This window comes from Ochotona princeps, chromosome 2 (genome assembly GCF_030435755.1).
Source record: "Ochotona princeps isolate mOchPri1 chromosome 2, mOchPri1.hap1, whole genome shotgun sequence".
NCBI lineage: Eukaryota > Metazoa > Chordata > Mammalia > Lagomorpha > Ochotonidae > Ochotona > Ochotona princeps.
This window is the reverse complement of record NC_080833.1, coordinates 158,228,908-158,340,196: the sequence shown is the minus strand read 5'-3', so window position 1 is coordinate 158,340,196 and position 111,289 is coordinate 158,228,908. Positions and strand designations below refer to the sequence as shown.

Sequence of the window (111,289 nt, the reverse complement as noted above, 5' to 3'; positions counted from 1 at the left end):
ATAAAAGTTGTAAAATACAGTTTACAATGATTATCCAAATTCTAGGCTGTACATCAATACATACAACATCGTGGCCCCAAACATGAATTCAATCCAAATAATTCATATATTAGAATTTAAAAAACAGGGTGAACTAGAGGTCAGGATCCAGCAAATAACCTTATGTAAGAATCAAAACACAAATACATTGCGCTATTTGCTTCCATACTTTTTAAAAACTTCTGCTTTGCCTGTACATCACAGTTACGGCTACAGATTGGGGAGTTAGGCGTCTGGCTGCCTCTGGCCAGCCTGTGCCGAGGACTCACCCTGGCGGTTGCCACTGGGGATCCAGTGCTTCCTCATTGCTGGACTCCAGCAGAGAGGAGGGTCCTCTCCTACTTGAACCCAGCAGAGGAGGGGCCTCTGCTGCTTCCTCTGTTGGGGTCCAGCAGCAGACGGGGGTCCACTCTTGCTGGACCCCAGCAGCAGAGCATGGAACTCTGGTGCCGGACCCCAGCAGCACAGGTGGGTCCTCTGCTGCCAGACTCAAGCAGCAGAGGGGGGGATCCACTGGTGCCGGACCCCAACAGCAGAAAAAAGGGTCCTCTGCTGCTGGAACCCAGCAGCAGAGGGTGGGTCTTCTGGTACCGGACCCCAGTAGAAGAAGGGGGTCCTCTGCTGCCGGAAACCAGCAGCAGAGAGGAGGGTGCTCTGCTGCAGGACCCCAGCAGAGAGGAGGGTCCTTTGCTGCCGGACCCCTGCACATAAGAGGGTACTCTGGTTCGGAACCCCAGCAGAGGTGGTGGGTCCTCTGCTTTGTCGACTCTTTGGGGTCCAGAAGGAGACGAGCATCCTCCGCAACTTCCTCTCTGCCTTGGTCCAGCAGCAGACGAAGTGCTCTGCTGCAGGGGTCAAGCAGGAAAGGAGGTCCTCTGCTGCTGGAATCCAGCAGAAGAGGAGGGTCCTCTGCTTCTAAACCCCAGCAGAGTGGAGAGTCCTCTGCTGCTTCCTCTCTGCTGGACCCCAGGAGAGAGGGTCCTCTCATGCTAGACCCCAGCAGAGAGGTTTGTCCTCTGCTGCTGGACCCCAGCAGAGAGGAGGGTCCTCTGCTGCCGGACCCCAGCAGAGAGAAGGGTCCTCTCGTGCTAGACCCCAGCAGTGGAGGATCCTCTAGTGCTGGACCCAAGCAGAGACGAGGGTCCACTGCTGATGGACCCCAGCAGAGAGTAGGGTCCTCTGCTGCCGGACCAAAGCAGGGAGGAGGGTTCTGCTGCTGTACCCAAGTAGCAGAGGAGGGTCCTCTGGTGCCGGACTCCAACAGGGAGGCAGGTCCTATGCTGCCAGACCCCAGCAGCGGAGTGTGGTCTTCTAGTGCCGCACCCAGGCAGCAGAGTGGAGTACTCTGGTGCCGCAACCCAGCAGCAGAGGGGGGTCCTCTGGTGCCGGTCCTGAGCAGCAGAGGAGGGTTTTCTGGTACCGGACACCAGCACAGAAGAGGGTCCTGTGGTGCCGGACCGCAGCAGCAGAGGACGTCCTCTGGTGCCGGACCCCAGCAGAGAGGAGGGTCCTCTGCTGCTTCCTCTCTGCTGAACCCCAGCAGAAAGGAGGGTCCTCTGGTGCCGCAACCCAGCAGAGAGGATGGTCCTCTGCTACCGGAATCCAACAGAGAGGAGGGTCTTCTGCTGCTTCCTCTATGGTGGGTTCCAACAGAGAGAAGGGTCCTCTGGTGCCGGACCACAGCAGGGAGTGGGTCCTCTGCTGTCATACCCCAGAATGGTGGAGGGTAATCTACTGCCAGACCCCAGCAGGGAGGAGGATCCTCTGGTACTGGACCCCAGCAGCAGAGGAGGGTCCTCTAGTGCCAGACCAGAGCAGCAGACAAGTGTCCTCTGCTGCCGGAAATCAGCAGGAAGGAGGTACCTGTGCTGCTGGACCCCAGCAGAGAGGAGAGTCCTCTGCAGCCAGACCCCAGCAGAAGAGGAGGGTCCTCTGTTTTGTGCTCTGTTTGGGGTCCAGCAGGTGACGAGGTTCCTTTGCAACATCCTTGCTGCTCTGGTCCAGCAGCAGAGGAGGGTTCTCTGCTGCAGGTGTTCAGCAGGAGAGGAGGGTCCTCTCGTGCTGCTAGAAACCAGTAGAAGAGGAGGGTCATCTGCTGCGGGACCCCAGGAGAGAGGAGGGTCCTGAGCTGCTTTCTCACTGCCGGACCCCAGCAGAGAGGAGTGTCCTCTGCTGCTTCCTCTCTGCTGGGTTGCAACAGAGAGGAGTGTCCTCCGGTGCCAGATCCAAGCAGGGAGAGGTTCCTTTGCGGTCAGACCCCAGCAGGGAAGAGGGTAATCTACTGCAGGACCCCAGGAGGGAGGAGGGTCCTCTGCTGCCAGACCCCAGCAGCAGAGAAGAGTCCACTGGTGCCAGACCCCAGCAGCAGAGAAAAGTCCACTGGTGCCAGACCCCAACAGCAGAGAAGAGTCCACTGGTGCCAGACCCAAGCAGCAGACGAGTGTCCTCTGCTGGAGGATCCCAGCAGGAAGGAGGTTCCTCTGCTGCTGGACACCATCAGAGAGGAGTGTCCTTTTCTGCCAGAACCAGCAGAAGAGGAGGGTTCTTTGCTGCTTTCTTTCTGCTGGACCCCAGCAGAGAGGAGGGTCCTCTCGTGCTAGACCCCAGCAGAGAGGAGGATCCTCTCGTGCTGGACCACAACAAGGAGGATGGTCCTCTGCTGATTCCTCTCTGCTGGGTTCCAGCATCAGTAGAGGGTCCTCTGCTGCCGGACGCAGCACCAGTGGAGGGTCCTCTGCTGCTTCCTCTCTGCTGTGTTGCAACAGAGAGGATTGTCCTCTGGTGCCAGAACCAAGCATGGAGAGGGTCCTCTGCTGTCAGACACCAGCAGGGACGAGGGTAATCTGCTGCCAGACCCCAGCAGGGAGGAAGGTCCTCTGCTGTTGGACCCGAGTAGTAGAGGAGGGTCCTCTGGTGCCGGACCTGAGCAGCAGAGAGGAGGGTCCTATGCTTCGAAACCCCAGCAGAAAGGAGGATCCTCTGGTGCCATAAACCAGCAGGAAGTAGGGTCCTCTGCTGCCCGACCCAGTAGCAGAAGGGGTTCCTCTTGTGCCGGAAACCAGCAGCAGAGAGGAGGGTCCTCTGCAGCCATACCCCAGCAGCAGAAGTGGGCCCTCTGCTGCCGGAAACCAGCAGCAGAGAGGAGGGTCCTCTGCTGCCGGACCCCTGCATATAGGAGCGTCCTCTGCTGCTGGACCCCAGCCGAGACGAGGGTCCACTGCTGCTTCCTCTTTGCTGGGGTCCAGCAGCAGAGGAGTGTCTTCTGCTGCCTGACGCAGCATCAGTGGAGGGTCCTCTATGCCGGACCCCAGCAGAGAGGAGGGTCCTTTGCTGCTTCCTCACTTTGGTATCCAGCATTAGAGAAGGGTCCTCTGTAGGTTCTTCTCTGCTGGAGTCCAGCGTCAGAGGAGAGTCCTCTGCTGTTAGGATACGGCAGGAGAGTAGGGTCCTCTGCTGCTGGAACCCAGAAGAGAGTAGGGTCCTCGGTTGCTTCCTCGCTGATGGACCCTGGCAAAGACGAGGGTCCTCTAGTGCTAGACCCCTGCAGAGAGGAGGGTCCTCAGGTACTGGACCTCAGCAGAGCAGGGTCCTCTGGTGCCGGACCACAGCAGAGGACGATCCACTGCTGCTGCCTCTCTGGTGGGGTAGAGCAGAATAGAGGGTCCTCTGCTGCAGGACCCCAGTGTAGAGGTGGGTCCTCTGGTGCCGGACCCCCACAGAGAGGAGGGTCCTCTGCTACCAGACCCCAGCAGATAGGAGGGTCCACTGCTGCTGCCTCTCTGGTGGGATAGAGCAGAGAGGAGTTTCCTCTGCTGCTGGACCCCAGTGGAGAGGAGGGTAATCTGCTGCTACACCCCCGCGAAGAGGGGGGTCCTCTGGTGCTCGACCCCTACAGAGAGGAGGGTCCTCTGGTGCTGAACCCCAGCAGAGAGGAGGGTCCTCCTGTGCCGGACCCCAACAAAGAAGAGGGTCCTCTGCTGCATCCTCTCTGCTGGACCACAACAGAGAGGAGGGGCTCTCGTGCTAGACACCAGCAGATAGCAGGATCCTCTCGTGCTAGATCACGGTAGAGAGGAGAGTCCTCTGCTGCTTCTTGTGGGGTCCAGCAGAAGAGGAGTGTTCTCTGGTGACGAATCCCAGTGTAGAGGAGGGTCATTTACTGACGGACCCCAGCAGAAGAGCAGGGTGCTCTCTTGCTGGACCCTAGCAGCAGAGGGTGGTCCTCTGGTACTGGACCGCAGTAGAAGAGGGTGGTAGTCTGCTGCCGGACCCCAGCAGCAGAGGAGGGTCCTCTGGTACTGGATCCCAGCAATGAGGGTCCTCTGCTGCCGGATTCCAGCAGCATGGAGGTTCCTCTGGTGCCGGACCCAAGCAGCAGAGGAGGGTACTCTGCTCCCGGACCCCAGCAGAGTGGAATGTGCTCTGCTGTTGGATCCCAGCAGAGTGGAACGTGCTGTGCTACCGGACCCCAGCAGCAGAGGGGGGTCCTCTGGTGGCGGACCCCAGCGGCAGAGGTGGGTCCTCTGGTGCCAGACCCCAGCAGCAGAGAGGGGTTCTCTTGTGCCGGACCCCAGCAGCAGAGGGGTGTCCTCCGGTTCTGGACCCCAGCAGAGGATGGTCTTCTGGTGCCAGATCCCAGCAAAGAGGAGGATGCTTTGCTGACGGACTCCAGCAGAGAGGAGGATCCTCTCGTGCTTGAACCCAGCAGAGAGGAGGGTCCTCTGCTGCTTCCTCTCTGTTGGGGTCCAGCAGCAGAGGAGGGTCCACTCTTGCTGGACCCCAGCAGCAGAGGATGGAACTCTGGTGCCGGACCCCAGCAGCAGATGGTGGGTCCTCTGATACCGGACCCCAGTAGAAGTGGCTCCTCTGCTGCCGGAAACCAGCAGCAGAGAGGAGGGTCCTCTGCTGCAGGACCCCAGCAGAGAGGAGGGTCCTCCTGTGCTGGACCCCAACAGAGAAGAGGGTCCTCTATTGCTTCCTCTCTGCTGGGGTCCAGCAGAAAGGAGGATCCTCTGATGCTGGACCCCAGCAGAGCAGAGGCTCCTCTGATGCTTCCTCTCTGCTGGACCCCAGCAGAGAGGAGTTTCCTCTGCTGCTTCCTTTCTGCTGGGATCCAGCAGAGGAGGTTCCTCTGCTTCCGGACCCCAGCAGCAGTGGAGTGTCCTCTGCTGATGGACCCCAGAAGCTGATGAGGCTCCACTGTTGCCGGACTCCAACAGCAGAGGAGGGTCCTTCTGTTCTGCACCAAAGCAGCATAGGATGGTCCTCTGCTGACGGACCCCACCAGCAGAGGAGGGTCCTCTGGTGCCAGAACCCAGCAGCAAGGAGTGTCTTCTTCTACCGGACCCCAGAAGCAGAGTAGGTCCTGTGGTTCCGGACACCAGCTGCAGAGGAGGGTCCTCTGCTGCTGGACCCCAGCAGACAGGAGGGTCCTCTGTGGCTTCCTCTCTGCTGTGGTCCAGCAGAGAGGATGGTCCTTTGGTGCTGGACCACAGCTGAGAGGAAGGACCTCTGATGCCTCCTCTCTGCTGGTATCCAGCAGCAGGGATGAGGGTCCTCCTTTGCCACACCCAAGCAGGGATTAGGGTCCTCTGCTGCCGGTCCCCAGCAGGGAGGATGGTCCTCTGCTGCTGAACCCCAGCAGGGAGGAGGTTCCTCTGCTTCCGGATTCCAGAAAGGTTTCCGGGTACCTCATCTGCGAACCATCAGTGCTAGTCAGCTGGTGTGTAATTCCAGTCTTGGATGGTCCATGGACACGCTGACGTGGGACCCCAGATTCCACAGGGATTGGGGAATGCTGAATTAGGATCGAGGTCCAAGAGGGCTCGTGGGTACACAGACATGGGACTCCAGGTCTCACAGGGCCATGGGCACACTGATGTGGGATTCCAGCTCCCAGAGGGTCCGTGTGCACACTCACATGGGATTCCAGCTCCAATAGGGTTCGTAGGCTTGCTGACTGGGACTCCACGTCCCTCAGGGCCTCTGGGGTCCGTGATGTGGAACTCCAGCTTCTAGTTCTCCTTGTGCCCTAGGTTGTACCTTGCTGGTGAAGAGAGACAGCCGCTTCCTGGCACAGAGGCCTGGCCTGATGCAAGGCCACAAGCGTCCTCCACCCCCTCCTGGTCCTTCATATGAGGGCTGTTCGGCCTTGGAGCCCAATCTTCAAGGGACACATATAAAGGAATTCTGTCCGGGATTCCCACCTGACACTAGGATGGCTGGGGCTGGACTTTCTAGTGTTCAAAATGCCTCAGCCAACCAGGGGTAGAAAGGGCAGCTTATGCGCCCTCTCATGGCCAGCAGGACTCACTGCAGGACGCTCCTCCAGGCTCTCCTGCACAAACAAGGGAAACAATCCCAGCCTAAGAGAAATTCACTCTCAAGGACACTCTTTGGAGCGGTTGCACAGAAGTCTCAGGACAGAAGCCCTACGCACACCCTTGGTGTCTGCATTGGCAGACAAAAGCAGTCTTCAGTCACAGCACACTCCCTACCACCCAGGACAGCAGCTTTCTTTCACTTCCTTCTTGCCTCCTGCATGCCTATCTGGATCTGTCCTGTTTTGTTTGAAGCACAAAGGAACAGAAAGGGAGAGAGAGCAATCTTTCTTGCATCTGCTGGCTCACTTCCCCAGGGACCACCACCAGAGCCAGCTGAGGCTAGGCCAGGTCAACCCCGGGAACCAGGAGCTTCCTCCACATGTCCCACAGAGGCACAGGGCCACAGGGGCACAAGCCCCTGCAGCATCCTCCGTTGCTCTCCCAGCAGCTTCGGCAGGGAGCTAGACTGCAGAGGATGCTGTCAGGTCTTGAAGCAGCACCCATACAGCTGAACTGCACACAAGCCTCACAGGCTGAGGCTTGACACCTTAGGACCCCTCCCCAACCACCAAAACCCGCACCACCCAACTCCATCCCTTACCAGTTTCTTCAGCAGCTCCTTCAACAGGCCGGTGAAAGTACCTGTCCCCCTTGCTGGCACAACTTTGGCTGTTCCGTGCTGAGAGAGCAGCGGGCACCAACAAGGCATCCAGGCATGCTGCTACTCTACCTCTCCTGGTGAGAAAGCCTCTGTGGAGAAGACACGTCAGCTGTTGGGGTTTCTTGGTTCAGGTGGCACATCAGTGGCAGCTGATGGTCCACAGGTGGCCTGCAAGAGAAAGAGTCTTGAATCCAGGATGCCCCTGGAGGAGGGTGAAGCATTGCTTGGTGAACAAGAGGGCAGTGGCTGGTGGTAGGAGGCTGTGGGGCCAAATTCCTGCCTCCAATACACACCACCAAGATGCCTCATCCCACAAATGTTTCCTAGGATGCCCTGAAGAAGGGAAAATGTGTTCGGTCCAGCAGAGCCAGTTCGTGGACACGGCGAAGGTCTGTGCATGAGTCTCCAACATGGAGAACAGAGATGGTGGAAGTCTCTGAAGTCTCCCCATTTTGCTCTTTCCCCTCTCCTTGTTTACTTTTTCCCCCACACCCTCATGTGCAGAACATTGCATGCAGCTGAGCCCAATTAGACCAGGTGCTTTTAGCCCCAAGCCCGTTCCCCTAGTGCTCAGCTTAACGAGTGCTAATCATCTCCTTAGCCCACAACAGGACCACATTTTTTGTTTTAAAGCTGACTTGAATGTGCCTGTCTTAGGCTGTAGACTCTCAGGTTATCAGCTTTACCCTTTATCGGGGATCTCTGTAGCATGACAGAGCCCCTGTCTTAGGCTGTTCAGTGCCTGGTCCATCTTACCTGTCACTGGCTGCCATTCAAGCATTGCCTGCTGCACATGCACAAACCATACTTAGGGAGGCTGGTAACCCTGTTCCATGGCTAGCAGTGTTTTTAGCTTGGTAGCAATGAGCAGACAACAGTTCCCGGTCTTGGGAAAACAGCACTACACAGGTGAAACATACATAAAGCATATGATGGGGAACAAGAGGCCCTGACCATAGGAGTATCTTTAGCTCAGTAGCAATGAGCAGACAGCAGTTCCCGGACTTGGGAAAACATAGCACTACACAGGTGAAACATACATAAAGCATATGACGGGAAACAAGAGGCCCTGACCATAGGAGTATCCTTAGCTCAGTAGCAACGAGCAGACAGCAGTTCCCGGGCTTGGGAAGCATTTTGCACTTGCATAGGTGTTGCACACAAAAAGGCATACGATGGGGTACAAGAGGCCTAGACCCAATCTCACAGCCTCTGCTGTTCCTCTGCCAACAGATCAACCCGCCGTTACAACACAAGGGTGCCCACCCGCTCATGTGCATCAGTAAAGTCCTATTGTTCCATAACTCTGGCAGTCTGTACCGCGACCTTGTTCATTGTCACCAAGGTAACTGGTGGTGGCGGCTGCTGATATACTGGCTACGGTGGCCACCATTATGCCAGTCTCTTTTATTCTTTCTCAAGCCAACGAGGCCTCTCTGTCTGTCCCAACAGACACAGGCAGGATTCAGGCCAGGGGCTGAAGAACAGCAGAATTGCAATTGCCATTCCAGCACGCTGTCAGGGTGCACTGGAACGTGGTGTCATTTACTTCAGAGGTGTTTTCTGTATGTGAGAGAGAAACATGGGGATAACACAGGCAGACACAAGCTTCAAATTCAAGGAGCTGAGGTTCACCCACGTGAGCGAGTCCTCAAGTTCAGAGGAATGATGGAACTAATAGATTCCACAGGAATCATTACATTCCTAAAGAAGGGAAAACGGGGTGCATGCCAGTCATGTCCAAACCCCACAAAGCTGCCACGTAGAGAAGGTGGGTATTTTCCCTGTGGTAATAACAGGGGAATGATAAGCAAAAGCACGGGCAGAGATTATGCTATTTATAAAGGGAGGGCCAGACCCCCAACAGCTGGGGTCACACACCAGACAGTCTGATAGTCTGGTTAAAATAGAAACTGGCAGGAAATGTCGGAACCTGGTGCTCCTAGCAGAAAGACAAGATAAAGAGGGGTGCTTCACAAATCCTAACATACTTACATAATATATAAAGGCCTAATATACTTGCCTGAGGGGGAACTTCTCATGTAGGCCCCAGCAGAGATAGGGGGGGGGGTCTGAGGAAGACACTCTCGCTGAGGCTCTAGCAGAGGAGTTCCCGACGGGGACCCTCTCACTGAGGACCCAGCACAGAGAGAGGGGAGGTCCGAGGGGGACTCTCGCTGAGGCAAGAGCAGAGGGGGTCCCGAGAGGGACCCTCTCGCTGAGGCCCGAGCAGAGAGGGAGGGTGGTCCGAGGGGGACCCTCTCGCGGAGGACCCAGCAAAGTGGTAGCGGGACTCAAGGGTCCCTCTCACTGAGGCCTCAGAAGACAGGGTCCTGAGGGGGGACCTCTGGCTAAGTCCCCAACAGAGAGAGAGGGTCGGGCTCTGAGGATCACTCTCGATGAGGCCCATGCAGAGAGAGGGGGGGGGTCCGAGGGGGACCAACTCGCTGAGGCCCCAGCAGAGGGGCTCCCGAGATGGACCGTCTCGCAGATGCCTAGCAGATAGGGAGGGGAGGGAGGGGGGGGGCCAAGGGTCCCTCTCACTGAGACCCCAGCAGACTGTGTCCCGAGGGGGAACCTCGCTGAGGCCCCAGCAGCGAGAAAGGAAGGGTCCGAGGGGACCTTCTCCCTGAAGCCCCAGCAGAGTGTGTCCCAAGAGGGACCCTCTCGCTGAGGCCCCAGCAGAGGAGGTCCCAAGTTGGACGATCTCGCTGAGGCACCTGCAGAGGGGGTCCCGAGGGAAAACCTCTCGCTCTGTCCCCAGCAGAGGGTGTTCCGATGGGGACCCTCTCACTGAGGCCACAGCAGAGGGGCTCCAGAGTGTGACCCTCTCGTTGAGGCTCCAGCAGAGAGGGAAGGGTTATCTGAGAGGGAACCTCTTCCTGAGGCTCGAGAAGAGGGGGTCCTGAGGGGTACCTTCTCACTGAGGCTCCAGCAGAGAGGGAGATCATGTCCGAGGGGGACCCTCTCACTGAGGTCCCAGCAGAGATGTAGGGGTGCTCGGGAGTTTCGTCTATCTGAGGACCCAGCAGAGAGGAAAGGGGGCTCTGGCGGTCCCTCTCGCTTAGGCCACAGCAATCGGGGTCCCGAGGGGGACCCTCCCTCAGATGTCCCAGCAGAGATAGAAGCTCTGGCTGGGAGGGTCCCTCTCGCTGAGGACCCAGCAAAGAAAGAGTCCCTCTCGCTGAGGCCCCAGCAGAGGGGTTCCAGAGGGGGACCCGCTCGCTGAGGCCCCAGTAGAGGTTGTCCCAAGAGGGACCCTCTCGCTGAGGCCCCAGCAGAGAGGGAGGGAGGGTCCGAGGTTAACCCTCTCCCTGAGGCCCCAGCAGATAAGGAGGGGGGCCCCGGGGGTGCATCTCGCTGAGGCCCCAGGAGAGGGGGTCCTAAGGGGTATCCTCTCGCTGAGGCCCCAGCAGAGAGGGTAGCTGGCTCTGGGAGTCCCTCTCGCTGAGGCCCCAACAGAGGGGTTCCAGAGGGGGGTCCTCTCACTGAGGCCCCCTCAGCGAGAGAGGGGTCGCCGGGGGTCCCTCTAGCTGAAGCCCCAGCAGAGGGGCTCCAGAGAGTAACCCTCTCCTTGAGGCTCCAGCAGAGACGGAGGGGGTATCCAAGGGGGACCCTCTTCCTGAGGGCTGAGGAGAGGGGTTCCCAAGGGGTACCTTTTCGCTGAGGCTCCAGCAGAGAGGGAGGGGGGCGTCTGAGGGGGACTCTCTCACTGAGGCCCCAGCAGAGATGGAGGGGTGCACTGAGTTCAGTATCGCTGAGGCCCTAGTAGCGAGGGAGGGGGCTCCCGGGGTTCCTCTCGCTTAGGCCCGAACAGACGGGGTCCCAAAGGGGACCCTCTCGCTGAGGCCCCAGCAGAGAAGGGGTACCTCTCGCTGAGGCCCCAGCAGAGGGGGTCTCGAGGGGGACCCTCTCACTGAGGCCCCAGTAGAGGTTGTCCCGAGAGGGACCCTCTTGCTGAGGCGCCAGGAGAGAGAGGGAGGGTCCGAGTAACACCCTCTCGCAGAGGCCCCAGCAGAGGGGCTCCCCAGGGAGACCCTCTCGCTGAGGCCCCAGCAGAAACAGAGAGAGAGGAAGACGAGGGTCCCTCTCGCTGAGGCCCCAGCAGAATGGGTTCGGAGTGGGACCCTCTCGCTGAGGCACCAGCAGCATGAGGGTCCCTCTTGCTGATGCCCCAACTGAGAGGGTCCCAAGGGGGACACCCTCACTGAGGTCCAATCAGACAGAGATAGGGGTCCGAGGGGGACCCTCTCGCTGAGGCCCCAGCAGAAGAGGTCCCAAGGTGGACAATCTCGCTGAGGCCCCAGTAGAGGGGGGGTCTCTTTTGCTGAGGCCCCAGCAGAGAGAAGGTGGGGTCCGAGTGTTAACTTCTCTCGGAGGCCCAACAGAAAAGAGAGAGAGAGAGGGGGGTGCCAAGTGTCCCTCTCCCTGAGGCCCCAGCAGAGGGGGTCCCTAGGGGGACCCTCTCACTGAGGTCCAATCAGACAGAGATAGGGGTCTGAGGGGGCCCCTCACTGAGGCCCCAACAGAGGGTGTCTCGAGAGAGTTCCTCTCAATGAGGCCCCAGCAGAGGGAGTCCAGAGGATGACCCTCTCGCTGAGGCTCCAGCAGAGACGGAGGGGGTATCTGAGGGCGACCCTCTTCCTGAGGCCTGAGGAGAGGGGGTCCCGAGGGGTACCTTCTCACTGAGGCTCCAGCAGAGAGACAGGGGGTGTCAAAGGGGGACCCTCTCACTGATGCCCCAGCAGAGATGAAGGGGTGCTCGGGGGTCCGTCTCACTGAGGCCCCAGCAGCAAGGAAGGGGAGATCCGGGGGTCCCTCTCACTTAGGGCGCAGCAGACGGGGTCCCGAGGTGGACCCTCTCTCAGATGTCCCAGCAGGGATAGAGGCTCTGGCTGGGAGGGTCCCTCTCGCTGAGGCCCCAGCAGAGACAGGGTGCCTCTCGCTGAGGCCCCAGCAGAGGGGTTCCCGAGGGGGACCCTCTCGCTGAGGCCCCAGTAGAGGTTGTCCCTAAGGGGACCCTCTCTCTGAGGCCCCAGCAGCAGTTAGAGAGGGAGGGTCCGTGGGTGACCCTCTCCCTGAGGCCCCAGAAGAGAGAGAGGGGGTTTGAGAAGGAACCTCTCGCTGAGGCCCCAGCAGAGGGCGTTCCGATGGGTACCTTGTTGCTGAGGCTCCAGCAGAGAGGGAGGGGGTGTACGAAGGAGACCCTCTCACTGTGGCCCCAGCAGAGATGGAGGGGTGCTTGGGGGTCCTTCTCGCTTAGGCCCCAGCAGCAGGGAGGGGTCGTCGGGGGACCCTCTCGCTGAAACCCCAGCAGAGGGGGTTTCAAGGGATTCCCTCTCAATGAGGCCCCAGCAGATGGAATCCTGAGGGGACCCTCTCGCTGAGGCCCCATCAGAGAGAGAGAGAGAAAGCGGGGGGGGTTGTGAGTCCCTCTCGCTGAGGCCCCAGCAGAGAGAGAGGTGGGGTACAAGTGGCACCCTCTCACTGAGGTCCCACCAGAGAAGAACAGAGAGAGAGGGGTGTAGAGGGTCCCTCTCGCTGAAGCCGCCGCAGAGGGGGTCCCGAGGGGAACCTCTTGCTGAGGCCCCAGCAGAGAGAGAAAGAGAGAGAGAGAAAGGGGGGCGGAGGGTCCCTCTCACTGAGGCCCCAGCAGAGGGGGTCCCGAGGGGACCGGCTGTTGCGGCTCATTTGGAGTGTGAATCATCAGATGGAAGATCTTCCTCTCTGTCTCTCCTCCTCTCTGTCTATCTGACTTTGGAATAAAATAAATACATCTGTTAAAAAAAAAAAAAAAAGATAGGGCAGCATCGGGCACCCTCTCGTGGCCACCAGGACTCACTGCAGGATGCTCATCCAAGGCTCTCCTGCCAAATCAAGGGAAGCACCCCAGCTCAGAGAGGCATTTGCTCTCAAGGACACTCTTTTTAGAGCTTGCACATGAGTCCCATGACGGAAGCCCTACGCACGCCCTGGGGGTCTGCATTGACAGACAAAAGCAGTCTAGAGTCACAGCACAGCACACAGCATGCTCCCTCGCAGGAGGCTGGCAGCTTTCTGTCTTTTCCTTCCTCCCTCCTGCCTCCCTCTGTCCTCTTTTCTTCCAAGCACAGAGGAACAGAGAGGGAGAGACAGAATCTTTCTTGCATCTGCTGGCTCACATCCCCAAGGACCACCACCAGAGCCAGCTGTGGCTGGGTCAGGACAAGCCCAGGAACCAGGAGCTTCCTCCAGATCTCCCACAGGGGCACAGGGGCACAGGGGCACAGGGGCACAAGCCCCTGCAGCATCCTCCGCTGCTCTCCCAGGAGGATCGGCAGGGAGCTGGACTGCAGGGGAAGCAGCCAGGATTTGAAGCAGCACCCGTACAGGCCATCCACCTGGCAGGCTGAGGCTTGACCCACTGGGACAATACCCCACACCACCACACCCACCACACCACACCAACCCTTGCTGGGCCCTTCAGCAGCTCCTTCACCAGGCTGCTGAAGATGCCTGTCCCCCTGGCTTGCACAACTTATGCCGCTGTGTGCTGTGAGAGCAGCCAGTACAGACGAGGGATCCAGGCATGTTGCTACTCTACCTGTCCTGGAGAGAAGGACCTCTGTGAAAAACAGACGTCAGCTGTTGGGATGTCTTGTGGAAGGTGGCACATCAGCGGCGGCCGACAGTCCACAGCTGACCAGCAGGAGAAAGAGTCTTGAATCCAGAAGGATCCCTGGAGGAGGGTGGAGCGCTCCCTGGTGAACAAGAGGGCAGCAGCATCTGGCTGGAGGCTGTGAGGCCAAATTCCTGCCTCCAAAGCACGTGACAGGGATGGCTGACCCCTCAAGTGCTAGCTAGAGATAGGAAGGGCAGCTTTGTGCACCCAATCGTGTGCAGGCAGCACAGGCCCTGAAAGCCCTCCCTTGTGTGGGCCTTGGTGGCTCCCCGGCCATCATCATATCTGCTGGGCAGCAGGGCTGCATGTTGCAGGGTGCTCTCTGGAGCAGCTAGGGCCTGGGACTTCCTATTGCAGATGGCTGGTGACCTCTGGTGCCTACTTCTCCATCCACCTGCTCCTGGCTTATGAACCCACATGCCCAGACACCACCCAGCTAGGCCGAGGAAGGCCGACTAGTGTATCACCTTAACCGCCACCCCACACATGCAACAGTACATGACGCCGGGGCCCATCAGCATGGCCCAGTGGCTAAAATCCTCACCTTGAACGCGCCAGGATCCCATATGGGCACCAAAGCTTTGGGACCCTGCACCCACATGGAAGACCCGGAAGAGGTTCCAAGTTCCCGGCTTCGGATTGGTGTGCACCGGCCTTTGCGGCTCACTTGGGGAGTGAATCATAGGATGGAAGATCTTCCTCTCAGTCTCTCCTCCTCCCTGTATCTCGGACTTGGTAATAAAAAATAAAGTCCATGAAGCCCTCTTGGCAGCCCATCAGGGAGCTGCTCCACTTGCCAAAGAATGCCCGGAGCCTGGTTCTCAGGGTGCGAGGAATGGGGGTGGCGGTAAGGTTTCCCAGGACCTCATCTGGCAAAGTACAACCCCAGTGGGCTGCTGTCTATCACCGGCTCTCAGAGGGCCTCTGAGGATGCAGGCATTGGACTCCAGCTCCCAGAGGGCCTATGGGCACGCTGATGTGGGACTCCATCTCCCAGGGTTCTTTAAATGCCCCCAGAGCCGCTCTTTCTGAGCGAGGACGATTTGTCTCTGTCAGCCACCATCGGCTCCATCCTCAGGGAGCTAGAGACCTCCATGGATGAGTCAGAGCCTGCGCAGAACGCAGGGGCACCCCCTGGGGGCCTGCAAGGTCCAGTGCTGCCTCCGCCTGACCCAGTCTTCCTGGAAGCACTGAGCTCCAGGTACCTGGGCGACACCACCAACCTGGACGACCCGTTTCTGGACATTGACACGTCAGCAGTGGAGAAGGAGCCCGCGCCCGCCCCTACGGAGCCCACTCACAACCTCTCCTGCACACCAGGCTCCTGGGAGTGGAATGAACTGGACCACATCATGGAGATCATCCTAGGGCCCTAAGATTTGGCCTGGGGCTCCGGCCGCCATCAGTCGGGGTGCTGCTCAGCTCCCATGCTTGTGTGTTCTCACAGGGGCTTCCAGCAGGGACTGGGGGCTCCCTGCCTCCCGTATCAGGGTTCCACAAACAGTTCAGCATGTGTGTGTGTGTCTGATTGCCATGGCCTTCTATGAAGGTGCATCTTCCTGCGTTAATTTATCTCTTCCAAATGCCTTAACTAGACTTTTCTGGGAGTCAGATTTCCCACCAAACATATTCCTTCGGCCTTTCCCTCCCCTCCTGGCTTCCCTTATGACCACTGGGGCCTCGAGGCAGATAAAGCTGGGCCAAGAAGGGAAGGACAGAGGGGACCTGCTGCCAGGTTACCATGGAAACCAAGGCTGTGCCTCTGTCCCCTCCAGAGAGTAGGAGGAGCTGGCCTCCTCCCCAAGCCCAGGCAGAACCCAACATCCCTGGCAGCACCCCAGTCCCAGCAGCTTCTCATCCATTCATAACCAGGCCGGACCACATGCAATAGGGTAGAAGGGAAACTGCTCCATGCCGTGCTATTTAAAAAGAAGCAGGGTTTGTGGTGGGTTGTTTTCATTTTTTGGGGTTTTTTTTTTTTTTTGGATTGTAATTTTTAAAAAAATAAACTAAATGTATTTTGGAAAAAAAAAATGCACCGGGATCCCATATGGGCACAGGTTCTAATCCCGGCTGCTCCACTTCCCATCCAGATCCCTGCTTGTGGCCTGGGAAAGCAGTCGAGGACGGCCCAAAGCTTTGGAAACTTGCACCCACATGGGAGACCCAGAAGAGGCTCCAGGTTCCCGGCTTCAGATTGGCACGCACCGGCCATTGTGGCTCACTTGGGGAGTGAATCATCGGACGGAAGATCTTCCTCTCTGTCTCTCTTCCTCTCTGTATATCTGACTTTAGAATAAAATAAATAAATCTGTAAAAAAAAAAAAAAAAAAAAAAAGAAAAGAAAGAACAGCGGCTTTGGGCGCCCTCTCGTGGCCACCAGCACTCAGTGCAGGAAGCTCATCCAAGGCTCTCCAGCACGGATGAAGGTCCTCTGCTGCCGGACCCCAGCATAGAGGAGGGTCCTCAGATGTCGGACCCCAACAGAAAGGATGGTCTTCTGGTGCTGGATCCTAGCAGAGAAGAAGGTCCTCCGCTTATGGACCCCAGCAGAGAGGAGCTTCCTCTGCTGCTGGACCACAGCAGAAGACGAGGCTCCTCTGGTGCTGCACTACAGCAGAGAGGAGGGTCCTCTGTTGCCGGTCCCAGCAGAGAGGAGAGTCCTCTGCTGCCGGACACCATCAGAAATGAGGGTCCTCTGCTGCAGGACCCTTCAGAGGAGTGTCCTCTGCTGTCAGACCCCAGCAGAGGGGTGTCCTCTTTGCCGGTCACCTGCAGTGCAAGGGCTCCTCTGCTGCCGGACCCCAGCAGCAGCTGAGGGTCCTCTGGTGCCAGACCCCAGCAGAAAGGAGCTTCCTCTGGTGCCGGACCCCAGCAACAGATGAGGGTAATCTGGTGCCGGATGCCAGCAGGGAGGTGGTTCCTGTGGTGCCGGACACCAGCAGAGAGGAGGGTCCTCTGCTGCTGGACCCAAGCAGGGAGGGGCGTCCTCTGGTGCCAGACCCCAGCAGCAGTTGAGGGTCCTGTGCTGCTGGAGCCATGCAGAGAGGGGGGGTCTTCTGGTGCCGGACACAAGCAGCAGAGGAAGGTCCTCTGATGCAGGACAATAGGAGCAGAGGGTGGTCCTCTGGTGCCAGATGACAGCAGGAAGGATGGTCCTGTAGTGCCGGACCCAAGCAGCAGAGGAGGGCCCTCTGCTGCTGGACTCCAGCAGCGAGGAGGGTCCACTGCTGCTTCCTCTCTGATGGGGTCCAACAGAGAGGATTGTCTTATGCTGTCGGACACAAAAAGCAGAGGAGGGGCATCTGCTGCCGGACATCAGCAGCAATGAGGGTCTTCTGCTGCCAGACCCCAGCAGAGAGGAGGGTACTCTATTGTTGTACTCCAGCAGAGAGGAGGGTCCTCTGCGGCTTCCTCTCTGCTGGGGTCCAGCAGAAAGGAGGGTCTCTGATGCTGGACCCCAGCTGAGAGAAGGGTCCTCTGATGCTTTATCTCTGCTGGGGTCCATCAGCAGAGGAGGGTCCTCTGCTGTCCGAATCCTACTGGAAGGAGAGTCCTCTTATGCCGGAACACAGCAGGAATGAGGTTCCTCTGCTGCCGGACCCCAGCAGCAGAGGAGGGTCGTCCACTGCTGAACCCCAGCAGGGAGGTGGGTCCTCTACTGCCGGACCCGAGCAAGGAGGAGAGTCCTCTGCTGCTTAAACCCAGAAGAAGTGATGTGTCATTTGCTGCAGGACCCCAGCAGAGTGGAGGGTCCTGTGCTGCTTCCTATGATGCTGGACCACAGCAGAGTGGAGGGTCCTCTAGTGCTAGACCCAGCAGAGAGGGGGTCCTCTGGTGCCGGACCAGAGCAGCAGATTGGGCTCCTCTGCTGCTGGACCCCAGCAGGGAGGAGGGTTCATTCTTTCGAACCTCAGCAGGGATGATGGTTCTCTGCTGCCGGACCCCAGTACAGAGGAGGGTCCTCTGCTGCCGGTACCCAGCAGAGATGCGGGTCCTTTGCTGCTAACTCTCTGCTGGGGTCCAACAAAGTGGAGGGTCTTCTGCTTCCAGACCCCAGCAGCAGAGGAGGGTCCTCTGGTGCCAGAAACCAACAGGGAGTAGGGTCCTCTGCTTGTCCCAGCAGCAGAGGGGGGCCTTCTGGTGCCGGACACCAGCAGCAGAGGTGGGTCCTCTGCTGCCGGACACAAGCAACAGAGGGGGGAACTCTGCTGCCAGACCCAAGCAGCAGTGGAGGGTCCTCTGGTGCTGTCAGACCCCAGCAAAGAGGAAGCAGCAGAGGACTCGCCTCTCTGCTGGGGTCCTACATAATGCAGCACTGGAGGGTCCTCTGCTACTGGACCCCAGCAGCAGATGAGGGTCCTCTTCCGCCAGAAACCAGCAGGGAGAATGGTTCTCTGCTGCCGTTCCCAGCAGCAGAGGGGGGCCTTCTGGTGACAGGCACCAGCAGCAGAGGGGGGGTTTCTGGTGCGGGGCCCCAGCAGAGAGTAGGGTACTCTGCTGCCGGACCTCAACAGAGAGCAGGGTCCTCTGCTGCCGGACCTCAACAGAGAAGGAGGGTCCTCTGCTGCCAAACCCCAGCAGGAGAGTAAGTTCCTTTGCTTCGTCCTTTTTGGGGTCCAGCATTAGAGGCGGGTCCTCTACAACCAACACTATGCTGTAGTTCAGCAGCAGAGCAGTGTCCTTGGCTGCAAGGATCCAGCAGGAGAGGAGGGTCCTAAGCTGCTGGAACCCAGCAGAAGAGGAAGGTCCTGTGCTGAGAGACTCCAGCAGAGAGGAGGGTCCTCTGCTGCTTTTTCTCTGCTGGACCTCAGCAGAGAGGAGTGTCTTCTCATGCTAGACCCCAGCAGAAAGGATGTCCTCTGCTGGAAACCAGCATCAGAGGGGAAGAGGGTCCTCTGCTGCCGGACCACAGCAGAGAGGAGTATCCTCTGTGCCGGAACCCAGCAGAAGAGGAGGGTCCTCTGCTGCAGGACACCATTTGAAGAGTAGGATCCTCTGCTGTGTCATCTCTTTGGGGTCCAGTAGAGAAGGAGGTTCCTCTGCAACTTCCCCTCTGCTGTGGCCCAGCAGCACTGGAGGGTCCTCTGCTGCAGGGGTCCAGCAGGAGAGGAGGGTCCTTTGCTGCTACCTCTCCGCTCGGGACCACAGCAGAGGCGGGTCCTCTGCTGCCGGACCCCAGAAGCAGAAGGCGGTCCTCTGGTGTTGGACCCCAGCAGAGTGGAGGGTCCTCTGCTGCTGGACCCAGCAGGAGAGGAGAGTCTCAGGTACCAGACCCCAGCAGCACAAGGGGTTCCTCTGGTGCAGGATCCTAGCAGCAGAGGGGGGTTCTCTGGTGCCGGAACCCAGCAGAAGCAGGGTTCTCTACTGCCAGACCCCAGGAGTATAGGGGGGTCCTCTGCTGCCAGAACCCAGCAGCAGAGAGGAGGGTCTTCAGGTACCGAACCACAGCAGCAGAGGAGGGTCCTCTGGTTCTGGACCCCAGCAGGGAGGAGGGTCCTCTGGTGCCAGACCCCAGCAGCATAGGGGGATCCTCTTGTGCCAGAACCCAGGATAAGGAGGGTCATCTGCTGCCAAACCCCAGCAGGACTAGGCGGGTCCTATGGAACTGGACCCCAGCATCAGAGGTACTCTGTTGCCAGAACCCAACAGCATAGGGGGGTCCTCTGCTGCCGGAACCACAGCAGAGAGGGAGTCCTCTGCTGCTGGACATCAGCAGAAAGGAGGGTGCTCTGCTGCAGGGCACCAGTAGAAGAGTAGGATCCTCTGCTGTATCCTCTCTTTGGGGTCCAGTAGGGAACGAGGGACCTCTGCAACTTCCCCTCTGCTGTGGTCCAGCAGCAGAGGGGGATCATCTGCTGCCAAACGCCAGTAGAAGAGGAGGGTCACCTGCTGCGTACTCTTTGGGTTCCATTCGGGGACGAGGGTCCTCTTCAACTTCCTCTCTGCTGTGGTCCAGCAGCAGTGGAGGGTCTTCTGCTGCCAGACACAAGCAGCAGAGGTAGGTCCTCTGCTGTAAGATCCCAGCAGCAGGGCAGCGTCATCTCCTGCCGGACCCAGCAGAGAGGCGGGTCCTCTGCTGCTGAACGCCAGTAGAAGAGGAGGGTCACCTGCTGCATCCTCTCTTTGGGGTACATTCGGGGATTTGGGTCCTCTTCCTCTCTGCTGTGGTCCAGCAGCAGTGGAGGGCCCTCTGCTGTCACATCCCAGCAGCAGAGCAGTGAAATCTCGTACCAGACCGAGCAGAGTTGATGGTCCTCTGCTGCTGAACCTCAGCAGAGAGGAGGTTCCTCTGGTGCTGGACCACAGCAGAGAGGGGTGTCCTGTGGAGCCAGACACGGGTAGCCGAAGGGGGTCTCCTGCTGCCAGTCCCAGCAGCAGAGGTGGGTCTTCTGGTGCCGGACCCCAGCAGCAGAGGGGGGTTCTCTGGTGCAGGACCACAGCAAAGAGTAGGGTATTCTGCTGCCGGACCCCAGCAGAGAGGAGGGTCCTTTGCTGGCGGACCCCAGCAGAAGAGTAGGGTCCTCTGCTTCATCTTCTTTGGGGTCCAGCATTAGAAGAGGGTCCTCTGCAACCTCCTCTATGCAGTAGTCCAGCAGCAGAGGAGGGTTCTTGGCTGCAGGAGTCCAGCAGGAGAGGAGGGTCCTCTGCTGCATGAACCCAGCAAAAGAAGAAGGTCCTGTGCTGAGGGACTCCAGCAGAGAGAAGGGTCCTCTGCTGCTTTTTCTCTGCTGGACCTCAGCAGAGAGGAGGGTCCTCTCGTTCTAGACCCCAGCAGATAGGATTGTCCTCTGCTGACGGACCAGAGCAGAGAGGAGGGTCCTCTGTTGCTGGACCCCAGCAGAGAGGAGGGTACACTGGTGCTGGACCCCACCCACAGAGGAGGGTCCTCTGCTGATGGACCAAAGCAGGGAGGAAGGGTCTCTGCTGTTGGACCCCAGCAGAGAGTAGGGTCCTCTGCTGGCGGACCGTAGCGGAGGAATAGGGTCCTCTGCTGCCGGACCCCACCAGTGAGGCGGGTCCTCTGCAGTTTGACCTGAGCAGAATAGAAGCGTCTTCTGCTGCCGGACCACTGCAGAGTGGAGGGTCCTCTGCTGCTCGACCCAAGCTGAGAGGAGTGTCCTCTGGTTCTGGACACCAGCAGAGAATGGTGTCTTCTGTTGCTGGACCCCAGCAACAGAGGAGGTTTCTCTGTTGCTGGACCTCAGCATAGCGGAGGGTCCTCTTGTGCCGGAGCACAGCAGGGTTAAGGGTCCTCAGCTGCTGGAACCCAGCAGAAGGAGGGTGCTCTGCTGCCAGACCCCAGCAGCAGAGGGGGATGCACTAGTGCTGGACCCCAGCAGCAGAGGGCGGTCCTCCGGTACCGGGCTCCAGCAGCAGAGGAGGGTCCTCTGGTTCTGGACCTAAGAGCACTGGAGTGTCCTCTGCTGCAGGAACTGAGCAGAATTAGGGTCATCTGCTGTCAGACCCCAGCAGCAGATGGGGGTCCTATGGTTCCAGGCCCCAGCAGTAGAGGGGGAACTCTGCTACTGGACCCCAACATCAGAGGGAGGAACTCTTTCGCGTGACACCAGCAGCACAGGGGAGTCCTGTGCTGCTGGAACACAGCAGAAGGAGGGTCATCTGCTGTCAGGCCCCAACAACATAGGGGGATCCTATGCTGCTGGAAGCCTGCATCAGAGGGGGGTTTTCTGCTGCCGGAACAGAGCAGAGAGGACGTCCTCTGCTGCCAGACATCAGAAGAGAGGAGTGTCCTCTGCTGCCAGACCACAGTAGAAGAGGAGGGTCCTCTGCTGCAGGACGCCAATAGAAGAGTACAGTCCTCTGCAGTGTCCTCTCTTTGGGGTCCAGTAGGGAACAAGGGTCCTTTGCAACTTCCCCTCTGCTGTGGCCCAACAGCAGAGGAGGGTCCTCTGCTGCAAAGGACCAGCAGGAGAGGAGGGTCCTTTGCTGCTTCCTATCCGCTTTGGTCCAGCAGCAGAGGCGGGTCTTCTGCTGCCGGACCCCAGCAGCAGAAGGTGGTCCTCTGGTGCTGGATCCCAGCAGAGTGGAGGGTCCTCTGCTGCTGGACTCCAGCAGGAGAGGAGAGTCTCGGGTACCGGACCCCAGCAGCACAATTTGTTCCTATGGTGCCGGACCCCAGAAGAAGATGGGGGTCCTCTGGTGCCAGACCCCAGCTGCAGAGGGGGGGTCCTCTGGTGCCAAAAACAGCGGCAGAGGGGGGGGTCATCTGCTGCCGGACCCCAGCAGCAGAGGGGGTTCCTCTGATGCAGGAACCCAACAGAAAAATGGCTCTTTGCTGCCGGACCCCAGGAGCATAGGGGAGTCCTCTGGTGCCGGAACCCAGCAGCAGAGGGGCATCTTCTGTTGCAGGATGCTAGCAGCAGAGGAGGGTTCTCTGCTGCTGAACGCCAATAGAAGAGGACGGTCATCTGTTGTGTCTTCTCTTTGGGGTCCAGTAGGGGACAAGGGTCCTCTTCAACTTCCTCTCTGCAGTGGTCCAACAGCAGTGGAGGGTCCTCTGCTGCTGGACCCAGCAGCAGAGGTGGGTCCTCGGCAGTCAGATCCCAGCAGCAGAGCAGCGTCATCTCCTGGCAGACCCAGCAGATAGGAGGTTTTTCTGGTGCTAGACCATAGCAGAGAGGGGTGTCCTTGGTGCCGAACCCCAGCAGAGAGGATGGTTCTCTGCTGCTGGACCTCAGCAGAGAAGAGGCTCCTCTGCTGCTGTACCAAAGCAGAGAGTAGTGTCCTCTCATGCCAGACCCCACCAGCACAGGAGGGTCCTCTGGTGCTGGAATGCAGCAGAAAGGGGCGTCTTCAAGGTGCCGGACCACAGCAGCAAAGGATGGTTCTCTGCTGCCGGACCACAGCAGAGAGGAGGGCTCTGCGGTGCTGGACCACCGCAGAGAGGAGGGTCCTCTACTGCTGAAACCCAAAAGAAGAGGAGGGTCCTCTGCTGCGGGACTCCAGCAGAGAGGAGGGTCCTCTGCTGCCAGACCCCTGAAGTTACGAGGGTACTCTAGTTCCGAACCCCAGCAGAAGAGGTGGGTCATCTGCTTCGTCCACTCTGGGGTCCAGAAGGAGACGAGGATCATCTGCAACTTCCTATCTGCCTTGGTCCAGCAGCAGCAGACAAAAGTCCTCTGCTGCAGGGGTCCAGCAGGAGAGGAGGGTCCTCTGCTCCTGGAACCCAGCAGAGGAGGAGGGTCCTCTGCTTCTAAACCCCAGCAGAGAGGAGAGTCCTCTGCTGCTTCCTCTCTGCTGGATACGAGGAGAGAAGTTCTTCTCGTGCTAGACCCAAGCAGAGAGGAGTGTCCTCTGCAACCGGACCCCAGCAGAGAGGACGGTCATTTCGTGCTAGACTACAGCAAAGAGGAGGATCCTATGCTGCTGGACCCACGCAGAGACGAGGGTCATCTGCTGCTGGACCCCAGCAGAGAGGAGGGTCCTCTGCTGCTGGACTCCAGCGGAGAGGAACGTCCTAGGCTACTGGACCCCAGCAGCAGAGGAGGGTCCTCAGGTGCTGACACCAGCATTGGAGGACGGCCCTCTATTGAAATCCAGCAGTCCGGGGGGTCCTCTGGTCTCGGACCACAGCAGCAAAGGAGGGTCCTCTGCTGCCGAACTCCAGCAGTGAGGACGGTCCTCTGCTGCCGGACCCAAGAAGGGAGGAGGGTCTTCTGCTGCTGGACCCAAGCAGCAGAAGAGGGTCCTCTGGTGCCTACCCCAACAGGAAGGAGGGTCCTATGCTGCCAGACCCCAACAGCAGAGGTGGGTCCTCTGCTGCCGAACCCCTGCACATAGGAGGGTCCTCTGCTTCGTCCTCTCTTTGGGTTCCAGCAGGAGACGAGGGTCCTCCGCAACTTCCTCTCTGCCTTGGTCCAGCAGAAAAGGAAAGACCTCTGTTACAGGGGTTGAAAATAGAAGAGGGTCATCTGCTGCTGGAACCCTGCAGAAGAGGAGGGTCCTCTGCTTCAAAACCCCAGCAGAGAGGAGAGTCCTCTGCTGCTTCCTCTCTGCTGGGGTCCAGCAGCAGAGGAGGGTCCTCTGCTGCCAGACGCAGCATCCGTGGAGGGTCCTCTGCTGCCGGACCCCAGCAGAGAGGAGGGTCCTTTGCTGCTTCCTACTTTGGTATCCAGCATTAGAGAAGGGTCCTCTGTAGGTTCTTCTCTGCTGGAGTCCAGCGTCTGAGGAGAGTCCTCTGCTGTTAGGATCCAGCAGGAGACTAGGGACCTCTGCTGCTGGAACCCAGCAGAGAGTAGGGTCCTCGGCTGCTTCCTCGCTGATGGACCCTAGCAAAGACGAGGGTCCTCTCGTGCTAGACCCCTGCAGAGAGGAGGGTCCTGTGCTGCCTGACCCCAGCAGAGATGAGGGTCCTCTGGTACTGGTCTCAGCAGAGGAATGTCTTGTGGTGCTGGACCCCAGCAGAGAGGGTCCACCGCTGGTGCCTCTCTGCTGGGGTAGAGCAGAGAGGAGGGTCCTCTGCTGCTGGACCCCAGCGAAGAGGAGGGTACTCTTGTGCTGCACCCGAGCAGCAGATGAGGGTCCTCTGCTGCCGTACCCTCGCAGGGAGGAGGGTCCATTGCTACTGGAAAACAGGAGAAGGAGGCTACTCTGCTGCCAGACCCCAGCAACAGAGGGGGGTCCTCTGGTGGCAGACCCCAACAGCTGAGGAGGGTCCTCTGGTGCTGGAATGAAGCAGAAGGGCATCTTCAAGGTGCCGGACCACAGCAGCAGAGGATGGTTCTCTGCTGCCGGACCACAGCAGAGAGGAGGGTACTATGGTGCCGGACCACAGCAGAGAGGAGGGTCCTCTACTACTGTACCTCAGCAGTAAGTAGGGTCCTCTACTGCTGGAACCCAAAAGAAGAGGAGGGTCCTCTGCTGCGGGACTCCAGCCGAGAGGAGGGTCCTCTTCTGCTTCCTTTCTGCTGGACCGCAGCAGAGAGAAGGGTCCTCTCATGCTAGAGAGGACCAGTAGAGAGGATGATTCTCTGCTGCTTCCTCTCTGCTGGGGACCAGCAGAAGAGGAGGGTCCTCTGCTGTCGGACGCAGCAGCAGTGGAGGGTACTCTACTGTAGGACCCCAGCAGAGAGGAGGTTCCTCTGGTGCCAGACCCCAGCAGAGAGGGGTGTCCTCTGGTGCCAGACCCAAGCTCAGAGGGGGTTCTCTTTTGCTGGACCCCAGCAGAAACAGGGGGTCCTCTAGTGCCTGATTCCAAGAGCAGAGGAAGGTCCTCTGCTGCCGGACCAGAGCAGCAAGGAGGAGTGTCCTCTGCTGCTGCAACCCAGCAGGGAGGAGAGTTCTCTGGTGCTGGACCCGAACAGCAGAGTAGGTTTCTCAGCTGCCAGACACCAGCAGAAAGCAGTGTCCTCTGCTGCTGGAAACTAGCAGGAAGTAGGGTCCTCTGCTGCCCATCCCCAGCAGAGAGGAGGGTCCTCTGCTGCCCATCCCCAGCAGCAGAAGAGTGTCCTCTGCTGCCGGAAACCAGCAGCAGAGAGGAGGGTCCTCTGCTTCGTCCTCTGTTAGGGTTCCAGCAGGAGACTTTGGTCCTCTGCAACTTCCTCTCTGCTGGGGTCCAGCAGAGATGAGGGTCTCTGGTGCTGGATCCCAGCAGCAGAGGAGGGTTCTCTGTTGCTGGAAACCAGCAGGGATAGGGCCCTCTGCTGCCGGACCCAGCAGCAGAGGGGGGTCTTCTGCTTCCAGACCCCAGCAGCAGAGGGGTGTACTATGCTGCCGGACCCCAGCAGCAGTGGAGGGTCCTCTGGTGCTGTCAGACTCCAGCAGAGAAGCAGCAGCAGAGGACCCGCCTCTCTGCTGGGGTCCTACAGATTGGAGAGTGCTTTGCTGCGTCCTCTCTTTGCGGTCCAGCCGGGGAGGAGGGTCCTCTGCTGCAGGGGTGCAGGGTCCTCTGCTGCCGAACCCCAGTAGCAGAGGGGGGTCCTCTGGTGCTGGACCCCAACGAGAGGAGCGTCCTCCTCTGCTTCCTCTCTGCTGGGGTTCAACAGATGAGGACCTCTGCTACTGGAACCCAGCAGAGAGGCGGATCCTCTGCTGCTTCCTCTCTGCTGGGGTTCAACAGAGTGGAGGGTCCTCTGCTACCGGATCCGAGCTGCAGAGGAGGGTCTTCTGGTGCCGGAACCCAGCAGAAGGGGGGTGTTCTCTGCTGCCACACCCCTTAGCAGAGGAGGGTCCTATGGTGCCAGACCACAGTAGAGGAGTTTCCTCTACTGCCGGACCCCAGCAGAGAGGAGGGTCCTCTGAAGCTGAAACCCAGCAGAAGAGGAGGGTCCTCCTCTTTGTCCTCTGTTAGGGGTCCAGCAGGAGACGAGTGTCCTCTGTAATACTCTCTGCTGTGGTCCAGCAGCAGAGGAGGATCCTCAGAGTCAGGGGGCCAGCAGGAGAGGAGGATCCTCTGCTGCTGGAACCCTAAGGAAGAGGAAGGTTCTCTGCTGCGGGACCCAAGCAGAGAAGGGTCCTCTTCTGCTTTCTCTCTGCTGTGCCACAACAGAGAGGAGGATCCTTTGCTGCTGGACGAAAGCAGAGAGTAGGGTCCTTTGAGCTTCCTCTCTGCTGGGGTCCAGCAGGAAAGGAGGGTCCTCTGCTGCTGGAACCCAGCAGAAGAGGAGGGTCTTCTGCTTCGAAATCCCAGCAGGGAGGAGAGGTCTCTGCTGCTTCGTCTCTGCTGGAGTCCAGCAGACAGGAGGGTCCTCTCGTGCTAGACAGCAGCAGAGAGGAATGTCCTCTGCTGCTGGACCCCAGCAGAGAGGAGGGTCCTCTGCTGCTTCCTCTCTGCTGGGGTCCAGCAGCAGAGAAGTGTCCTATGCTGCCAGACGCAGCGACAGTCGACCCCAACAGAGAGGAGGGTCATCTGCTATTCCTCCCTGATTCCAAGGTCCTCTGGTTCTGGACCCCAGCTAGAGGAGGGTCCTCTGATGCTTCCTTTCTGCTGGGGTCTAACAGCAGAGGACCCTCCTCTCCTGTGCTGGACCCCAGCAGGAATGAGAGTCCTCTGCTGCTGGAACACAGGAGGGATGAGTGTCCTCTGCTGCTGGGGTCCTCTTCCGCATCAGAGACGAGGGTCGTCTGCTGCCAGACCCCAGCAGAGAGGAGGGTCCTCCAGTGCTGGACCCCAGCAGAGAGTATGGTTCTCTGTTGCCGTACCCAAGCAGAGACAAAGGTTCTATGCTGTTGACCCCACCAGAAGAGGAGTATCCTCTGCTGCCAGACCCCAGCAGCAGAGGAAGGTTCACTGCTCCCGGATCCCAGCAGAGATGACTGTCTTCTGCTGTTGGACCCCAGCAGAGAGGAAGGTCCCCTTGTGCTGGACACCTGTAGAGAGGTGGGTCCTCTGGTGCCGTCCCCAGCAGCTGTTGAGATCCTCTGCTGCAGGATCCCAGCCGGGAGGGAGGATCCGCTGCTGCCAGACCCCAGCAGTATAGGTGTGTCCTCTGGGCCCGGACCCCAGCAGCAGGGAGGTGGGTCCTCTGGTGTGGAACCCCAAGAGCAGAAGAGGATCCTCTGGTGTAGGACCACAGAAGAGAGGAGAGTCCTCCACTGCCGGACCCCAGCAGAGAGGAGAGTCCTTTGCTCCCAGACCTCAGCAAAGAAGAGGATGCTCTGGTGCCGAACATCAGCAGAGAGTAGGGTCCTCTGCTGCTGTACCCCAGCATATAGGATTGTCCTCTGCTGCCAGATTCCACCAGACAGGAGTGACCCTGCTGCTGGACCCAAGTCCATCAGGAAGGAGTGTCCTCTGGTGCTGGGTCCAGTAGGAGAGGAGGCTCCTATGCTCCCTGACGCTAACACTGAAGAGAGTCCTCTGCTGCCGCACCCCAGCAGTGAGGGGGGTGCTCCTCTGCAGGACCCCAGCAGCAAAGGAGAGTCCTCTGGTGCCAGACCCCAGGAGAGTGAAGATTCCTCTGGTGCCAGACCTCAGCAGCAGAGGAGGGTCCTCTGGTCCACTCCCCAGCAGCAGATGAGGGTCCTTTGGTGCCCATGCCAGCAGCAGAGGGGCGTCCTCTGGTCCACTCCCCAGCAGCACTTGGGGGTCCTCTGCTTGCACCCCAGCAGCAGAAGAGGTTCCTCCTCTGCAGGACCCAGCAGCAAAGGAGGGTCCTCTGGTGCCGGACCAAAGCAGAAGAGGAAGGTCTTCTGGTGCCGGACCAAAGCTGTGAGGAGCGTCCTCTATTGCAGGAACCCAGCAGCAGAGGAGGGTCCTTTCCTGCCAGACCACAGCAGGGAGGAGGGTGCTCTGCTGCAAAACATCAGCAGAGAGGTGTGTCCTCTGCTGCCGGACACCAGCAGAAAAGAGAGTCCTCTGCTGCCGGACCGCAACATAGAGGAGGGTCCTCTGCTACTTCCTTTCAACTGGACCCCAAGAGAGAGGAGGGTCCTCTGCGGCTGGACCCCTGCAGAGAGGAGGGTCCTCTGCTACTTCATCCTTGCTCAACACCAGCAGAGAGGAGGGTCCTCTGCTGCTGGACCCCAGAAGAGAGAAGGGTCTTCTGCTGCCGAACCCCTGCAGAGGGATATCCTCTGGTGCCAGACACCTGCAGCGGAGCGGGCTCCTCTGTTGTCGGACCCCAGAACTGAGTGGGGTCCTCTGCTACCAGACAATAGCAGGGAGGAGGGTCCTCTGCTACCGGACCCCAGCAGAGAGGAGGGTCCTCTGTTGCTGGACCACAACAGAACAGGAGGGTCCTCTGCTGCTTCCTCTCTTTGGTGCCCAGCAGGAGAGGAGGGTCCTCTGTAGCTTCCTCTCTGCTGGGGTACTGCAGGTGAGGAGGATCCTCTGCTGCTGGAATCCTGCAGGAGAGGTGGGTCCTCTGCTGCAGAACCCCAGCAGAGAGGAGGGTCCTCTACTGCTTCCTCTCTGCTGGACACTTGTAGAGAGGAGGTTTCTCTGCTGCTTTTTCTCTGCCTTGTAGAGCAGAGAAGAATGTCCTCTTGTGCTGGACCTCAGCAAAGAGGAGGTTCTTCTGCTGGACTCCAGCAGAGAGGAAGTTCCGCTGCTGCTTCCTCTCTGCTGGGGAAGAGCAGAGAGGAGGGTCCTCTGGTGCCACACCCCAGCAGAGAGTGGGGTCCTCTGTTGCTGGACCCCATCAGAGAGTAGTTTCCTCTGCTACTTCCTTTCTGCTGAGGTCCAGTACAGGCGAGTCCTCTGGTGCTGGACCCGAGCAGCAGTGGAGTGTTTTCTCCTGACGGACACCAGCTGCAGAGCAGGTTCCACTGTTGCCGGACCCCAACAGCAGAGGAGGGTTCTCTTCTTCCGGATCCTAGCAGCAGGGTGGGGTGCTCTGGTGCTGAACCCCAGCAGCAGAGGAGGGTCCTCTGGTGCCGGAACCCTGCAGCAGAGGAGGGTCCTCTTCTGCCGGATCCTAGCAGCACAGGGGGCTGCTCTGCTGCCGGACCCCAGCAGCAGAGGAGGATCCTCTGGTACCAGACCCCAGCAGCAGAGGAGGGTCCTCTGCTGTTGGACCCCAGCATTGAGAAGGTTCGCTGCACGTCCTCTCTGCTGGGAACCAGCAGAGAGGATGTCCCAGCAGAGAGGATGATCCTCTGGTGCTGGACCCCAGCAGAGAGGAAGAACCTCTGATGCTTCCTCTCTGCTGGGGTCCAGCAGCAAAGGAGGGTTCTCTGCTGCCAAACCTCAGCAGGGAGAAGGGTCATCTGCTGCCAGACCCCAGCTGGGAGGAGTGTCCTCTGAGCCGGACCCCAGCAGGGTGGAGGGTCCTCTGCTGCTGGACCCCAGCAGGATGGAGGGTCCTCTGCTGCTGGATCCCGGAAAGGTTTCTGGGAACTTCATCTGTGAAAGATCACTGGTAGTCAGCTGGTGTGTTTCTCCATGTCTCAGAGGTTCCATGGGCATGCTGAGGTTCCACAGGGATTGGGGAATGCTGAATTAGGATCGAGGTCAAAGAGATCCCGTGGGCACGCAGACATGGGACTCCAGCTCCCACAGGGCCAATGGGCACACTGAAGTGGGACTCCAGCTCCCAGAGGGTCTGTGGACACGCTCACATGGGACTCCAGCTCCCATAGGGCTCGTGGGCTTGCTGACGTTGGACTCCACGTCCCTCAGGGCCTCTGTGGACTGTGACGTGGAACTCCAGCTTTTAGTTTTCTCCCTGTGCCCTAGGTTCTACCTTGCTGGTGAAGACAGACAGCCACTTCCTAGCACAGTGACCCAGCCTGATGCAAGGCCACAAGCATCCTCCACCCCCGCCTGATTCTTCGTATGTGGGCTGTTCGGCCTTGGAGCCCAATCTTCAAGGGACACATATAAAGGAATTCTGTCCGGGATTCCCACCTGACACTAGGATGGCTGGGGCTGGACCTTCTTGTGCTTAAAATGCCTCAGCCAACCAAGTAGAAAGGGCAGCTTATGCTCCCTCTCGTAGACAGCAAGACTCACTGCAGGACGCTCCTCCAGGCTCTCCTGCACAAACAAGCTAAACAAACCCAGCCTAAGAGAAATTCACTCTCAAGGACACGCTTTGGAGAGGTTGCACAGAAGTCCCAGGACAGAAGCCCTACGCACACCCTTGGTGTCTGCATTGGCAGACAAAAGCAGTCTAGAGCCACAGCACACTCCCTACGTCCAAGCACAGCAGCTTTCTTTCGCTTCCTTCCCTCCTGCATGCCTGCCTGGATCTGTCATATTTTGTTTGAAACCCAAAGGAACAGAGAGGGAGAAAGAGCAATCTTTCTTGCATCTGCTGCCTCACTTCCCCAGGGACCACCACCAGAGCTAGATGTGGCTGGGCCAGGACAAGCCCGGACACCAGAAGCTTCCTCCACATGTCCCACAGGGACACAGGGCCACAGGGGCACAAGCCCCTGCAGCATCCTCCGTTGCTCTCCCAGCAGCTTCGGCAGGGAGCTAGACTGCAGAGGATGCTGTTAGGTCTTGAAGCAGCACCCATACGGCTGAACTGCCTCACAGGCTGAGGCTTGAGGTGTTAGGACCCCTCCCCAACCACCAAAACCCGCACCACCCAACTCCATCCCTTACCAGGTTCTTCAGCAGCTCCTTCAACAGGCCGGTGAAAGTACCTGTCCCCCTTGCTGGCACAACTCTGGCTGCTCCATGCAGTGAGAGCAGCGGGCACCAACAAGGCATCCAGGCATGCTGCTACTCTGCCTCTCCTGGTGAGAAAGCCTCTGTGGAGAAGACACGTCAGCTGTTTGGGTTTCTTGGTTCAGGTGGCACATCAGCAGCAGCTGATGGTCCACAGGTGGTCTGCAAGAGAAAGAGTCTTGAATCCAGGATGCCCCTGGAGGAGGGTGAAGCATTCCTTGGTGAACAAGAGGGCAGTGGCTGGTGGTAGGAGGCTGTGGGGCCAAATTCCTGCCTCCAATACACACCACCGAGATGCCTCATCCCACAAATGTTTCCTAGGATGCCCTGAAGAAGGGAAAATGTGTTCCGTCCAGCAGAAATAGTTCGTGGACACAGCGAAGGTCTGTGGATGAGTCACCGACACAGAGAACAGAGATGGTGGAAGTCTCTGAAGTCTCCCCATTTTGCTCTTTCCCCTCTCCTTGTTTACTCTTTTCCCCCACACCCTCATGTGCAGAACATTGCGTGCAGCTGAGCCCAATTAGACCAGGTGCTTTTAGCCCCAAGCCCGTTCCCCTAGTGCTCAGCTTACCGAGTGCTAATCATCTCCTTAGCCCACAACAGGACCGCATTTTTTGTTTTAAAGCTGACTTGAATGTGCCTGTATTAGGCTGTAGACTCTCAGGTTATCAGCTTTACCCTTTATCGGGGATCTCTGTAGCATGACGGAGCCCCTGTCTTAGGCTGGTCAGTGCCTGGTCCATCTTACCTGTCACTGGCTGCCATTCAAGCATTGCCTGCTGCACATGCACAAACCATACTTAGGGAGGCTGGTAACCCTGTTCCATGGCTAGGAGTGTTTTTAGCTTGGTAGCAATGAGCAGACAGCAGTTCCCGGGCTTGGGAAAGCATAGCACTACACAGGTGAAACATACATAAAGCATATGATGGGGAACAAGAGGCCCTGACCATAGGAGTATCTTTAGCTCGGTAGCAACGAGCAGACAGCAGTTCCCGGACTTGGGAAAACATAGCACTACACAGGTGAAACATACATAAAGCATATGATGGGGAACAAGAGGCCCTGACCATAGGAGTATCTTTAGCTCGGTAGCAACGAGCAGACAGCAGTTCCTGGGCTTGGGAAGCATTTTGCACTTGCATAGGTGTTGCACACAAAAAGGCATACAATGGGGTACAAGAGGCCTAGACCCAATCTCACAGCCTCTGCTGTTCCTCTGCCAACAGATCAATCCGCATTTACAACACAAGGAACTTCCAGCCAGGAAGTTCTGGAATTTGGTTTCTTTGATATGCTGCATGAGTCGCTCCATGCTGAACCCACAGTACTCTGAGAATGTGCATTAGTCCTTAAGATTTTCAGTGGCATTTAATCTTCCTCTGAAGAACCTGTAGTCACTTTATAGTGCCGATTGCCAACATCAGTTCACTCAAAACGCAAAATTCCGGGCTTGTCTAGCAGGATACCCCATTACCTGATAGGATGAGGGATCAGCAGAGGGGTGACAGAAGGCAGGACTATGACATTGACTGGCATTCGACAACCATACTCGGGGCTAGAATGTGTGAGGCATGCGTGGACCAATCCCCTGGAAACTCTGACCCCATTGGATGGTTTAGAAGGGCCGGTGGAGTCTATGCAGGAGGCATGACAGTCTATGGGGCGTGCTGGGCTGACCCAGAGCAACCTCTGGCATACTTAACACTGGCTGGCAACAGGCCTGGTTGGGGAGCTTGGGGGAGGCCTTTGCTGCGTGGAGCCTACCACTAAGGGGTGCAGGAACTGGAAGGGGGCTGAGTTCTGGTCAGGTCACAGTTGTAATCCCTTGGCACAAATATCGATTCGGACTTGACGCACCATGCCGGATTAGACCGCAGCACAGTTTGGTGCTCTGGAGGACCAGGATAGATGTGGGACGGACTCGGCTAGGCCTCAACCCCAACTGAGCCATATATGAGATATATGTGGGTATGGACGAGCCATGGCTGGGCTGAGACTCTCAACAGCAGGAACCAGAATGGATTGAAGAGCGGAGCTGGCCGAAGGACCTGCTGGTATGCGTGAAGCCCGACACCAGGAAGGAGTTGGAGGGAGGAATCTGAACAGTTCCTCTGACAGGACACTGACCCTACAAATAAACACAGGAAGCATGGAGGTAAACAACCCAGAAGAGGCTTTGGAATGTGACCCACTGGCATACACTTGGCTCGGGTTGGGGCAGACCAGGCTGAGTCAGTTCACGTCATCCACTGGCAAGCCCAAGCGCTGAAACTGTGTGGGGGCCTGGCCGGGTTTGATTGCGATAAAAAAAAAAAAAAAAAAAAAAAAAAAAAAAGTACAAAACACAAAATGCCAAGGTGAAATGACCTGTGCCAGTAGGGAATGCAACACCCGACCAACACACCTCCCACTGGTTTAGGTGAGGGACAAGAGTGTGATGGGCAGAGCCGGGGAGAGCTGCGATACTCATTGGTTCCAATGGAGGTCAGGGCTCAGAATAGATCCAACCCAGGGGTTACAACCACCAGCTGATCGGAGTGATGGACGGTGGCGGGCACTGTGCTTACTAGTAGTACATGTAGGAGCCTGGACTGGGAATGCCTCAAAGTTTCTTAGGGGATTCCCCTGAACAAAATGGAGGAATCAAAGCATTAACCAAGAAAAGATGGAAAATGGAGTAGATCAATCAACCACCTCAGCTATATGCTTCCAGCGGAAAACTGGACAAGGGGAAACTCTAAGATGGACTATGTCAATCAGTGGACTCTGCACCAGCCTCATCATACCTGGACTGTTGCTGATGATATGTTGGAGCTTCTAATTGATCGAGGTGACGCTCTGCTGGCTCTGCCTACAAACCTGAGAGGGCCTCCCTAAGAGGCCGTTGAACTTGAACTGGACAAGTGGGATGCTGGACTCTGGTGTGAGCTTTTAATTAGGGAATCTCAACGGAACTTGAGCTGTGGTTATGCATCAAGGTGAAGGAATTCACCATGGGGGAAGGGTTTGGAATGAAGGGGGGGGGAATCCCAGTACCTATGAAATTGTGTCATGTAATACAATGTAATTAATGAGTAAATGAATATTTAAAAAAAAGACGTGGCGGAGGCCAAATGTGGCCATTTAATCTGAAAACAGTGGTCTTCCTCTTTGCAGAAAATTATTGCTGATCTCCCCATTGGGCAGCACGCCTCAACAAGTAAAAACAGATTTATGATCTGGTCTCTTTCTGGCTCAAATCCCCATAGGTACAGCTCAAAAAAGTATGTTCAGACTGCCTTATCAAGAATCAGCAACATTAACGAGAGCAAATATCACCAACAACAATTGCAACTTAAGATGCTAGAAGCTCCATACTGTTTGATTAATGTTTTTGCTTGTTCCTGATTACTTATGTTTCTTTTGGCAGTGTTAGATATACATAAATTTTTTCAACAAGCCTTATTATTTAGGTAGAAGTCTTCTGTGTCCCTATTCCCCATTCCATTATAATAACCTCTTTAAAAAATTATCTGGATATGAGCCAGCCACCACGTGCACCTGGTGAGCTGCTCCCAGGCCTGCCTGACAAAGCCCCAGGGCTGGACCTCTCAGGGGGGACTCTCTGAGCTTCGTTAGGTAGGTCTGGCCCCACCTACTTCTCACTTTGGCTTGAGCTGGGGAGGGGCCTGAGAGGGGGCAAGTCCTTGAGTCTGGGAATCTTAACCTCTAGCAGTCGCCTGGCTGTGGAGGCCTCCGGGCAAGATGGTCACCTCATGCCTACTTCATAGGAGCCAGCCACCACGTGCACGTGGTGAGCTGCTCCCAGGTGGCCAGTGCGCCATTTGGTGCCAGGCTCTGTCTGCTGGCTGCCTGGCTGGCAAGCGCTGGGATTTTGGTTGTTTGATTTGCTGCTTAGGTAGCTCCATGCTGAACCCACACTGATTTGGGGCTATGAATCAATCCTAAAGATTCCCAATGACAGTAAATCTTCCTCTGAAGAACTTGTAATTACTTAATAATGCTGGATACCAAACACCAATTCATTCAAAAGCTAAGACTCCGGACCTGCCCAGCAGGATGTCCCCATTACTTGCCATGATGATGGATCAGCAGAGGGGTCATAGTAGGCAGGGCCAAGACATTAACTAGCACTTGAGAACCACATCTGGGGGTAGATTGTGTGGAGGATGTGTGGGCCACACCCTGTTGAAATTCCAACCTCACTGGATGGCTTAGGAGTGGGGATGGTGCCCGTCTAAGCTGGGTGAGACCAAGGAGCTTAACAACAACCATAGATGAAAGAACCCTCAACAGTCTGGACAGGTCAGGGCAGCGGCACCTGAATGTCCATCCTGAATGGGGTGCGGGGAGTGCCAGGCTGCTGCGTACTCCAACCCATGCAAGGCCAAAAGGAAGGCCATTCTGCACTGGGCACTGGCCCAAAACCCAACGGCAGGTGTGAGAATTTGGTCTGGGAGGGGATAAAGGGGAGAAACCTGGGAATTCTCCTGGTGATCCATAGCTCCCACTGGTGAACAGGAGGTCCAGACCTGGAGGTCGGACAGGCTGGGCAAAGTAGCTCCAATTGCTTGTCAATGTATGCAAAGGGGATGGATTGGGTGCCCTGGGCAGTACTAAGCAAACCTTAGCCCACAAGTTAGACTGGAAACCAGGATGGACCACTAGACATGCCCAGCTAGGTTCTTGCACCAATTGGTCTGTGTGAGCCAAGGACAATGAGCCACAGTGTCTAGGGCAGGGATTGCGACAGGCGACGGGCTGTGCCAAGCTGAGCCAGAGCAACCACTGGCACACTTAACACTGGCTGGGAACGGGGCCCAGTTGGGGAGCTGGGGGGAGACCCTGGCTGGGTGGAGGTTCCCACCAAGGGGCGCACGGGCTGGAATGAGGCAGCGTTCTGGTCGGTACACAGTTGTAGCCTCCCTTGGCACAAGTGTGGACTGGGACTTGGCGCACTGGGCCGGGTCAGACTGCAGCACCTTCTGGTGTTTTGAAGGACCAGGGTAGATGTGGGATGGACTAGGCTGGGTTTCAACCCCAACTGAGCCAAGTATGTGCTATATGTGGGTAGGGACGAGCCATGGCTGGGCTGAAATATCCACTAGCAAGAACCAGAATAGGATGAAGATGAGTCAAGAATAGCCACTGCTTGGGCCCGGAGGCGTGGCCTGGCGGCTAAAAGTCCTCGCCTTGAAAGCCCCGGGATCCCATATGGGCGCCGGTTCTAATCCCGGCAGCTCCACTTCCCATCCAGCTCCCTGCTTGTGGCCTGGGAAAGCAGTTGAGGACGGCCCAATGCACTGGGACCCTGCACCCGCGTGGGAGACCCGGAAGAGGTTCCAGGTTCCCGGCTTCGGATCGGCGCGCATCCGCCCGTTGCGGTTCACTTGGGGAGTGAATCATCGGACGGAAGATCTTCCTCTCTGTCTCTCCTCCTCTGTGTATATCTGGCTGTAATAAAATGAATAAATCTTTAAAAAAAAAAGAATAGCCACTGCTCCTGCTAGGACAGGAGGTGAACGGAGTAGTGCTGGCACATGGACCCACTGGTAAGCACGAAGCCTAGCGTCAGGAGGGGTTCTGAGGGAGGAGCCTGAGCAACTCCTCTGACAGGGCACAGACCCTACAAATAAGTGCAAGAAGCATGGAAGGAAACAGCCCAGAAGAAGTTATGGAAATTGTCCCACTGGCATACATTTGGCATGGGTTGGGGGCGGACCTGGTTGAATAGATTCACGTTGTCCACTGGCAAATCCGAACGCTGGAGCAGAGTGTGGGTCGAGCCAGGTTTGGTTGCGACAAAAGCAGTACACAGCACAGAATGCCAAGGTGAGGCTGCCTATGCCAGATGTGACCACAGCACCCAACCAGTACATGTGAGAATCTGGAAGGGAGGAGCAGAGCTGACAGGGGAATAAAGGGTGGTTCCCTTGCTGGATCACTACTCCCACTGGAGAGCATGAGCTGGGAGGGGAATGGACCAGACTAGGCAGGGCTACAGCACCTGTGCGCCTCATGTGGACCAGGTCAGGGAAGAGCCAGGATGGACGGACTATTCCTACTAGTGCTAACAAAACTAGAGGGGATGAGAGCTGTCGGGGCTTAACCGTAGCAGAAGCTGGCACTAGGGGCTAATACAGTCAAAATCCAACCACAGGACCACCTGGAGAGAGCACAATCCAGGAGTGAGAGTGACCTGGGAGGTAAATAGTGGGCTCCTTCCTCTTGGGTCACCACTCCCATGGGAGGGCACAAAATAACTAGCACAAGGGCTGGGATGGCTAGACAGAGAAGAACTCAACAACATTCGTGAGGGCTGGACAGCTGAGCTGGTTGGATGGAACTAAGCTACAATACCCTTCAACATTTACGAGAGCCCAACGGGATATGGGACAGACTGAACTAGTCTGCTACACATGCTGGCAAATTAGGGCAGGGATGGGCCTAGTGGGGGTTATTGGGCGTTACTCTGACTAGGCTGCAGCTCCCACTGGTTGGTGTGATGACCGAGTATGTGATGAGCAGAACCAGGCTCTGTCTACTTGAGAGTACAGTGGCCTGGTTGTAGAAGACCCCAGATATCATTCCTTCCCTCTCTAACATGCCCTCAGCTCTTCCCACACCAATAGGTCCCCAGACCCCTTCCACGGACAATCACCAGCTCCTCCCTACCACTACCACCTGGGGATGAGGATGGCATGCATTTCCTTGCCTGGAGTTCTCTGCATTTCCCACACTTTTTTTTTTTTTTTTTTAGAAAGGAATAAGCAATTATGCTGACATTCTGATACAGTTAACACATATTTGCCATTAACTCCCCCCACCCCGAATGCCTGCCACTATTGGCTGCTTTTCTTCCAGAAGAGTAACACTGGCCTAGGTTGCCTACAGCGGGGGACAGTAGTTGTTTTTAATAAGAGTGTATGGGAGACCACAAATGTGTGCGATGGTGTATGTCTGAACATGTCATCATTCTATGCGCACATTAATTGCTTGCTTGCCAACAGAATTCTAGGTTGAAATCTGTTTTTCTTTTGATGACTTCAATCCTATATTACTGTTACACATTCTGTAGTCCTTTTGCTTTCTTCTGTTTGTGCTATGAAAGGTTATTGTTTTTTCAAAAATACTTGCAAAACAGTATTTGTCTTGCACATTCTTCCTCATTGTGACCTTTCGACCCTCCCAGTGATCCATGTGTGTTCTTTCTATGATTCTGATGACTAGTGATATGCTTGTACCCAACACAACGTAATACAAGTCGTATTATGGGGATTTTAAGACAAGGTACGGAAAAGCAGTGCAGTTTCTGCGTTGCTCCTGGGAAGCTGCATTTGTGAAACCCAGAGTGGCACAGTAAGCAGTCTGACCACCCTTGATGTGTGCAGTAGGTAAATCTAAGCAGAATAGGCGGCCTCCTGACATTCCTCTGTGCATAGCCCCTGTTGAGGTCCAAGTGGCTCCAGCAGCCAATGATAAATACGTAAGATTTAGATGATCCATCCATCTGTTGGCTCATCTTTAGCACTGAGTGTTTCCAGCTGGAGTTTCAGACGTCGGGGAGAAGAAACCAACCATTCATGTGGTGCCCTCCCCAGATGCCTTCCTCCTCCTGGCATCCATACACTGATCTGTTCTCATTCTTGGTTTCTGACACTTGGCCTGAAGTCCTACCTATGATTTAACATTTGCTTCTTGAATCCAAGGCTCATGTCACTCCCTTGCTGCTAACACTTGGATCTTTTCTTTGGCCGCTATTTTCAATCCTCAGAATGGACTTGCCTGAGTCTTTCTAGCTAACGACTCAGCAGGGTTCAGCCTGGCCTATGATCCATTCCTTAGGATTGCTCAATACGCCATTTTTCTCTACCAGGTTTACCCAAACTTGTGACAAATGAATTCAAACAATGCTGCTAAATGGAGGTGAAGGGTAGTTGTTTTGGTTTTCAGAGTAACATCCCGTGCAAGGGTTGAGTTCTCTTATCCACTTAGGCACAAATACTAACTAGCTGTGACCTATAAGGATGAACTTCAGTGAACTCAGCAGTTTTTTAAATTTAAGTTTTCTTGGGGAATTAATTAGTTTAATTTGAGGAAACATTAATCCCATGTCAAACAAAATACATCATTCTTAATCTTAAATTCTTCAACGTGAATCAGGGCATTTACAACATACACTCACACACACACACACACAACTTTAAGTGTTGGTGGACAGCAGTAAGAGCAATCGAAAGATTTGCTTTTGCTTTTCGCTTCTGTCATTTTCTTGGTTTTACTTCCAGAAACAGCTGGAACAGAGAATCCTGTCCCCTCACAAGAAAAGAATTTAGATGTGAAACAGAGCAGTGTGAAGGAAGCACCCAAAGTCCACCTAAGCAGTACACCTGACAGGCCAGGTGGGCAACTCACAAAGGAACTGAGTGCCTAATCTACATTGAAGCTGGAGTTTTTTTGGGCTGGGGGTCTATTTCTTATATTTCTCTTTGCCCCATCTTCTTCTGGAATATGGCTGGACAAAGGGCTTTTAGGAATGAAATTACCTCCAAGGTTTCATTGCACTTGGTGGTAGGCCAAGAAGACATCCCTGGAATGTAGAAGTGTAGAATGCTGGGGCCCCGCAATATCTTAGGGGCGGGGTGGAGCTAAGAATTTCAACCCAGTCCCAAGTTCCCTCGTGGAAGACTTACCCGGAGGGAAGAACTCTCTTGGGTCCTGGGGGAGGCGGAGAACTCGTTCACTGCCTTCCGGTACAGGGAAGAGTCTTTGGCATGAGTCCCCAGCCTTGGGTCCGACCCAGCAGGGGCACCCCCCGCATTCGGTTCCCGGGCTTGTCCTGGCACAGCCGCATCTGGCTCTGGTGGTGGTCCTTGGGGAATTAAGGCAGCAGATGCAGGAACAATTGCTCTCTCTCCCCCACTGGACCTCCCTGTTTCAAAATAAACAAGACAGAGGCAAGCAGGCAGAAAGGAAGAGAAATAATGATGCTGGCCTCCTGAGAGTGTGCTGTGAGCTGTTTTGTGTTCTGTCTGTTTTGCTGTGCTGTGGCTGTAGAATGCTTCTGTCTGCCAACACAGACCCCAAGGACATGCGTAGGGTTTCCATCCTGGGACTCCAGAGCATCCTCTAAAAAGAGTGTCCTTGAGAGTGAATGTCTCTCAGGCCAGGTTTGTTTCCCTTGTCGGGGCAGGGGAGCCTGGAAGAACATCCTGCAGTGAGTCCTGCTGGCCACCAGAGGGCGCATAAGCTGGAGCCCAAGATGGCCCAGCCCCAGCCATCCTAGTGTCAGGTGGGGGTCCTGGACAGTGTTCCTGGATATGTGTCACTGGAAGATTGGGGTCCAAGTCTGAACAGCCCACATACAAAGGTCCAGGAGGGAATGAAGGATGCTTGTGACCTTGCATCAGCCCGGGCCTCTGTGCTAGGAAGTTGCAGTGTGCCTTCACCAGCAAGGTACCACAAAGGGCACGGGGAGAAACCAGGGAGCTGGAGTTCCGCATCAGGGTACCCGAGCCCTGTGGTAGCTGGAGTCCCATGACAGAATGCCCATGGGCCCTGTGGGAGCTGTAGTCCCACATCAGTGTGCCCACTTGCCCTCTTGGAGCTGGATTCCCACTCAGCATGCCCACAGACCCATTGGTTAGCTGTAGTACCACATCAGCATGGGCACTCTCCCAGTTGGAGCTGGAGTCCCACATCAGTGTGTCCATGGGCACTCTGTGTGTTGGAGTCCCATATCAGCGTGCCCACAAGCCCTTTGGGAAATGGAGTCCCACACCAGTCTGTCCATGGGCACTCTGAGAGCTGGAGTCACACGTCAGCGTGCCCACACACAATTTGGGAACTAGAGTCACACATACGTGTGCTAATGGACCCTGTGGGATTTGGAGTCCTACGTCAGTGTGCAGAAGGACCCTCTGGTACCTGGAGTTTCACACCAGCTGACTAGCACTGATTTTTTGCTGATGAGGTCCCCAGAAACCTTTCCACTATCCCCTTTCATCACAAAGCACCCTTACGGGCAGGGCCAGGGCTTGCTTTACCAAGTGGAACAGCTCCTGATGGGCTGCAGAGTGGCCTTCGTGTATTACTGCATGTGTGGGGTGGCAGTTAGGGTGAGACAGCACTCGGCCTTCCTCTGCCTAGCTGGGTGGTGTCTGGGCTTGGGGGATCCTAAGGATGGAGCAGTGGAAGGACAAGTAAGCACCAAAGGACACCAGTCATCTGGAATAGGAAGTCCCAGGCCTTAGCTTCTGCGAGAGCACCCTGGGACATGCAGTCCCGCTGTCCCGCAGGTATGACGGTGGCCTGGGAGCCACCAAGGCCTGCACAAGACAGGGCCTCCCATGCCATGGGCAGGCATGGGCTCACGAGGTCCCCTTTCCCTTCTTCAGGGCATCCTAGGAAACACTTGGGGGGTCAGGCATCTCCATCGTGTGCATTGGAGGCAGGAATTTGGCCCCACAACCCCCTACCAAATGCCATTGGCCTCTCGTTCACCAGGGAATGCTTCACCCTCCTCCAGGGGCATCCTGGATTCAAGACTCTTTCTCTTGCAGGCCACCTGGGGGCCATCGGCTGCTTCTGATGTGCCACCTGCCACAAGACACCTCAACAGCTGACGTGTACTCTCCACAGAGGTCCTTCTCACCAGGTCAGGTAGAGTAGCAGCATGCCTGGAGGCCATGTTGGTGCCCTCTGCTGTCACAGCACGCAACAGCATAAGTTTTGCAAGCCAGGGGGACAGGTACCTTCATGGGCCTGTTGAAGGTGCTGCTGAAGAATGCAGCAAGGGGTGGAGTCAGGTGTTGGGGAGTGGGATCAACCCTCAGCCTGCCATGCAGATGGCCTGTATGGGTGCTGCTTCAAGTCCTGGCTGCTTCCCCTGCAGTCTAGCTCCCTGCCAATGCTCCTGGGTAAGCAGCAGAGGATGGCTTGTGCCCCTGTGTCCCTGTGGCCCTGTGCCCCTCTTGGACATGTGGAGGGATCTCCTGGTGTCCGGGCTTGTCCTGGCCCAGCCACATCTGGCTCTGGTGGTGGTCCTTGCGGAAGTCAGGCAGCAGATGCAAGAAAGATTGCTCTCTCTCTCTGTTCCTCTGTGCTTCAAAGCAAACAGGACAGACGCAGGCAGGCAGGAATTAAGGCAGAAAGGAAGCGAAAGAAAGCTGCTGTCCTGGGAAGGAGGGAGTATGTTGTGTGCTGTGTACTGTGTGCTGCCCTTTCTACTCCTGGTGGGTTAGAGCATTTTGGGCACTAGAAGGTTCAGCCCCAGCCATCCTAGTGTCAGGTGTGTGTCCCGGACAGTGTTCCTGGATATGTGTCCCTTGAAGATTGTACTCCAAGGCCGAACAGCCAACATACAAATGTCCCAGAGGGGTTGGAGGACACTTGAGGCCTTGCATCAGCCCAGGCCAATGTGCTAGGATGTGCTGTGTGCCTTCACCAGCAAGGTACAACCTAAGGCACAGGGAGAAAACTAGAAGCTGGAGTTCCACGTCACGGCCCATAGACGCAAAGAAGGACCTGGAGTCCCATGTCAGCATGCCCATGAGCCCTATGGGGGCTGGAGTCCCATGTGAGCATGCCCACGTACATTCTGGGAGCTGGAGTCCAACGTCAATGTGCCCACGGGCCCCGTGAGACCTGGAGTCCCATGTCCGCGTGCCCACGGGTCTTCTTGGACCTCGATCCTTATTCAGGATCCCCCAAATCCTGTGGAATCTGGACTCCCAAGTCAGCGTTCCCATGGACCCTCTGAGACCTGGAGTTACACACCAGCTAACTAGCACTGATCTTTCACAGATGAGGTCCCCGAAAACCTTTCTGGGATCTGGCGTCAGAGGACCCTCTTCCCTGCTGGGGTCCGGCAGCAGAGGACCCTCCTCCCTGCTGGGGTCTGACATCAGATGACCCTCATCTACTGCTCGGATCCAGCACCAGAGAACCCTCCTCATCTGCTGGGGTCCGGCAGCAGAGGACCCTCCTCCCTGCTGGGGTCCGGCAGCAGAGGACTCTCCTATCTGCTGGGGTTCAGCAGAAGAGGACCCTCCTCTCCTGCTGGCTTCCAGCAGCAGAGGACCCTCCTCTCTGATGGTGTCCGGCACCAGAGGACCCTCCTCTCTGCTGGGGTAGGCAGCAGAGTGCACTCCTCTCTGCTGGGGTCTGGCAACAGAGGATCCTTATCTGCTGCTTGGGTCCGGCAGCAGAGGACACTCCTCTCTTCTTGGGTATGGCACCAGAGGACCCTCCTCTGCTGCTGGGGTCCGGCAGCAGAGAACCCTCCTCTCTGCTGGGGTAGGCAGCAGAGTGCACTCCTCTCTCCTGGGGTCCGGCAACAGAGGACCCTCCTCTGCTGCTTGGGTCCAGCAGCAGAGGACACTCCTCTCTTCTTGGGTACGGCAGCAGAGTGCCCTCCTGTGCTGGGGTCCAGCAGCAGAGAACCCCCTCTTCTGCTGAGATCCAGCACCAGAGGATCCCCATATGCTGCTCGTGTCTGGCAGCAGAAGACCCACATCTGCTGCTGGAATCGGCACCTAAGTACCCCCCTCTGCTGCTGGTGTCCGGCACCAGAGGTCCCCCATCTGCTGCAGGGTTCCGGCGGTACCCTGTGCCTACTTCCCACTATCTTTGGGTACCACCATAGGTAGTGGTCTCCACAAGTCTTTGACTAGAATGTATATTACAAACACATTATCTTAAAACTAATAAAACATTTAAAAATTTTCCCTTTTATTTATTTGAAAGAGTTAGAGAGATTCCCCAATTGGCTGAAGCCAGGAGATTCTCTTGGGTCTCCCACGTGGACACATGGCCGTCTTCCCTGCTTTCCCAAATGCACAGGCTCAGAGAGGAAGTTGGGTCAGAAGTGCGGCAGCTGCAGGTGGCAGTGGGAGATGACCTGCGGTTCTTAAGTCCACTTAGGAATTACAGCTGAGGGTCTTCCATCGATAAGTCCACAACATGTGTGTGTATGAGGGGACTGCACCAAAGTGGTTTGGAGGGGAGAACAAGAGTGCAAGAAGTGGATCTGATTGGAGAATCTGTGGGGACAACGTGGCTCAGCCATGTGGGACTGCAGTCACTGATGGCTCACCCAAGAAATGCAGATGGGGTCAGGCCTTGCTGGGGAGATAAGGGGGCGCCCCAGCTGGGTTGGGGTGCCACTGGTGGGAATGAGAGTAGGACTGAGGGCAGCAGGTGAGACTGTACCTGGCTGCAGACTGCACGGGCGCAGGTGTGCACTGGGATGGTAGAGTGACGGGTTGGGCTTGACTCCAGCCCCCTCTGGTACTCATGAGAGCCAGTTGGGGTGTAGAACAGGCCAGACTAGGTCTTTGTTCCCGCTGAACTGTGTGAAAGCTATGTCTGGGCGCACACCAGGTATCTCTGGGCTGCAACAACCAACAAAAAGAACCAGAATGGGTGTGGCCGGTTGAGCAAAGGTCACTGTTCTTATCAGGACTGGAGGAGGACAAAGTCAATCTGGGCCAATGACCCCCTGCTGTTCGTGAAAACTGTCCTGGGAGGAGACTCGATGGAGGAGCTTGGGAAACTCCTTCACTGGGACGCAGCCCCTGCAGGAGAGCGCAAGAAGCAAGGCAAGCAGCAGCCCAGACCATGCCAGGTTACAGTACCCGCCAGCATACATGTGGGTCAGGTCTGGGGACAGACCAGTCTGGGCCAGCACGTAATACCCACTGGCAGATCTGAGAAACAAGGCAGGGGCAGGAGGAGGCAGATCAGGCCGCAACACCAGCCAGTTCACATTAGGACCGGGACAGCAACCAGGCTGGAGCACCCACCAGTAGGAACTGGAACAGGGGGCAGATCAATCATGTAACCATTATCAAAAAATTTTGAAAGATAAATGTGGGACTCGGTGCAATAGTGTAGTGGTTAAGGTCCTCGCCTTGCACGTACCGGGATCCCATATGGGCACCGGTTCTAATTTCGGCATATGCGCTTCTCATCCAGCTCCCTGATTGCAATCTGGGAAAGCAGTCGAGGACAGCCCAAAGCCTTGGGACCCTGCACCTGCGTGGGAGATCCATAAGAGCTCCTGGCTCCTGGCTTCGGATTAGCTCAGCTCCAGCTGTTGCGGTCACTTGGGGAATGAGCTGTCGGACGGAAGATCTTCCTCTCTGTCTCTCCTCCTCTCTGTATATCTGACTTTGTAATAAAAATAATAAATAAATCTTCGAAAAAAAAACATGCTTCCCCAAGAGGCAAGGGCATAACATAGCAAGTTCCCCAGCTAAAGCTCCAGTCCACTGTCTCTGGCCATTGCCAAAGGGGTAGGGGACTGAGGAAGTTGGCTAGTAACACCTTGGGGCCTTTTGACCCAGGATCAGGTACCACGGAAACCAGGAATTCTCCTTTGTTTACGGAGAAACTCCTTTGAGGTGAACTTTTTTTTTTTTTTTTAAGATTTTACTATTATTGGAAAGCCAGATATACAGAGAGGAGGAGAGACAGAGAGGAAGATCCTCCATCCGATATTTCACTCCCCAAGTGAGCCTCAGCGGGCCGGTGCGCGCCAATCTGATGCCGGGAACCAGGAACCTCTTCTGGGTCTCCCACGTGGGTGCAGTGTCCCAAATCTTTGGGCCATCCTCGACTGCTTTCCCAGGCCACAAGCAGGGAGCTAGATGGGAAGTGGAGCTGCCGGAATTAGAACCGGCGCCCAAATGGGATCCCGAGGTGTTCAAGGCGAGGACCTTCAGCCGCCAGGCCAGGCCGCTGGGCCCCTAGGTGAACTTTTAAAGACACTATTCCCACCATTAGTATGGGTCTTTTCCCTCTTCCTGCCGCTATGGCAGGAGGAACGGGTCTTTGTCTCTTAAAGCACCTCCCGTCACTAGGACAGGAGCTCCTCTTCTCAGCTTTTCTAATAAATCTTGCTTTAAAATTAAACTGTGTCTCCATGAAAATTGTTCTTTCTGCGAGACAAGAATTGAGGTTGTTGCTGTATTCAGGGTCCAAAACCCTACAACTGTTATGGGGTGCAGCCAGTGGTAACCAGCACCCATTGACAGTGGGCAAGTGTCCCCGCCCTCTGTCCTGTAGGTGGGTCCTAACAGCAATGGAATGTTAATTCCATCCTCAACCACCACCTCGTATTCGTTCCTGCCCACCTGGGACTCACCTATCAACTGAGAGGGTACGTTATTGCATTATTGTGTGACCACTCCCCTCACAAGCCTCTTATTTAAAAGGCCCGTGAAGCAGGGACTCTTTTGCCACCTCTCTTGGCTGACCCGGGACAGGTAATCCCCTGAGCATGGTTCCTGCGTACTGCTTAGATGGGACAATGGATATAACAATGTTATTTCTGGTCTGTGTGCTGTCAGGAGTTCCAGGAGAGGTGAGGCCTAGCAGTGATGGAATGTGGGCAGAGAAGCCAGGGAAAGGTGAATGTCTGTAGCTTTGTAAGTGTGTCCAGGTTATGCGTTGCATGTCTCCTAGGATACCTTACATTATTGGGGAAGCTGGGACATAGGTCTTCAACTTAACAGATGGACTTCAGGGTAATGACCATTTGTGCCTCTTGGGGTTATGTTTGGTTGGGTTATGATTGGTTGGATTGCCATATGGACTTGTCAGATGCTATTTCTGGTATGCTCTATTATCGCCAAGCTTGGTTAATAAAGACTCCTTAATAAGCCTTAGACATGTCTGGTGTGATCTCGCTCGTACCCCGTAACAAACAAACCTACTGAGCCATACATTGGCTCCTCAAAGCATGTTTTTGACAAGAAGCCATTACAGATTCATTGGCTCTTTGTACAATACATGTATGTAACACTGATTTACAGGCAAGCAGCCGACACAGACGCACAGTGACATGGAGGAGTGAGACACGGGGGGCCAGAGCTCTCTGTGCTGTCCGGGCCCTGAAAGCCTCCAGGGCCCCAGCACTGGGACCTCCTCACTAAGACCTGCGGTCCCCTGTCCAATTTCAATTTTTAATCAGAGACACAGTGGCCTGGAGCAGTGGGAGAGCTCACAGCCTGCAACGCAAGAGGCAGGAAGTGTTCTGCAGGCCCCAGCAGTGCCCACTCCTTCACGCTGGAATGTGCATGCCGGTCTCGGGCGCCTGGACCCCAGAGCTGGCAGCTAATACATTTCTATTGTTTGAAGCCACTCAGTGTGGTCATTTTTTTATGGCTATGTCTACAATGGTGGCCACAGGCAGGAGAAAGCTCCATGGAGCACAAGAGTCAGGCAACCCAGGGGCCCCCTGGCAGCACTGGTCCTCTGGCACGTGGCCCTTCTCAGTGGTCCACCTAGGGCTGAGACCCCAGCACTGCAGGGTGGATGTGGCCCCTCCTTCCCCCAGACAGGAGACCACTCCCTGCAGAGCCACCTAGCATCTGTCCCAGCCTCTGTGGTGGGGAAATCAAGGCCAGGGACTGCCTGCTCCTTGTGCCATGGCTGGTTGATGAGAATTCCCACAGGTGTCCGATGAGGGCTTAGGGCCATGTTCAGAATTCTAAAGGCGAGTGTCCACTTCTAAGGCAAAAGTGGACTCTGTCTCAGTGGACTGGATTTTTCTGTTTCCCAGGCTGTAATTTAGGGCGGCTGCCTGAGCCGGCTCTTCTGCCAGTGAGGCATTGGGAGCCCACAGGTGGCAGACAGCTCCCACCTGCTGTGGTCAGCCCAGGTGGCTCCTTACTGGGAGCACAGGGGAGGGGACTGGCTGTTTCCTCGTTGGGAACCTGGCTGTCCTACTCTTCTAGGACCCAAGATCACAGACCCCGAAGACAAACTGCGCAGTGGTTGTTTACACAGATCAGCTGTGCCTGAGCCTTAACCCACCACGGAGGGACTGATTTCATTTCCGTATCTGCGCATCACTTCATAAATATTTACTGAGTGGGAATCCTACTCCAGGCCTCTGTCCAAGCACGAAGCCTCTGCGATGAGCTAAGCAGATGTAATCATGGAGTTCAAGTCCAGTTGTGTTTGTAGGGGAGGGACTGCATGGGTCAGGGAGGGGAGGGTCAGGGCACCCTCTCACAAGAGCTCCACAAGAGGCAGTTCCACTCAGGTGAGGCTCATTCCGCGCCAGCCCCTGTGACAGGAAGCTGGAAGAGCCCGTGGGTGACTAGGGGAACGGTGGTGGGGTTCCAGGATCCAACCCGGCGGGCGCCCCAGCAGGGCATCTTGGAGATGAGTCAGAGGAGCCGACCACATCCCGGGAATTGGGGCTCCTGGCTCAGCACCCACAGCAAAGCCCAGACTTGGGGAGTTGGTGGAATCGGCCCCCAGGCATCCCAGCCACTCCTCCCTCCTGGGAATTTGGAGCACCTTAGAAATGAGCGGTGCTCAGCAGCATGGGCAGGCGGGCCAGCCCAGCCCTGGGGTTGCCTGACACATGCACTCGGGGCTCCACCCCGGCCAGGCCCAGGCTGTGCCTCCTCCGGCATAGCAGACACTTGGGAACCCACAGACAGACATTTCCTCCTTGCTAGCACTCCTGTTGAGGGGCCCACAGCTGGTGTTGGAGCTCCTCTTGCAGGAACAGCAAAGTGCCCCCAGCCCGCCATCATGTATGCCCTGCTGGCCCTGCTGTGACAGGGTCCTTGTGGACACCTGTAATCCCCCTGCTCACTCTCAGTCTCTCCTCTAGACTGTTCTCTCCACGGAGGGCAGTCCCACCTCCAGAAGACACCTGGCAAAGCCCAGAGGCATTCTTAGCTGGCATTTGGTGTGTGGAGGCCAAGGGTGCTGCTTGCCTGAAAGCCCCGCCCTGCCCAGTGTGGATGTCAGGCCCCTTCACCGAGAGCATGGCTGGATGAATGATGAATGACATCCATGAATGTTTCACAGCCCAATGGCTCACCAGCTCTCCATCTGATCGCTGCCTCCTGCCTGGGCTCTCGGCTCACCTTACCACTTGAGGCTTACCAGCAGGTGCCACAAGGCTGGGTTCCCTGGGGTTTGCACAGGACGTTTGTTCCTCCAGGTAACTTCAGACAGAGTTTCAATTACAGTTGACCTTTGTATCCGCAAGTTCCATGGCTGTGAATTCAATGGACCCCATCGAAAACACTAAGGAAAAAAAAAAAGTTTGTATCTGGGCCAATTCTGGACTGACTTCCTCAGGCTGTGAGAAGTACGGAAACAATCAAGGTGCCCAAAGCTGGGGCCAGCTTTGTGGTCCATCACGTCGGGCCACCACTTGCATCCGATATCTAAGCCTTGGTTCTAGTCCCAGCTGCTCCACTTCTGATCCAGCTCCCTGCTAACACACGTGGGAAGGCAAAGGAAGGTGTCCTGAGTGCTTGGGACCCCGCACCCACAAAGGACACCCTGTGGAATTCCAGGTTCTTAACTTTGGCTTTGTCCAGGCCCAGCCATTGCTGCCAGTTAGGGTTGAACTCTGTCGACTTGCTCTTTAAAATAAACAAACAAACAAATTTCTGAGAACTACATAGTTTATATGCAAATACTATGCCGGTTTGGATAAGGAGCTTGGGCACCCACGGATCTGGGAGTCATTCCGGTAACAGCTATATTTACATCTTTGGAAAGCCACTGTGGTCACATGACGTCATCTGTCATCTATGCACGCAACTCCAAGGAGGAACAGGCAGCAGGGAGCATGCTCCCTGCGTCACACAGTGCAGGTGGGCCATCGTGGGGCGGGGCAGGCTCAGGGCCTGGGCGCCTCCTCATCAGCCCAGCTGGAGGTCAGCGCTGCTCAGTTCACAGGCTTGATTCACCGGGTGTGGGCAGCCCCTGGAAGCAGTTACCCTGCTGCGGCTCCCCAGAAACCAGTCCCAGCAGAGCTGCCCTGGTCACGGTAGCAGCTGATGAGATAAGAGTTCAAGTATGAAACAGTGCATGCCGTGTGCTTACTCAAAATTCACACTGTCCTGGGAGCCAAAGGCTTGTATCGTTTATCAAAATATTTATTCGTTTATTTGGAAGACACAGAGAGAAGAATAGACCTTTCATTTGCGAGTTCAATCCCAGAGAGGACTCAACAAACCAGAGTCAGGCCAAAACCAGGAGCCAGGAGCTTCCTCGGGTAACGGGGTCCCTCGTCCAGCGAGTGCAGCTCCGACACAGGTGCTTGCTCTTATGAGGATTTATTGAAGGACAAACTAATTACATAACATAACAAAACAAGAAATCCAAGTATAATACAGAAGGGCAGTAACTACAGCATATTTACAGGCTTCCTCTTCTACTACTACTGCTACTACTCTACCACTACTCCTCTTTGTTCTTCTTCTCCTTTGTTCTCTCTCAAACTTAGGTTAAAACCCTATCAACAGCCAATTGCAACAGGGCTGCTTGGCCATGCATCAAACACACCAATCACAGCCTTGATCACGCACACACACACCAATCACAACTCTGATCACGCGCACACCGTGCAGACTGCATGAGACCTTGAACCAATCCTCTACAACTTCCTAAAACTTGTTTACTGCCTTTGTGCCGTGAGAAGACAATAACAAGCGCCATCTTGGGGCAAAGTCCCGCTCTCCACACTCGGGGTCTCCCCCGTGGGCACCGGGGCCCACGCACCTGCATTGTCCTCGGCTGCTTCCCCAGGTGCACGAGCAGGGATCTGGATCGGAAGTGGAGCAGCTAGGCCCAAGCACTGCTCATATGAGATGTTGGGGTGTGGCTTAACCCGCTACCCCAGAAGGCTGGCACACCCTGGATTCTGCTGTTAGCACAAGGGGAGCCACTGTAGGGTTTTGTAAAGAAAGGATCTAGTCTGGCTGATGTGCCCAGAGGGCCCTGGTGAAAGTGCAGGCTGACCCTGTCATGTAGCAGGTTCTTTCCTGACAATGATGAACCATGTGTACACCCATCGGGGCAGAGGGAAGTGTGCGTTACTATTCGGCCTGGGAAAGTTGAGAAAGTTCCTGAGGTGGACGGTGGTGACGATCACACAGCAAGGTCGGTAGTCTTAATGTTACCGAACTGTGCCCTCACCAGCGGCGAACAAGGTGAATCATGCGTTCCGCATACACGCTAGCTGGGTGCTCTGGGGAGGCAGTGCGCAGGGGACCCGTGTAAGACACAAACGAGCAAGAGATAGCAGGGGGGTTAGCAAGGGCCCTGGCTCAGGCTGGGGAGTCCCACGACAGGCAGGAGCAAGCCGGAGGATCAGGTCAGAGTGTTCCACGCTGGTCAGAAGGCCCAGGAACCTGGACGAGCAGGTGGTGCCGCTCAGTCCTAGACCACACGGAGAGGATCCTGGCACCACTGCTGCAAGCTCGGGAGTTTCATGTCCAAGAGCAAGGCCAGCGTGCCCAGGCCCTTGGGGCATGTGGCGGGTGGGGGCAGCAGTTCTCTGCTCTCTCCCCAGCCTGGACTAAGAACCTTCCTACTTCACCCACTCGTACTCACCTGCTCTGCCCTAAGAACTCTCCAAGTCACGAACAAGACAATGCTTTCCTGCACTCCCTGGAATCCTTGGCTTTTTACATTTTTAATCATGTTTAAATTTTATTTGAAAGGAGTGAGAGACAGACTAATGAACAGAGATCCACACCTCTGCTGGCTTACTCCCCCAAAGTCCTGCAAACCAGGAGCCCAGGACCCCATCTGGAAAGAGAGGTACTCAAGTGCTTCAACTATGACCTGATGCATTTCCGGGTGCACAGGAACAGAAAACCAGGTCGGAAGTGGAGCTGACAGCTGGCGTCGTGACACAGCAAGGTAAGCTACCACCAGCATCCCACGTGAGCACTGGCTTAAGTGCCTGTCGCTCCACTTCTCCACCCAGCTGGCTGGACCGGCACCATTGCAGGTATTTGGGAAATGAATCAACTGATGGAAGATGTGTGTGTGTGAGTGTGTGTGTATGTGTGTGTGTGTGTGTGTGTGAGAGAGAGAGAGAGAGAGAGAGAGAGAGACTGCTTTTCAAATAAACAAATAATTTTTTTTTAAAGATTTATTCAGTTTATTACAAACTCAGATATACAGAGAGGAGGAGAGACAGAGAGGAAGATCTTCCGTCCGATGATTCACTCCACAAGTGACCTGCAACAGGCCGGTGCGCACCGATCCGAAGCCAGGAACCTGGAACCTCTTCTGGGTCCTCCACGCGGGTGCAGGGTCCCAATGCATTGGGGCCGTCCTCGACTGCTTTCCCAGGCCACAAGCAGGGAGCTGGATGGGAAGTGGAGCTGCCGGGATTAGAACCAGCGCCCATATGGGATCCCGGGGTGTTCAAGGCAAGGACTTAAGCCGCTAGGCCACGCCGCCGGGCCCAAATAATTTTTTAAAAATTGGAGTTGGGACTTGAAACCAGGCACTTGCAACTCCATGTGGTTCTCCCATGCGGGTGCAGGGGCCCAGCACTCCCGCCTTCCTTCACTGGTTTCCCAGCTGCATTAGCAGGGAGCTGGATGGGAAGTGGAGCGCCCACATGGGAGGCCGGGATCTCAGATTATATCTTTACCTGCTTCACCAAGGGCTGGCTCCCCAAATGGCTGTGTTAACCTGTGCCAACCACCAGCTCCCTAGATAATATCGACTCCATCCAAACTGAATGGTTACAGTATATTTTATTACAATGTTAATAATAATTCTAACTTGAACTAAATGGTGGGAGGAAGCAGGGTGGGTCAAGAGCTGTGGGACGTCCTGCCAAGCACTGTACACAGTGTGGACTGAGGCTGCCCAGAGGGAAGGCCCAGGCTCAGGGGCCATCCAAGAATCTAACCACCGGGGCTGGGCAGAAAGCTGCAACAAGGACTGGACGCCTCAGTGCCCACGCATCAGCCAGCAGGTGGCTGCACTTCTGGCTGAGTGCGCCTGTGGGTTTTGGGGGGATCCCAGGGGCACCTTCCCAGGACTGGGGGGCTTCAGCCATGGGACCGCCGTCTGGGGTTGGGGCAGAAGGAGGCGTTCCCGTGCCTATGCTGTGGCTCACTGCACTCTGCCCACCCGGATTCTTGTTCGTGGACGGGAGCGAGTGTGGAAACTGCTCTCCTTCTCCTGCAGCACCCCGAAGTCTCCCACTCAGGAGGCAGGAGCATTAGTTATCTGAGTCCTCACAAACCTCTCTCAGGGTCTGCGCTGTGAGCCACTGCAACCAGCAACCAGAACAGGCCCTGGAGTACGGGCACTTAGAGCTGGGCCTGGGCATCAGGTCAGTTTTGCATTGTGTCTTATAATTTACTGGTTTTATTTTTTTTAAGATTTACTTATTTTTATTGGAAAGTCAGATATACAGAGAGGAGGAGAGAGAAGATCCGTCCAATGATTTACTCCCCAAGCGGCCCCAGTGGCCAGAGCTGTGCCGATCTGAAGCCAGGAGTTAGGAGCCTCTTCTGGGCCTCCCACGCAGGTCCAGGGTCCCAGGGCTTTGGACCGTCCTTGACTGCTTTCCCAGACGACAAGCAGGGAGCTGGATGGGAAGTGGAGCTGCTGGGATCCCAACACTTTCAAGGCGAGGACTTTAGCCGCTAGGATACCATGCAGGGTCTGTAACTTACTGTTACTCTGCAGGCTCCGCTCCCATCCCTCTGTCCTTCTGCCCCTTCTCCTCCGCAAGATGTCTGTGTGGAGTGGTCAGCTCCACTGACCTGAACAGACCCTGAGATTGGATCCATCCCAACAGCCATGTGGGAGCCTCGCACTGCCTTGGTCCTCCCCTCACCCTCCACTGCCCCAGAAGGTGCCTGCAGAGCCAAGGAGTGAGCAAATCTACCCTGCATGTGTTAACAGCTGTGCCGTGCAGGGCAGTCAGGCAGCAGGGTCCTGGTAGATGGAGGCCTGATCACCCGAGGCACAAGAAGGGGTCATCATGGTGCCTGTGCTCAGGGCTTACCATCACTGGATTCACCAGAAGAGAGCCAGGGCTGAGGGTCTCTGGGCACCCGATCCTCCTCTGTCCCCTGATGATCCCCAGCATAGGTGACTATGGGATCTGGGGCACCGCCTGATTCACGTCGGTTTCTATGTCCTCATGGATATCGGAAGCACAGTGCCTGGAAACAGGAGGCCTTATGCCAAGAGCGGGTCCTTCCAGGAAGGGGCCGGTGGCCCAGACGGTGATTGTATTTCTTCACTTTCAGAGATAGCGTGGCTCCCCAGGCCTTGGGACCACTCGCAGAGGAGTGGGGCAGGCAGAGGCCTTGGGGCAAAGTGCAGAGGTGCTCAGCTCTGTATGCAGAGGGAAGAGAGCTGGAAGGGGACCTGGGCTGCCGTGCCTGTGGGCTCTGAAGGACACCGAGGCAGGGGTCTCCCCACAGATCTGGAAGGCAACACGACCAGTGTCGCAGGAAAGTGCAAGGGAAGGCTTGGCCCTTCCCATGGCTCGTCCATTCCTGTGCTCTGTCGTGCAGGTGCCTGGCCCTGGCACATGGGAAGGTCACGTGGCCACGACCTCGCAGCTAGGGTCTGGCATATAAGCCAGATGTGGAAGGCAGCTCCTTCCTACCCTTCCCCTATGCCCCGAGACATAGGACAGGTCCAGAGGAGAGTCTGACCCAAAGCTGCAAGGTCCTACTCTGGTGGCTCTGCCCCCTGCCCACCTTCTGGCCTCTCGGAGACCCCGCAGGCACTGACAGCATATCCTCAGGTGGGCAGGAACCCATCAAGAGTGCCAACCTTGGGGTGGCCAGCGATGGGAACATCCACTCTGCTGGGCATCAGGGGTTGAAGGTGAGTATAGGCTCAACGAGAAACATGAAGTTGCCAGGTTTGGGCAGCCCAGCAGAGGCCAGGCACCTGCCCAGAGAAGCTCCACGCTCACCCATTCAGCCTTTCAAATAATTAAGTAAATGCTTTTAAAAAAATAATAATAAACACACATGGGCAGGCACAGTGGCTCAGTGGACTATCTTTGCCCTGTGGGTATAGGCATCCCACATGGGCACCAATTCATGCCTCAGCTGTTTCACGTCTCCTTCAGCTCCCTTCTTATAGCCTGGGAAGGCAGCAGAGCGTGGCACAGGTCCCTGCCCCTGAATCCACGTGGGAGATCCAGAAGCAGCTCCTGTTTCCAAGCTTTGGATCAGCTCAGCTCTGGCTGTTGCAGCCATTTGGGGAGTGAAACAGTGAAGGAAAGACCTTTCTCTGTCACATCTACCTTTCAAGTAAAAATAAATATATCTTGGGCCTCGCACAGTAGCCTAGTGGCTAAAGTCCTCACCTTGGGTGCTGTTTCGTATCCCAGGGGAGGCTCCTGGCTCCTGGCTCCTGGCTCCTGGCTTAGGATCAGCTCAGTTCTGGCTGTTGCAGCCATTTGGGTTGTGAACCAGCAGATGGAAGATCTTTCTGTCTCGCCTTTTCTCTGTAAATCTGCCTTTCCAATAAAAACAAATAAATCTTTTTTCGAAATAAACACATCTTAATAAACAAACAAATATCATTTGCAAATGCAGGTATGGATTTGGAGGCCAGATCACACCCAAACATGGCAGGGGAGGGACACCAGAACGCACTTACTCAATCTCGGTGGCCTCAGCTTCCACGCTGGGACACAGAGATGAGAACACCCACAGCCCATGTGCTGCAGGGATAGGAAGGGGGGGACAGCACCTCACTCAGCAGGAGAGGCCATGCCCAGCGTGCGGGCTGGTGGAGCGCAGGTTACTCATCCTGCAGGGTGCCCCTGGCACACACCCAGGTGAATCAGGGCTGCAGGCAATGGGCAGGCCTCAGACTCTGTGACCTAATGGCATTGGCTCTAATTGTCTCCGGACTTGGCACAGTGCGCTAGACTCACAGGGAGGCAGGAACCCTGAGCCACAGGGGATGAAGCCAGGCATAGAGGGCCCCGCTGTGGATTGGTTCTCCCCTCCGTCACCCCATGCCCAGGGAACACCCGAGGTTCTCAATGTGTCTCCTCCACTGCTTCTTCGGGCCTGCCCCTTCTCCCGGCAGGCCTCGGCAGGTAACATACATCAACCAGTCCAGACCATGGCTCCCACCACTTGTGGGTCCTACCAGCGTGTTCTGGAGGGCAGGACTGACGTCTGATTCTGCTCCTCAGGGCCTCTCTCATGTGGCCAGGGTTCAATACACATGTGGGAATGAACAGGAGGCCCAACCCAGCTGGAGTAGGAGTGAGCGGGGATAGGGAAGCAACACCCTGGGACTTGGTCAACCATGTTGTCCGGCAGAGGGAAGGAAGATGACTCTGTCAGAATCCCTGACTCCTGATGGGTTTCATTTTCAGAGTTGGAGAATGAGAATTCAGAAATCCCCAAACCACAGGTTGGTCTCCATTCTCTTCTAGAATGCTCGTTACACTTTAAGTAATCTCGGCAGTTCATCATCCTGCAGCGAGACATAGTACACAGAGCTAATAATCATACATGTGGGCTACTGTTTGATGGTCAACAGTCGAAGTTTATTAACAGTACTAGGCTTTTTTTTAAAGATTTATTCATTTTATTACATCCAGATATACACAGAGGAGGAGAGACAAAGAGGAAGATCTTCCGTCCGATGATTCACTCCCCAAGTGAGCCGCAACAGGCCGGTGGGCGCCGATCCGATGCCGGGAACCTGGAACCTCTTCCGGGTCTCCCACGCGGGTGCAGGGTCCCAATGCATTGGGCCGTCCTCAACTGCTTTCCCAGGCCACAAGCAGGGAGCTGGATGGGAAGTGGAGCTGCCGGGATTAGAACCGGCGCCCATATGGGATCCCGGGGCGTTCAAGGCGAGGACTTTAGCCACTAGGCCACGCCGCCGGGCCCAACAGTACTAGGCTTTTAAAGAGTAAGGGTGGGCCTGGCACAGTAGTCTAGCAGCTACTGGGATCCCATACAGGCGTCGATTCTAATCCCAGCGGCCCTGCTTCCCATCCAGCTCCCTGCTTGTGGCCTGGGAAAGCAGTCAAGGACAGCCCAAAGCCTTGGGACCCTGAACCTGATTGGGAGATCAGGAAGAGTTCCTGGCTTCAGATTGGCTCAGCTCTAGCTGTTGCCAATCATCGGCCGGAAGATCTTCCTCTCTGTCTCTCCTCCTCTCCATATATCTGCCTTTCCAATACAAATCTTTTTTTTTTTTTAAAGATTTATTTATTTGTATTACAAAGTCAGATATACAGAGAGGAGGAGACACAGAGAGGAAGATCTTCCGGCCGATGATTCACTCCACAAGTCAGCCTCAATGGCCGGTGCTGCGCCAATCCGAAGCCGGGAACCTGGAACCTCTTCCGGGTCTCCCACGCGGGTGCAGGGTCCCAAAGCTTTGGGCCGTCCTCGACTGCTTTCCCAGGCCACAAGCAGAGAGCTGGATGGGAAGTGGGGCAGCCGGGATTAGAACCGGTGTCCATATGGGATACCCGGGGCGTTCAAGGCAAGGACTTTAGCTGCTAGGCCACGCCGCCGGGCCCTCCAATAAAAATCTTAACAACAACAACAATAACAACAAAAGACTAAGGGTATAGAGCAGTGGAGTTGATGAATTTACCTATGGATAGCAAGAAGGAGTTGACTGGAGATTACTGGAGTTCCCATACCCTGCCTGGAAGTACCTCTCTTTGTTTTGTAAACTACAGATCAAATCAACTGTGCTCCTTACACTTGTCTGGATACAATAAGAAAAGGGAATGTTTTCCTGTGATAGGATCACTCTAAAAGAATCAAAGCTTTCCCAATTAAAAAATACACATTAGGGCCAAGGTACATAAGCGAATGCTGTAATTGTCAATCCTTCCCTTGCCATCCTAGCATCCCACACAGGCACCACGATCCCATATGGGCGCTGTTGCTAATCCTGGCTGCTTCACTTCCCATTCTGCTCCCTGCTTGTGGCCTGGGAAAGCAACAGAAGACAGCCTAAGTCCTTGGGACTCTGCACCTGTGTGGGAGACCCAGAAGAAGCTCCTGGTTCCTGACTGGCCCAATTTTGGCCTTTGTGGCCATTTCAGCAGTGAACCAGTGAGTGGAAGATCTCTTTTTTCTATAAATCCTCCTTTCAAACAAAATAATTAAAGTGTTGCACGGTGCGAGCAAAATCATGCCAGACATATCTAAAGTTTATGAAATTACAAGTCCATAAAATCGAAACCCCAAGATAACAAATGGTCATTACCCTGAAGTCCATCCGTTAAGTTGAAGACCTATGTCCCAGCTTCCCCAGCAATATATGTTATCTTAAGAGACATACAGCGAACAACCTGGACACACTTACAAAACTGCAGACACTCACCTTCCCTGGCTTCCCTGCCCACATTCCATTACTGCTAGGCCTCACCTCTCCTGGAACTCTTGAAAGTACACACGTTAGAAATACGAAGCATCTTAGCATTAACATCTTCACTATCCCACCGAAGCAGTGAACGGAGGGCGAGGGATACAGACACACAGGGGCTGTGCTTAGGGTGACCTGCCCTTGGCGTTTGTCTGCTGGAAGCCACAGGCCAAGCAGGTGCTGGGGAGGTCTAGAAGCAAGGCACCAAGAAAGTGAGTTCCTCCCTATCATGGGCCTTTATGGGGGCTTGGAGGGGAGTGATTATACAACAATCCCACCCCCTCTCAGGTTCCAGGTGATGGCAGGTGAGCATCACAGGTGGGAACACCTAGGTGGTGGGGGGAGTGGCTTCCAAGCTGGTGACCTTGAACCAGCTGCCTGCCTCACAACAAAATCATATATACATATGTAATGGCTGTAATCCGCTGTGATTTGGGACAGAGCTGGTGGTGGGCACTTGGCACAGCAGTTGGGTCACCGCTTGGGCTTCAGGTGCCCCACGTACAAGTGCCTGGCTCCGGTTCCAGCTCTTTGTTAAGAGGCATTATGGGAAGCCGTGGCGATAACTGAAGGACCTGGGTCCCTGACCTCCACGTGGGATACCCAGATGGAGTTCCTGGTTCCTGGCTTCAGCCCGGCACAGTTTAGGCTATGGCAGGTATCTGGGAAATGAATTGACATTTGAAAGATCTGTCTCTTCAATTTTCAGAGAAAATGAAAATAAGTGGGTTAACATTTTTTTAAAATTCAACACAGATACTTTCACAAGTTGGTCAATTTCCTTTATCTTGCGTATCCCAACTAAACGAAACAGTTTCACTTAGTAAGATATTTCGGGCTGACTCTGTGGTACAGCTCTTAAAGCTGCTTGCCTGTGACACCAGTACCCTGTTAGCTCTTACGCGCAGTCAAATCCTCTTTTCGGGATAAGTTTGAGGAAAAGCTAAAATGCCAGATGCAGCGAGGAACCTGGGGTTCTTTTTTTCCAGCAGGGTTGGGACAGGAGCAGAGGGAGAGAGAAAGGAGGGGAGAGGAAGGGGGCAAGAAGGAGAATGAGGAGCTCCTGCAGGGAGAGAGGAGGAAGTGGAGGCATCATAGGGGCTGCAGGGGGTGGGTAGGTGGGTTGAAATCAGGGGGAGGGGCCGTGAGGGCTGATGGGTGGGGTTGTCAGGTGTGACGCCATGAGGTTATAGTAGACTGGTGGGGACTGGGTTGCAAAGTTACAATGGATTGGCAGACAACAAAATTTAGACCTGAAAAGCATGCAAAACTTAAGGAAGCCAGGGGAAGCAGATATTTAAAACAGTGCCCAGTCCAAAATGTTGGGGCCTTCAAAGCCGATGTTCAAGTCACTCTTCACTTCTCAAACCACCCGTTCCAATCCACTCCTGATCCAGCTCCCTGCTAACAAACCTGGGAACGCAGACGAGAATGGCCCAAGTACATGCGTTCCTGCCTCTCTTGCGGGACACCAGGCTAAAGCTCCAGGCTCCTGCTTTCAGCCTGACCAAAACCTGGCTGCTGTGGCCCTTGGGGAGTGAACCATGGAAGGGAAAATCTATATTTCTCCCTTTCTATCATTCTACCGTTCAAATTAATTTTTTTAAGGGAAAAATGTCACCCTTTGGTTGGAAATACCAGCAAATCCTTTAGGGCATGCTGGAGCAGTGGGAAGGAGGCTGAGTTGCCAGTCCAGCTGCCAGCCGGCTGTTTCCTGGGGCATGGCTGCCAGGGTGTGAGCGGAGCCCTAGGCGTGCCGGCTTGCCAATGCTGGCTTTGTGGACGGAGCTGACTCACTGCGGCCAGCACACAGGCGGCGGGATCCCACACTTAACCCTGCCACCGCTGCCTGCCAGTAAGGCCCACCGCATCCCCGCCCGGTTCTCCCGCACACCATGGCCCAGCTTCCTGAAATGATTGCTGCTCCAGCAACCCCATTTCCTTCTCCAGTTTTACCAGGGGGTTCCCCCTTGACAAGGAACAGCTGTGTGTTGGTTGTGAAATTTTTCATTTCTGCAGAAGTGTTATCATTTCCCCACACACACACACTTTCTTTTGCGCTCGTTACAGAGGAATGCCGGGAGGGCTGTTTTGGGGGGCAACACGTCTTGGGGACCAGCCTTGCTCCTGAGACAGGGGTGGTGGCAGCTCCCACATCACATCCAGTGAGACAGCAAGCTGGCAGCACCTGCCCATGGCCAGGGAGTGGCAAAAACAACAGAGGCCAGAGAATTGCTGACCCTGGCCCCTCCCAGTCCAGATGCCAAAGTCCTTTTCAGGATTCCTTTGTGCAAGTACGGCCCTAGGAGAGCCCTTACTGAGTACAGCAAAATGACAAGAAGTTCTATTCAGATTTTTCTTTTCTTGCTTGAAGATTTGCTTATTTTTGTTGAAAAGACAGAGCAGATTTATGGAGAGAAGACAAGACAAGAGAAAAACATCTTCCGTCCACTGGCTCACTCCCCGAATGGCTGCAACAGCCAGAGCTGAGCTGTTCTGAAGCTAGGAGCCAAGAGCTTCTTCCAGGTCTCCCATGCAGGTGTAGAGTTCCAAGGCTTTGGCCGTCCTCTGTTGCTTTCCCAGGCCACAAGCAGGGAGCTGGATGGGAAGTGGAGCAGCCGGGAAAAGAACTGTTGCCCATACCGGATCAAGGCACTTGCAAGGTGAGGATTTAGCCAATTGGCCATCAAGCCGCACACCCCTCCCTTAAAACAAACAAACAAGATAGTGTAGGCATTTGCCGCCATTAAGGCACCACTTGTCACACCCACATTCCATATGGCTCACCTGATCCCACTCTTGGCTTCATTTCAACATCTCTCCTGCCGGAGCCCCGCCTGCTCTCAGGCCCTCCTGTCTTGGCCAGTGCCCCCGCCCCGCCTCCCATGTTCTAATAGCTGTGTATCAGCAAGTTCATGACACAGGGCTGTGTGTCCTAGTGTGAGAGGAGTTAGACTGGTTAGTAGGCAGTTAGGGTATTCTGGGTCCCCAAGTCATTTTTCTTCTCAAATATAAAGGGGTATTTTCCCCACCATGTCTTGGATTCACCAGAGCACTTCTCTCCCAAGACAAGTGCATATCTTATCAGGAATGCTTCCCCAGGAGACAAGGGTGACATTAACATATCTATTCCCCACCTGAAGCCTCCACCCAATTCTGTCTCCAGCCACTGTCAAGGGGGGAGGGCTATCATTAGAAAGGGACCAAAGAAGTTGGCCAGTGACACCTTTCTGGCCTTTTGTCCCAAGTTCAGGTACCATGGAAACCAGGAATTTTCTTTGTTTATGGAGAAGCATCTTTGAGGGGAACCTTTTTTATTATTATTGGAAAGCCAGATATACACAGAGGAGGAGAGACAGAGAGGAAGATCTTCCATCCAATGATTCATTCCCCAAGTGAGCCGCAACGGGCCGGTGCGCACCGACCCGATGCCGGGAACCAGGAACCTCTTCCGGGTCTCCCACGTGGGTGCAGGGTCCCAAAGCTTTGGGCCGTCCTCAACTGCTTTCCTAGGGCACAAGCAGGGAGCTGGATGGGAAGTGGAGCTGCCAAGATTAGAACCGGCGCCCATATGGGATCCTGGGGCTTTCAAGGCGAGGACTTTAGCCGCTACGCCACGCTGCCAGGCCCGAGGGGAACCTTTAAAAGATACTTTCCCCACCATTAATACGGCTTCTTTTAGCTTTTCCTCCTGCCACTATGGCAGAGGATCTCGAGGCCCCCTCCCATCACTAGGATGGGAGTCTACTTTCTCAACTTTTTCTAATAAATCTTACTTTAAAACTAAACTGTGTCCACATGAAAATTCTTCTTTCCTGCGAGACAAGAATTGAGGTTGCTGCAGTATTCGGGGTTCAAAAACCCTACAACACTTGGAGGACAAACTGACACTGCAGAATATCTGTCTGACAGGCCTACTCTGCACATGTGTGCATTCTAAAATGAGAGCTGCAGGGGCCAGTGTTGTGGCATAGTGCGTTAACCCACCTCCTGTGATGCCAGCAGACCCTAACGGCACCAGTTTGAGTCCTGGCTGCTCCATATCTGATCCAGCACCCTGCCAGTGCTCCTAGGAAAAGTAGTGGAGTGTGGCCCATGCTGTTGGGCCCCTGCACTCACATGGGAGATCCAGAAGTAATTTCAGGCTCCTGCTTTCAGTCCGGCACAGTCTATTGCAGCCAAGTGGGCAGTGATGGCTGCCCAGGGCACTGGAGACGAGGGGCTGGTCTGCTCCGGACCCGGCATGTCTTCCAGGCTTCAGCCTGGAACAGGAGGGGCCACAGGAGCCAGTTACGTCACCGACCTGGCGGGATTCCCGTTGACCAATGGCACACCTGAATGGACATTCCTTACATAGTTGGGGCACAGACAACCCCTTTGCCTGCCCAGGTGTCTAGAGGAATATAAAACTCCTCCACACGGATCTCAGTTGCTCTTTGTGCCTCCGTCTTCCTTCCTCTCTGCGTGAAGGGGGCCCAGGAGCGGATTTTTCCAATAAAGCTTCCATTACAACTCTGAACAACTTAACGATATTATTCCACAAGCGGGCGGGCGGTCGTGGTCATCATCTAACAGGTAGTGAAACAGTAGTGCATGGAAGAAATCTCCCTAGCTCTATCTTTCTAGAAAGTTGTTAAAAATAATCACATCAATGGATGACTGAATAAAGAAAATATGGTGAATATACACTTCAGAATACCGCTTAGCCATAAAGAATAAAATCTTGTTTTTTTAAAAAGATTTATTTTATTACAGTCAGATATACACAGAGGAGGAGAGACAGAGAGGAAGATCTTCCGTCCGATGATTCACTCCCTAAGTGAGTCGCAACAGTCGGTGAGCGCCGATCCGAAGCCAGGAACCAGGAACCTCTTCCAGGTCTCCCACATGGGTGCAGGGTCCCAATGCTTTGGGTCGTCCTCAACTGCTTTCCCAGGCCACAAGCAGGGAGCTGGATGGGAAGTGGAGCTGCCGGGATTAGAACCGGCGCCCATATGGGATCCCGGCGCGTTCAAGGAAAGGACTTTAGCCGCTAGGCCACGCCGCCGGGCCCAAAATCTTGTTTTTAAACAACTAAATGAATACAATTGGAAACTATTTTGCTTAGCCAATAGGCCCTCTCAGGTTGTTTCTAATGATAAACTGGTCATTCAGACACTAACTCCTTGACAATGGCCTGGAGATGGAATTAGGCGGAAGCTTTAGGTGGTAAATTGATATGTTAATTCTGCCCCTGTCTCATGGGAGAAATGTGCTCTGGTGAAATTAAGACATGTAGTAGAAATGTGAGCCCAGCGCAACAGCATAGCCGCTAAAGTCCTTGCCTTGAACGCACTGGAAGCCCATGTGGCCTCCAGTTCTAATCCTGGCAGCCCCGCATCCCATCCAACTCCCTGCTTGTGGCATGGGAATGCAGTTGAGGATGGCCCAAAATCTTTGGAACCCTGCACCCGCATGGGAGACCCAGCAGAAGCTCCTGGCTCCTGGCTTTGGCTCCAGCCGTTGCAGTCACTTGGGGAATGAATCATTGGACGGAAGATCTTCCTCTCTCTGTCTCTCCTCCTCTCTGTATATCTGCCATTCCCATAAAAATAAATAAATCTAAAAAAAAAAAAAGACATGGAGTAGAAATACAATTTTATATTTTAGAAAAGCAATGACTCGGGACCAGGAAAATCCCAGTTGCCTACTATCCCGTCTGACTCGTCACACAGAACCACTCCCTGCTCAGACCTGCTCTGCTGGAGTTGCCTGATTCTTCCTGCCTCTGGACACTTTCCCCTGAATAGATCCTTCTGTCTCCAGTGAGACGGTGGAGTCAGCTAGTTGTGGCTCACATGTCAGTGACAGAGTGGCCGAGACCTTCTCCAGGGCATGGAGGCATTAGCATCAGGAGTGGCTCAGAAGCATTTAGGGATGTTTCTCGGGGCTGGGTGTGGAACAGAGGCAGCTGGCTGCGTGTCCCTCCCTGCACTGCTGCCAGGCAGGGGAGGGACACGTAGGGGATCCCCAAGCAGGAAAGCAGGAGACAAGTTGCAGAACTGACGCAGTGGGAGTGAGTCACAGGCAGGGCAGGCAGAGAGGCTTGCCTGGCCACTCCAGGAGGCAGGTCCCAGGGACTGGTGGGCGTGTGTCCCTACAGTGGCTCTCTTTGAACCAGAGTGCCTGTAAGGGCTTCTGGTCCCAGCTATCATCTCATCTGCTGGCCCTGCTGAAAACAGCAGGGTCCCAATGGAAATGAACTTGCAAATAGGACCTGGGGAAGAATGGCGCCTGCAGAACCTGCCAGGAGGGGCAGCAAGGCCTCAAGTGCAGGACTGAAGGAGGCAGGCAAAGGACACACACCTCCAGGCCTGGAGGGAGATGGGGGAAGGTGGAGGGGAGAGGTCAAGGCCAAGGTCTGCGCACCTGCTGAGCCAAATGCGACCTTTCCCCAGTGGGACAAAGGTTGCCGCGTGTAACTGCACAGCTTCGCAGGTGCCTGAGAACTGTCACCTGCTGATTATTCTTCCCTTTTCGCAGCCTAGGGGTACACATTCCACTTTGACTTCACAGGCACAAAAGCCGTTGGGGAGACCCAGCATCCTACATAGAGTGGGGCACAGGGCAAGGCAGGGGTGTGGGGCATGGGGAGACACAGGTGGAGAGCAGTTCTGCTAAATGAAGCCTCTCCCAGTTAGGTGACACAGGAGGAACAGAACAGAGACCCAGGGCCTTTGTGTGTGTGTGTGTGTGTGTGTGTGTGGCACAAAGGGTTAAGCCACCCCTGGGGCAAGGGCATCCAGTGTCAGAGTGATGCCTCCAGTTCACAGCGCTCTGGTTTCCGATCCAGCTTCCTGCTAGTGTGCCTGGGAGGCAGCCTGAGGGCGTGGGTCTGTGCTAGACGCAGAGTGCCAGACCCCTGGCTTTGGCTTGGCCCAGCCCTGGCTGCTGTGGCATTCAGAGAGTGAACCAGCTGATAGAGGATCTGTCCCTGTTTCTCTCTCTCTCTCTCTCTCTCTATCTCTCTCTCTCTCTCTCTCTCTGTGTGTCACACTGTCTTTCGAATAAATAAATCTGGGAAAGAAAACACTCCTGTTTTGAAACAATTCACCCTTGAAAAGGAGGAATTCTGTGTTGAGTCTGAATTCCAATGGTCTCCCACCACCAGTCTCCTGCCAAGCAGACCCTGGCAGCAGCTGTGATGGCCCAAGCCTTTGCATCCCTGCCACTCATGCAGGAAAACATATTATTATTTCCAGTCTCCTGCCTTCAGCCCGAGCCCAAACTTAGCCAGTGTAGGTATTTGGGGAGGGAATCAGCAGCTGGACGCATTCTCTGGCTCTCTCAAAATAATAAATAAATAAGTAATTTTTATTAAAGAAGAAAAGGGGGGTTGGGAGGGTTCCAGGGTCGATACAGACAGGGCACCTACACAGCACCTGGCGTCGGTAAGGCCTGGCCTTTGCATGCTGACTCAAACACCTGACAGAGGCAGGGAGGCAAGTCCTGGGTCTGTTCAGACCCAGAAAACACTTCTTGTGCTGAACTTGGGCCTGAGCTCCAGGCCCTCCCCATCGCCTCAGGGCAGTTACAGGCCTTCTATCAGCCAAGATGAAAGTGAAAGAACAAGGTTAGAAAGGCTGTTTATCTCTCCCAGGACAAGGAATCCTCCCTCCAGGCCTGCCTGACTTCCCAGAAGGCATAGGACAGGTCTTATGGTGGCTATCAAAAATACCGTGCAGACCCACTTCCAGGGATTCTGACTCCGTGGTTAGAGTAAGGCTGAGGAATGCTTGCACTTAGTTGAGCCCACGGTTCCTGTCCCCACCCCCCCACCGCCCGTACGTTTTAATCACCATGGTACACAGTGTCATGAAGAAAGCACCCTGCCTTCAGCGAGTCTCGAGGGTGGACCTCACCTGCAGAGGTGACAGTGACCTGGGGGGAATTCCAAAGCCAAAGCTGGCGGTTGGTGAGTAGACACTGAACCCTAGCCTGCAATGGTTGCCTCTCCCAGAGTACAACCACTGCACTGACGGGAGCTCAGGCCACTGAGGAGGCCACGGGGCTGGCCAGTCAGAGAGCAGCACCCCGAAGTCCAGCCAGGTGAGTGTTCCGATGGCCGACGGTCCCGTGGCACGTGGATCAGAAGCACCGGCTAAGCCCTGGCAAGCCCAGGATGGCCAGAGTTCAAGGACAACTGACGGCTGGAGCGAGTGGTGGTCCTCCTGGTCTCAGGGGGCATGAAGGATTCTCACTTCCTTAACCTGTCTGTCTTCGAAGGGTCCTTCTGGATGACATGGTGGGGCGAACCCCAGGCTCCCTGTATATACCAGCTCCTCTCTGGAAACCTGACACATTGAACTTCCTCCATGAAAACACCTGGCAAGTGAGCTAAACCACCACAGTGTTCTCCTTGTGCAGGAGGAGGCCTGAGGGCAGCAGACGTGGGTGGTTCCTGAACACTGCCAGCACTGAGCAGTACACACTCTCTCTCTCTCTCTCTCTCTCTCCTCAGTCCACCTGCTCTTTCTCCAGCCCTTTCACCTCCAACTCCCTGACATAGGACAACAAGGAGGCCTTTCATTTCATTCTTTTGCTGATTAGGGTTACTCACTCTTGGGAGGGATGAGCAACAATTTCATTGCAGCACCCATGTTATTTCCTTAGTTCCCCACTGGGGTGGGAGGGGATGAGAGAGACAGAGAGAGAAAGGCTGGCCCTGAGTTCCCCAGAGACTTTCAGGTGAAGTTCGTGCTAAGCCAAAAACAGAAGACACATATTCCAGCAGAAATCCCCTACAGGCTTTATGAGACGAGAACATCCATCCGAGATGGGCAACATCCATCTTTACCTCATTGGCTTGGAACTCCCCCATCACGTGCTGTGTCTTCTGACCTTCAGTATTCCTTTGTATAAATTTGCCTCTTTCTTTTAATAAGTTTTTTTAAAATTTATTTATTTTTATTATAAAGGCAGATTTACACAAAGGAGAGGCAGACAGAAAGATCTATCCGCTGGCTCACTCCCCATGCGGCCTCAAAGGCCAGAGCAGAGTCAATCTAAAGCCAGGAGCTTCTTTTCAGGTCTCCCATGCAGGTTCAAGGTCCCAAGGTTTTGGTCCATCCTGTACTGCTTTCCCAAGCCACAAGCAGGGAGCTGGATGGAAGTGGAGCTGCCAGGACATGAACTGGCACCTACATGGGATACCAGTGCATGGAAGGCAAGGAATTTAGTCACTAGGCCAGGCCGCGCTGGGCTCAAGATTTACTTATTTATTTGAAAGTCAGAATTACAGAGAGAGAAAGAGGGGAAGAGAGCTGGGGAAAGACAGAATTTCCATGCACGGATTCAACTCCTCAAATGACTTCAATGGCCAGAGGTGGCCACTCAGGAGCCAGCATCTTCTCCCAGGCTTCCCACGCTGGTGCAAGGAGCGAAGCATTTGGGCTACCTTCTGCTTTCTCCACAGGCATGTTAGCAGGGAGCTGGTTGGGAAGTGAAGCAGCCAGGACTCTAAACAGTGCCCACATGAAATGCCAGCACTGCCCACAGAGCTTTCTTTGCTGTTTCTTCAGCATTTCTTACTCAGATCCTTATCTCCTGGCAAACAAAGGCCACAGCGCCAGACAGGTCATGGTTATGGGGCCTGGGCAAACATGGTTTGCCTTGCTCCCGGATACACACCTAAGATGTCCTGACTGTAACTCACTCAGTGAGTCAATATTAAAGGGAACATATTTGTTAGAGAAATAAAAAGTTGCTCAAGCCTGCACCACTACAAATTCTTGGACCTGGACCCAGTGCAATGGCTCAGTGGCTAAATCCTAACCTTGCACATGTCAGGATCCCATATGGGCACGTAGTCGTGTTCCAGCTGCTCCTGCTTCCCATCCAGCTCCCTGCTTGTGGCCTGGGAAAGCAGTAGAGGATGGCCTAGAGCCTTGGGACCCTGCACCCACATGAGAGACCTGGAAGAAACTCCGGGCTCCTGGCTTCGGATTGGCTCAGTTCCACCCATTGCAGCCACTTGGGGAGTGAACCAGCGGATGGAAGATCTTTCTGTATCTCCTTCTCCTTGTACATCAGTCTTTCCAATAAAAAATAAATTTAAAGAAAAGAATAAAAAAGAGGACTTCCAGAACATGAGCCCAAGATAAACCTCTGTTTGTTTCAGTAAATTACCCAGCCTCACATGCTTCTCACAGCAACAGCAAACACATCAAGATGCTTGTGTTGCTGTTTGCTGGACAATGACCTGAACAGGAGTCCTTGGCTCTGTGAAAGCCGGGCCTTTCTGGAGCTCACACAAGAGAGGAACACAGGTTGAACGGAGCAGCAGCAATCTGTTATGCCACAGGAGTCGTGGGCACACCTGTGAGAACTCCACTCACTCATCTGAGAGCTGTTGGCCACACACTCACCATGTGTCCGAGAACAGGACTGCTCTGCTGAAGAAAACAGAATGTGCCAAGTACCCCACGGGAGGAGTGCGCTGCCTCTGAGCTGAAAGCATTTACTTGCCACATCACTGGGGATGACACAGTTGCATAGAGAGTGGTGTCAGAAACGCCATGTGGCACGTGGGGAGCCCTCGGACTCGGTGGGTAACACCATTGTCCCTTTTGTTACGTTCCCTGGCTAGTTCTCCTAAATGGTTATGTTTATTTATCGTCACCCCTTCAGATCCTTTAGAAATAAAGGATTCGTGGTCATGTCTCTTTTCAGTGGACTTAACTTTTTTTTGAAATTTTGGTGTTTACATGTTGACAAGGATATGCATGAGGACCACTGATCATGTGGGGAGGGCCAAGGCGTAGAGGAAGCTGCATGGGACAAATGCTTCCAATTTTCTTTTTTCTTCCCTATTCTCTTGTATGGGGGAGAGTGGTGGACTATCCCATCTACCAAACTGCATCAGTACCAGGGGATGGGGAATGCCTACTTGATGTCATCTTAGAAAACCTGATGTAGAGAAGAAAGTTCCAAAGGCATTGCTTGAGTAGTTTGATAGTTCTGAGACACTGCGAGTTTCGCCACTCCACGGTTGAGAAAATCCTTCCAAGCTCCATTGGCTGAGAGAGTCCACTGCCAGGGTCCGTGCAGTAGGTGTGAATGACACGAAGGTGTGAAGAGAACAGCTCCCCTGCTTGGCAGGGCCCGGGGGAGCTTCCAGCTGTTTGGCAGGGCCCGGCGGATTTCTCTCTGACCACCTTGATGCAGTCTCACCACCCTTTTGCATGGACACTCAAGCACCCCACTAAGAATCCTGTAATCTATTGAGGCATTGTTTGCCCCTGTGAGATGGCTTTGGCAAATAATATCAGCTTGAGAGTTAATGTTACTGATAATGTCCTGGTGAGTGGGCCTTTAACTGCACACAGGAGTACAATCAAGCCCATGCTGTTTCCAGACACCTTATTGTGTACCTACCCATTGCCATAAAATCTGGCCTGGACATTTAGCATGCTTTCTGGGAAATGGCTTGATAAGAATTTTACAAACTAATGGAAATGATGGGAGTATGGGTTAAAACTGCCATGACAAAAAATATAGCTACTGGGACCCTAAAAGTTATCTTGTTACTGTGACCCTAAAGGCTATCGTGTTACTGGGACCCTAAACGCTATCCTGCTAAAGCAAAAAATATAGTTACTGTGACCTTAAGGGTTAGCCTGTCCTTGCAACTCTTTAGAACATAGAAACTGTAGTTGCTTTAGCTGCTTTCATAATTTCTAACTAGAGGAAATATAGGCTGATTTCACTAACATCACAAAGATATACTTTTGATTATTGTTTGATCACTTATGAGGTTGTAGAACCTGCAGCTGTAGAGGAACTTAATGTTTGAAACCTTTTGTCTCAGATCTTTGTTTTTTTCTCTTTTGATGTATTCCTCACATTAAGTGATGGTTAAGTTGTAGAATAAGAATTGTAGTAAGAGCGTATTACTGAATAAGATGTGTTGTCTACTGAGAAATTCTTGGCTGCAACGTTGGAATGGATAATGCCCTGTCTTGAGGTGAAACAATTTGTAGAATTGTCTTTGGAAACACTCACTTGTCCATTGTAGAATTGAAACATAAATGGAGTAAACTTGGCTCATTGCTAATTACAATTCTTTCCGCCGTTATAACTCTTGCTTTACTTGTTCAGATAACAAACTGTGTGAGCTTGCTGACCTAATGGCCTTTAGTGCCAATGGCCCGTAATCCCCATAGACCAAGACCCCGGACTTACTAACCCATACATAATTCAAGGTAGGGGCCTGGTTGTCACAGGTGGCGCCAAGGTTAGAGCCCAGACCAGAGGAGAGCGGATGAAGACTGGCAAACCAAGATAAGCAAGGAATGTGGGATCCTTCCTCAATCATTTCTCAAGAAGTTGTAAATTGTGCCCCCCTGAAGCTATGTCAAAATGCCCCTAAAAGAAAACTTTGTACTGCTTCTGTATAAATAAAGCGGACAGCTTTCTCGCAAGGTCCACAATCATCAAGGAATCCTAGTGGTCCGTCTCTCCTTTCTTTCTCTCTTCTTCTTTCTACGCCTATCTCACGCACCCTTCTCGAGCTCCGAACTCTCGGCTGGAGCTGGACTCCGGCAGTCCACCTCAGTGCACCCACTCATCCAGACACTTGCTGCCAAAGCTCAGCCAAAAGAGTTGTCTAACCCATTTTCTTCTCCATATTCTAACATGGCACTCGACACCCTCTGAAGGCCCAGATGAGCCGGCCATCCTGTTCCCTATATGCACCTGGGCATGCCGTTCAATGCACTGGTTTCAGCAATTGAAGAAGCTCAGTTCTGATACATGCTTTCCAAGGTTGGACCACAAATCCTACGGTCCTCCATGTAGCTGGAATTTTGAGCTCAGTGATCTAGTTGGGAAGCCTCGCAAGAAACCTCACCTGAGATGACCCCAGATCTGATTCTTACCTGTGTCAGCTAGTACAGGGTCTGGTTCAGTCTGTCCTCTGTACCAGACTATGCACACACTGGTGTTTATAGTTACCTGGGCAGTTCCATCCCAAGTCCCAAGTCCTAGGTAAACTTATGAGTGCTGCGGCCCAGTCCAACCCAGCCTGCCACATACCCGGTCCTTGTGCACACCAGCAGGAACTGCAGCGCAGTTGGGGCAACCCCCAGTAACCCTTAGCAGAGCCATCCCCAGCACCTGTCATGTCAGTATGTACAGCAGACCAGTTAGTGCTACATCCTAGTTGGGCTCTTGTCTATAGCTAAAGGTGCTGCAGCTTAGCTCAGCTCATCCTACCCAACAATCCATTCCCTCATATACCAGGTGCTGCCGTCTTGTCCAGCCTGCCTAGTCAGGGGGCTTTCAGACTGCAGCCCACTGCTGAACATCAGCCACAGTCAGTTCCAGATGGCTCAGGAGACAAAAAGACTTTGATACTCATAGTGGGTCGCCAAATGGAGAGTACCAAGAGGGGACCTGTGGCCCCAAGGCCTAAAAATACTGGTTGGCCCTTTATTGAAAAGTTCACTGACTCATCTTTCTCTTTGTCCTTCTCTGTAAATCTGCCTTTCTTTTTTTTTTTTTTTTTTAAAGATTTATTCATTTTATTACAGTCAGATATACACAGAGGAGGAGAGACAGAGAGGAAGATCTTCCGTCCGATGATTCACTCCCGAAGTGAGCCGCAACGGGCCGGTGCACGCCGATCCGATGCCGGGAACCAGGAACCTCTTCCAGGTCTCCCACACGGGTGCAGGGTCCCAATGCATTGGGCCGTCCTCAACTGCTTTCCCAGGCCACAAGCAGGGAGCTGGATGGGAAGTGGAGCTGCCAGGATTAGAACCGGCGCCCATATGGGATCCCGGGGCTTTCAAGGCGAGGACTTTAGCCGCTAGGCCATGCCGCCGGGCCCAAATCTGCCTTTCTAATACAAATAAATGTTAACAAATAAAAAAAAAAAAAGGATGGGGGCAGGGAGGTGACATAATGACTCAATTGGCTAATCCTCTGCTTACAGTGCCAGCATCCTATATCGGCACTGAATCCATGGACAGAAGATGTTCCTCTCTGTCTGTCCCCCTCTCTATATGTCTGCCTTTCCAATAAAAATAAATAAATATTTTTAAAGATTGATTTTTTGGGGGCTCGGCACAATAGTGTAGTGGTTAAAGCCCTCACATTGCACACACCGGATCCCATATGGTCGCCAGTTCTAATCCCGGCGGCCCTGCTTCCCATCCAGTTCCCTGCTTGTGGCCTGGGAAAGCAGTCAAGGAGGGCCCAAAGCCTTGGGACCCTGCACCCGTGTGGGAGATCCGGAAGAAGTTCCTGGCTCCTGCCTTCGGATCAGCACAGCACCGGCCGTTGCTGTCACTTGGGGCACTGGTCACATGGGGTGAGGATCCCCATACCATTTTATCACCTCCTACAAGACCTTGACTCCAGAGTTGGACTTCAGCAGGAGTCTGAAGGGCACAGTGCGGCCCCTAAGAAGGTCTTGGAGGAAAAGCAGAAGCGGCTCTGCCTCAAGTCCTCCAGCTTCCCGTTCATGTACACTTTGGGAAGCAGCAGGTGATGGCTTGAGCGACTGGGTCCCTGTTGCTCACATGGGAGACTTATCCTGACTTCCAGGCTCCCTGCTTCCGCCTGGCTCAGCCCTCACTCTTGTAGGTGTTTGTGCAAATGGGCCAGCAGATGGGAGACCTGGCTTTGTCTCTGCCTCTCAAATACAGTTAAGACTCCTTGCTTTAAAAGAAGGGGCAGTCAAGTAGTTGAATCCGCCTTGACTTAGGCCTCCGAGGAAGAGACAGTGAATATTTTAGGTGCAAGGAGGAGGAACGCAACACCCGCTCCACAGCTGGGAGGAGGGGAGAACAGGTAGCCCTGGAGACCAAACGAATCTAGACTGACAACCAACAAACTGGGCGCTGGCTTTGCTTGGGGCAGCGCTCGCCAAGCAACGCCTTGAGCGCGGTGGTTTCGGGGCAGCTCAGCACCAGGAAGTGGGCGCTCTGGGGCTTGCAGATAACCTGCGGGCAGTCACTCTGAATGAGAAGGCTGGCAGTGTGGTTTACAGATAAGCATCAGTGGTGGTTTTCCTTGTTCGTCAGCGTAGGGGGATTTTATTTTGCTGTGTTTGCTTTGGTTTAAGTTCCAGTTTTAAAAATACATTCCTGGGCCCGGCGGCGTGGCCTAGCGGCTAAAGTCCTCGCCTTGAAAGCCCCAGGATTCCATATAGGCGCCAGTTCTAATCCCGGCAACTCCACTTCCCATCCAGCTCCCTGCTTGTGCCCTAGGAAAGCAGTTGAGGACGGCCCAATGCACTGGGACCCTGCACCCACGTGGGAGACGTGTAAGAGGTTCCTGGTTCCCAGCTTCGGATCGGCGCGCACCTGCTGTTGCGGCTCACTTGGGGAGTGAATCACCGGACGGAAGATCTTCCTCTCTGTCTCTCCTCCTCTGTGTATATCTGGCTGTAATAAAATGAATAAATCTTTAAAAAAATACATTCCTGTGCTATATAAATAAATGATGCTCTGAAAAAGTCAAAGAAAACCTGTGAATGCATATACGGTACCGAGTGTAACTAGATGGAGATGTTGCTGTCTCCAACTCAAGTCAGTTTAAACAAAATAAACATTTCCTTTATTAGAGACCTTAAAAATGTATGGAAAGTGTGTTTAATGAAAATAATTATGCATTAATTTCAAAAGTTGTCTGCAGCAAAATAAACATTTTTTTTAAGATTGTGTTTATTTTTAGTGGAAAGTCAGATATACAGAAAGGAGAGACAGAGAGCAAAATCTGTCCGATGATTCACTCCCCAAGTGGTTACAACTGTGCCAATCTGAAGCCAGGAGCTAGGAGCCTCTTCTGGGTCTCCTACACGGGTGCAGGGTCCCAAGGCTTTGGGCTGTCCTCGACTGCTTTCCCAGGCCACAGGAGAGAGCTGGATGGGAAGTGGAGCAGCCGGGATTAGAACTGGCGACCATATGGGATCCTGGGGCATGCAAGGCAAGGACTTTAGCCGCTAGGCTACCATACCAGGCCTAATAAATTTATCTTCTAATTCCACTTTACCACAAGTGTTTTGAAGTACTTTTTTTTTTTTTTTTTGGATGATGTCTATTTATTTAATTATTTTTAAAGATTTATTTGCTTTTATTACAAAGCCAGATATACAGAGAGGAGGAGAGACAGAGAGGAAGATCTTCCATCCGATGATTCACTCCCCAAGTGAGCCACAACGGCTGGTGCTGTGCTGATCCGAAGCTGGGAACCAGGAACCTCTTCCAGGTCTCCCACGTGGGTGCAGGGTCCCAATGCATTGGGCCGTCCTCAACTGCTTTCCCAGGCCACAAGCAGGGAGCTGGATGGGAAGTGGAATTGCCGGGATTAGAACCGGCGCCCATATGGGATCCCGGGGCGTTCAAGGCGAGGACTTTAGCTGCTAGGCCACTGCGCTGGGCCCTATTTAATTATTTTTAAAGAAAAAGAAAAGGGCCCAGTGCATAGTTTAGCAGCTGAAGTCCTCGCCTTGAACGCACAGGGATCCCATATGGGTGCCAGTTCTAATCCCAGCCGACTTGCTTCCCATCCAGCTCTCGGCTGGTAGCCTGGGAGGGTGGTGGAGCATCACCCAGGGCCTTGGGACCCTGTACCCGTGTAGGAGACCCAGAAGAGGCTCTGGGTTCCTGGCTTTGGATTGGCTCAGCTTCAGCCATTGCAGCCACTTGGGGAGTGAATTAGCAGACGGAAGGTTTTTCTCTCTGTTTCTCCTCCTCTCTGTAAATATGACTTTTCAATACCAATAAATAAATCTTTGAAAAAAAAAAACAGAATAAAATATATTTGACTCTGCTTGTCTGCAGAGTTGGCCAATGCCAAAGTATAGTACAGCTCGTGTGTCTGAGGAGGGAATATTAGGTGTATTAAGGGAAACTGGTTAAACATCACTTCTTAAGCTTCTATGCAACATGAAGACACCCAATCAAGCCAGTGCTGTGACTTAGCAGGTAACTCTGCTGCCTGTGGCACCAACATCCCATAAGTACGCTGATTCAAGTCTCAGAGTTACGGAAAGTGGAGACAGAAAGATCTTCATCTGCTGGTTCACTCCCCAGACAGCTGTAACAGCAACAAGTGGACCAGCCTGAAGCCAGGAGCCAGTAATTTGTTCTGGGTTTCCCATATGAGCGCAGGGACTCAAGCACTTTGGGCAATCCTCTGCTGCTTTCCCAGGTGCATTAGCAGGGAGCTGGAGTGAAAGCAGAGCAGGTGTGTCTTGAACTCATAGCCTTTGGAATGTTGGCACTGAAGACATTGACTCAGCCTGTTACAGCACAATGCAGGCCCCACACGGCAAGGGTTCCTGAGTCTCAGACATTCACAGGACTGTAATGCTTGTGCTCTTGGTGATGATTTGTAAAAATGAATGTTTTAAAATCTGAAAAGCAGAGAGAGAGAGCCAGAGGGAAATCTCCCATCCACTGGTTCATTTCCCAAATGCCCACAGCAGTCAAGGTTGGGTCAGGGTGAAGCGAGGAGTCAACAACTCAATCCCACGAGGGTGGCAAGGACCTAACTCTGAGCCATCACCTAAGGCCTCCCAGGACATTAGCAAACAGGTGGTCTCAGGGAGGCAGGACTGAAACACAGGCGGTTCGCTGAGGAAGCAGGCATTGACCTTGTAGTAGACACTTGCCCAACAGCTCATTTCAATAATCAAATGTCTAGAAAATATTTAATTGCTTAGACAGAATTTGGGGTAGCAAAGAATTAAAAGGAAGTACCTTTTGGCAACAGGTGAAATGTGAACAAGGAATGGACTCTCGAATTCTCCTCCAATCCCTGAGAATTTTATGTCCTAATTAGTTAGTCATTAATTCTCCAGGCAGTGAGGGCAAAGCCATTACATTTTTCAAGATTAAAAAACAAAAAACCAAAAATAGGCTGTTCCAGCTGAGTCCGCCACTCAATCGCTTTTCAGGACACTTTGTTGTGCAGCACTGGAACCTAGTACCTTGGACCTGAACTTCCCCCTCGCTCTTGCCCCAGACCCAGAGAGCCACTTTTCTATTTTTCGCTTCTGTGACTCTGACCTCTCAGTGGAGTGGTTCTACTTAAGGAGTTTCTGCCACCAGGCAGAGCAAAGCCTGAGAGGTCAGCTCCCTGAAGGCTCCCAGTCCTCCTCCCTCCCTCCGCTGAGGAGGAAGGCGTCTGTCCTCCAGCCCCTCTGCAGCGAGCCTGAGGGGGATTGCTGGACTTACCCCAGAACCGGGTGCGATGGGGCAGAACAGCCCTGAGACACCGTGCAGTCAGTTGGCTGCGTTGGTGACGGGCTTGCCACACCAGTGCGGGGACACAGGGCAGAGAACGCCATCAGAGCGCATCAGTCCTCATGACATGGGTGGGAATCCAGCTCTGATATCCTGCACTCGTGTGCTTACAACAAGGCCAGAGTCAGGCAGCTCTGGATCCGGGTCTCCAGGCATCACCAGCATCTCCCTCCTTCCCCCCAACCTTGGGTTGGACATCACCAAACACCACACTCCATTCAAGCTTCTAAGGCTGTTGAGGGCCGGGGTTGTAGCATAGCACGTGAAGCGGCTGTTTTGGACCCTGGCATCCCATGCATATCAGAGTGCCAGTCTGACGACTTCACTTCCTAATTGGCACCCTGTTGATGTGCCTGGGAAGGCAGCAGAAGATGGCCTGAATGCTTGGGCTCCTGACATCCATGTGGACGACCTGCATGGAGTTCCTGCCTTCAGCCTGGCCCAGTTCTGGCTGTTGAGGTCATGTGGGAGAGTGAACAAGGGAATGGAGGATCCTTTTCCTCTCTCTCTCTCTGTCCACTCTGCTTTTCAAACAAATAAAATTAATTTTAAAATAAAATAATATAAATTGAAAGCTGTTGAGATGAGGGTGTCTAATTCCTCCACAGGCCGACCTAGGCCACATCAACAATTTCTTCTGAGAGCTTTGCCCAACTTTGCTGCGTTTGGGTGAGCCTCCACGGTCAGGCAGACCCGTCCTTTAGGATGGGGCCTGTGGCATTTCTTTTGGTTCGTCCTCCCCAGCGGTTTCATGGAATGGCTTGAGGCTGGCCTCCCTGACTGTGGAATGTGACCCTGGCCCACGAGTTCAAGTAGACTGCAGCCAGATCTCAGATTCTGGCCTCTGCAGCCTGCTGACTCACCCATGTGATCACTTCCTGCGATGCTATCTCAAACCCAGAGGCCTGTGCAGCAATACCTTGAACAGTAGCACTCAGCTTAGTCCAGGAAAATTAGCCAGAAATGCAAATTCTCAAGCACCCTCTGGACCTGCCCCATCAGAAACCCTGGGAGTTTCTGACTTACCAAAGTTTGAGAACCACCCACCAAGGAACAGAAAGAGCCTGGAAAATGCGCTCCTTTGCAGTAAGAATAAAATAATTACAACAGTAACTGCCACTGCTATTTTTACTATGCTAAGAGATATTTTTTACCTATCAGATGATCAGAGACTAAGATGAAGAAAATGGTGGGTGGGCAGTATCGTGCACTGAGTGAAGGCTAAGCTTAAGCCACCTGTATCCTACAGTGGAGTAGAGGTTCGAGTCCTGGCCATTCGGCTTCCCATCAGCTGCCTGGTAAAGCATTTTGGGAGAGAGCAGCTCATGGCTCAAGTGCTTGGGTCCTGCCACCCATGGGGAAGACCCAGATGGAGTTGTGGGGCCCCAGCTTTATCTGAGTCAGCCCCAGGGATTGTTAACATTTGAGTAGTAAACCAGTGCATAGGAGATTTCTTCTGTCTTTCTCTTTCCCCTGTCGAAGCTGCTCTTTCAACAAGATGAGAATAAATAAACCAGCCTTGTAAAAGATTAAGTGGGATACTTGTCCATGCATTCTTTTTTTTTTTTTTTAAATTTATTCATTTTATTACAGCCAGATATACAGAGAGGAGGAGAGACAGAGAGGAAGATCTTCCGTCCGATGATTCACTCCCCAAGTGAGCCGCAACAGGCCGATGCACGCCGATTCGAAGCCGGGAACTTGGAACCTCTTCTAGGTCTCCCACGCGGGTGCAGTGTCCCAATGCAGTGGGCCATCCTCGACTGCTTTCCCAGGCCACAAGCAGGGAGCTAGATGGGAAGTGGAGCTGCCGGGATTAGAACTGGCGACCATATGGGATCCCGGGGTTTTCAAGGCGAGGCCACACCGCCGGGCCCTGTCCATGCATTCTTTTGGGGACTTGTAAATTAGAAAGATTTGAGAGAAAGTGATTTAGCAATGCATATCAAAACATGAAGTGCATCTGTTTTTCCTCCTGACGATTCTGTTTTGGGACATCTACCCTTAGGAAACAGTGAAAGAAAAGTGTGGGTGTTTCCCACACCAGTTACGATGCTGGGATGTTAGCTTCCATTTTTGGCTACAAGTCACCACTCTGTTTTTTATCCAACTTCCGGCTAACATGCTCCCTGGGGAGCAATGCTCAAGTCCCCGGGTGCCTGCAACCCCCAGGAGAGACCCGGACAGAATCCCAGGGTGCTGGCTTTGGCCTGGCCCATCTTTACTGTTGTGGGATTTGGAGACTGCACTATCAGACAGCTCTCTCTCTGTCTCTGCTTTTCTTCCTCTCTGTCACTCTGCTTTTCAAATAAGTCAATGAAATGTAAAGATGAAGAGATAGAAAAAGAATGCCTTCTAGAGAGCTTCAACGTAAACAAAGAAAAAAATTTAAGGAGAATATAATCATGACTCATTGATACAAAATGAGCGTGCATCAAGCATTTTTATATAAGTTATTAAGAAGCTAACAGCCCGGGCCTGGTGGCGTGGCCTAGCGGCTAAAGTCCTCGCCTTGAACATGCCGGGATCCCATATGGATGCCGGTTCTAATCCCGGCAGCTTCACTTTCTATCCAGCTCCCTGCTTGTGGCCTGGGAAAGCAGTTGAGGACGGCCCAATGCTTTGGGACCCTGCACCCACGTGGGAGACCTGGAAGAGGTTCCTGGTTCCCAGCTTTGGATCAGCACAGCACCAGCCGTTGCGGCTCACTTGGGGAGTGAATCATCGAATGGAAGATCTTCCTCTCTGTCTCTCCTCTCCGTATATCTGACTTTGTAATGAAAATAAAATAAATCTTTAAAAAAAAAAAGAAGCTAACACCTAGGGCCCAACACGGTGGCCTAGTAGCTAAAGTCCTCGCCTTGAACATGCCAGGATCCCATATGGGCACCGGTTCTAATCCTGGCAATTCCACTTCCCATCCAGCTCCCTGCTTGTGCCCTAGGAAAGCAGTCGAGGACGGCCCAATGCATTGGGACCCTGCACCCACATGGGAAACCTGGAGGAAGTTCCTGGCTCCTGGCTTTGGATCAGCACAGCACCAGCCACTGCAGTCACTTGGGGAGTGAATCATTGGACGGAAGATCTTCCCCTGTGTCTTTCCTCCTCTGTGTATATCTGATTTTGCAATAAAAAGTAAATCTTAAAAAATAAATATATCTCTAGAACAGTGAAAGGAAGGTATCACTTTGAGTGTGAGCTCAATGGCTAATTCTGGGCTCTTTTTCAAAATCCTTTTATGTTATTTATTTTCTGACAGGTGTGATCTCACCAACCTAAAAAGATGTACGTAGAACATGCCATAATAGAAACTACTTAGAAACAATGGAAGTGTTCCTCAACAGGGCACTGTTAGTAAACTTTGGCATCTGTAGGCAACAGACGCTAGGCAGCCAGTAACAAATGATCTCACAATGACAGGTGTTATACTGGGCTCTTGCCCAGAGCTGGGCAGTTCCATATACCACCTCATCTGATCTGCCAGGTTTTGCTCCCTCATTTTTACTTATTTATTCATCTTTAGGCTACTTGAGAGAGTGACTGAGAGAGAGAAGAGTGTGGGGTAGAACAAGCAATGGGGGAGACAGAGCTATCTTCCATCTGTTATTTCAACACCTGAAGGCCTGCAACCTACAAGCCCATGTGTGGGCCTTCCTCTGCTGCCCTCCCATACACATTAGCAGGCAGCTGGAACAGAAGAGGAGCGGCTGGGATGCACACGGGGACTCTGATCTGACATGCTGGCATCGCGTGGAGAGAGGCCTAATGTGCTATGCCACAATACTGGCGCCTGGCTGTAAACTTCAGTGGGTAGTGTTCACTGTTGACACTTCCGGGATGTAAAGGAATGTATGGAATGTTCACTGAATTACCCTTTTTGTTTGGAAAGATCGGGCAGGTGTGACACAGCAAGTGAAGTCACTTTCTTGCACCCCATCCATATCAGAGTCCCAGTTTGCAGCCTGACTGCTTCCATTTCTATTCGGCTCCCTGCTAATATGCCTGGGAAGGCAGCAGAAGATGGCTCGAGTGCTTGGGCTCCTAACATCCACATGGACAACCTCAATGATCCAGCTCCCTAATAATGGGTTATATCCCAAGTACTTGGGCCCCTGAAACCCACCTGGGAGACCTAGACTGACTTCTGGGCTCTGGGCTTTGACCTGGCCTAACCCTGGCTGGCACAAGTGTCTAGGGTATGATTCTCTCTCCCTTTCCAGTAAATGAAAATAAAAACATTTTTTAAAATACTTATTTAGGGCCCGGCGCGATGGCCTAGCGGCTGAAGTCCTCACCTTGAATGCGCCAGGATCCCATATGGGTGCCAACCCTAATTCCGGCTGCTCCACTTCCCATCCAGCTCCTTGCTTGTGGCCTGGGACCCTGTACCTGACTTTCCAATAAAAATATGTTTATTTGTTTATTTATTTATTTGGAAGATTTACAGAGAGGAGATAGAAAGATCTTTCATCTATCTGCTGATTCACTCCCCAAGTGGCTGCACTGGCAGGAGCTGAGCTGATCCGAAGCCAGGATATCTTTCAGGTCCACCACACAGGTACAGGGTCCCAAGGCTTTGAGCCATCCTCTACCACTTTCCCAGGCCACAAGCAGGGCATTGGATGGGAAGTGGGGCAGCTGGGACATGAACTGGCACCCATTTGGAATCCCGCACATGCAAGGTGAGGATTTAGCTGCTAGGCCATCATATAGGCATCAAAAAGGCAGATTTACAGAGAGAAGAAGAAACAGAAAGATCTGTCTGCTGGTTCACTCCCCAAGTGGCTGCAATGCTGTGGTTGGCCAGGAGCCTTCTCCAGGTCTCCTTCGTGGATGCAGGGGCCCAGGTACTTGGATCATTCTCCATTGCTTTCCCAGGTTGTAAGCATGAAGTAGCGTTCATATGGGATGCTAGCACCACAGGTAGAGGGTGTTGGGGTCCGTGCAGTGAATGTGGGGGACATGAAGGTGTGAAGAGTATGGTTCCATTGAAGGCAGGGCCACAAGGAACTTCCCACTGTATGGCAGGGCCCGAGGATGTCTCTACAAACACCTGAATGCAGCTCCACCTTCCTTTGCATGGACACCTGACTACCCTGCAGAAGAATTCTAATCCATTCAGGCATGGTTTGCTACTGTGGAGTTGGCTCTTTTACTCAATGTGAGCTTGGAGGTTAATGTCAATAATCTTGCAAAAGGGCCTTTTTTTTTTTTAAAAAAGATTTATTCATTTTATTACAAAGTCAGATATACAGAGAGGAGAAGAGACAGAGAGGAAGATCTTCCATCCGATGATTCACTCCCCAAGTGAGCCACAGTGGTCGGTGTGCGCCGATCCGAAGCCAGGAACCTGGAACCTCTTTCAGGTGTCCCACGTGGGTGCAGGGTCCCAATGCATTGGGCCGTCCTCGACTGCTTTCCCAGGCCACAAGCAGGGAGCTGGATAGGAAGTGGAGCTGCCAGGATTAGAACTGGCGCCCATATGGGATCCAGGCATGTTCAAGGCGAGGACTTTAGCTGCTAGGCCAGGTTGCCGGGCAAAAGGGCCTTTTTAAATTCATACTCTCTTGGCTGTCTCCATAGACCTTATGCTAATCATGGGACCTGTATTTAGGGTTTCATTCTTTCCTTGATCTTTAGGTTCTCCTTTTCTTTGTGATACAAGATTAACTTGTAGAATAAGAATTGTAGCAGGAACTTCTATTGTTTTTAGGTGAAACAAATGGCAGAAACACCCACTTGACCATGATGTAGGAAGTCTGAGCCAGAGTTTGACTGTTTCTGTATAAATAAAGCGGACAGCTTTCCCGCATTGTTCATTATGATCATGAAATCGTAGTGGTCCATTTCTTTTCTCTTTGCACATAATCCATGCACCCTCTCGAGTTCCGAACTCAGCTGGAGCTGGACTCCGGCAAGAGGGTTAGCATGCCATGCCACAATGTCAGCCCCAGATACACATTTTTCAAGTTCAGGAAGATTCTCAACTCCAAATCACATAGGGTCACAAGAATGTCCCAAGGCAGCCATGGACCCACACAGACAGCTGTGTCTTGTTTAACAGATGTGGGACATGAGGCCCCAGGCAGTCTCTCTTCATACCACGGGCTAGTTTGTGGACTAGGAAGGTGTGCTTGGCTGAGAAGTGCTTCCATGATGACACAGAGCCTCAGGAAGTGCTTTATTTGGAAAGAAGGCCTTTCAGGTGTCTTAGGTAAGGTGAGGTCACACTGAGTTAGAGTGGGCTTACAAGCCAATGAAGGCTTTCTTAGGTCATGTGAAGATCAGCAGGCACTCCGAGGGAAGAACATGCAAAGGCAGAAGCAAGACTAGGTGATGCATCGGCAAGCCAGAGTGTAGCAAAGATTGCTGGCTTCCACCAGTAGCTGATGTGGGAGGGCTGTCCCTCAGAGCAGAGAGACAGGACCGATCAGCAGACCCCTTTACCTTGGACCTGCAGCCTACAACTGCATGAAACAAAAAGTGTCTGTGATTTTAAGCCTCTCAGTTTGTGGCAGTTTGTCACAACTATGTAGGAAACAAACCTGGGTGTCTAAGACATGTGAGTGAATCAGAAACATGTGGGGGTGCTTGGAAATGTTTGTGGAAGGCAGAGATAAGGACAAGTGGATTTCCATGTAAAAGAGATTAAAATGCATGCATATGAGAGAATCTTCAAAAAGTTCATGGAAGTGCATTTTAAGAAAAAATAAAAAAAGACGTGGCTTTCCAAGTTTCTCTGCACCAAAATGAACTTCCCCTTTAATTCCATTTGCTATCCATGCTTCTGGAGTCCTTTTGTATTGTGGAACATCACGGATCTTAGGGCCATCTGTATACATTTGCTTAGGAAGGGATCCAGAATACACCAATGGGAAGAGTTTATGTTTGCTTTTTTTTTTTTTTAATTTTTCTAAACTCTGTTGTATGACACAACAGTTAAAACACTGCTTTTGACACCACCTGCACCCCACATCAGAATCCCACGTTTTGAAAGCTCCTCTCCCTTCCAATCTAGCTCTCATGTGCATACCTGAAACCAAGACTCTATCCAGGGCTTTGAATGCAGATACTGAATATCATCAGGCCCCATGCTAAAATTAACTCACTGAAATGAGGAAGTGGTACAGCTGGCCCTGCAGGGTCCTTAATCACCAGCTCTCCAAGATTCTAATCACTGGAGCCATGAGGTCATTTATTTCTCCAACAGATAACATCCTCATGTTCCTTCTTGTCTCAAGTGGTTCTCTTACCGGACACCCCAGGCCCCAAGCAAAACAGTAACTACCACCTGCAGGTAGCCCCCCAGACTGACTGGAGCCCACTTTGCCCACATCGCCCACATCAACACTCCCTAAAGGATGTAATGTTGCTAAGCAACCAGAAACAAGGCCATGCCAAGTGCAGAGCAGCTGGGGACCTGAACAAACACTGAACAGTCACCTCTGAGCTTCCACTTCAGCCTATAAAACCTGCACACCTAACCCCCGGGAGCCTGGGAATTGGGCAACAGTGGCCAGGCTCCTTGCACGACACTCTGCTTCCTGGCACCATTCTGATACCAGTGATAGGGTTCCCAGGTATCAGGTCTGCCTGGGGGTGTCTGTGGCAACTCCTCTAATCGCTGATGAAGTGTCCTACATTACACTCCGGAAGGCAACCCAGGATGGCTCAAGTACTTGGGTTTCTGCTACACATGCAGGAGAACCAGATCGAGTTCCCTGCTCCTGGCTTCGCCCTGATTGAGCCCCAGCCATGAAGGGAATTGGGAGACTTACACAACAGATGAAAGCCATGTCTCTCTCTTTGGCACTCTGCCTTTCAAATAAATGTAAATGCATAAATGTAAAGAATTTCCCAAAGAATTCAGTCATCATAAATTCACTCCTGGCGGTTTTGGCGGAGGGAACCCTGATCCTATCACAAGAGGCACTGTCTGTGAAACTATCCTATTGGGACTGGCATGGTGGCATAGCACACGGTCCTCTGCTTGTGGTGCCAGCATCCCATGTGGGCTCTGGTTCTAATCCTGGATGATCCATTTCCTGATCTAGATCTCTGCTGATGACTTACGCAGGAAGGCAGCTGAGGATATCCCAAGGCCTTGGGCCTCTGTACTCACATGGGAGACTCAGAAGACGCTCCTGGCTCTCCGCTTTGGACCAGCCCCGCTCTGTCTGTTGCGGGCATTTGAAGAGTCGGATGGGGAACAATCACTCGGTATCTCTTCCTCTTTCTATAACTCTGCCTTTCAGGTTAAATAGGTAGGTCTTTTTAAACAAGTTATCATATTATCCCCTTTCCTAAGGCTCTGTGTGTCTTTCTAACAGCCATTTATTTGCTCACAGCTGCCCTTCTCTCTCTCCTCTTGTCTCTAGAAAGATGGTATATAAGAGGCTGACTTTGTGTGATGCGATGGGTTAAACTGTTGCCTGTGATGCCAGCATCCAGTTCAAGAACGAGCAGCTGCACTTCTGATCCAGCACCCTGCTAATGGCCTGGAGAAGCAGGGGAGCATGGCCCAAGCACTGTAGATCCTTGCCACCCAGATGGGAGATCTGGAAGGAGTTCCTGACTTCCTCTGGCTTGGTTCAGTCCTGGCTATTGTAGCCATTACAGGAGGGAACCAGTGGGTAACAGATTCTCTCTCTCTCACAACTGTTTCAAATAAATAAATATTATTTAAATACTTTAACAATATTAATAAAGTAAATGTTATGTCCAGAGTTTGAGTAGATACGCCCCAAATTCTAACTGCCTTGTTGATCCAAAGTTTTCTGCACACTCTCATATATGCTACTAAATAAAAATCTCTGTTCTCCCACTAATCTGTCTTTGTTAGTTTAATTAATAGACCCCCAACAATAAAAGGTATTTTTCCTCCAACATGTATGAAAAGGTTGTAAAAATGCCTATGGGGAGCATCATGGCTCAACAGGCTCATCGTCCATCTTCAAGTGTCAACATCTCACATAGGAACCAGTCGGTGTCCTGGCTGCTTGTGGCCTGAGAAATCAGCCCAAGCCCTGACTCCCATATGAGAGACCCAGAAGATACTCCTGATCTGACTTTTGGCTTCAGATCAGCTCAATCCCAACAGTTACAGAGGGATCAGCAGATAGAAGATCTTTCCTTCTCTCTGTAAATCTGCCTTTCAAATAAAAATAAATATTTTTTAATAGAAAAAAAAAAAAACTATGGGAGCCAGCACCATGGGGTAGGAGACTAAGCCTTGGCCTGCAATGCCAGCAACCCATATGGGTGCCAGCTTGTGTCCTGACAGCTTCTGGTCCAACTCCCTGTTTGTGTCCTGAGAACACAGCAGAGGATGGCTCAAGTCCTTGGGCCCCTACACCCATGTGGGAGACTTGGAAGAGGCTCCTCATTCCTGACTTTGGGCTATTCCAGCCCCAGGGAGAACCAGCAGGTGGAAGATTCTCTTTCTGTTAAAAAAAAAAAAAATGGGCCTGGAGCAGTGGCCTAGCAGCTAAAGTCCTCGCCTTGCACGTGGCCAGGATCCCATATGGGCGCCGGTTCTAATCCCGGCAGCTCCACTTCCCATCCAGCTCCCTGCTTGTGGTCTGGGAAAGCAGTTGAGGACGGCCTAAAGCCTTGGGACCCTGCACCCACGTGGGAGACCTGAAGGGGGTTCCTGGCTCTTGGCTTTGGATTGGCACAGCACCAGCCGTTGTGGTCACTTGGGGAGTGAATCATCAGAGGAAAGATCTTCCTCTCTGTCTCTCCTCCTCTGCCTTTCCAATAAAAATAAATAATCCCTTAAAAAAGATTCACTTATTTTTATTGGAAAGGAAGAGGAGGAGAGACAGAGAGGAAGATCTTCCAGTCAATGGTTCACTCCTCAAGTGGCCACAATAGCTGCAGCTGAGCCAATTGAAGCCAGGAGCTTCTTCCGGATCTCCCACGTTGGACCATCCTCATCTGCATTCCCAGGCCACAAACAGGGAGCTAGATGGGAAATATGGCTGCCGGGATTAGAACCAGTGCTCATATTATGGGATCCTGGCACGTTCAAGGTGAAGACTTTAACCGCTATGCTATCGTGCTGGGCCCCGAAGAGCATATTTAAACCTCAACCACTGGGTCCTTCGTGGAGTTCATTGTGTGTTTTTCATCCTGTTAATCCCCTATTGTTTATACACTATGGTGAAAAGGCACGTTTAGCAGGGATTTAACAGCCAAAAATCAAGTTCAAAATCAAAGTGCCTTTGTGCTTCAAGGCCTTCTCTTCTGTACATACGCAAAACCTTCGAAGTGTGGTTGGCATTCCCCAGCTGAGGACTGGAGCATGTGTCTGTGGGATGAATCAACAACATGAATTCCTCCCTGATTTGGATATACTTTGAATAACTTTAATTTTCACAAATGCCTTCAGGTTGCCCCCGCCCCCGCAGCCTCATATTTGTGTCTGTAAAGGGCAGACAGGGTCCCATCCTCTGAGGCCACGGCAGAGCTGCTCCAACAGGCAGGAGTGTTTGACGCGTGTCCACCAGAGGGAGAGGTACTCAGCCTAGCACTGAAGGTAAGATCTTGTGTCCATCTCCATTCTGTCCTCAGCCCCTGGCACCTGCCTCCAGCTTTCTACTCATGCAGACCCTGGCAGGCAGCAAGCGCTGCTCAAGCACTTGCACACCTGCCACCTCTGTGGCACACTGGCATTGGATTCCTGACTCGCGGACATTGTGGGTGTTTGTTTTTTACTCCCTAGGAAACGGATGGGCTTTGTGGTGCGGCTGATGAAGCTGTCGTTTGGGATGTCCAAGTCATGCATCAGAGTGGCAGTTTGAGTCCTGGCCACTCTGTACTTCCAATCCAGCTTCCTACTACAGCTCCTGGGAGGCAGCACATCCTGGCCACGGGCTTGGAGCTCTGCCACCCACACGGGAGACCCAGATGGAGACCCTGGCTCCTAGTGGTAGCCTGGCCTAGCCCTGCCTGTTGCAGACTCTAAGGGAATGAACCAGCAGAGGACAAATTCTATCACTGTTTTTAAAAGTGTATCTGGGGCATGGGGTGATAGTGTAGTGGTTAAAGCCCTCACCTTGAATGTGCCAGGATCCCATATGGGTGCCAGTTCTAATTCCAGCGGCTCCACTTCCCATCCAGCTCCCTGCTTGTGGCCTGGGAATGCAGTCAGATGACCCAAAGCCTTGGGACCCTGCACCCGTGTGAGAGACCCAGAAGAAGCTCCTGGCTCCTGGTTACAGATTGGCTCAGCTCCATCGGTTGCGGCTGCTTGGGGAGTGTACCATCGAATGGAAGATTTTCCTCTCTGTCTCCCCTCCTCTCTGTATATCTGCCTTTCCAATAAAAATAAATAATTTTTTTAAAAGTATATCTGTTTATTTGAAAGGGAGTGCTACAGAGAAGGAATGAGAGAGAATCTTTCATCTGCTAGCTCACTGCCCAGAGTACTTAGGCCATCTTCCATTGCTTTCCCAGGTCCAATAGCAGGAAGCTGGATAGGAGGCAGAGCAGCTCAAACTGCTGCTCGTACAGAACGCTGACACCACAGCGGACAGCCAAACTCACTGAACCACAATGCTGTCCATAGTCACCCTGCCTTACCGATAAAATGCACACTTTTTTTAAATCTAGAAAATAATTTAGGATTTAGAGGGACTTTATTTCAGAAAACAGTTTGCAAACTGGGGAGAAGCAGCCGATGGTACAATCCAAAAGTGTACTGCAAAGACAGGGCTGCTCAAGTAGAGCCAATTCTCACCCGGGTTTCGTCTCTTGCAGGATGGAGCTAGGTCCTGGCTGGCTAGCATTCAAAAGGGGCCAAGGGTCACTTTCCATTGGCCAGGACCAGTGGGAAATGGGGCTTCCCAGAGGCTGTCTGTCTTGGCAGTGCCCACAGGAACATGCCTAGACGAGGGTCAAAAAGTGGTTTTTCCAGGAACACAGAGCTTCACAGAGAACGTGTGTAGCCTCCAGTTGCCAAGTGGCTCCTCTGCTCCACGTTGGTTTATAACCTCATTTGGTCTTTCTGGATCCCTCCCTGAGGTCCAGTTTTCCCCAGGGTCCTCGGCAGGCTCTGTGCACACCTGGAGGTGGCCTTCCAGCATCCCACAAATGCCTGGTCTGTGACTGTGGGGACTACCTCATGTTGTGAATCAGCAAAATGAAGACTGTAATCATGCTGACTTTAATTTTACATTAAAACTGCTAATGGGGCCCGGCAGCGTGGCCTAGCGGCTAAAGTCCTCGCCTTGAAAGCCCTGGGATCCCATATGGTCGCCAGTTCTAATCCCGGCAGCTCCACTTCCCATCCAGCTCCCTGCTTGTGGTCTGGGAAAGCAGTTGAGGACGGCCCAATGCATTGGGACCCTGCACCCACGTGGGAGACCCGGAAAAGGTTCCTGGTTCCTGGCTTCGGATCGGCGCGTATCGGCCTGTTGCGACTCACTTGGGGAGTGAATCATCGGATGGAAGATCTTCCTCTCTGTCTCTCCTCCTCTGTGTATATCTGGCTGTAATAAAAATGAATAAATCTTTTAAAAAAAAAACTGCTAATGATGGAAAAGAAAATCTTTCTTGGAGCATTGTATATTATCTTCTTAGCGTTAGCTCACACTAGGCTGGTTTTGTGAGAACTGAAGAACTTCACCTTGAATCGTTCCTTAGACTCAACATCTCTGTGCTTGGGATCAGATGCCAAAGTCCATGACAGACAGATCTCATTTCACCTGTACTTAACCTTCTAGAAAAGAAGCTGACACCAAGCCTTCTGTATTACTGCCCTGGGGCTGCTCTGTCACAGTCCGGGGATCAAAGTCCAAGATCAAGAGGGAGAGAGACAAAGAACTTGCAGGAGATCATTTTCACCTGCTGGTTCAGACCCCAAAGGGACTCCCAGCCAGCCAAGCGTGGGACAGACCAAAGCCAGGATCCTTCCCAGTCTCCTACATGGATTTTAGGGACCAAAGTGATTGGGCCATCGTATGCCACTTTCTCAGGTACACTAGGAGGAGACAGGGTAAGAGGCAGAGGAGGGGAGCTGGCAACATGTCACAGAGGAGTAAGCTGCTGCCGGCAACTCTAGCATCCTGTATGAGCACCGAATCAAGTCCTGCTGCTCCACTTCCAGTCCAGCTCCCTGCTAATGCTCCTCAGGAAAGCAAGGGAAATGTCGAAAAGCGTAAAGCACTTAGACCTTTGCCACCCACATGGGAGACACATACGGAGTTCCAGGCTTCACCTGGTCCTGAATCGGCTGTTGTGGTCATTCTCGGAGTGAACCTGCAGATGGAAGAGCTAGCTCTCCGTGCCTCCCTCTTTCTGTAACTCTGCCTTTTAAATAAGTGAGATATTTGGGGGCAGGGGAGGAGAATAAGAGGAGGAATTCCATGCCATGCACTCCAGTATGGCATGACAACATCACAAGTGGTTGCTTACCCACTGTACTGCAACACTACCTCCTTTTCTCTCTTTACAAGGACACTGTCATGCTGGAGTTGTATGCTACATGCAAGTAGTATGTAACCACTAATTACATCAGTGATGACCTCATTTCCAAATAAGATCTCTTCCTCAGGTGCATGACTTCCGACTGAGCAAGGTTCAGCCTGTTCATGTCATTTTCCCAGGAAGTTCCTTGCAAATGTCTCCCACTGTCTCTGCTCTGGCCGGCCTGTAACAGGGGCAACTGACTCCTTGTTCCCTGCAGCTTGGGGCTCAAATGCAAGGAGGTGTCAGTTGTCACAGTCTCAATACGAGTCAGGGACAGTCTTGAAACCGAAGAGCAACATCTTCCACCTGCCACAGCCTGCCTCCCTAGCCCACCCTGGCATCCTGTCTCCCTTCTGCCCCTCCACCTCCAGGAGCAAACTCTCGCTTTGAAGCTAGATCCTGGACACACCAATCACACTTTATCCAGAGTGCCACTATGAGAGTGGCACTGTTTCCCCATGAGAGTCAATGTTAAAATGGATGCAGGTCATGCTGATGGCCACATGGGCCCCTGGCCAGTGTCACAACTCTGGAACGACTCCGCACATTCCTGGGATTCTCCGTTTTGAAGCAGTCAGTCGTCCAGGAAGGTGACACCTTCTGCATTTCTGGTAAGGTGGGCTGACCTTGCAGCCACCCACTGTCCTGCATTGCCAAACCTGGCTAGTGCAAGGCTGTCTGCCTGCCTCGCTCTAAAAAAAGAGCGAGCTTTAACTCTGGCTCTGGAATCTCTCTACGGCACTGCTTAGGTATATGTACGCGCGTTGCTTTTATCTGTTTTATTTTTTAAATTATGGGTCTTATTTATTTTTTAATTATTTGAAATGCAAAGAAACAGAGAGGTGTCCCCAGCTGGGTACTTCACTCCCCAAATGGCCACAATAGGCCCAGCTTGGCCAAGGTCAAAGCCAGGAAACAAACCTCAATTCAAGTCTCCTGCTTGAGTGGCAGGGGGCCAAGTAGTTGAGTCATTGCTTGCTATCTTCCAGGCTTTGAATGAACAGGAAAATGGCATCCGAAGTAAAGCCAGGCACTGGCTTTGGGCATGTGATGTCCTAGCTGACTCTCTTTAAGATTTCTTTCTTAATCTTATTTTTATTCATTGATTTTTAAAATCTTGTTTTGATGAATGTTTACACAGTTCAGAAGGATGCATGTCCACATGGATCACTGATTAGGGCAGAGATTGTCAAGAACCAGGGGACAATGGATGAGACAATTGTTTCAAAGTTTCTTTTTCTTCTTGTATCTGCATGAAGTGCGGAGTAGAGGGGAGTAACCACACCCAGCATCCCAACTGCATTAATACCCAGGCGTGGGGACCAACCACCTGATGTCATCCCAAGGTCCCTGATGTGGGGCAAGCTCTGATGGGTCCACTGAAGTGGCTTTGATAGTTCTGAAATGCTACTGATTTCGTTGCTCCAAGGATGAGGAAATTCTTCGAAGGTTCACTAGATGACATAGTCCATCTGAGAGTCTCCATTCACCCAGATATTTGCTGTCATCGCTTGGCTGGAAGAGTTGCACCAAGTTCCAGGACATGCTGGTAGGTGCTACAGCCTAGCCTAGCCCAGCCAGTTCCCAGTCCTGGCCCTAATGTGAACTGGCTGGTGTTATGGTCCAACCTGGCCTGTCTTGCATCCCATCCTAGTTTTCAAATCTGCCAATGGGTGCTATGAACTGACCCAGCCTAGCCTGCCCCCAGACCTGACCTACACATATGCCAGTGGGTACTATATCCTGACTTGGTCTGGGCTGTTTCCAGCCTAGGTTCTTGCACTCACCTGCAGAAGTTCCTCAAGCTCCTCCATCAGGTCTCTTCCAAGTGGCAGAGATATGTGTGTGTGTGTGTGTATAATTTTATTTCGAATTTTTGAATTTCATGGTAAAATTCCGCAGAGTTTGATATTCCTCCCCCTGAATTTCCACTCCCCAACTGATTTTTCCAATGCAGACCTATTGTTACAGTAGTATAGTCCTTCATAAGGAGTTATTCCATCCGTCTGTTACTTAACTGTGCCCCAACATTGCTGGTACAAACAATGTCAGACATTGTCTAGATATGTCCCACAGTTTCACGTGGCAGATCTTGTGCACACCAGTGGATTCTTGGCCCAGTCTGCCTCGGCCCACCTCTTGTCTTGGCAGGTGTACCTGACTGGCCCACACCCATGCCGATTCTCTCCCACCTTGAATCCATGCATAGGGAGCACTGGGCCCAGAAAAATCCCCTCCAAAATATGGTACTAGAACTCCAGAAAATGCTACCCTAAAACATATCTTTTAGTACACTGACTATTCTCAAAATACATGTGTTGATTTTTATAGGAAAGGCAGGTTTACAGAGGGAGGAGAGACAGAGAAAAAGATTTTCCATCTGCTGGTTCACTGTTCAAATGGCCGCAGCGTCCAGGCTTGAGCCAATTCAAAGCCAGGAGCCAGGAGCTCCTTCCAGGTCTCCTATGTGGGCGCAGGGTCCCCAGGCCTTGGATATCCTGTGCTGCTTCCCCAATTTTAACCTCACCTTTGGGAGCCCAGGGTCACAGCTTAGTCCAAAACGACAGCCTACTGTAATTTTTATTGAATTCCTGCTATGTGGATAAAGGCTGGTGAGGGGTGTTGGGCAGCAGTTCTCTTCCTGGTACACATACTAATGAAACTTTCTTTTTGAGAGGCTGGCAATGTGACATAGTGGGTAAGGCCACCACACACAGGGTCAGAATCTCAAATCAAGTCTCAAGGTTGTGGCACAGTGAGATAATGGGTCCCTTGGGACTTCGGCAGCCATTCTGGAATGCCAGTTGGGTGTCAGCTCTTCTGCTTCCAATCCAGCTTCCTGCTCATGAGTCTGGGATGACAACCTGCAGAGTTGGGTGTCTGCCATCCATGTGGGAGGCTGTGGGCATTGAGTGATCCACTGATTGAAAATTAATCTCTCTCTCTGTCTCTCTCTCTCTCCTTGTCTGTCTTTAAAGCAAGCAAGCAAAAAAAAAAAAAAAAAAAAAATCCAAACGCAGGTACAGGCATGGTGGCACAGGGAGTTAAGCCACTTCTTGAAATGTCTCCATTCCAAATCAGGGTGCTTGTTCAAGTCCAAGCAACTCCTTGCTTCTGATTCTGTCTTCCGCTAATGCATTTGGGAAGGGAGCAGATGACAGCTGAAGCCCTCGGGTCTTTACCAACCACAAGGGAGTCCTGGATGGAGTTGCTGTTTCCCTAATTCAGCCTGACCCAGACCTGGATGTTCTGAGTTTCTCAGGTTACCTTAGACAGAAAAGGAGAGGTGAGTAAGATGAGCCCAACCAATCAGTGATCTCCCTGTTGTCCCAGATTTTCAAGGAAGGTGTGGACCTATCTGACCTGGCCATGTGTGCTTTTGTTTCTGCCCCGCTTCCTGTCTTGCTTTAAGCTTACATTTTTACTTATTTGCAAAGCAGGGGTAGAGAAGGGGAGAGGATGAAAGGGAGCTTCCATCTGCACATTCACTCCCCAAATGGCTACAACAGATCACAGCTTGGGCAGGCTGAAGCCAGGAGCCTGGAACTCCATCTTAGCCTTCCACGTAGGTAGCCGGGGTTCAAGTACTTGGGTCATCTGCTACTTTCCCAGGTAGCTGGGTGGAGGAAGCTCAGTTTTACAGCAGGAGACAGCCTTGCCCCCTAAGGCATAATGCCGGCCCACAAAGCAACTTTTAATCACCAGGCAAACCCTACCCTCATTTCTCACTTTGTCTCTGGCTGGGGCACCAAGACCTGCACACCTAATCTTCTATCTGATCTTAAGGCAGGGGTGAAGGGAACTTCCCCCAGCCTTCCCTGCAATAAATGACAAAGATTAACAAGCCAAAGAGGAAAACCACAGCCCTGGGAGGAGCTTCATTAACCCGCCCTGCCCCCCACCCCACCTCATTCAGAAACCTGCATATCCTTCCTCTACCTGGTAGGGGGTGGATGGGGCAGGGACTCAATTCAGCAGGCTCCCAACTGGTCACTACGGGAATGAATGGACTCAGAAGCCTTTGGTTGAGCTCCGAGACTGACATTATCGTTGGGTCTGACTTCATCATTGGCCCCTGGAAGTCTCCAGAGGGTGTGGTTTGAATCCTCAGTCTACCCGTTTTAGATAATGGCATAGCAGGGTGACAAATAGCCTTCTCTTTTGATCTCGGTCCCCTATGCAGATAAGGGAAATCCCACAGAGTCTTTCTTTCCCTTTAAGTCAGATAGTTCAGCAAGCCCCCCCCCCCCAGTGCCTGCCAGGCTTTTCTGAGCCTCAAAATTAGCTTTCCATGGGACTTCCCAGCGAAGCTTTCAGTGCTGATAGCTGGAAACTCTCTGGACCAGCTTGTGTGTTTCAGATGGTTAGGGTGGGAGTGGGAGGCAAAAGGAAAAGAGCTTAAGGTACATGCAGCTGACTTTAAAAAAAATATGCTGGGGCCGGGCCCGGCGCAATAGCCTATCAGCTAAAAGTCCTCACCATGCACGCGCCAGGATCCCATATGGGTGCCAGTTCTAATCCCGGCAGCCCCGCTTCCTATTCAGCTCCCTGCTCGTGGCCTGGGGAAGCGGTGGAGGAAAGCACAAAGCCTTGGGATCCTGACTGGAAGAGGCTCCTGGCTTTAGATTGGTGCAGCTCTGGCCATCGCAGCCATTTGGGGAATCATTGGACGGAGGATCTTTCTCTCTGTCTCTCCTTCTCTCGCTAAATCCTACTCTCCAGTACAAATACATTTAAAACAACATGCTGGGAAAGTGGCCGTGTTGCACTTAACTCTACACAGCCTGCTGCCCTGACCACAGCCTGAAGCCACACCTCCCCATAAGGAATGCTGGCCAGGAACCTAGAACTTGGGGTTTTAGTTCTAAGGAACAAAGGTTCTGCCCATTCTGGGAACAGCTGCTGTGCAGCTGTGTGACGTCTCCCTTCCCCCACCCCCAGTTCCCTGGATTCTCCGAAGGGCCAAAGGCCTCAAGACAGCTCGGAGGAGAGCCTCCCCACCATGGGGGACCCAGAGGAGGATCTCAGGGCTTCCACCTGTTCCAGGAATGCTACCCCGGACATCCCACACAGAGGGTAGCCCATTCCCCTTGCACCAGCAGGTTTATTTACAACTCTTTGGATCTTAAAGGTATTTAAATATCTTCCCCTAGGATTTTGCAGGTTTTTTGTTTGTTTGTTTGTTTCCCCCTTCAGGTTCATCCTATTCTTATAGGGGAGTTTACAAAACACATGTTTACCAACTGAATGAGACAGGGTGCTAGAGAGATGTGGTTCCCAAAACCCACACTGAACTTACGGCTGATGTGGGCGAATCCGTCTAGCAGCCAACCAGCAGTGAGTTGACGCAGGGTAGGCAGCACAGGGCCTTGGGTTTCTTTGTTGCTAATCCTGACGTGGATAACCTGAGGCCAAATGGAGTGGGAGCCTTTGTTACACTCTCATTAACAGCACAAAAGGAGTAGTTGTCACTATTGGCAAAATAGCAATGAGAACATCATGATTTCACCTCTTATGAATGAATAACAATAATTGCCATGATTTTTCAACTTTTGAAACTACATTTACTCTGAAGAGAAAGTACCAGATGAGGAAAAACGAGAGCTGAGTTCTTCCATCTATTTTTCCCTCTTATTTCAAACAGGGAATTCTTGTTTCTACAACAGTGTTCATTTTATAGATGCCATGATTTGTGACAAATCACCAGTGAAATTCATCTGCCATGCCTGGATTTACTGAAGTGGTTTTTTTTCGACGTCTCTCCAAAATGTTGTGCGACATTTCTATGTGAGGACAGCAGGTGCCACAGGCATCTGCCAAGTACCCGACTATGTACCAATGTTCTATGCCTCTAGGGTTTTTTTTTTTCATCTTCAAGATTTAATTTTTTTTTTAATTGGAAAGGCAGATACACAGAGAGAAAGAACTTCCATGTCTGCTGAGTCACTCCCCAAGTGGCTGCAACGGTTGGAGCTGTGCCCATCTGAAGCCAGGAACCAGAAACTTCTTTTGGGTCTCCCACACGAGTGCAGGATCCCAAGGCTTTGGACCATCCTCTGTGCTTTCCCAGGCCATAAGCCGGGAGTTGGATGGCACATGGGGGCAGCCGGGATAAGAACAGGTGCCCATATGGGATGCTAGCACATATAAGGCCAGGATTACAGCCACTATCCTTCCTCACTGGGCCTTGTTTGCTTTTTTTTTTTTTTTAGACATATTTATTTATTTTTCTGTTTATTTATTTTAAAGACAGCATTACTGAGAGAGAGAAAGAATTTTCATCTGTTGGTTCACTCCCCAAATAGTTGCAATGGCCAGACTTGGGCCATACCAAAGACAGGCACGTTTTCCATGTCTTCCATATGGGTACAGGGACCAAGGACTTACATCATGTTTTTCTGCTTTCTTGAGTATATTAGCAGAAAGCTGCATGGAAAGTGGAGCAGCCAGTGCTTCTATCATCACCCATGGACTATGTCAGCTTAATAGGGAACAGCTTTGTCCACTAGGCCACACTGCCAGCTCCTGTTCTATGCCTCTTACACTTAAAGTCAAAGCAAAAAGTCCACATTCTGGATACACATCTACGTCTCTGTGCACATTTCCACCTTGGGTTTTCCTATTTGGCAGGGAGCTACTGGCCCATATGCTTTTTGTCTGCCGCAACAGGACATCTCTGGGCATCTCTGGGGGCATACAGTGACAGGATGGGCCTCTCCTTCCTGGGAGTGACTTGGGAGGGGCAGCACTGACCCACAGCTTCCTGGATCAGAACATGGTGAAGAACATCATGAAGATGTTGCCAATTGTCCAAATCTCTCCCAGAAGCGAGTCTGAAGCAGATTCTTTGAAGCTCAGGAGTTACTGACCAGTGTGCACCAACCAGTAGACTGTCCCGTACCACTGCAATCAGAAGAGGGGAGCATCCCCAGAGTCAGCCATGTTCAGGGTTTTTAATCAACTACCTACTAGAGCACTGGTACATGAAATGAATTATTCAATCAACCAAGCTTACATCAGTGCAATATACCAATTTTTCAATCCACTGTATTGGTGTGAAACAGTGGCACCCAATCATTTTAAGCATTCTGAACTCTAAATTATCTAATTAGTAAGAGCTATATTTTGTCTAGTAGTGAACAACTGAACCAGGAAAGCAGGTCTTTCCAATTGCATGTACAGAAACCAATGTGGGACAATCAGCTCAGTGCATGAGCTGTAAAAGAAAAGCAAGACCTCATCCTGTAATGAGATTTTTTTGTGTGATAAGTACTCTCCCTCCCTTTTCTGGACTTTCTGAGAACCTGAGGTTATGGACACATCCTAGAAATATTTCAGGAGGTTATGGACACATCCTAGAAATATTTCAGGAGATATAGCCTTACTGAAGCCATCCTTCATTGTTTGGGCTGTTCTAAGGAAGAGAGCTCAAGGCAAGCCAGCCTAGTAGAGTCCCCCACCAACTCATATTCTGTATCCCCAGTGTGACAAGTTGAATTCACAATTTGCCCAATCATTCATTCATTCACTCAATTATTCTGTGACTATTCACTGGGCACCTCCTGTGTCAGTAGTGGCTGAGAGAGGTGCACATTGTAGAGGGCCAGGGCATAGCCATTAAGGGAGGCCCCAGAAGCCCCATCTTGCTTGTGTCACTTGAAGAAACAGCTCATCCCAATTAGGAGAAGCAATACATGCTGGGAGAGGGAGAAGCTGTATAGGTGGGGTGACCGGCAGTACTGGTTTCACAACTGTAGCCTAAGGGGAGAGAGGGAATGAGGGGAAACTGGCCTGTGTCCAGGGGCCAGTCAGCTTGGGCTGACCTTACCTCACAGGAGAGAAGTGATTTCCCGTCTTTCTCATTTTCTTCAAATCCCTCTCCAGCCCATACCCACTCCAAGCCAGGACAACGCTGCACTGCAAAGACCAGGGCTACCTTCTCTCCAGAGCTTCTTTCTTTCCTTATTTTTTTTTTTTTTTAAGATTTATTTTATTTTTATTGGAAAGTCAGATATACAGAGAGGAGGAGAAACAGAGAGGAAGATCTTCCACTTGATGATTCACTCCCCAAGTGAGTGCAACAGCTGGTGCTGAGCCAATCCAAAGCCAGGAGCCAGAAGCTTCTCCAGGTCTCCCACATGGGTGCAGGGTCCCAAGGCTTTGTGCCGTCCTCGACTGCTTTCCCAGGCCAGAAGCAGGGAGCTGGATGGGAAGTGGAGCTGCCGGGATTAGAACCGGCGCCCATATGGGATCCCAGGGCGTTCAAGGTGAGGACTTTAGCCGCTAGGCCACAGCACTGGGCCTGCTTCTTTTCTTTTCTTTTTTTTCTTTTCTTTTCTTTCATTTCCTTCTTTTCTTTTCTTTTTTTTCCTTCCTTCCTCTCTCTCTTTCTAAATTTTATTCATTTTTATTGGAAAGGCAGATTTACAGAGAAAAAGCGAGACAGAAAGATCTTCCATCTGCTGTTTCACTCCCCAAAAGGCTGAGTCAATCAGAAGCCAGGAGCTTCTTCTGGGTCTTCCATGTGGGTGCAGGGTCCCAAGGCTTTGGGCCGTCCTCGACTGCTTTCCCAGGCCACAAGCAGGGAGCTGGATGGGAAGTAAAGCAGCTAGGGCCGGAACCAGAGCCCATATGGGAAAATGCTGCATGTAAGGGGGAGGACTAGCCAACTGAGCCACTGTGCTGGGCCCTCCTTCATTCTATTATTGCAATATTTTTTAAAAGATTTTTTAATTTTTATTGCAAAGTCAGATACACAGAGAGGAGGAGAGACAGAGAGGGAGCTCTTCCATCCAATGATTTACTCCTCAAGTGGCCACAACGGCCAGAGCTGTGCTGATCTGAAGTCAGGAGCCAGGAACTTCTTCCTGGTTTCCCATGAAGGTACAGGGTCCCTAGGCTCTGTGCTGTCCTCGACTGCTTTCCCAGGTCACAGGCAGGGAGCTGGATGGGAAGTGGAACAGCTGGGATTAGAACCAGTGCCCACATGGGATCCCTGCGCTTGCAAGGCAAGGGCTTTAGCCCTTAGGCTACCGTGCCAGGCTCTGTTATAGCAATTTTAATAAATGATTTTCTTCTCAATTACAAAAGGAATATGTGTTCATGCTGGAAGTCCTATAAGAATGTTACAAAGGGCAGAGAAACTAAAAATGAGCTGTTCTCTCTTACCTCAGGGCCAGCAATGGTGAATACTTTGGTGTGTGTCTTTCCGTTCTTCTCTGCCCGTAATCAGGTGTGCACTTGCGGTTTTTATTTCAGATGCCCGGTACAGAACCCTGCGGGCTGCAGCTCCCATCCGTCCTCCTACTGACAGAGACTTCAAACGCAAGGCTGTCATTTCGGTAACTCGCCTTCCCGTTTGCTCATTCATTACCAAGGCAGACGTGTGTTTTCACACTTGAGAGTCCACTGTCACCTCTCCTAACACCAAGAGGCCAGTGAAAGGGGACAAACTGAGATTACCTGGTAAGTACAGAGCATAACCCCTGAATCTTCTTGTGAGGGAACAGCTGACGGATGCCAAGACTTTTTCAGGCTTTGCATAAGTCAATGCCTTGGAGAACAGGCGGCCGGTGGAAGCAGAGGGAGGTCTAGAATTAAGAAACCAGAACAAGCATGCCTAAACTTGAGGCATGATATTTTATTGGGCCTTGCGTAAAAAACAAAACACATCTAGCAAAGAGTTACACACCTGCTTGCGTCTCAGAATCTGGATTCTGAGGACCGTCAAGGGACAAAACCACAGCAAGTTCAGTAACAGATGACACTGGCGTTGATTTGCGGCTCATGGACTGCAGCGGCCCCCATTCCACACCGCAGACTGAGAGGCTCCCCCGGCCAGGCAGTGCAGACAGTGCATCCTGCAAGGCGGAAGCAGACTGAGAGGCTCCCCCGGCCAGGCAGTGCAGACAGTGCATCCTGCAAGGCGGAAGCAGACTGAGAGGCTCCCCCGGCCAGGCAGTGCAGACAGTGCATCCTGCAAGGCGGAAGCAGACTGAGAGGCTCCCCCGGCCAGGCAGTGCAGACAGTGCATCCTGCAAGGCGGAAGCAGACTGAGAGGCTCCCCCGGCCAGGCAGTGCAGACAGTGCATCCTGCAAGGCGGAAGCAGACTGAGAGGCTCCCCCGGCCAGGCAGTGCAGACAGTGCATCCTGCAAGGCGGAAGCAGACTGAGAGGCTCCCCCGGCCAGGCAGTGCAGACAGTGCATCCTGCAAGGCGGAAGCAGACTGAGAGGCTCCCCCGGCCAGGCAGTGCAGACAGTGCATCCTGCAAGGCGGAAGCAGACTGAGAGGCTCCCCCGGCCAGGCAGTGCAGACAGTGCATCCTGCAAGGCGGAAGCAGACTGAGAGGCTCCCCCGGCCAGGCAGTGCAGACAGTGCATCCTGCAAGGCGGAAGCAGACTGAGAGGCTCCCCCGGCCAGGCAGTGCAGACAGTGCATCCTGCAAGGCGGAAGCAGACTGAGAGGCTCCCCCGGCCAGGCAGTGCAGACAGTGCATCCTGCAAGGCGGAAGCAGGGATCACAGCAGACTGGCTCACATCAGATATTTCAGGTTGTTGTTTTGTGTAAATGAAGGCAGAGGGGACTTGCTTATGATGTTGGCTCAGGTAGACTGGACTCTCACGTTTTCAGAAAAAAAAAAAGTGGTTTGTTCTGGAATCTGTCTGTTTCTTTAATGTCTCAGCTTGCTTATGTAGCATGTCATGTGGATGACTCCATTTTAATCTGTCCTGGTTTGTCAGGGTCTAGTGCAGCAGATCCCGGTCCATAACAAAGCAATGAATTCTCATAAATTTATTTTCAACTCATAATAATTGTATTTTATGGGCCTGGCACGATACCGTAATGGTTAAGGTCCTAGCCTTGAGAGTGCCAGGATCCCATATGCGTGCCGGTTCTAATCCTAGCAGCTCCATTTCCCATCCAGCTCCCTGCTTGTGGTCTGGGAAAGCAGTCAAGGACGGCACAAAGCCTTGGGACACTGCACCCATGTAGGAGACCTGGAAGAAGCTTCTGGCTCCTGGTTTTAGATTGGCTCAGCACCGGCCGTTGCACTCACTTGGGGAGTGAATCATTGGACAGAAGATCTTCCTCTCTGTCTCTCTTCCTCTCTGTATATCTGACTTCCCAATAAAAATAAAATAAATCTTTAAAAAAAGAGAAAGAAAGATTTCAAGCTTAAACAAAACAAAGCAAAAGTTGCAGGGAGATGGAGTGTACATTGTGGCTCACGGATTGAAGATGCCACTGAGGACATCTGGGCCCCATTTTAGAGTGTGGTTAGAGTCCTGGTGACTCTGCATTCAATTCAGCTTCTTGCTAATGTGCCTGGAAGGCAGCTGGGGAAGGCCCCAATACTTGGGTCTCTGCCACCCATGTGGGAGACCTGGATGGAACTTGTGGTTCCTAGCTTAGGCCTGACCCAGTTCCGCTGTTGCAGCCATTGGGAGAATGAATGAACAGATGAGGGATATTTTTCTCTTTCCCCTTCCCCTTTCTGTCACTCTACTTTCAAATAAATGTTTTGGGGGGAGGGTTCTAATCTTTCACTGTAGAAGTACAGGATTCCCAAGTAATACTTAATCCACTGCGTCACAATGCTGTCCAAGAGTACATTTTTTAAAAATATCTTTTAGATATTCTAAAACACTTAGTCTGTTCTCTTGCAGCTGATTTACATAAGCACCTTGTTTAAAATTCCCGCCATGAAAAAATTCACACAATTGAATTGTGCATAACAGGTTGTTTTGTATAGTTAGTTCCCTTGAACACAAAGAAATGTTTTGCAAACTCTAGACCTGGCTATAGAATGTAGTTCATGTATAGACAGTGTGTAACTTAATGGGTTTGATGCCAATTATGGCCCCAGGAATTACACCTGCTTTCTAGGGAGCATGCTATATGTTCTAAGCTTCTGTTTTTACTGTGGTAATGAGGTATAATAATAGCAACAGCCTTGTAAAGTGGTTGTGAGCATTTAGATGATGCATATAAACTGCTTAATATAGACACTGGCACCTGACAAATATGTATTATAATTCAACTTTTTTGCTTGTGTTTTGCCTTCCCCACTAGAGCCCAGGTGCCTTGCAGGGGGCACCAGAGCCCTATAGCTTGCTCCTGCTCCGCTTTCTCCCAGCCCCCAACTCCATCTGACCTCAGGCCATTGTTGTGCTGACTGTGCTATGGAAACTTCCTCCGGGGTCAGCTGTTTGGTACGATGGTTAACCCTCTGCTCAGGCTGTCCGTCTGCCATATTTGGGTGCCTGGGTTCCAATCCCAGCCCTGCCCCCATTGCAACTTACTGCTGATGTATGCTCTGCGATGTAGCAGCTAATGGCTGCAGTAACTGAGTCCCTGCCGCCCACTCAATCTTGCAGACCTGAACCGAGTCCCATCTTCTGCTTTCAGCTCGGCCGTGCTCTGTGTTATGGGCGTCTGGATGACACACTTCTCTTTTCCTCTTTCTTAAGATGCATTTATCTTTATTAGAAAGGCAGATTTGCAGAGAGAAGGAGAGACCGAGAGAAAGATGTTCCATCTGCTGGTTCACTCCCCAAGTGGCTGCAACGGCCAGAGCTGAGCCCTTCCGAAGCCAGGAGCCAGAACTTCCTGTCCACTGTTTCACTTCCCAGGTAGTTATAATGCCTGGGACTGGGTCAGGTTAAAGCAAGGTGCCTGGAGCTTCATCTGGGTCTTACACACGGGTGCCAGGGGCCCAAACACTTGTGCCATCTACTGTGTGCTGACATGGATGCCAGTGGCAGGTGGTAGCTTAACAAGGCGTTCTCAACCGGACGGCCCAAGGCTTTGGGACACTGTACCCGCGTGGGAGACCCGGAAGAGGTTCCGGGTTCCCAGCTTCGGATCGGCGCACATCGGCCCATTGTGGCTCACTTGGGGAGTGAATCATCGGACGGAAGATCTTCCTCTCTATCTCTCCTCCTCTGTGTATATCTGGCAGTAATGAAATGAATAGATCTTTAAAAAAAAAAAAAAACAAGGCGTCCTCAACCGAGGTCTTCGACATAACAGAGGGGCTGACTCTGTGGACACTGGTTCGAGTCCTGGAAGCTCCACATTCCTGCTAGTGGCCTGGGAGATCAGCAGAGGAGGGGCAAGTGCTTGTGCTCCTGCACCCATGGGAGACCAGGGAGAAGCTCCTGGCTTCTGGCTTCAGCCTGGCCCTGCCCCCAGCTGCTGTGGCCATTTTGGAAGCAAAGCAGCTGATGGATGATCTATGTCTCGTCCTCTCTCTGTAATCTGACTTTCAAATAAATATAAAATAAATCTTAAAAAAAAAAAAAAAGAACTGAATGTGGATTTGTTAGGCTTTCCCAAGCATAAAACCAGTATTAACTTGGAATTCTGTTGTGATGTTCCCCTCCTATTGTATGACATCTAATTTGATATCATCGTCTTGTGGGAACACGAGAGAAGCGTAACAGGAACAAATCATCCATGGTTTTTGGAGCAGTGTCACAGTTCCCCTGCCTGGGAAGGAAGTCAGAATTTGCATGCCGTAGAGCAGCAGTAATTGGAGAAGTGTCCAGGCAGGCAGCAGAAACACCACGAGGCATTCACTGTGTACACCCAAAACCAATGGTGTGTGCAAGCCTGAATAAGGGTGACCAGATGGAAGCTGCCCAGAGCTCCCAACCTCTTCCAAAGGAGCTCACTCAGTGTGTGCCATGGGGAACGGTCAGGCGTCTGAAACAAATAAGGCTCCATTAAATGTTGTTGGCATGATATCTTTTTCTATATTATTTTTTATCCATTTAAAGGCAGGGCCATCCCCCTGCTGATTCCCTCTCCAAGTACCCTCAAAGCCAGGGCTGGGTCAAATTGAAACCAGACACCAGGAACTCTGTCTCCCACGGGGGCAACAGGGCTTCAGACACTTGGGCCACATGTTGTTCCTCTCACGAAACGCCTCAGCAGAAATCTTGAATTAAGTAGAGCTGATAAACCAGCACCTCGGTGTCACACTTTAAGCCTCTGCAGGACCAGCATCCTATTTGGGCATCCGCTTCTGACCCAGCTCCTTATAAATGTGCCTGGGAAAGCAAGCAAAATGGCTCATGTCCTTGGGCCCCTATACCACGTGGGAGACTTGTAAGAAACCTCTTGTCTCCTGGCTTCTGACAGATCTGTCCCTGGCTGTTGCTGTCCTTTGGAAATCTCTCTCTCTCCCTCTCTCTCTCTAAGATTTATTTATTTTTATTGGAAAGACAGATTTACAGAGAGAAGGAAAGACAAAGATCTTCCATCCGTTGGTTCACTCCCCAAATGGCAACAATGGCTAGAACTGAGCCCATCCGAAGCAAGGAGCCAGGAGCCTTTTCTGGGTCTCCTATGTGCGTGCAAGGTCCCACCATATTGGGTCATCTTATACTGCTTTACCAGCTCATAAGCAGGGAGCTGGCTGGGAAGTCAGTGGCCAGGCCATGAACTGGCATGCATATGGGATACTGGTACTTACAGGCAGGGGATTAGTCAATTGAGTCACCATGGTGCCCCCTACCACACACACTCCAAATAAATAAATCTTTAAAAAAACGCTGTTGGCAGGTATTGCGTAAAAATAAGAATGGTCTGTAAATTACACATAACCACATGTGAAGGGTAATGTTATTAACAAATACACAGACGGTATTTGGGTTTATCAACTCTCCAAAGCATGGCTTTCGTAGCCATATTTTCATTGCGAGGATACACTGGTCATCAATCAAACATCAGCCATAGGTCATTAATTTTGTTGTCATTTTTTGTTTCTTTATTTTCTTTCTTTCCGTTCTCTTTTTTTGCCTCTCAGTACACTGCTGTTCTGTACGTTATACCACAGTTCATGCTTCCTGTCAATTTTCTGCTCTAAATTCTTGTAGAGTCACGCCTGAATTAGCCTAAGGAATTTAGTAGAAATACATATCATTTAAAATAGTGGCTTTACTTTTGAAAAAAAAAACTCTTCTTATTAAAAAATGATTAATATGAAAATTTCAAGCAGTGTTTAGGCATAAACACTGCTGCTGTCTTTGGCCATTCGCGGGGAACTAGATCCAAAATGGACAGCAGGGACGCCAGCAGGCACCCATGTTACATGCTGACACCACAGTCAGAGGCCTAGCCTGATACACCACAGCTGACTCAGACTCATCAGTTTCAATTTTAAAAACAATTTTTAAAGATGATAATAAATAGTGCATCCACATGGTTTAAAGCTCAAATAGAAGAGCCTGCTGGGGACAGTCTCCCTCACTCACATGGCCCACCTGCCCTGCATCTCCTCCATCCTGCAGGATTTTGGGTATTAGTTCACAAATTGTTAGGCAAATACAACCTTTTGCTTTTTTTTAATGCAGAAAGTATAATAATGTATGAATTGTTTTATACCTTGTCTTTTCCCCTATTTCTCAATTTATCTTTTTGAAAATATGTTTTTTTTAAAGACTTATTTTTATTGCAAAGTGAGATATACAGAGAGGAGGAGACAGAGAGGAAGATCTTCCATTTGATGAATCACTCCCCAAGCAGCTGCAAGGCCAGAGTTGTGCCAATCAGAAGCCAGGAGCCAGGAGCTTCTTCCAGGTCTCCTATGCAGGTGCAGGATCCCAAGGCTTTGGGGCCGTCCTTGACTGCTTTCCCAGGCCACAAGCAGGGAGTTGGATGGGAAGTGGAGCTGCCGGGATTAGAACCAGCGCCCACATGGGATCCTGGTGCCTTCAAGGAAAGGGCTTTTAGCCACTAGGCCACTGCGCTGGGCCCTCTTATTAATTTATTTATTTTTTAAAAGATTTATTTCTACTGAAAAGGTGATCAGATTTATGCAGAAAAAGAGAGACAGAGAGAAAGATCTTTCCTGTACTGATTCACTCCCCAAATGGCCACAACAGCCAGAGCTGATCTGATCTGAAGACAGGAGCCAGGGGTTTCTTCCAGGCCTTCCACATGAGTGCAGAGTCCCAAGGCTTTGGGCTGTCCTTGACTGCTTTCTCAGGCTACAAGCAGGGAGCTTGATGGCAAGTGGAGCTTCCTGGAGGGAATCTGGTGACTATATGGGATCCTGGCACCTGCAAGGGGAGTAGTTAGCCACTGAGCCATCATGCCAGACCTGAAAAAGCAGATTTACATTGAGGAGAGACAGAAGGAGCTTCCATCTGCTGGTTCACTGCCCAAATGGTCACAATAGCCAGAGCGGAGCTGATCCGAAGCCAGGAGTCAAGAGACTCTTCCAAATTTCCCATGTGGGTGCAGGGTCCTCAGGACTTGGGCCATCTTCACTACTTTCCCAGTCCATAACTAGGGAGCTGGATGGGAATTGGAGCAGCCAGGAAATGAATATATGTGCCCATGTGGGCACCTGGCCTGAGACGTCCCTCTTTTTCAGCCACTTCCTGCACTCTGGCACTTGCCTGCTCTGATACCTCTCCCCTTAAGCAACCAGTTTCTCTACGACATCCTCTTTCATTTTCTTTCCACTGGACTCTGGATTAGAAATGTGCACGCAATCTCTGAGGACAAAGACCAACAGAAACAAATAATAAAACAAAGCCAGGATGAACTCTAACCTCCCCCTTGGTCCCTAGCTGCTGGCTTTCTTCCCCTGACTGCTCAGGCACACGCCTGGCACTTGGGCCCCCTCCAAGTTCTTTCTCCTTTATTCTAGAACACTGCTGGTCGGCTGCTATTCCTCTCCCAGGTTGCCAACACTCTGCTCATGAATAGTTCTCAGCTCTTGCTCTGTTTCCACCAAGTTTTCTTGAAAATCCCTCTTTTGAGTTCAGTGATGTACCATGATCTGGGATCTCTTACTGTCTGCTTCTTTGACTCCATTTCTACTTTTTAATGAAGATACTTGAAAGTTACAGGGAGAGAGAGAGAGAGGAACCTAGCATCCACCGGTTCACTCCCCAGATGGCTCAACAGCTGGAGCTGGGCCAGGCTGAAGCCAGGACGTAGGAGCTTCATCTGGGTCTCCCCCATGGGCACAGGGGTACTTGGCCATCTTGCCTTGTTCTCCCAGGCCATCAGCAGGCAGCTGATTCACAGTGGAGCAGTCAGGACATGCAGCAGTGGCCAACGGGGTCCTGTCACTGCAGGCAGAGGTCCCCTTCACCACAATGGTGAGCCCATGCTCCATTTCTGTCTCTACTGCAAGGCGGCTCTCAGACCTGAATTTGTAGCTCCGATGGGTCTTTAGAATCCTAGGTAACTGGATGCCATGTTTGCTAGGTATCTCCAGCTGACTCTCCATGTGTCACTTTTCTTCTGTTGCCAAATATCTTCTTTTTTTTTTTAAGATTTATTCATTTTATTACAGCCAGATATACACAGAGGAGGAGAGACAGAGAGGAAGATCTTCCGTCCGAATATTCACTCCCCAAGTGAGCTGCAACGGGCCGGTGTGCGCCGATCCGAAGCCGGGAACCAGGAACCTCTTTCGGGTCCTCCCTAATATCTTCTTTTTAAAAATATTTTATTTATGTATTCAGATTTTTATTTATTTTTATTGGAAAGGCAGATTTACAGAGGGAAGAGAGATAGAGAGAAAGATCTTCTGTCTGCTGGTTCACTTCCCAAGTGGCCACAGCTACTGGAGCTGAACCAATCCAAAGCTAGGAGCCGGGAGTTTCTAACCTAGCTCCATGCGAATGTGGCTGCCAAGGCAGCAGATTCACGGCCCTCGTGGCCAGCAGGAAAATGCATGTTCTTGGTCTTGATCTGAACCAGCCTCATCACTGTCACCATTTGGAGACTGAATTGGCAGGTGCTAAATCTTTCTTACTTTTTTTTTAAAGATTAATTTTTATTACAAAGTCAGATATACAGAGAGGAGGAGAGACAGAGAGGAAGATCTTCCGTCCGATGATTCGCTCCCCAAGTGAGCCGCAATGGGCCGGTGCGCGCCGATCCGATGCCGGGACCAGGAACCTCTTCCGGGTCTCCCACGTGGGTGCAGGGTCCCAATGCATTGGGCCGTCCTCAACTGCTTTCCCAGGCCACAGCAGGGAGCTGGATGGGAAGTGGAGCTGCCGGGATTAGAACCAGTGCCCATATGGGATCCCGGGGCTTTCAAGGTGAGGACTTTAGCCGCTAGGCCACGCCGCCGGGCCCGTGCTAAATCTTTCTTTGCCGTTCCCTCTGTCTTTCAAATTAACAACCTTTAATAAAAAAAATAAGTAATTTTGCTTCTTAGGATGGCGGCTGCCACTCTAACAAACATTAAGAAAACATGGAGACTACATGAAGCCAGAATATACATATATATATATTTTTTTTTTTTCAAAAATTAAAAGAAATTGGGCTCGGCAGCGTGGCCTAGTGGCTAAGGTCCTCGCCTTGATCCCATATGGCTGCTGGTTCTAATCCCGGCAGCTCCACTTCCTCTCTGTCTCTCCTCCTCTCAGTATATCTGACTTTGTAATAAAAATAAAATAAATCTTTAAAAAAAAAAAATTAAAAGAAATTGTGATAACTTTTCTCAGGACATTCTATTTCCCAAACAGAATAGTCTTTTTCCTTAGTTTTCAGTCTTTGGATCTCAATCTCTTACTTCTACATTGCTTATATCTTTACTTTTCTATAAGCAAGAGAAAAAAAATCATAAAAGAATTTGCTTGTCATCCCTAGAATGTGAAAGAGCTTAAACTTTAAAAATAGTATGCTTTATCTTTTTTTTTTCCCTCCGTTTTAGTCTTGGCCACCCTTGGAAATGATTCCCGTGTCTGGAATTCTCCCCACCCACCCACGTCTTCAACTATGAACTCCACAGAGACTGGGTCTGGAAAGCTTTCTTTGGACTCTGCTCCCTATCTGGATTCTGTCGCTAATATTCAAGTCTCTCTTCTGGGCTTGGAGCCTCGGTGGCTCACAGCACAGCCTCAGGGTGGAAGGTTTTGGGGGGCTTGTTGCTCTCCAGGTCTCGACTTCTCCAGGAAAGAAGGGGTATGTTCCTGGAGCTCCATGTGCCGCTGGCGTAGATGCTTTTTTTTTTTTTTTTTTTAGAATTTCCAAATCTTTTTTTTTTTTTTTAAAGATTTATTTTATTTTTATTACAAAGTCAGATATACTGAGAGGAGGAGAGATAGAGAGGAAGTGGAGCTGCTGGGACCAGAACCAGCGGCCATATGGGATCAAGGCGAGGACATTAGCCACTAGGCCACGCTGCCAAGCCCAGTAGATGCTTTACCAGTGGATAATTGAAGGCACATTCCGTAGGCTTATCACACAACTTTGCCTCAATCATCTACCACTTCAGATACACTGTACTGAGTCCTGAAAGGATTTTCTATAATCCATGCTTTTAATTTTTATTAAAAAAAAAAAACACTGTATTTTAAAATAAGTAAAATAGATTAGAAGGGTCTGGTGCTATCGTATAGCAAATGGGTTAAGCTGCCTCCTGATAGTTTGTGCCCCAGCTTCTCTATTGCCAATCCAGCTTTCTGCCAATACACCCAGGAAAGCAGAAGACAGCCGAAGTGCTTGGGCCTTGGCTACCTACATGGGAAACCTAAATTAAGGTCTAGGCTCCTCGATTTGGCCGAGTCTAGCCCTGGCTACTATGAAATGACTCAATAAAAAAGTATATATTTCAGAATCTAGCATCGTGGCATAGTATGCTAAGCCTCCGCCTGCCATGCTGGCATCCCATATGGGTGCTAGTCCTAGTCCCAACCATTTTATTTCCAATCTGGCAATGGGAATGGCTCAAGCCTTTGGGCCCCAACACTCACGTGAAAGACCAGGAAAAAGCTCCTGGCTCCTGGCTTCGGACTGACTCAGCTCTGACTGTTGTGGCCATTTAGGGAGTGAATCAACAAATGGAAGCTCTGTTCTCTCTGTTTATCTTTCTCGCTGTAACTCTGCCTTTCAAATAAGAAATAAATCTTTTAAAGGCAGTATATACTCCATCGATACCACCAATAAAAATTTAATATATACATAAAATCACCAAGAAGAAAGGAAATCTTACTATCTAAAACACTATAAGCAAGTTCTTGAAAGTTCTAGTTTTCTGTGTTTATATTCACACATATACACAAATAACTGTTCTACAATGACACAAATAACACATTTCTACAATAACGGATCACACTATACATACTTCTCAGTAATGTACCTTAGATATACTTAGCTTATTTTTGTAATCTGTATAGTATTTCATATTAAAAAATCTTTAAAAAATCTTTTTATTTGAAAGGTAGACTTACAAAAAGGAGAGAAAGGGAGAGAGAGAAGGAGAGAGAGATAGAGTGATCTTCTATTTATTAGTCCACTCCTCAAAGGGCTGTATCAGTCAGAGCTGGGCAGCTCCAAAGTCAGGAGGCAGAAGTCTCCTCTGGGTCTCCTACTTGGGTTCAGGGCCGTCCTCCACTGCTTTCCCAGGCCACAAGCGGGGAGCTGGATGGGAACTGGAGCGGTTGGGCCCCAAACCAGAACCCATATGGGATCCCAGTGCCACAGGCAAAAACTTAGCCTGCTATGCCATGACACCAGGCCCAGTAAGAAAACTATTCTATTTTACTTAATTTTTGTTTTCATTTTTAATGTTGTTTACATAGTTGGGAAGCACGCATGCCTAAGTGGGCCACCAGTTGGGTTGGAGAGGTCTGGGCATGAAGGAAGGTGGGTGGGACAAATGCTTCCAATTTTTTCCTTTTTCTCCAGTATTTGCAAGGGTGAGGAAGGGAAGGGGCCACTCCTTGCTGCCAAAACACATCAGTACCCAGGAGTGGGGGACAGCCACTCCATGTCATCTTAGAGGTCTGATGTGGAGAAGAATCTTCTGAGGGTGTTACTTGAGTGGTTTTGATAGTTCTGATTTCATTGCTCCAGGGTTGAGAAGGTAACTCCCAGGACTACTGGTTGACAAAGTCCACCTTAGTGCAGCCACACACCAATACATCTACGGCCAAGGCTAGTCCAGGAGAGTTGTCCAATCTGTTCCCCATCCTTGGGCAAGGCACTTGATGTTCTCTGCTGGCCTAACTGCTTGGCTGTCATGTCCCGCATGTGCACCTGGACACGCTGTCCACTGCACAGGTGTTAGTAATGGAGGAGGCTGAGTCCCAATTCATGCACTCCAAAGTTGGACCACATATTTTTTGAATTTCCCGATGGCTGGAGTTTGAGACCACTGGTCTAGTTGGGGAGTCCCCCAAGAAACCTCATCTGGGGTGATCCCAGAACTGACCCTCATGTGCACCAACTAGTGCTAGATCTAATTCAATCTGACACCAGCATCAGCCCATAAACACAGTGGTGGATACAGTTGCCCGGTGGGTTCTACCCCTAGTTCCACCTCCTACACAAACTGTTGAGCGCTGTGGGCTAGCCCAATCCAGCTCTCCACAGACCTGGTCCTTATACACGCTGGCAGGAACTGCATCCTAGTCAGGGTTACCCTCAATAATCCCCACCAGGCGTGACATTAGCCCTGGTTCCTATGTCTGCCAGCATGTGAAGGAGAGTAGTCCAGTTCCTTTGCATCCCCTCCAGCTGTCATACACACCCATGGCCTGCAGCTTAGCTCAGCATTATCCACCCCCAGAGCAGCCC

The 111,289-nt window shown here is 52.5% G+C and overlaps 1 protein-coding gene and 1 long non-coding RNA gene across 2 annotated transcripts; both read left to right on the top strand.

Annotated features, from left to right (window-relative positions):
• Positions 1-14,691: 14,691 nt before the first annotated feature.
• Positions 14,692-15,396, top strand: LOC131479637 (SERTA domain-containing protein 3-like). Its single transcript, XM_058660986.1, has one exon. It carries the CDS (start codon positions 14,692-14,694, stop codon positions 15,058-15,060), a length of 369 nt encoding a protein of 122 aa, XP_058516969.1. The 3' UTR covers positions 15,061-15,396.
• A 13,974-nt stretch (positions 15,397-29,370) lies between these two features.
• LOC131479636 (uncharacterized) lies at positions 29,371-99,163 on the top strand. Its single transcript, XR_009245016.1, has 3 exons — positions 29,371-29,382; positions 94,722-94,860; positions 98,988-99,163. It is a non-coding gene; the product is annotated as an uncharacterized LOC131479636 (long non-coding RNA).
• Positions 99,164-111,289: the final 12,126 nt, after the last annotated feature.

Coding starts and splice junctions, on each gene's coding strand:
- LOC131479637 (XM_058660986.1), top strand. CDS start 14,692: ATGCCCCCAGAGCCGCTCTTTCTGAGCGAGGACGATTTGTCTCTGTCA.